This window comes from Tachypleus tridentatus, chromosome 13 (genome assembly GCF_004210375.1).
Source record: "Tachypleus tridentatus isolate NWPU-2018 chromosome 13, ASM421037v1, whole genome shotgun sequence".
In the NCBI taxonomy this organism is placed as follows: domain Eukaryota; kingdom Metazoa; phylum Arthropoda; class Merostomata; order Xiphosura; family Limulidae; genus Tachypleus; species Tachypleus tridentatus.
The window spans coordinates 91,581,729-91,725,423 of NC_134837.1; the positions used below are offsets into that span (position 1 = coordinate 91,581,729).

Sequence of the window (143,695 nt, forward strand, 5' to 3'; positions counted from 1 at the left end):
AAGTACCCTACATAAAAGCGATACAAAGTAAAAATATATAATCACAGCAAAAATTAAATAATGACATAAAACATCGAAATAAAGCAAAATCACACACACACACACTGAATACTGTTAAGTGACACTTGGCATAAGGATATAGTCGCGAGATCCACGCTCCACCAATTTACCAAACCAACTGTACTGTATAAAAACGTAACCATTCAAATTATGTTTTTATGAATACTTAGAAAAAATCTCTAACTTAGCTTTAAAGTAACATAACAAATAAATTGACTTTGAGAAAAATACTTTTCACGCATACAACTTCGCTAATTAACCAAAAGTACGACATAATTGAGCACAAAATTTAGACACACCCTCAAACGAACCCAACAAAACACGTAGATATTTTATGACCTACATATACCCAATCCACCATATTTGAAATTAAATAAAAAACAAAATCCACAATTGTTGAACTTTATCACACTGAAAAATAAACAAGTTTAGATTCTTATGATACCCAAAAAAGAGAACAGCCTTTCGGACGGAAGTCTACAGGGGTCAATTTTACATTTGTGGTCACTGCACGATGTCAAATTAAAAGAATCTAATTCACTTAACTTAAACCCAAAAAGATTAAAATATGACTTTCAATATCCCCTCCACACACACACACGGATTCAGGAGATGATAATACGAGAGAACTCCAAAAATTATAAACTACCGAAGGGTGCATTGGAATATTTATATACGATAACCGCATTTCATAGACAAACTCTCAAACAAAATATCCATCTCCAGAAGGTTTACAGAGAAACAAAGATGTCCTCTGGAAAGAGAGAGACATCGGCAACTAAAAAAAGAACTTTCCAACTCTGAGATAGAACATAATGTAAAACTTCTAAATAGAATTAACTGAAACGCTAGCTTCCTTGCACAAACAGTGGCTTCGTTCCTTACTAACTCGTACAGTTCCAGCATCTAGAAATCCTACAGAGAAGCCACCTCACAAAACTAACTCGCACAGCTCTAACATCTACAAACTTCTTCAAGTAAAGTAAGTTTCCTTCATCATAAGTCAATAATGGATTATAAAACGAAGAATGATTAAAAATCTTTTGAATCAGAAGAAAGTTTCACGACAGACCCACCAGTAAAAAAATCCAACTCCGAAACATTTCTTGATTTAAATGGAACCAGTCCCCTCACTTTGTATACGTACCAAGAAAGAAATCGATTAATAACGCTGAAACCTCATAAACAATTCGTATTAATACATTGTTCCAATAACTGCAAGTAAAAGTCATACTTATGCAGACACAAAAATCACTTATATTAATAACTTTCTCCGACCAATGATGCATTAAGATCTCATACTAACGTTTATGAATATCTAAATTCCAAATAAATGTCAAAATATTCCACGGGTGTTGTCACACCATGTATCTGACAAAGACAACACTTCAAGCATCCACATGGATACATGAGCAAAGTCGCTACAATAGAATTAGCAACCAAGGATTTACACCACAGAGACAAATCCCGATAGCGCCAAAAAGTGAGAATACGTGCAATTTTAGTCCCCCATTACTGACCAATTAAGATAAGCCATCATCTCAAAATTACCGTGAAGAACTATACCCAAGATTCGGAGACTGTTAATCCTAAAACCATTACAAACAGCATCAGCCCTCCCAACCCAAATTCCCCTCCTCAACTCACTGCTTTTTCCATAATTTACCCGACTACCACAAAACTTACAAATTTATCGAACACAAGATAAGCAGGCCATATTGCCGTGAGTTAAAGTTGTGTCATCAGAACGTTAGTAAACAAGACACTTGGAAGATAAAATAGAACCCAAGACATATTTACAGTAAACCAACATACCACGCAAAAGCTCAACACAAATCGTAAAAGTGCCGACAAAGGACACTCCTGATAGATACCATTAGTGATCGGTAAAAAACCCATAAAAACTCATTATATTTCACTGCATAAACAACATTATAACCCAATTGCAATCAGCATAAACACTGAGAACCAACACCAATCCGCTGAATCAAAACAAATAAATATGTTCAGTCATATCAATGAATTTCGAGCGGCTTATCTTATCCATTGCGTGTTTAAATACAAAAAATAGTTCCTTATTCAAATGACACAGTTAACTTAAACCTCTGATTCAAGTGAAGTGAATGTATGGATGTTATATACAGGGTGTTCGGAAAGTCACTGTGCAGTTTTGTAATCATATTTTATTCAGTCTATTTCAAGCCAGCAACTGATAGCGGTATTTAGAAAGAAAATATGAAGGAACTAGGCCTGTATTGATGCCAACGGGGAACACTTTCAACATTGTTTATAATTGTCATTCATATTTACCTCCTGTATTCCATATTGAAACATGGCTGTTAATAAATATATAAGTGTTTTCATTGTATTTTATACAATGAAATCCACTAGATATCAGACAATTATTACAAGTAAGACAGAAAAAACCTAAGCAGCTGACCAAACTGGAGAATAAATTTGGTTGTGCTTTTGACTTATGGTGTTGATTCTTCTTTTGGGTTGAGAAAACGCTAACTGAGATTTAGAATCTCTCTTTAGGAGAAACATACATGAATTAGGTGACATACATTTGGAGATGCAGTAATCAGCTGGATAATTCGTCAGTAAGTAGCGCGTGATTGTTCTGCTAGTGGGATAATGTTTGGTGATATCTTTCTGGAAATCATCTAACGTTTAATGAGCATCATTTGGAAGTGCATTTAGCTATTTGCATAGGCGATCTAGGACAACGTATTCATCATTGTCGGCTATAGAATATGAGTATTTAGGACATTTAAGTAAATCTACTGAAGTTTCTTTGTTCCTCACTCTTAATAATTTTTTGAGGAACGTGGATCTTTTCATTACTACTCAAGAAATTAAATAAGTTCTAGAAAAAGATATACAATCCAAAATTTACACAATTCAAAGGATCACATCCAAAAAAGCTAGATGAATGGCCCAGAAATAATTATTTCCTGTCAGAAACTTGATCAAATACTTTTACACATGGTTCGATGAATGTTGAGTGTTTCGCTGAGAATATTAAGACAAAGTTTTATTCTTCATTTAGGGTTTGGATCGCTTGGTGTATGAAGAAAATTAGTTTAGTTTGTAACTTGGATTTTTAGGAGTAATCTTGGCGAGGTTACTCTTGCTTGTTATTCTAGTAAGTTTGTAAACCTTTTTATGAAACGGTTTCTCAACTCTGAAATGGAAAGTAATCACATAGAAGTACTTACTCAGCTGCCTAACAGAAATTAACTACTATTTACATATTATTTCCATTTTTATGGACATGATTCTATTGACGAAATAAATTTTTGTTGATATGTTTTTTTTACGAGACTTGTTTGATTTTCTGAATAGTAACAAAAATCCATTATACAAGAAAATTACTAAATTGGTTGTACCAACTTGATGGCAGATGACATTACATTAGAAGTCAGAATTCCAGTAGAAACACATGTATGGGAAATATTTAGGTGATCCTCCATTGGCTCTTATCTTCATTACTCTAAGTAAATTCCATCTTTCTGAAAAAAATAGGGATTATAGAATTTGACGTGAATAGATCATAGAATCTAACAAAATGAAGAGGAGATTACTAGACCATATATCCAAAAATTTGATGTGAAGGGAAAACTGGAGTACCACAAGAAAAGCCCACTTTCATTAATCGATCGTCAACAATTCTACTTTGCCAGTATGGAAAAATAAAATATGAAATGATTAATTACATTTGATAATTGACGAAGTGGTAGTGAGTGAGGTAATAAGTCAAGAAATTTGTCAGTTTTTTTAAGGCTAGTGTATGACTATGGACTGTTCTACTGGTGAGAGCATCTTCCATGATGTCCTTCAGGTGAGTGACATTTGGAAGTATTTCAAGTCGCTTGCAAAGATTGCCTGAGACATCATATTCTTCTTTGTTGAACTCGAAGTCTGAGGATTTAGGTTCTTTTGGAATGAGTATTCGACTATGCTTGTTCTTTATTCCGATTAATGTCATATGAGTATAGCAATTAGATGTCATGGGCTTTCTTGTGGATATTGAGACATTTTTTCTTTGACAGGGGTTTGAGTGGCTTGGTCCATACGCAGAGTTTTGTTAGTACATGGCTTAAATCTGGAAAGTAATTTCGGCAGGAGCCAGCTTAGAAGTCGTGGAATAGTGGGTATTGTTCTGGGAAGGTTGTAAATCTTCAGAAATGGTTTTTTGACTCTGAAATGAAAATATTTCAACAAACAATCATGTCGAAGAATGTTTTCAGCTGTCTGACGAGAAGTGACTACCAATTTCATGAAATGATCAGTCCTTTCGATTTGTCTGAATGTGATTTTGTGAACAGCGTGAAGTTTGGATATGTTAGTTTCAAAGGTTTCTTTGATATCCTGTGTAGTAGTAGAAACTTCCAAGTTACCCAAGAAAATATTAAAGAGACTGGTATTACTTAATGGTGGATAGTGTAGAACAGGAGATTTGGAGTTTCGAAGAAACACTGATATGGAAAATCTTTGGGTGATAGCGGTTGAACGAAAATTCCGCACTGATGAAGCCTTCCTTTTTCTAGTCAAGCAGTTTTGCATTGGCCTTGTACTTGAAGTTGTCTCAATGAGTAGTTTTTAAGTAGACTGTAGGTAATCACAGGACTCATCATGGTTTCTCTTTCTACGTCTTCTCTGTTCTCTATATCTGGCTGTGTATCATTCTTTCTATCTCCTATATGATAAGTCCTAAGTGTGTTCAGTGTTTTCATACTTTATGAGGCAGGAGTATGGCTGTAATTTCGAACTTCAAGAGTTGGAAATAAACGCATAACAATGTAGGATTTGGAACACGACTGTAAGGGAAGGATCTAACCTGGATTTTTATTGTGATGTTATTATAGTTAACCTGAAGATAAACAAGCTTTGTAGACACGATGTTCATGATCTTGCAGCAGAAACGTGGTCCATATTTCTATTATTTTTAGCGTCTATTATTTGTAATTGGTTCAAATTGTAATTGTAATTCGGTATTGTAATTGTGTTCAGCTAAAGCAGGTTTTTTCCAGATAAATAGCCCCCAAGTGGCTCAGCGGCATGTCTGCGGATTTACAACGCTAAAAACTGGGTTTCGATACCGGTGGTGGGCAGAGCACAGATAGCCCATTGTGTAGCTTTGTGCTTAATTCAAAACAACATCCAAATAAAGAAATGCGGTGGAATCTTGATGCTCTATGGTTTAACATTTCATAGCTATACCTGTTTCTCTTAAATAATTTGTTTTCACAAGATATTTTGCAGATGGTATTGATCAGTTAATTTATACTTGCCGGATTTTTTGTTTTGTGAGAACATTTATTGTTGTTTTGCCGGATTTAAAATATATTTTGATGTTGACCTTTTCAAACATTTTTTCGCATTTATAAATTACTTGGGTACTGTGCAGGTAGATTTCACTCGGGCACTCCCCCACATCAAATTTGGAGACACAGAATTTTTAATTCCCAACTTTCTGTCTTATTATTTCATACCCTTTGGTTGTTGTTCTTAGTGGTTTGCTTCCTTTAATTAACTTAATTTTTGGGTTTGCCTTCTTTGCACGTTCTACTGTGGTTCAATAAGCGTTTTTTTTCCTGATGATCGTAAACCACACAACATATAGGTTTTTTTTATAACTATATCACTAACAAAGTGAAGTATTTGTTTGCTGATAATTACAATGGGCTACTGTGCTTTGTCCACCACGAGAATCAAAACCCGATGTTTAGCTTCGTAAGCTTGCAGACTTACCATTGTTTAACGAGGAATTGCCTAATCTTCGAGCATTCCGCGTATTCAACTTCTACATACCTATTAATTATCACTAATCTGATGTATTGAAGATCTGTGCTAGCAGCTTGATACATCGTCCATGACACAAAACAAAGAAAAAACAACCGCGGATAGTTCTTAAAGGAGTGCACACGCACACACACACATGTATTTGTTATGTGTTTCATTAAGTCTGCTAAATTAAATGTGAACTTGAAAATTCTGAGGATTCATCAGACCGTAATCACATATTTATGTTTCATTTTTGAGTTACATTTTTTACGTATATAATTTATTGCGATTTTCTAAGGAAAATCTGAGATCATAGAAATATTTCCAAAAACACTTGAAATACTACCCTATAATAATCGACATTTTCTACTATATTTTTAACTGATTAAAAGTGCGATTTATCCTCATAAGGTAATGTTAACACAGTATCACGCTAGTTTGGATTCTTGAAGCTCTTTAATACCTGTTATTTATTATGATCTTGTGCTGGTGTATGCGGTTACTTGTTCGTTTCTGAATTCCAGAAAGTTCCATGTTGTTCATGTTGTTCTATACTTCTCGAGGCATGGTGTTCATGTTGTTCTATACTTCTCGAGGAATTTAAGGACAATTTGGCTTTTCTTTTCTTGTGTCGAATTTTCTCATAAGAACAGAAACATTTACCTTCGACTGTCTTATTCCAGCTATCATCACTGTCCAGTCCATTCACGTTCGTATGTTTAGCTTCGAATGGCTTATTCCAGTTAACATCACTGTCCGATCCATTCATTTTCTTCAATGCATTTCCGTTTTCTCTAATTAGAGAGTCGATTTTCGATTCGTCTTTCACCTTTGTAATAACTTTTCCTTTAAAATTATCCATCAAATTTCCATTTTCTAATTTGTTTTCGCTGTTCACTTTGCCAAAGTGTTCACTGCCAATTCCCACTTTTGCACGGTTTCTAAAATGCTTTTTATGTTTTTTCTTTTTATATTTATCACACTTTTTGTGATGATGTACACACGTTTCTAAGCCTTGAGATATTGGTGCTTTTTTTGTGGAACGCAAAACTCTGTCATCTTCCGAATTTCTATCCTTATTTTCAGAAGACTGATGTTCATTTATAGCGGGCAAAAACCTCGGATTTTTAGCAGATGGAATAAAACCTTCATTAAGAATTCCCATTTTGACCGATTCCTTTTTTTCTAAGAATTCGGTTGAAGTTCTTTCCCGAGATTCACCTTTAGGGACAGTCTGTAACTTTCCAACCTCAGAATCCTGGGTCCACATCAACTGGTTGAAAGAATTGTCAAAGGAAAAATTCGCCTCTTCAGGAGGACTTCCTGAATTGTTTGATGTCGTGTCAACAGCCACGTTTAAGTTGTGTGAAAAAGTAAGTTGATTTAAAGCCGATACGAAACCGTCCTCTTTTTTATTTCACCTTCAGAGTCGTCACTTTGATTAGAAACAGGAAGCTTTGTTATGGAATTTCGAAGAGAGTTAAACCTTTGTTTCAGACTAGCTGCAGTAAATCCAGGCTGACGAAGTTCTTTAATGATACTCTGACCCATTCTCTGTTAAAATATAATAAGAAAACAAAAACAATGAAAATTTGCTTGAAGATTACACATTGGAAATTTGAGCATTACAATTGGAAGTAATATAATATATGATAATGTTTAAAACAATAATAAAGGAATAAATTGTTTTTACATGGAAAAACTAAAAAATAGCATGTAATTACAGTTACCTTCCAGTTGCAAATGGCGCCTTTCCTTTGTCTAGCCTTCGATTTTGGCTTATTTTTAATTACCATCACGGCTCGAAGCTCACTTTTCGAATCGTCTTCACCAGAGGACGCTCCAAAACGAATAGAGTAGCTTTGCATAAATTCTTTGGCCTTCTTCTGACTTATTCCTCTTTCTAATGCCACAACAATTTTAGCCCACTGTTTCAAAAATAACCATTAAGCGCATAGTTATTATACATTATGAAAATTATATCCTAAAATAATTTTACTTTATAATACATCATAATTTAAAATAACTGAAGGTTGCTTATGGATTTTAGTTACTGAGGAGAAATTAGGTTTTTTGTTTGTTATTTTTTCTTGCAGTCTCTACAACTCCTGACAAACCTGTTTAACAACATTTTTATTCACCCTTTCTTATTTGTGAAAACTGTGTTGTGATCTGTCTAATTCGTCTTCATCTATTAAGATTTTTCTTGTTATCTGAAAAAGTCTCCATTTGTTCGTTCATATTCTCTCATCTGTCATCCTACACTTGGCCGAACATAACATTCTTAGCGTGTTTTAAACTTCTCAGTACATTAACTTTATCAACTTGTCTTAATCTTTTTAGGCTGTCTTCTCTTCTCACTCCCTTAATATTCTAAGCCTGTCTTATCTTCTCACTTTTAAGCTTGCATTACTTAATCTTGTCTAATCATAATATTGTCATTTTATCAACCTGCCTTGTCCTTCTTTTAATATTTTCACGATATTAATATTCTCGGCCTGAAAGTGGTTAAACTGGGATTTTGAGGGTGAGGGAACTTTTTTGAGTAAGCTTACAGTCGCAATAGACTTAAAATACGTACAGTTTCAGTCAGTATTAAAATCTAAATGTATGAATTGTATCTACATTTTTTACGTTACTATACGCTGTCAAACTCCTGCTTGAACCACTGAAATTGTTAGGCTGTTAGTTCATCCTTTTCCATTGCCATTGGTACTTTATTCTTTCAATCAAACTACTGTTGATTTGAAAAGAAAGGAGGTGGAACAATGTTCTGATTAACTTAAACCTTTCATGATGAAAAGAAACCCACGTGAAGTAAAAATGTATTTTTAAGATGGCTAGTATGGGTATCAAAAATTTAAAATAATGTTTTAATACCCATAATAGCAGTCTAGATAATACATTTTAAGTCAAACCCTAGTTATAATCCATTTTAGTGCTTTTTTATTGATGTCCTTTTTCACTCCATACTTAAATTATCTATCTTTTCATACAATACTTTTTGTTTCCACCAGCCTCGTTTCAATTCATCTCTCACACTGCCCCTTTTATTTAGTCATAACCTTAGTTCCAACTAGTCTGGGGTCAGTCGGTATTTTGTAAGTCAAGAATTTTCACACCAGGGTGATTAGCCCAATCGGTAACCATATAGGACGAATGTGTTCGACGAAGAGGATCTTCATATTACTAAATGAGTGCCCTACTATCAAACCATGTCACAATCCATATCTAAACTGATTTATCTCCACTCATCTTTCCTTGTTTTTAACAGCCCTGTTTCAGTCCTTTCCAAACTGCTTAATCTCTGTTTCCCAAATAAGTTTACGTGATCACTTCTGTTCAGCAGTTCTGTTATATTACTGATAAGAAAACACCAACATAGCACGATACAATTAGTGAAATTAAACATGTTTTATTACGTTTCTGGAATCAACTGTACCCCTCAATGACGCAGCGGTATGTCTCCTGATTTACACCACTAGAAACTGAGTTAAGATACCGGTAGTGGGCAGAGCAGAGACAACCCAATGTGTAGCTTTTAACTCCAAACAGAGAGAAACCAACGAAAATCTTTTATGTTCGCGATTTGTTTTTATTTCTGTTGTATTTATTTCTTTTTCATAACTTTTTTCTAATACTTATCGAACACGTTCTTTTTATTAGCATATACTATATTTAACATGCATGTATATCCTAGAGTTTTGAGACTAGAGAAAATTTAAGATACTGTTTACATATATATATATATATATATACACACACACACATATATATACCTGTTTGACCCACTCTTTTTGAGACTGCGTGATGACCTCGCAGTAAGTGTTCCCCATCATGGCTATCAGCATGTTTAGCAGTAGAATGGGCATGATTACCATAAATACTGCAAACACCAGCCATGTCAGAGTTGAGTAGAATGTCGTTTTAAATTCTCGATACTAGGATAAAACGAAATACGAAACGTTTAAAGTACATAACCCTGTAAACTTATTCGAGTAGAATGAAATACAGATGATAAAAAACGTGCATACATGATATATCAACCTTACTTCAATTGTTTATAAATAGTAAAGTATAATTATCAATCCAAGACCATTTTCGATAAGAAAAATGTACCTACACATCTGTGCTAGTTTTAAAGTACTTTAATTAAAGAATCTTAAAATATTATTAATTTAAGTATTTTATGCTTATAAAATAGTTTATTAGCTTTTATGATTACAGCCAGATTTTTAAGTAAAACTAATATCTACCTACGAATTTCCCCACTGGTGAACTTTTACAGTAAAGTCTCCAGGATTTCATACTGGTTTGCGAATATAAAGTCTTCATCGTTACTCTAAAATAGATCTTATATTTAACTCTGGTCTTGTACATGGTTTTTAAAATTTTCTTTAATTTTTATTTGTTTTAACTGAAGGTTGCATGCGCATAGATGCCCCAATTTAAGAATTGATAAACTAAAGATAAGGCAAGCTGGGCTACTCTTACTTCACCAAATTGTGGGAAATAACCATCACTCTTTACTCGTACTCCTGGCTTTCCATATAAAGAGAGAACCACAAACCTTCGCATTCACAGTTTTGGCACGATAAACATTAAATCATTCCCTTTTCCAAGTTATAATTTTTAAATAGTAATTATCTGTGGGTCAAGTTTGTAATTATAAGTTACCACACAATTAATAGCATTGGGAAAGAAACACTTTTGTTTCCCCAATTAATCTGTACTTTATATCAGGTTTTATACATATAAGTAAGCGTACATTTACGTTCTGTGAAGTACTTTTCAATTTTGATGGCTACGTCTTAAATTTTATCAAAGCACCTTTCTTTAATTTACTTTGTTTATGCTTAACCAAAAAGCTGAGGTAATCCAAAACAGAAAATTCTGAAGCAAAAAAGAATAATAATAAATTCAGAGTCACAATGTTTGTTCTTTGACTTTCAGTATTTTTACTTTCACACACACAAGGGATAATAGGTTTCTATTTTCGTGAGAAGTGGCTTTACTATTCTAGTGTCTATTTATAACCTATCAGGAAAGCAACAAATCCATTGTAATAGCCGCAGTTGAAGTGTATGCATAGGCATTTGATCGTTGTGTGCGACCCGGGAAAGTCTGATTCTATTCACACCGCCTCCTCCTTCTATTATAGTTTTCATCGGTCCATGATTTGGACCAGGGAGGGTCAGGTTCAACGTTGACCTCTTCCTCCCGCTCAGGAATTGTTATTGTGTTTACACTGTTACTGAATCCTAGGTATGTACTTAACCATTGTTATATTATTCCATTACTCATAGTATATTTAATTTTGTCTATTGTCTGCAGTTTTAATTAGTATATCTTTTTCGTGCCATGTCCAGTTCGTTATTTTCACTCATGCATGATTGCACTATTAGTCTGTGTTAACGATAAAGTTCCACATAGCAGTCATATAGACAAACATAATTATATTTTTACATACAAAACCCTTTTAAAATGGAGTTACCTTTGTGTCTGCGATTCAATTAGCCTAGTATTGTTTGGATTTTAAGTTTCTTATTTATGATGTTTAGAGGGGAGAGGTACTTACTGTTTGGTTCATTATGTATTATGTAACTCTCTAGTTTACTCATCTGTTCATTTTTTTTATAATATTGAAACGAGTTATCAAGGAACATGTCTGATATAGTTGATATGTTTAAATAGTTGTGTAGAAATACGAAGTTTGTTGATCGTGGGATTAAATATGCTTTCGTTAAAATGTAGTTTTGAATTTGCTGTAGTTTGTTGATGTGTGTTTTTGATACATTTATCCATGTTATACAGACATGTTCTACGACTGGTCTTACATGTGTTCTGTGCATTTTTCATACATGTTTTCTGGCGAAGCTTCTTGATTGTTGACACTCAGGCTTCTAAGGTAACTCGCTTTTCTTTTATCAAATTCTACTTTTTTATGCTATTAACGTGTGGTAATTTACTTTTGAATTAGTGTAATTCCTAAGAATTTTGTTGATGTTGTCACCTCCAAGAAAGTTTCGTCTAGATATAACTGTGGTATATTTTTACTTACTTTGTACGATTTTGTAAATAGCATGACTTGTGTTTTGTGCGCATTGATTTTAATTTTCTACTCACTGCAGCACAATTTTATTTCGTTCAGTAGTGGTTGGTCCCCAGTAGTACAGGTGTACGTCTGCGAACTTATAACACTAGAAACCGGGTTTCGATACCCGTAGTGTGCAGAGCACAGATAGCTTATCGTGTAGCTTTTTGCTTAACATCGAACAAACAAACAGTAGTGGCTGTACATTTTAAGTTGCTATTTTTGGGTTTGGGACACTTTTCCCGATTGCAACCTCACCTGTGAACTGTGACAAAAAGTGTGATTTCGGTCTTTGAAAGTCATGTCGGTGACATACATGATGAATAGTGTAAAACCAAGTACTCCTTCCTTGAGGAGGACTTGTAGTAGATACAGCAATATTTACAATAATGCTCCTGGAAGTTAGAAATCCAATGAATAATTTCTGTAGGAGTCCCAGTTTGGACACTTTGTATCTGAGTACATTGTACCATACTTTATCGAATCCTTTTTCAACATCTAGGAAGCATGCGACAAAACACTGATTTTTATTAAAGCCGTGTATTATTTCTTCCTTTAATCTTATCACATGATTTGTTGTTTGTTTAATTTTTCGGAACCCATTTTGTATTTCCAGTTGTATTGATACACTTTAAAGGTAATTTATGAGTCCATTATTTATTACTTTTTCAAGCAGTTTTTCTAGATTGCTTGTTAAAATCATGGGCCTGTAGTTTTCGGGGGTTATTTGTTGATTTTCTTTCCTTCTGGAACATAAGAACATCTTCCTGTTTCCAGGCGGTTGGTATGTATTCTGTTTTTTAGAGATAAGTTGTATGAAGATGTGAGATGTTCTAATTAATCTTAGAAAGTCTTTTTCGAGAAATAAGTTATGAATTTTGTCTTGTTCTGGTACTTTGTTTTCAACAGTTTTATGTTTTATTGTACTTCTGTTATTGTGATGGGTCTTGTAAATTGTTTTATTATGTAGTTGTGTTCCGCTTCTGTTATTGTGTTACTGCGGTGAATGTCCTCAGTAAAGTTGACCTTTTGTAAGACAAAATATTAAATCCTTTAAGTGTTAAGAAAGGTCAAACGTTGGGTCGTAGAATATCATTATAAGTTTATCTATTGATGGCATAAAGTATTAAGTAATCTAAAGCAAATAAACAACAAAAATGCACACGTATAAGTTACAGCGTTAATTTATCTGTTTATCGAATGTAGGCCGTGTTTAATAAATATTTAACTAATACTAGGCCTATGTCTAGTAGACTTACAGATTTCTATGTCTGAGACTAGAATTATTTCGTATTATTTTAAAAATCTTGTATTAAAAGAAGTACTGTTGCAGTAAAGATACTAATATGACCACAAATGTTTTGCTGGTATTATAATAATTCATGTTGTGTTTTTATCCTCTGTCAGAACAAAACTCCGCAGGCAAATATTAGGTATCCTGGGATGTCTTTATTTATATCATGCAGCACAACCCACACAAACAAACATATCAGGAGGTATCGATGGGAATGAAATATGCCCGGAAAGTCACCTTGACATAATGGGCGTCTATGATAGGTTTTGAGGATTGCCGAAATCAGTTTTGTGTTTGTGGCCCCCTCGGAATTTCGAGAGTGTCATGTTTGAACTATGTTTAGTTTTCCACTCTCAAGCTAGCGAGACCAAACGTGGTACATGTGCTTAGGTACCACGGCTGGGTATTCTTCTAACAGTATGATTTTCACGTATGGACCTCTTCTCAGGATGACTATATGAGAACTTAAAGATAATGGAGTAACTTGATGATACACTGCGGTCATAATGGTTCTTTGAATCCAGTAGCGGATCGCGGTATTCTATGCTAGTGTTTAATAACATGTCAGCCACACTGTAGTCACTGTCTAATTTCACCAACTTAATGTAATTCATATCGAAATAATTACTGTTCTTGTAATTTTGATAATATAAAAAGTGCCTTAACCACTACTGTGTGTGTTGTACCACAGTAGACCTGAAGAGTTACTGTATCGTAACAAAAACTGAAATGGAAGTTTTACACACCTTTGATTATGAATTTGAAATGAACAAAATTAAGAGGATTATAGAAAAAAGAACATCTACAATTTGCGTTATTTATAACCTTAGGGCTATTCTTTTATAACGCTTCAGCAGCTTTAGGTGTTTAAAACGAAACAAATACTATCGTTTACACATGAACAAAATAAATAGTGTTTATCAAGCGTTTAATATTCAAAAGCGAAAAGGTTATACGCACCTCATAAAACCCTAAAGTCATGTGAAACAATGTCATCCATGTGCGAGGATAGGTTTCAAATTTTTTCGTTTTTCCTGAATGTCCCTTAAATAGGAAGTAGAATGCTACACACGAAAGAACAACAATACACATAGTGAAAAGATATTCAACTCACAAAACTTATATTTGGGAATATATTAAAGATACAGTATCCCAGGACGATAAAAGAATATAAAATGCTGTAATTATCTAATTTACCGAGTAGAGTATGTTGCAAGGCATATAAAATATTACTGTAACTTCTTTTTAATTAAAGAAGGTGTCAACTCAATCGTGGCAGTTGAAATACAGCACATTACAAATATGAGAAAGTGACCATTTATAAATCGTCTAATTATGCTTTATTTTGTGCATATATGTATGTGATCGTTTAACAACATTGTAAGATAAACATTTTTAACAATGTGACATATAATTATCATCACATTAGTCCTAGCTTTTTACAGCGTCATACTCAGATGATATGTTTAGCAAAACTGCATTAGACCTAGCTTTAAACAGTGTCATATACAACTACTATGTATAACACAATATCACATTGGTCCTTGATCTTAACAGTGCCATATTCAGTTAATATGTTTAACATAACACCGCATTAAACCTAGCTTTTAGCACTGTCACATACACATACTATGTTTAGTACAACATCACATTAGACGTAGCTTTTAGCACTGTTACATAAACATACTATGTTTAGTACGACATCACATCAGATCTAGCTTTTAGCACTGTCACATACACATACTATGTTTAGTACAACATCACATTAGACCTAGCTTTTAGCACTGTCACATACACATACTATGTTTAGTACAACATCACATTAGACCTAGCTTTTAGCACTGTCACATACACATACTATGTTTAGTACAACATCACATTAGACCTAGCTTTTAGCACTGTTACATACACATACTATGTTTAGTACAACATCACATTAGACCTAGCTTGTTTGGTTTGTTTTGGAATTTCGCACAAAGCTACTCGAGGGCTATCTGTGCTAGCCGTCCCTAATTTAGCAGTGTAAGACTAGAGGGAAGGCAGCTAGTCATCACCACCCACCGCCAACTCTTGGGCTACTCTTTTACCAACGAATAGTGGGATTGACCGTCACATTATACGCCCCCACGGCTGGGAGGGCGAACATGTTTAGCGCGACGCGGGCACGAACCCGCGACCCTCGGATTACGAGTCGCACGCCTTACGCGCTTGGCCATGCCAGGCCTCTAGACCTAGCTTTTAGAAGTGTTGTACACGCCTATTAATTTTGATTAAACTTGATATTAGTCATAGCTGACTATAATAAGATATTGTTATTATTAGAATGATGGAGTAAAGCAAGTTTCAATTCCTATTTCAATTAAATTGATCTAGTATGGTTAAATCATTCCTAACCATGTTCCGAAACTCTTGCACATTTTCTAAACATACACAACTCGTGTCTTTGTCAAGTTTAATAGACTCTACATTCACCATTCATATATTTTCTACAAGTCCGTATGGCATGTCTAGTGGCGCCTCCCTTGACTAAGAAAGGTAGAAATGATCAGCATATTGTGTATCAAGAAGAATATAAATTTAAAAGAAAATTATTAAATTCATAATACATTTACATTATTAAATAAAATTAACTTAATAATCTCAAAACGTCCGTGGCACACAGTATGGGAAGCGCTACCCAATATAATTACCATACATAATATTTCTAAATATCTACAAACTGAATCTTTGTGATAGTTAGTAGCCTATATAGTCACTTGTGTCTAATTATTTACTAATTTGTTTTAGAACAAGACTGATTAGTTTTATTTACAGTGTGACATTTTTATTATTATGTATCTATTTTAATACCGATCTTTATTTAAGTTATGTTTATATTTAGAAATGTACATAAATTATACTGTTAAGCCTCTATTGTGAAATTCCAGCCTATTCACTAAAATTGCAGAAGATTCTCGAGTAAGAATCAACAATATATGTGTGTTTGTAAACACTGTATTAATGTGCAGACTGAAATTTCTAGAAACTCTTCTGACGCCTATAAATGTAACCAAGGCAACGGGTCACGAGGCAATATATATTATTGCGTAGGAAATTACGCGTAGCAGCTGTTAAAAGTGAAAAAGAAAACATGTTGTAGGTCATGCCACCATATGTATTAATACATATATTATTGTCGATATATTTCGGGCAATGCCCTTGTTCGTGTACAACTAACTGAACATTATATCTGTAAATCTCTACTATATATTACTGGTTTGCTATAGTTGGTATACTAAAAACCTTGGAAGCTATAATTGTGATTATCGCTTGTTAACATAGAACTTCACATATTTGACCAGGAACACATATATTTTGAACATTGCAAACCAATTAACTTCAGCGGTGAAAACTCGACGTATGATCAGCGAAAAACACAGAGGTAGTTATCTCTCTCTTAAGTGAATTGTATCTACATCAACTCGAAATTAATTCGCTGATCGTGAATCCTCGATAAGACATCAAGGAAGTCCCAGACTAAATAGGCTTGATATTGTTTGTAAGTTTGTAAAACTTTTGTACATAGATCCTTATTTGTAATAGCCATTATTGTAAATTGTATTATTGTTTGTATATTAAAATATATTTGTATTCAACAAAGAAAATATTGGCAAATATCATAAATAGAACACATATAGGCATTTATTTAACTTTAAATATAAATTATCGTTTAAATTAGTTTCAGGCTATTTGAAATTGTAAAACGTAGCAATAGAGAGAGCAATAGAAAAGAAGAATATATCTCAATAATGTGTATAAAACATTAGTTTGCTTTACTTTCATGAGTATTACTTTATATATTTAAAGAATACTTTAAATACTTTTCCAAATACGTTTGATGTTTTAAGTTACCCTTACCTTGAGTAAAGGCAAGAAGAAACACTACATAAATTATACAAAAGCGGACGATATCTCCTACTAGCATGTTGTAGATCATAGTAACAAAAGGTCCAGTTAACTTTACTGCACTGTAAAATAATAAGAACTAGTTAAACCTATTTCACACAAAAATATTAATTTGTATAATCAAATTACTAAGAGCCACGTTGTTTTTAGAAGAAAGAAAAAGTATTCAAAATATATTTTATAATTATTGTTTGCTAACTGTATATTAAGTATGAACAATGAAAATAAAGAAAGGCAGTTAATTCTTTATTCTGAAATGATCACCAATTAATTATTAATCATAAAAAAAGGCCTTTAATTGTTTTCTGTTAAAATTATATTATATCTAAGTATAAGCAGTCAATCCTTAGTCGTAAACCACATTGTTAATGCTGTAACTTAAATATTTGCTTGAGTAAAGTGTGGGTCTTAACAAAAATGTTAAGTGTAGAAAACTTAATACAATCGGCCTAGAACACGTTGAGAACTTTTAAAATTTTACACAATATTTTCTAGGTTTTTCGAAATTAAATTACATATATGATATAGATAAGAGAGTGATCTGGTTAGTATTAATTATAGCAGTTACTTTCTAGAAGTAAATTGAGTTGGTTACATCACTTGACATCATTTGAAACGTAAGCCTACAACAACTTACACCAGTTTTCAAGTTTGAAGAAATGTTACAGGAAGAAATAAAGTAATTTATTATTGTTATTTGAACTGATATTTCAAAATAACCCTCCTACGAAAGATCAAAGTTACGGCATTTGATGTACAAAACTGGGTTATTTTGGTTAAAATAGAACTTTGAATATGCTTGAAATAGAAATTCAACTGTCGGAGATGGTTACTACGAGCATAAGTTGTAAATTTAAAGCATTATTTGAGATTAAATCATTAAGAAAAGATCAGGAAGAAAAAGCCAAAAAATGTAAAGAAGATCAAGAAATTGATAGAAAATGAGAAGAGGCAGAAAACGAAAAATTGACGTATTATTAAGAGAATAATTAAAAATAGAAATAAATGTTATTAAAAAGAAAATCAGTAAAACTACTAAGAGGTACAATTATAATACAGCAATAAGACTGAAGTAAAAAAAGGCTGTAATGATAAAATTGAAAAGAACAGTAACAGAATAAAATATCTGGAAAACGAATTATTGAATGTAAAGTTTAAACCACTCACACCTTTTTCTACATGGGCTAATGAGTTTTAACACAAAACACTGTATACTATAAAATATGAAAAAGAATTTATCTAGTTTACATCTATTAATAAAAGTGACTAAAATACTACCAATCTTGTTGCCTATCAATATGAAACAGTTTTTACACCATCAAGTTGCCTTTAAATTGAGAACCGTAACAACTTTCAAGTATTGGTAGCCACCTTATCGAATATGTTCGAGAGTCGCAGCAGGAAGAATTTTAGAACAAAGTTCCAGAACAGGGTACAGGGGAAAGAAAAGTTCTTAGCAAAACTTGCATAACATTTCGATAGGCATTTTGTATTATCTTACTCACTCTTTTTGTGAAATGGTAGATTTATTGGCACGTGAGTAATTTATAGATGCCATACCAAATAAGGATATTAGAATTAGACTGAAGAAAAGTATCTGTACACCTTTAAAGGAAGATCTGCAGCTGGCGATGGAACAAAAATCAATTAAGAACACAAATAGGTATTTATTTAACTTCTAAATACAAATTATCATTTAACTTATCAGAACGAATACACTGAAAGATCGCCTCCAACTGAGAAATATTTAAAAGAACTTGAAGGATTAGTTAGATAACCAGTTATACAGAATTGAAGGAATAAAGCACAAGACAGTAGGTGCTTCAAGTGTAACCTGAAAAGGTATGCTAGTAAGAACTGCAGGCAAGAACTAGCTGGACGTACAGAGCAAGGTTCATCTGCCACAAATGAGATACGTCCACTATTTTAAAAAAAGTCCACAAGTCCACGGGTTTATTGAAGGGAAACATTGTAATATGTTGATTGATATTGGTTCTACAGCTACGATAGTTAAATTTGATTTGGTAATGAAAGGTGATAAAGTGCTTCCTTGCACGATGAAATAAGAAGTATTGATGCAAACAGCAACTGGACATAAAGTTGCAGAAAGAGGAAAGTTAGAAGTTAGCCTTAATATAGGATAGTTCCCTATGCTTCATGACCTTGCAGAAAAGTGTAAAATGCGGACTGACGTCATGTGAAAAGATGAGTGTAAGGTTAGGCCAGCTTCAAATAACTTCACAGTTTATAATCAAGAAATCCCTATGCAATTAATACACCAGAGGTTGAACTTCCAGTGACAACACGAAGAGTAGTGATTACATTGCGAAGGAATAAAGTATTTATACCAAAACTTGTTCAAAACAAATTTACAGGAACACAAAAACTTTAAGATTTGGGTCAAATTTGAATGAGAAATTACAAGAAATGAGGATGTACAGGTAGTATTTTTACAGCAAAAAACGTCGGAAGTAATCACTTTTAAGGAAAGATGCAGGAAGTTTGATGTCAGACTCTCAAATTACGACAGCTTACCACCTCACTTACAATAATTGTATGATCAGAACTATGGAAGTCTTAAAAATGATGAGTACTAATTGTTACATAAGAATGGACATCAAGACATCTTTTCCAGTGGTTTTCAAGACTTAAGATGGACCAGTAAGATATTTCACAAGATTTGTATTGGAGATGAAGCCCCAATATATCATTTGGCTATAGGAATTGCACTTGCAAAATATATCAAAAAACTTACAAAAAATAGAAGCCATGAAGAATCAAGAAGTGATATAACTGATTGCTAGTTCTTGGACATCATTTTTAATGCGTCTGAAGAAGGATGTATCCATAAAGACTATTGAAAGGTAAATGCAGTTTTAAAGAAGAATACCTATCATTGCAAAGGGTTGACTTAGCCTTGAATGCTTAATCAAGAACTGATGGAGCGTGCTATGTATGAACTATCCTGTAATGTCGTACCTATCTGCGTGGTATGTATAATCACACATTATACATACCATACACATTATGTTCTTGGACATCATTTTTAATGCGTCTGAAGAAGGATGTATCCACAAAGACTATTGAAAGGTAAATGCAGTTTTAAAGAAGAATGCCTATCATTGCAAAGGGTTGATTTAGCCTTGAATGCTTAATCAAGAACTGATGGAGCGTGCTATGTATGAACTATCCTGTAATATCGTACCTATCTGCGTGGTATGTATAATCACACATTAAAAGATATTTGGCAATGTTTATAAAAGGCTAAGGAGGAGTCTGGAATGATTGAGGAAAGAGAACGTTAGCTTAGTTCCAAGAAGAGTGTATTGTTTCATCAACATGGTCAGCAGAGGAGTATCTACAGATTAATCGAAAAATGACTTGATCTTGAACTGGCTAACACCAAAGTACCCACACATAAAGCAAGAGGATTTCTCGAACTGCACTCTTAATATCATCATTCCTTAAAATATTTCATTGACATAGCTTGTCCTCTTAACAAACTACTTGAGAAACGAAACGAGGTTTGTTGGAGTGCTGATTGTGAATAGATTCAACAGTCTGACGAAGGAATTGGCTTCTCTTGTATTGTTATGCCCACCTTTAGAAGTCCCATTCATTTTAGACACAGATGCAAGTGAATTTACAGTGGGAGTAGATTTGTAACAAGTAAAACATGGAAAGAAACATATGTTTGTTTAGATACAAAGTTAATTACTGCTATATAAAAGATGTATTGTACAATTTTAAAGGTGTTACTAAATTACTTCCATCTTCATTTATGTGGGCAAAATTTTATGGTGTGGACAGATCATACAGCTTTGAAGTGATTTTGTGAATTTTTGTAATCCAAAATGCCAAGTAACAAGACGTCTCCAAAAAAAAACCCTCCAGAAATACGCCTTTAACATCGTAAATTTCCCTGAATGGAATCATGCAACTTCTGACATATTATCTCTAACTATTGTGTTTCAATGAAGAGAGCAGAGATTCTAAGAAGATAAAAGCACAGGATACAAAAGATGATCAATCTAAAGTATAGTCCAAGATTTGGCATCTTTTAAAAATGGCGGAGAACTGATGTGGTTCAAAAACCCAATTGGTAACTGCTCAGACGAAAGAGATGCGAGAAATTTGAGACATTTGAAACATAGGTTTTGACAAACTTACGAAATGTAATAGTTTGTAGTATCGTATTGTAGAAAATAAAGTAATTTTTCATCGTTACATGGACTAGAACAGTGCTTCTCAACATTTTCCAATGTCATTCACACCTATAAATATTTCATAATAGCTAATTCACTTGAACTTGAAAAAATACTAGATAAAAATTTTAAAAACGTTATTATGAATTAAATATACATCAAAATACAACTGGGATGAATATTGTGTAAAATAAACTAAAAGTAAATTAATTTATCAAAATACAACTAGAATAAATAATAATGATCAATGACTTTTTTGCTCTGAAATTCGTTGTATAATTAATCCTTCTCATTCACCTCATTCAACTTGCTTCTCATATCATTAACCCATTTTATTCGGAAGTACTGGATTAGACGTTGGATTATTTTCACCAAATAATTCACACTAGTCTTTCCAAAGACCACTGTTATAATAATATATTTACGTTTGAAAAATAAAAACTTAGCAATGAACAAATTGATAGCATACCTAAGTATGAACACCCAATCCTTAGCCAAAGGAAAGATAAAACCTTTAATTCTTTATATTGGAATGATAATATATTTAAGTATGAACACCTAATTCTTAGCCAAAGGGGAAAAAAAACCTTTAATTCCCTATATTGAGATGATAATATATCTAAGTATGAACACCCAATTCTTAGCCAAAGGGAAAAAAAAATTCCTTATATTTAAAAGATAATATATTTAAGTATGAACACTAAACCTTAGCCAAAAGAAAATAAACCTAATTCTTTATATTGAAATCATAATATATTTTAGTATGAACACTCAACCTTTAGCCAAAGAAGAGAAAACCGTTAATTTTTTATACTACAGTGAACGTGGATGAGGTTACCACACCCAACGGTAAACATTGTATGAAGCAGTCTGTTCTCAGGAACAAAGAGATGTGAGGAAAAGAAAAGAAAAGTTGAAGAACCAGCTCATCTTTCTTTAACAAATATTTAAGGCAGAATAGTCAACTTGGACAATGTTTAAATGTTTCCGCTTCTTTTTGTCACAAGTTGGCAACTTGTTCAACGGAGATCTGAAGGAATGCTCTCCTGGATCTCGAAACATCTGTCACAAGCCAGAAAAAGAAAAAAAGAGTAGTAACGACATATTTCCACACAAAAACTGACAATGAATTAGTTGATATTCAAAATTCGGTGCATAAATATATTTAAAAATAATAGTAATTTATTCTTATTTTAACAAATTCAAGAGAGTTTCTTACCCAGCGAAGAAAACGAGGAAAACCCATGAACAAGGAATTGCTATAGTTAGTAGAATATCTTCGACTCGTCTCTGGCCTGCTATGCGACAGGGCACGCACAGTATAACCAAAATATTGGCAAAAAGATAGATGCCTTTAGCAGGGTTACTACTCTAAAATAAAATTTTAGAAGAGAAATCACGTTATCACTTAATGAGGATAAACTATTTATTGAATCACATTCCCAAATGATAAAAAATAAGCCATTTAATAAAATTTAAACCTGATAATAAGGAAAGTATTTATTTAATCTATTATCCAATTTAAATTTCCGACTTGTGGTGTCCTATTGCTTTATATATGGAAAATATTTGTTAAAATCAGTCCATAATTAATATCTGATCAAAGTGCAAGTCTAAACAGTCTCAATTGTTCCTTACATTTACACGTGTGACTGTTGAATATTTGCTGTAAACTGTAAATAACGTTCGAAAAGTGTAAGGTAACGAAAAGAAAACACATTTTTTTATTCCTTATACAAACTTACCAAACTAAAAAGGAAGCCTAAAAGACCTTGTGCTTTGATCTCCTCGCCCTGTTGGAAGACAAGAAAACTAAAAGCGGCGAAACAGGTTCCTAATTCTGCAACATAGCGGCACTGTGTACATAAGAAAATTAAATACAAATTAGAATCCTCAAAGAAAACCAAAATTGAGAATTTAACTTTACGCAACCCATTAAAATTAGAACGACATTTTTGTGAGTATTCACACTGATTTAATACAAAAATAAAGCCAACGTTTAATAGTACACAATTAATATTTAAAATGGGGACTGCCACCAGTCTCAAAATGTAATACAAAATAAGCTATTCTGAGACTGAGAACAGTCTCACACTCTACATCGACATCTTACTTCGTCATCATCAGAAATGCAACATTTTACATGTGGTGCAACGTAAATATTATTCTAAAAATCACAAATTTATATACAATTTAACTTTAAACAAATCATGCCACCTATTAATAAATATTTGCCTCTGGAACTGCTGGTATGTATATTGACACTTTTACTAATAAAGCAGAGAACAACGTTTCGACCTTCCTAGGTCGTCTTTAGGTTAACATCATGAATTTACCTCTGGTCCTTCATCCTTATATAATACATTAAAATTACTTTTATTACATTTGATTATCTAACCTACATAAAATCCAGTGTGGGTGTATCACATCACGCTTGATTTTTTGAAATAGGAGGAGTCATAAAAGCCAAAATCCATTTATCCATATAGAATAATTCGATTACTATCTGCCCAATACAATTTTAATGGCAGGCGGTACCATGAACTTTAAAAGTATAGTGAGTGTTGGATTACCTACCCTAGAGTCAAATCCGTGCAACTTATCATGAAAGTAAAAGAATATAGCGCAAAAATATTTACAATATTTTTCTTGAAGAGGAACTTATAGTTAAATATACACGACTACTCATTTTGAGTTTAATACAATAGTATTATTTAGTTTGTATTGTACAAGTGTTAAACGGAAATATTTTAATTTTTGGGAATTGACGTCATATTACCAGACCCTTCTGAATAATGGATAATTCTTGTTGCTTTAAGTGAGTATTGTTACTTCAAAACTTCTCGTAAGTTTATAGGAAGTTCTAGGTCTCAATTGGGCAATATATATATATTCGACAACGTTAGTTGAAGAAAGTTAGTTTGTGAAAGTGAAAGTAAAGGTTAAATTAAGTTTGTGTCAGTTTAGCCGTAACAGATGATTTCGAAACGAGTTTCACAGCTGGTATTTTAATGACAGAGATAGAAAATAGTATACTTTTTGTCAAAGGGTGTTTTAAAGTAATTGATTTGTTTGTTTGTTTAGAATTAAGCACAAAGCTATACAATGGGCTATCTGTGCTCCGCTCACGACAGGTATCGAAACTCGGTTTTTATTGGTGCAAGTCTGCAGACATGCCATTGTGCCACTTGGGTTACTAAAGTAATTGAATCCGCTTGTGTGGACTTTGATGAAAAGGAGACGATTATTTAAAGCTTTAAATACAACTATGATAACTAATAGTGTAATAACGAAGGTTTGTACATACGTTTGATTTATTTTGAATATGTTATTTTAAAACAAATGGATTGTGTCCCATCTGTTTATTTTCAAAATTTATTGTCAACCAGTAACAAACAACTACTGTAAATAATCCAGCCCTTGCAATATCTGACAATAAATACATATTGTAGCTTGTAATACACATTACTTCACATGCAAATATTAAGTGATTTAATTACGAACTTTGAAATAGATGTTATAAGATCCAGAAAGTGATTTCAAATATTATTCCTTCCATAACCTAACTTTCCTTAATTATCTAAATGAATATTTAACTAACCTTCTTTACGACGTTACTTAGCATAGAAACCATCAAAACTGATGTTAGTACAGCTATAGAAACTGACAAAACCTAATTTTAGTACAACTATGGAAATCAACAAAACGTAAGTTTAGTATAGCTGTAGAAGCCGATTAAAGTGACTACAGCTATAGAAACCAGTAAAACCTAGTTTTAGTTTTAGTACAGCAATAGAAACCAGTAAAACCTAGTTTTAGTTTCAGTACAGCAATAGAAACCGATCAAACTGACTCCACTACAACTATGGAAACCGATAAAATTTGAGTTTAATACAAAATTTACTTTACTACAGATATAGAGACCCACAAGTCCTAGGTTTGTTACAATTATAGAAACCAGCATATTCTCTTTAGTAACGCTATAGAAATCGACAAATTTGACTTTGACACAGCTATAGAAACCAAAATAAAAACTAAGTTTAATATAGCTATAGAAGCCAACTAAAGTGGCTTTAGTACAGCTATAAAAACCGGTAAAACCTGAGTTTAATACAACTATAAAAACTGTCATAATTGACCCTAAAACAGCTATAGATACCGACAAAATGTAACTTAGTGCACTCGTTTGTTAACTCTAAAATAATTATCCTATGACTTACAATCAAGGATACATAGTCCTGACAGAGATGCTGATTTATTAAAAAATTACAATTTAGAAACAAATAACAAGTGCTTTTGTCCGGAAATGTATATTACCTCAAAACAGACATTTTATTTCAAAGAGGACGTTGCTTGGTCTAGAATAATAATATTTCTCTAATTTTAAAGTAGAAATTTCTTTATTTACAAACAAAACACAGAAATTTGGCTTAAAAAAGCAGTAAATTCTAGCTCTTTATTGACTCATTCATCCACAGAACTATTAAAACTACCATTCACTCAACAAATAACACATTAATCTCTGCTTCCAGACCACCACACACATATTTCTAATAATCTTCAAAAGGTTCGTGTAATAAACTATTTAAAGAGATTTCCTACAACATGTATTTATTTCATCACACTTACAATAGAGTGGGCGTCGACTTCTCCAATTAACTCCTTTTCTGGTGGAGGTCGAAGAAATACTGTTATGCTAAGAACGATGAGGTGAAGAAAAGTAATGCCAAGACGCTTTATAAACTCTCTCTAAAAGCAGATAAAAAACCATAATTTTATTGTATCCATGTTGTTTTTTAGAAAAAGCAGTAATCAGACACCATGATTTAGGTAGCCGTACACAAAATAAGTTATTGAAAACTACAATACTAAGTCGTTAAACTTCGCTTATCTTTACTTGCAAAATTGTATATATTTGGTGTGAAGACGTATTTAAATATAAGATGCATAACCTTTTCTAACAGCATGATCATCATAAATTGTACTCAGGCTGATGAACATGATTACACATCACTGCTCTTTACAAAAAGCTTCTGCAAAGGATCGCAACCAAAGTCATAGACGACAACTTTCAACAAGTACTTCTTCTATAATTCGCAAACGCTCAGTTCCAATACCACATTTTGAAATATCAAACGCATAAAAATATATTTTTTCCAATATCAGTTAGATGATCATATTATTTTTGTGATCCCATATTAAAAACCGTTTTCAACCGTTTATAAAAAAAATGCTGATTTCAAGGAGTTTGGAATTTTGTGAAGGTACATCAACCGTAACGAACTTTTTATCATAATATTACCCGTACCAAAATATTTATCATAATATTACCCGTACCAAAATATACGTCAAATTTCAATAAAATGACGCTTTTGGCTGAATGGATCTCTTTCTTTACATCTTTCACTTTGGAAGAAAACGGCCTTGCTCGGGAGTAACTAGGGGTGTTGCTATCATAAAAGTGGGTGATTATTTCGTCTTAAATAAATAATACTGAATACTAACTTTATCGAAATGTAGTGTTCGTTAGTTTTACGTTGGGCCCGGCATGGCCAAGCGTGTTGAGGCGTGCGACTCGTAATCTGAGGGTCGCGGGTTCGCATCCCGGTCGCGCCAAACATGCTCGCCCTTTCAGCCGTGGGGGCGTTATAATGTTACGGTCAATCCCACTATTCGTTGGTAAAAGAGTAGCCCAAGAGTTGGCGGTGGGTGGTGATGACTAGCTGCTTTCCCTCTAGTCTTACACCGCTAAATTAGGGACGGCTAGCACAGATAGCCCTCGAGTAGCTTTATGCGAAATTCAAAAACAAACAAACAAAGAGTTCTACGTTGTTTACAGGTCTCGTTATACGAAAGCTAAAGCGACAGGGGACTGTCTGCGAGTGAATTATACATAATGGTGCTAAAAGTGCCAGTAATTTGTGTATGTGTGTTGTGAAACTACAACATACGTACACAAATTATTAAGCCAAAATGTAACTAACCCTCAATAAAACTAAAAAAAATATATCCAAACGACCATTTATTAATAGTTAGAGCAAATCAGTAAGGGTTTTCTGTCTAGTCTAGATTAGAAGTTACAGTAAAGATCAGAAGGGGTTTTCTTTTTAAACACCTTTAGAAGTCACAATAAAGTTCAGTAGAGGATTCCTATACAAACATAGTTAGAAATCAAATGAATTATCAGTATCGGCTTCCTGTCTAGTCACGATAAGAAGTCACAGTCAGTACTACTAGGATTTACCCCTTCAAACACGGTTAAAAAGACAAGATAAATATCAGTGGAGGTTTCCCGTTTATTCATATTAAAAACACACAGCGAAGACCAGTAGGGTTTCTTGTCCAAACAATATTAGAAGTCGCAATAAAGATCAGTAGGCATTTCATGTCCAAACATGATTAGAAGACAATGTAAAGATCAGAAGGGGCTGCCTATATAATAATGATGATGAGACAAAGGAAAGTAGGCTACTCATGTTCAAACACGATTAGAAATCACAGTATAGTTTGTTTGTTTATTTTTGAATTTCGCGCAAAGCTACTCGAGGGCTATCTGCGCTCGCCGTCCCTAATTTTGCAGTGTAAGACTAGAGGAAAGGCAGCTAGTCATCACCATCCACCACCAACTGTTGGGCTACTCTTTTACCAACGAATAGTGGGATTGACCATCACATTATAACGCCCCCACGGCTGAAAGGGTGAACATGTTTGGTGCGACGGAGAATCACAGTATAGACAAATAAGGTTTTCCTTTCCAAAATCTATTGCAAGTCACACTAAAGACCAGTAGGGTTTTATTTGTCCACACAGATTTAGAAGTCACAGTAAATACCACTAGCGTTTTACTCTTCAAACATGATTAGAAGTCGCAAAAAATTAGTAGGGGTTTCCTGCTTACTCGTAGTAAAAAAGTCACAGTAAAGATGAGTTGATATCTTCCTGTCCATACATGATTAAAAAGATACAGTGAAGATCAGTATGAATTTCCTGTCTAGTCATAATAACAAGTCGCAGTAAATACCAGTATGGTTAACCTCTCCAAATAGGATTAGAAATCACAATAAGTAGGGGTTTTGTTCCTAAACATAATAAAAAAAAGTAACAGTAAAGATCAGAAGTTTTTTTTCTGTCCCAAGAAATGAATAGACGTTACAGTAAATACCAGTAGAGGATTCATGACTAATTATAGTACGAATTCACAGTAAAAATCAAACACGATTAGAAGTCAAAGTATAATTCAATAAAGGCTTCAAGTGTAGTCACAATAAAAACTCAGTGTGAAGACTAGTTGGGCTTTTTTTGTCCAAAGACGATTAGAACTCCAACTAAAGATCAGTAGGAGTTTACTGTATAGTTCCAATAAGAGCTTACAGAGAAGATCAGCAGGGTTCTCCTGTCAAAACATTTTAAAAGTCAATATGAAAATCAGTAGGGGCTTCCTGTTTGATTAGGAGATTAGTAGGGGTTTTCTGTGTAGTCACGATAAGAAGTCAAAACAAAGATCAGTACGAACTTTTAGACTAGTCACAATAAAATATTACAGTAAAGACCAGTAGGATTTGTTCTTATCCATACACGATTATAAGTCACAGTAAAAATTGTAAGGGACTTCCTATTCAAACATGATTGAAAATCAAAGTAAATATCAGTATGAATTTTTTGTCTACACACAGTAATAAGCTACAGTAAAGACCATTGGAATTTTCCAGTTCAATAAAGATTAAAAGTGAAAATAAAGTTCAGTTGGAGTTTCCTACCTGGTCACGATAAAAAAGCCACAGTTAAGAGGAGAAAGATGTTCTATTCAAACACATTTAGAAATCCTAGTTAAGACCAGAAGGGCTTTCTATCCAAACACATTTAGAAGTCACAATAAATACTACTGGGGTTTGACTCTTGAAATACGATTAGAACTCGCTGTAAAGACAAATAGGAATTTTCTATTCAAAAAAGATCAGAAACCACAGTAAAGATCAATAAGGTTTTTCTTGTCAAAATACAGTTAGAAGCCACACTAAATACTAGTAGGGTTTTTCCTGTTCAAACACGATTAAAACTTACAATAAAGATTAGTATGGGTTTCCTGTCTAGTCTCAATAATGATTCACAGTGAAGTCCAGTAGGGATTTCATGTCTAGTCACTATAAGAACCTACAGTAGAGATCAGTCGGGTTTGCCTCCTTAGTTACGATAAGATCTCACACTAAACCCCTGTAGGGTTTTCCTGTCAAAACATGATAAGAAGCCACAACAAAGATCAGTGGGCTTTCTCTGTCCAAAAACGATAAGAAGTTAGAGTAAATACCTGTAGAGTCTTTCTATTTAAGCACGAGTAGTAGTCAAAGTAAAGATCAGAAAGGGTTCGGAGATTTATGGCAGGGGAATAAATCGGTAAAATAAATTTTTCATCACTATGTTCCTTTGTAGGAACATAAGTCACATGATCTTCCTTCATATTTGTATCCGATTATTAAAAGCTTATACTTTTCATAACATTTAGTTTCGTGTGGTTTACAATAATGCAGAATTATGCACAAAGTTCCATAGAGTGGAGAAACCTGCTTTTGTTTTGTTTTCACTGTCTCTATGAGTTTGAAGTTCAAAAACATTGGCATTAATCAGCTTCTAAATGTCATCGAACATGCTCGCTATTTCAGCTGTGGTTGCTTCATAATGTGAAGTTCAATCACACTTCTCTTTGGAAAAATTAGCCCAAGAATTATCGAGGGTTGGTACAGCTCCTTTCTCTCTAAATTAGGAACGGCTAATGCAGACGCCTCCCAGTGGCATAGCGGTATGTCTGCGGACACACACTACTAGAAACCGGATTTCGATACCCGTGGTGGGAGGAGCACAGATCGCCCATTGTGTAGCTTTGTGTTTAATTACAAATAATCAAACTAATTCAGATAGTCCTCCAACAAAGAATGTTTCAAAACTGTTTAACCTTTAAATTACAGTGATAACAAAACAAGTAAATGACAAAACCAGAAATAATATGCGAGATACTGAGCTGGTTGCAAACAAAATGCTGAAATGCTCCACGAACACCTACCATTTTCATATCTCACAAAATATACGGCCAATTTATTGATAAAATAAGTTGTTGAATAAAAGAATAATGATAAAATAGTTTCTTTAAAACTCGGTTTTTTAAAAATTGAAGCTAGAGACATTGTTTGAGGACAAAACGGGTCTTGAAATAGGATCAATTAGAATAAACCTCTAAATAAAGATTATGCATTTAAAAACAAATATTTAAATTCAAAATAGATATATCTTAAAACACTTGAAAACTAATTTACTTTACACAACACACAGCCCGGCATGGCCAGATGGTTAAGGCACTCGACTTACGAGCGCAAATCCCTGTCACACTAAACATGTTCGCCTTTCAACTGTGGGGGCGTTATAACGTGATGGTCAATCCCACAACTCGTTTTTAAATGGGTAGCCCAAGAGTTAGCGGTGGAAGGTGATGAAGTAGCTTTCCTTCCTTCTAATCTTATACTGCTAAATTAGAGATGGCTAACGCAAATTTCCCTCGTGTAGCTTTGGCCTGTTTTCTTCAGTTGTTAAGACGAACGATTGTTCTGTTGAAATGTGTAGTACATTCTACCACCAAGAACATTCCTCCTTATACTTATAGATTGTTGTTTTCCAAAGTATTACAATATTAGCATAACGTACTTCTTTACTCAAGCATAAAATATTTTTAAATACTCTGTTTTAGTATCAGGTCTTACTTACCCTAGCAAACGTTTTCCATTTTTCTTCTAATAACCGCTGGATGACACCACCATCAAGCATGTCGAGATGCTCAGTCGTTTTACCATTTAATATTATAAGAAGAGCCGAGTTCCAGTCTAGAAGAAACAGTAATAACAATATAAAAATATAAAGATAATTTTAATATAACTATTTTAAACAATGAACTTATAATATTATAACTTTTATAATAAGTATTTTATATTATCGTCACACTTATTCATACAGCATGTTAATTATAAGGTGTGGTTACTACTATTAAATCAACACTGAAGATTAATCTTTTTAAAGTGCGTACAAAGCAAAATGATGAAACGTTTTGTTTTCAAACCCGATGGTAATATCACTACGATCCTTGATTACGTTTACTGGCATGGCCAGGTGGGTTAAGGCGCACGACTCTTAATCAGAGGGTCGCGGGTTCGAATTCCCGTGGCACCAAACATGCTCGCCCTTTCAGCCGCGAGGGCGTTATAGTGAGACAATCAATCCCACTGTTCGTTGGTAAAAGAGTAGCCCAAGAGTTGGCTGTAAAATCCCATTGGATTTATTTCTCGTATCTTATTTCAAAATTCAGAATTTTTATCCATTAAGGAATACAATTTTAACTCAAATAAGTCAGCGCTCTCTGTCGCACTACGATTGATTTACGAGAGTTGAATGTGTTTAATGAAAAAAAAACATTTTGGGACAATATGAGATCTATTAGTCCATCTCGCCCGTTCCATCCTCTAAAGTAAATTAAAATTATTATTAACTTAATTTTTAAAAGTTTTAAAGCCGTTCCTTATCATTCACATAATTATTAAGCTTTCTGTTAATCTTCAGTGATGTCGAGAAACCCACTTGTTGAGAAATATATATGCAAAAACGGCTCGTTTGGGTTGAGAAAATATTTTACATAAAAGAGCGAACAACGTTTCGACCTTCTTCGGTCATCGTCAGGTTCACAAAGAAAGAGGTAACTGACCGGAAGCTGACCACATGTTTGAAAGGGGTTGGTTGTGTAACTGAGTGTCGGAATGTAGAGGGCGGTATTAGATATTTGAATATATAATATTATTTATTCTATTATATTAATATAGGTATAAAGGCGTTCCTTTATATTGGTTTATTTTAGGTTTAAGTTGTTGTATAAGTAAGGCTTCTTTAATTTTGCGTTTGTTTATGTTTGTTTCTTTATTTAGTATTTGAGTGTTTTCTATGGTTATGTTGTGTTTATTTGATTTGCAGTGTTCGAAAACGTGTGAATGTGACTTTTTATGTTCTTTGAATCTGGTTTCCATTTTTCTACTTGTTTCTCCAATATAGAAGTCGTGGCAGTTATTACATTGTATTTTGTAAATAATGTTGGTGTGGTGTTTGTCAGTATAGTTTTTACATAGTATAGACCTCAGTTTTGTGCCTGGTTTTTGAATAAATTTGGTATTAACTGGAATGTCATATTTTGTTACTAGTGTTTGCTAAATGCTGGTTATTTGTAATTTTGAGGTTAAGAAATGATATTTGATTGCTTTCTTCCTGTTCACATGTGAAGTTAATGTTGGGATGTATAGAGTTAATGTGATTGAAAAAATTAAGTATGTGTTCTGTAGATTTGAATCTCGCAACCGTGTCATCTACATATCTGTACCAGTATAGTGGTGGATGTAATGCTGTGTTAATTGCTTGTGTTTCAACTTGTGTCACAAAAATATTGGCTAGAACTGGTGACACTGGGTTGCCCATGCTTAGGCCATTTGTTTGTATATAGTTTTGGTTGTTGAACATGAAGTTTGTCTTTATCGTGGTGAATTCTATGAGGGTTGCTAACTGGTTACTGGGAATGTCTATAGGTGGGTTAGGGTCTCGGATATAGAGTTCTAAGGCTATCTTGCAGGCTTCAGTGGTTGGAACTTCTGTAAAGAGGGATATAACATCGAAACTGGCCATTAAGGCTTTATGATTAAGTTGATTTAGATTAGACTTGAAATTAAAAGAGTCTTTGATGAATGAGCTGGCTGATGTTACATATTTGGAGAATGCCCATGCTATGTATTTACCAAGATTATAATTAAACGATTCATATGTGGACATTATTGGTCGTAATGGACAATCTGGTTTATGAGGTTTGGGGATGCTGTATATTTGCGGTGTGCGTGAGTTGGTTTTACGTAGGTAGGAATAAAGTGTTTGTGAAATTGTGTTGGCTTTTTTCATTTGTAGTAGTAATTTGTTCAGTTGCGTCTCGTGTGTCTTTGTTGGATTTGTGTGTATTGGTTTAAATTTGTTCGTGTCTGATAGGATGTTATTCATTTTTTGGATGTATTCATTCGTGTTCATTATGACTATAGCGTTACCTTTATCTGCTTTTAGAATTTTTTATGTTTTTGTTTTGTTTTAGGTTTTTAATGGAATTAATGTCCCTTTTTGTAAGGTTGTTTCTTAGTTTTCTGTTTTGTGAAATTATGTTGACGGTTTTGTGAGAAAATTCTTTGAAAAAATCGTTTAAGATGTTGTTTTTAGGTGTTTCTGGAAAATATAAATTTGTAATTTTATCTGGGAAGTTTGGCTGTTGGATGTCAATAAAATTATCTAAGTTGTCTTCTTTCTGTTGGTTGTTTTTGGTTGTTTCCTTGTTTTTGTTCTCTGTAGAAAGTATCACAAGTCTCCTGGCTAGGTCTTTTAAACATGTTTTGATTTCTATGGTTGGAATGTACCTAGGTGCTATTGCGAAGTTGAGTCCTTTGTTAAGTAGATGTATCTCGTTTGTGTTTAATTGTCGGTCGGATCTGTTAATTATGAGGTTGGTCAACGGTTTGTCGTTTTGGTGTCTTTTCTGTTGTTTGCATCTTTTCAATTTTTCAACCTCAAAATTACAAGAACCGACACACAATTCAAAACAGAAATCCACCGAAAAATCACCCATACTGGACTATACATTCCTTGGGACTCAGCACATGAATCAAAACAAAAACTCAACATACTAAGAAACCAAATAAACACAACCATAAAACTATGCTCACCAGATAAAATTAACGATGAATTAGACAAAATAAAACAATACTTCATCAACATCAATAAGTTTCCTCCACAAACCGTAGAAAACATTATACGCACACACCTAGACAGAAAGCAAAATCAACCAACTAAAGTAAATATATCTCACGAATCGAAAAATCACGAAACCATATACTGCTGTATACCATATATTCCTGACATCAGCAAACAAATAACCAACATTTGGCAAAAACTAGTAACAAAATATGGCATTCCAGTTAATACCAAATTTATTCAAAAACCAGGCACAAAACTGAGGTCTATACTATGTAAAAACTACACTGACAAACACCACACCAACATTATTTACAAAATACAATGTGATAACTGCCACGACTTCTATACTGGAGAAACAAGTAGAAAAATGGAAACCAGATTCAAAGAACAAAAAAGTCACCTTCACACGTTTTCGAACACTGAAAGTCAAATAAACACAACATAACCATAGAAAACACTCAAATACTAAATAAAGAAACAAACATAAACAAACTCAAAATTAAAGAAGCCTTACTTATACAACAACTTAAACCCAAAATAAACCAATATAAAGGAACGCCTTTATACCTATATTAATATAATAAAATAAATGATATTATATATTCAAACATCTAATACCGCCCTCTACATTCCGACACTCAGTTACACAACCCCTTTCAAACATGTGGTCAGCTTCCGGTCAGTTACCTCTTTCTTTGTGAACCTGACGATGACCGAAGAAGGTCGAAACGTTGTTCGCTCTTCTATGTAAAATATTTTCTCAACCCAAACGAGCCGTTTTTGCATATAAATTTCTGTTAATCTCACTGTCTCCACAACCTCACAAGGTCACCCATTCCATAGGCCAACCATCCTGTTATTAAAATAAAACTGTCTTAGCTGAAGATGACTCTGACAAACATTCTCCCGCTGGTACAGCGGTAAGTATATGGACTTACAACGCTAAAATCAGGAGTTCGATTCTCCTTCGTGGACACAGCATATAGCCTGTTGTAGCTTTGCTATAAGGAAACACAGACATTTAAAGGTCCAGTATTATAAGCGAAAGGATAATTATATTTTTCACTGAGATTATCTAACTGATAAAACTGCTCTTATCACTCAGCAACAGGCAGAGTAAAAACAAAAAATCGTATTTAATTATAACCAAGTATTAGACAAACATCACGCTATATCTGGGCCAATGCACTCACTGGTGAGTATAAGATGGAGTGTTGCTTGCTACTAAAATGTTTCTGGGCTTATCTCCCAAAACAACTACTACTCAAAGTAACTAAATTGTAATCATTCTGAAATACATATTGTAGTTTACGTAAAATTGAATCGAGACACTTTGAAACCTATCCGATGTCCAGCGACGCCTCCTGAACACAATTTGGAAAGTATTATATATTACTACAGTAGGTCCTAGAGTTTATTATACTTTTCCTTCCCTTAAACTAGATTTTATCTAAAATTGGAATTAGGGCTGAAAACGTCAGTAACAGTGAGGTTAATCAACTATTGAATTAATTCATTTTAATCACTATAAATACTTATGACACCGATACTGGTACATAAAATTAGTAATATTAATCTTTAATTTCTAATTTTTAGCTTCAATTTTTGTCGGTAGCTTGTTTCGATAAAAAATAAATGAATATGCCATGGTAATTTTCTTTCTTCCAGTAAGCCTTCTTAAAAAGCCAGTCAACTAGAACTCATTCATCTCTTAAATCTAAGTTCTTTTCTTATTCTAACAAAATCATAAAATCAACAACATTTACAAGACTAATTCTGTCTAACGTGTATATAACCCCAATTCAGTCAAATTCCAATTCTTATCAGCAAGCGAATTTTATAACTTTTGTATGAATGGATAAAATAGATCAAAAATTGTATATTTTAAGTTGAAATGTTCTATGCATCAAATTAAATCAAAGAGTAAAAGCTAAACAGACTTACTCGTTTCCCCGCTAGGAAGAATACTGTCAAGAGCATTTAATGGATAACCGGAACACGTTATGTTACTGTATCTCCAAAATTCCTGAAAGAAGAAGGATAACCGGAACATGTTACATTACTGTATTTCAAAATAGAAAAACGTTTAGTAGACATTCAGTAAAAATCCTAGTGTTGAAAAAATTAATTACATTGATTTTATGTGTAGCATTAATGTTAGGCAACAGTCCATTTTTAATATAAACTTGACAAAAGGCAGGGACTTCCAGAATTTATTGACCACTGTAAAAGTTATCCATTATCATGGAAATCTAGTCACCTTTTGAACTTTATCCTTTATTTATTTATTTAAAACCTAAACTGAAACACATCAATTGAGGTATGTGGTTGAGATACTAGACTTATGTGGAAGAAAAGGTCACAACATTGACACTAAACTATCTTTTATAATCAAGTTGCTTAGTTAAAGTCTTGCTTTAAATTTATGTTTAACTGTTAAAGTAATATTTTTAGGATTCTATATATGATACAGCCACATTCTGGGAACTATACACATCATACAGCTACACTATTGGGATTCTACACGTCAAAGTCACATTCTTGGAATTTTACACGTTATAGCCACAAATATCACTGTGCAACACTCAAAAAAGTACAAGAGATCTGTGGTCATTTTTATATGCAAAATGACATGGGAAATCCATTTCTGACCTTCTTTTTGTTGAATTAGGCATGGTTTTTGCAGAATTGTCACTGTATATCCTTTTTGTCATTATTATTAAATAAAATTCTCTACCGCATTGTAAAATGGTTTTCAACCCAGGGCTAGAGACCAATCTTAGTAACACCTACAATGTGATATGATAAATAACACAATACAGTTTAAAATCATATTTTCTGGTTTATTATTGTGTGCTTATATTTAATTGAGTTTATCACTTAATACTTTATACGTCAAAGCTTGTGTTTAATGTTATTTTTTTTCTTTCAGATCTTATTTGTTTTCAGCAATGAGTGCAAGACAGTGCAACAATGATCCAAACAGATTCTGTTACATATGTGGGAAATTAACTTTTGCTAAAGAAAAGCGCAGTATTACACGCCATATCAAGAAAATGTACAAGACGTACTTCGTTTGTGACTTAGGAGACCAGGACAAGTCATGGGCTCCTCATGTGTGTTGCCTTACATGTATGAAGACATTGAGAGCCTGGTATGCAGGAAAAAATGTTCACATGAAGTTTGGTGTGCCAATGATTCGGCGTGAGCAGAAAGATCATTCTAATGATTGCTATTTCTGTCAGCAAGACTTTACAGGCTGTACTACAGCAAAGAAAAAGAAACATTGTTTACCCAAATTTGCAATCAGCAATGCGCCCAGTAGAGCACTCAGAAAATTTACCTGTGCCCAAACCTCCAGATCAAGAAATGCAGAGTTCCAGCAGTGCAAATGAACATTCCAGTGGTGAATATGTGGAGCCCAATCATCCAGAAAGCGAGAATAAACCAATACCATTTTCTCAAGAGGCTCTAAATGACTTGTGCAGGGATCTCTAGTTAACCAAAGACAAAAGTGAGTTTCTGGCATCAAGGCTTCAAGAACGTAATCTTCTTGAGGAAGGAGTGAAGATAACACTGTACAGAAAACGTACAGAAGATCTGCTTGCATTATTCACCATGAAGGATGACTTATGCTTTTGTAATGACATCACTGAACTTTTTGAGCAACTGGAAATACCATATGATAACACCAACTGGTGACTTTGCATAGATACATCCAAGGACAGCATCAAAGCTATTCTGCTACACAATGGTAACACTCTGCCTTCTGTTCCCATAGCTTATAGCACAACCATGAAAGAATCATATGAAAATCTGAAAGCAATTCTAACAAGCATACAGTATGATGACCATAACTGGCATATTTGTGCAGATTTCAAGGTTGTGTCCATGCTTACTGGCCTTCAGCTTGGCTATACTAAAATTTGCTGCTTCCTGTGCTTATGGAACTCCAGAGCAAGAACTGAACATTATGTACGCAAGGATTGACCGATCCGAGATGAAATTGAGCAAGGAAAACACAACATCATGCACAAACCACTTGTGAAAAGTGATAGAATTCTTTTACCACCTTTGCATATTAAACTTGGTTTGTTTAAGCAATTTGTGAAATCCTTGGACAAGGAATCCTCCATATTTGCATATCTTGCAGAGAAGTTCCCTTCCCTGAGTCAAGCTAAAATTAAAAAAGGTATCTTCATAGGTCCCCAAATTCAAAAAATTGTACTTGATGAAACCTTTATCACACATCTCAAGAGAAAAGAGAAGGTTATCTTTAAGTCATTCAAAAAAGTTTGTGATAACTTCCTGGGGAACCATGGTTCAGAAGACTATGTGCAAGTTGTGAATGATCTGCTGAGTCATTATCATGATATTGGATGTAACATGTCTCTAAAAGTTCATGAGCTCCACTCTCATTTGGATTTTTTTTGCGGAAAATCGTGGTGATGTGAGTGATGAACATGGCGAGAGATTCCATCAGGATATTTCAGTGATGGAGCGACGATTTAAAGGAAAATGGAACCCTGGCATGTTGGCAGACTACTGCTGGGGTATAGAAAAAGAAGATCATGCTCCACACAAGAGGCTTAGAAGAACAAAAGTTGTTTAAACTGACAGGTGTGTGTTTTTAATTCATAACCAATAAATGTTTTGTTATACCAACTAAATTTTTGTTTTGTTTTTTGTAACTTTCAGTATTTGCAATGTTGTGTTCAATACGCGATATTTTGCAGTATATTATAAAACATATGGTTCATGGTACAGGAAAACGGTGCCTAATCTAGAGGAATAAAGGTCAGATTCAGAATCAGGACAATTTTTTGACCCAGAAACAAGTATTACTTAACTTGTACTTTTTTTGAACCTGAAATTTGTTGCACAGTGTAATTAACCCGACTGTTTCGGGGAGGGGAGCTGGAGACAATTACATCATAGAGACAATAACGTTTACGAGGTATCGCTACAAAGCTCGCAGTCGGAGAAGGGTAAAGAAGATGACGTCATAATTCCACGAAGTGGCACCAGAGAGAGTATTATTAGGGGTGTTGCCTGGCCGCCATGACAGGTGGGAATGACGTCATAATTCCTTGTAGTGGAACCACAATCACGATGATATGTTTTAACGTGTATTCAATGGCTAGGTTTAATATAGTAAGTATAAAATATTAGCCTCTCCAGTGACATAGCAGTATGTCTGTGGACTCGCACCATTAAAAACCGGGTTTCGGTACCCGTGGTGGGCAGAGCGCAGATAGCCCATTGTGTAGCTTTGTGCTTAATTCTAAACAAACAAATAAAATATTAATTCAGTTGTTCTATATTTAATCATAATTCCTTACCTTTTATAGGTAAATCGTCCTGATATGGTGTTCTACATATAAGTTGTGTTACTAAGAGAAGCTGTTTTTTAATGTATCTGTCCTAAGTAAAAGTATTAGTTAACGATAAAACTATTATAATAGTGCTGCACATTCATTTGAACGTAAAAAATAATTTACAATTAACTATAATTAAATAATTTTATCATACCTAATTTTTTATAACATTGAACCATTTAACATACAGATTACAGTTTTTGTTCTATTACTTTCTTACATTCTAAAAAGGACGCTTTTTAACATTCAAATTTTCTATAGATATATAACGCATATTTCACTAACTTAAATTTTAATATCTAGTTAATAAACTCTGTAGTCAATCATTTTGCTACCTGACAATTATGTTTCATCACTGTTATATAATAGCGACATTTAACGTTTTTTTCATAAATCTTTGAGGACTGAATTTTTTTATACATTAGAGATGCAACTTGCGTCAATTTTTACTAAGAGACGGGCTGATAGAATCAGAATTCAGTTTCGTCATTAACATTGTTGGTATTCAGCCTATGTTTATCCATTCATTCCTTGAAGACTAAAATTTCATAAAACTTTGAGACTATCTAACGTTAAGATACTGTTTGTTAGGAGGTGGTCATACCTTATTGTTTAACCAATCTCTTTACTACTATAGAAAATACTTAAAGTTCCAAAACTTACCATTTTATTTAAAATTATAGAACATACCATACACATAAAATTCATGAACGAATTTTCTCCATACGTTAATCGAAACGTCTGCAACAATCATTGACACCACATAGATATAGATGTTCTTTTCATTTCAATCTCTAGATCATTAACACCATGGATTCATTAACACCATGGATTCATTAACACCATGGATACATTTCACTCTGACTCATTGTGATATATTCAGTCTAAAGTCGATTAGTCTATCTAACTTCAAAACACTAAAGTATAAAAACGTGCAAGCCAGAAACAAAAGTTAATAAAGACCTTTAAATGTTTACTTTATCTTCAAAAAGTTTTAACAAAACGCTTTTGAACATATATATTTGCTGAAAAAAAACATAAATTCCATTCTATTATGATAATTTTTATTAAGTAATCAATTACACGAACGAACTGTAAAAAAGTGTTTGATTCATTAGTGAACTAATAAGGTTATATGTTATAGTGTAATATATTTCTAATTTCCAACAATTATTCAATATATACATTTTAATCCCTATAGACTGATATTACTTTAGTCTCGTACATTTTACAAACCCTAAATAACATATTTCACCAAAAAAGACGCAGGACCGTGTGTTACAAAATTTTTTAATTCTAGACGTTTATTTTCAACACTATTGACCTTTTTTCTGCCTCTTTTTAACAGTGGATTAGTTGTTTGATCACGTGACGACTGCTCCTTTCTAAGGTGACTTGAAGATCTGCGCAAGAAAATTTTTGGAGACATTTCACTTATACATAAAGAAAGTCCGTTTATAAGATGTATTCGAAAACCAAAAATGTCCACAGCATGTTTTGTACTTCAAGTGAACGTTCTATAGAAAATTATAAATGGTAAGTGATGTTATTTTAAACCACTTCTGTAACAGTAAAATTATTGGTTAAACAGCAATTCATTCATTAATCGTATTTAATTTTATAGCAAAATGACTTACTAACAAGTTTATCAACCATTTGTAAGATTACAGATGCTAAAGAAACAAAACTACATTCAGAAGTTAGCGTAAGGGTATGTTTTAATGTTGTATGTTAAACTATTGTATATTATTTAGAAATTTAAATGCTTATCATGAAATATCCTCCCTTTTCAGAACGGTAATTGGAAAAAAAAACTTATGCAAATTAAAAATACAAGCGAAAAACTATACTACGGTACTTTAATTGTGTATTAAATCAAAACTTACATCATGAAATCAAACTCAGCCGTAGAATAATAATGCAACTGTCTGGCTAAATACTAAGCACGATAAAATTCTTTCGGGACAAATATTAGTAAAAGTACGTAACGTAAGTTATTGCCTATGTTATAATATTTGCATCGTTCAAATAATGAATAAATTAAGATGGTATGTGATAAAAATATCATAAGTAACAGTATTATAATAGTTGTGTTGTTAAAATCATGATTTTACATATATATTTTTAGGATATATAATGAAATCTAGACTACAGTGTTGATGACGTTATCTATAGAACCTCGGTAACAATTTTCCGATAGTAACACCGCACGTCTTTTTAAAACAGTAAAACATAAGTAATACAATTGAATATATAAATGAAAACTCCCAATGTAAGTTGAGGGAAATTGAAATTTGCACGTAATCCTATACAACTATATTAATATTATCTGCCTATAGAAACACCATCTGCCTTTGTAAAACACACATAATATTCCTAGTGAGATCATCCATTTATAGAAGCTTAGTAAACACCATTCACCCATAGGATCTTAGTAACACAATCCAATTATAGAACCTTGGTAACAGTATTTCAGATGTAATGTTGTACTTACAAAGTGCAACTGTCATTGTGAGAAAAACTTTTCAGTAATGATAATTATAAATGTAATGTTATACAAATTAAAGAAATTATTAATTTTTAGACAATGATTACTCCTATAAGAATCAGGACGCATTGATTTTCATCACCCACTGGTGACTTGTTTGAAAACTATCCGTATGCTAATCATACCAATGTGCCCTCTGGTTACACTTCTTGGAATTATAACTTCATGTGACATCCTCTAGCAATGTTTTCTATGACAGCAGACAAAGACAACTTCTGTTGTCAATGCGGCATGAGAGTTTCTGCCTTTCTCTATGGTGCCAATTTGTGGATTTACGACGTCATTTCCGCTTCATGGGTGTCTAGGTAACTACTTCCTTTTATGTGGCACGCAAAATAAATAATTCAGTTACCAACGAGAAAAGTGCCATCCTTTGTGAGACACGAAATTCCAAAGTCAGTGCACATATGGATAAAATGTCTTCATTCGTGACGTGTGAAACGTACAAAGTAGTAAATGCAATGGAAAAACATTAATGTACAAAAAAACCTGCAGCAAACTTTACAGAAATAGAAGCTATCCGAAATATCTGTGATGATGAATTGTCATAAGAAAATAAGGAAGCTCAGATCTGATTAGAAAATATAAAATAGAAGTGACTATTCGAGCAGCCTCAATGCTCACCAGACTAACTAGTTTCAAGAGGGAAAAAGGAATTGGTTCACAACTGCAAGAAAAATTATGTATATAATGTTCTCAACTGCTCTGCTTATCTTGGTAATATATTTTGAGATTGTATTGGCAGTGTAAATGTTAATGAAGTTACATTTTGATGGATAAACGTTATCCATGGTAAATTACTTATGTTTTCTAAGAGTTGTGGTTACAAAGCAATACAATACACGTTAACAAAGAAATATTCATTATATGACTACCACTATAAAACTCATACTGTGTTGTAGAAAACTAAGTTATACCAGCTCGTACCTTTCATTTTATTTTGTGCTACTTTCTATTTCAAGCCTGCCAAGTGGTGACAGATAAAAGTCTGAACGATAGGAAACATCATCATACACACAAAGTAGAGTAAGAAAGGTAGTATATCATTGGTAGAAACACCTATCTTTAAATCTTAGAGACAGCTAACCTTTAAAAGTAATATTATGTAATGAAAGAGGTGGCAGAAAGAGTCTTAAATATGCAGAAGTACTATAATGATATAGTTGGTGGGAACAGTCATCTATCATATTGTGAAGAAGTACTGTAATAAAATAAAAGAGGGAGATAATCAGTTGATTTATTGTGTAGAAGTACTTTAATAAAACAGATATCAGGAATAAATAGTTGTTTCATTGTGTAGAAACGCTGTGGTAAAGTATAGGAAGAGTTAGCTGTCCTATTGTATAGAAGTACTGTAATGAAACGAAGTGGGAGGAATCAGCTGTCTTATTGATTAAAAGTGCTGCTATGAAAGAGAGGCTGGTAAGAGTTAGCTTACTGTATAGAAGTATTGTAATGAAAAATAGTGTGGAAATATTCAACCATCTTATTATGTAAAAGCACTAACTCGGTAAACGATCATCCCAACTTTAAGAACTTATAATGGCTATAAGTGGTTTTGTAATGGTTATATGCTCAGACATATGTTTTTAATATTATTCCAATCACACGGTAGAAAATCATGATAATCTACAAAGAAACTATCAGCTTTACAGATTCAGCATTTTAATGATATTTTAATCTCTTTCTTAACACGGACTCGGTCGAATTGAAAGACAACATGATCTCTTCGTTCTCGTTTAAAGTCTTTATAGGTTTGGAAATACAAACGTTTAATAAAGTAAATATATCTTCATAAAATACACTTTTAGTGAACTGTTTTAATAAACTCAAAAAACTGAATACCGTTTTACTAGTCCGTGTGCAAAGAGATTGTTATGTTAAGATTAAAAATACTTTTCTTTGTCTCAAAATTCTTAAATTTAAATGTGTAATCTCCAAAACTTCTTTAATACATTTCAAATCGTTGTTTCAGTAAAACTTCAAATTCTACCTGTTATTTTCTCTACCATAACTCTGTATAAGGTTGGTCAATTTGACAGACTGTGTAACCATTAAAAAATTGAAATAAATTTCAATTACTCTTTTTCTTTGAGGAATCAAACTTATTATTAAATTACATTCGTGGGTGGGGTCAGTGGGCACTGAAATGTATTGCCTTTATTATGGATACCCCATTCACAAGAAAAAAAAATTAAAATGGAAAAAGATTATCGTAAAACGACCGCGCATGAATGACTCTGTTGTACAGTCACTATCACAGTCAGATTCTGTACCTCGATTTTTAATTATACATTCCTTATCCGAGAAATACTTCGGGCAGATATCCCCTGCAGACAGTTTGGTGGAAACATCTTCACCATGACATACCAAAACTCCTTTTGAAAGCGAAGGCCATTGGGGATATAACCATTGATATTACTCCCTATGCAGCTTTGAATTATTCCAGAGGATTTATAGTTGAGAGATATTTAAAGAACATTCCCGAGTCGGAGACCCTTGCTGGATTCCCCAGCCAAGGCGTTTCTGCAGTGTGTCGAATCTCCACTCGCAAAGACGAAATGATGATGCCTACTAATGTTCTGATATTGACTATTGCATCACCATGTCCTCCTGCTGCAGTCAAAGCGGGTTATCTAAACATTCGCAACACTCCTAGATTTTTCCAGTGTCAGCGGTTCAGTCACTCGAATACATCATGTCCTGGTTCTTTGACATGCACTTGTTGTGGTGGCAAAGACCATGACGCCTTCCAGTACAAACTGTAACCACACTGTGTTAACTGTAGTGGTTCACACCCTTTTTACTCTTTCTTGCCCTAAGTGGGTGAAGGAGAAAGAGGTACAAAGTTCGAAGACTATAAACAATACTTCCCAACTAGAGGCTCGGAAGTTATTGTCCCCACTATATCTCAGAAATATGCTGCTGCACTCCATTCCACTGCCTCAGTGGAAGTACAGACAGATCTCTATGTGCCACCAGTACAGTCGTTTGCAAATCATCTGAAGAGTCTTTTGGCCTTCATGGTTAAAAAGAGTTGACAAATGTACATCTACTTTCATTTCTTTCCACACAACTCCTTCCAGTGACTGCCTGGGACTACTTCTTTTGGCTTCATGTTTGGGTGTTTCCTTAAGTCCATCCTCTTCTGCAGCCCCGAGATGCAAAACGGTTATTCGTTCATGCCCTCAGTCACTGGAATATTTGTCCACAGGATCCATGGAGATTGATAGATCTCCATCAAATAAAGAGATAAACATGGTCGAAAAAGGAAGTATTTCTTGCCCCATTCTTCCCCACATAAATAAAAATGGCCACTTGACATAGTGGAACTGTCGGGGTTTCCATTTGAATACAAATGACATTATGGACTTAATTGATTCTTCTTACCATCCTATGTGTCTCTTCTTCAGGAAACATTTCTGAAACATACCAATGCAGTCATCCTTTGGCAGTTTTCTTTTTATAGAAATGACAGTTTGTGTGATGGACAAGTGTACGGAGCGGTGACACTGCTGGTCGATTAGCACATATCCATCCTGTCTTTGCCACTCGATACATCTTCGGAAGCTGTAGCCATCCGTGTTGCACCATTACTGTTTGTTATCTTTACTTGTCTTCTGGAGAGACCTTGATGCCTTCATTGAGTAGTTACCATTTCCTTTTCTAACCCTGATGGATTTTAATGGACGTAATCCTCTATGGGATAGTGCTGATAATGATAAGAGGGGTCATTCAATAGAGCATATGCTCTCAGATCACAACTCTTCTCTCTTCAATACTGGATTTTATACTTATTTTTATGCACCTAGTCAGTCTTTTATTGCTATTGATCTCACTATCTGTTCCCCTTCATTTTTCTCTTACTTTTCTTAGAGGGTTGGCAGTGACCAATGAGGCAGTGATAATTTTTCTATCATTTTGAGAGATGCTGGCCGTGGTCGATTCCACCCAACCGTGTGCCTCCATGGAAGTTAACTCAGGCTAACTGACCCTCTTTCACTGCTCTTTCCTTTATCCTGCCATCGTCTGTAAGCCATCAATAGACGATTGCATGGCAGCAATGACTAACTGTACTGTCCAGGCAGCTGCTTAGCGTATTCCTTAAACCTCGACGTGTTATCTACAGTGCCCTCGTCTATGGTGGAATCCTGAATGCCACGTGACACAGAAGGCTAAAAAATGGCTCAGGATACCTTTCTAAGTATCCCACACTTATAAACCACATTGCTTTTTAGCTGGTCCGTGCAAGTCAAACGTCAAAGCCAGAAGGAATCTTGGATTAAATACACATCTAGCATCTCTTCTACCGTCAGTTCTAAAGTCATATGGGATAAGATTCAAAATGTCAGTGGACAGTATACTTCTACTACTCTTTTGATTTTGCTCTCTGATGGCCAGGAAGTTTCTGATGTCCCGAGCATCGCTGATACTCTCAGCAATAGCTTTTCTTTTGCATCTAGCACTTGTGCTTCATTCTTCATCTTTTTAGCCGTCAAGACATGGGCAGAACGATCGCCTCTCTCCTTTCGGGCTGATCATCTCTATGACTACAATCGCCCCTTTATGCTGATGGAACTTAAGCTTGCTTTTCATCGGTTTGGTGCATCAGTTGAATCTGATGATATTCACTATGAGATACTGTGCCATCTCTTTTCTGTCTCTCTTGCTATTCTTCTGGTTGTTTTAAACCAGATCTGGCAGGAGCATGTTTTTCTTGATATTTGGCACCATGCTATTGTCCTCCATTTTTCTAAGCCTGGGAAGGATCCCAAGATTCCTTTAAACTACCATGCAGTTGCTTTGACGAGCTATCACCATAAGATCTTAGAAAGGATGGTTAATGCTCGTCTTGTTTGGTTCCTCCAATCAAATAACCTATTCTCGCCTACCCAGTGTGGGTTCTGACAACGGCAATTCACCATGGACCAAGTGATTAAACTTGAAACATCAATCAAGGAAGCAATTTTCAAGTGACAAGATTTGTTTATGTATTTTTTACCTTTGAAAAAGCTTATGATACTACATGGAGGTATGGGATTCTGTGAGATCTTCACTCATATGGGTAGTGTGACCATTTGCCCATTTTTTTATTAAACATTTTTAATGGACTGGCAACTCCAGGTCAGTAGGTGTTCGACACTTTCCCGTTCTTGTCCACAGGAACATGGAGTCCTTCAAGAATGCGTCTTGAATGTCACACTTTTCATTATAAATATTAATGTTATCAGTGGACAACTCTCCTCTACAGTTGCAAACAGTCTCTATGTCGACAATTTTTCCACATCTCGTGTCAGTCGTCGAGCATGAGATTCATAAAACAACAGATACTGACTGCCCTCAATCATTTACTGAAGTTGACCACAGCAAACGGTTTTATCTTTTCTCCCTCTAAAACCGTTTGTATACACTTTTGCTGCCAATCCCGAGCTTTATCTAAATGAAGTTATGTTTCCTGCAATCCCTAAGCAAAGTTCTTGGAGCTTATTTTTTCCAGAAGCTGATCTTTCTTCTGCACATCAAATAGTTACGTATCAAGTGTACAAGGGCACTGACACAATCTCTGTGCCCTCTCTTCTACCTCTTGAGGAACAGATTGATATTCTATGCTAAAAATCTATTGTGCCTTCATTCGATCGAAACTGGATTATAAATCTCTGGTCCATGGTTAACCCAGGACCTCGACTTGAATATGTTGGACCCTGTTCACCATTAGCGCCTTCAGCTTTGCACAGGAGCCTTCTGTACTTCTTCAGTCCGAAGTTTGGTCTCATTAAACTTCTCTACACTCCCGCCGTTTGAAACTATCGTTACATTGTACTTCAAAACTGCGATTCTTACCACAACATTCCATCTGGGGTTATGTTTCCTTGCTCAATTGGGCATGCTTTTTCAAAATATACGATCTGTGATTGTTTATTATGACCTAAGTATCCAGGCACAGATGGATGAATTGGATCTGTCATTGGATAACATTGTTGTATCCACTGATCAGCCCAACCCATCATGGCTTATTATCATCCACTAACGTGACCTTTCTTTAAGTCATCTAAAGAAGGCAGATACTCCTGATTGGTAGTACCACCTTCTATTTGCCAAACATCTTTCGAACCATCCTTCCATTCCCACTTATACGGATGGTTCAAAATTAGATGATTCACTACCGAATTATACGTCATTTCTCTTGCTTTGGATCACACAGAAGCTATGCAGTACACGAACTGTACTATTTATACCGACTCGCTTAGCTCTCTACTGGCTCTGGTATCGCTTCACGTTAGTTCTCACCCTGTTCTCGTCGATATTCAGAACCGACTGGCCCATTTCTGTCTCTCATCTGTTTCTTTTTTTTTTTGGATACCAGAAGCCCCCCGCTAGTACAGCGGTATGTCTCCGGATTTACAACGCTAAAATCAGGGGTTCGATTCCCCTCGTTGGGCTAAGCAGACAGCCCTTTGTGGCTTTGTTATAAGAAAAACACACACTTGGATTCCAGAAAACGTCGATATTCGCAGAAACGAGCTTGCTGACATAGCAGCTAAGTCTATTTGCTCTGGTGCTATCACTGCGTACCTGTTCCATACATGGACTATGGTCCTATATTCGTATATTCGAAATTTAGACTTTGTTTTAACATGATTCTTTTTTTACATATTTTAAGAATTTTACTTTTATTTTTACCTTTTTACCGGTTGCGCAGATAGTTGCTTTGCGCCAATAAACGTCAACCAACCAATCAACATAAACAAAAAGTATTTTGATAAAAGTTTGAACGTAAGTCACTAAAAACTTGTGGCATATGCAGTGAAAGATGCCCGTGAAAAAAAAGAGATATTTGCGATAAATGTTCTGTGCGTTATCCAGCTACGTAACGCATATCAATAAACAGAATATACTAACATTTGTGAAACTGTAGATAAGTTTAACTATACACAATGTGCACTATTCTGCCTCTAGAATGAATTATTTCCTCTAATTGTCCGAGAGCGTATCACGTTATATGAAACGCTGCTGTTGTTTTGAAAACGAAGTCATACAATGCATCAATTTTACACAGTTGCCAAGTATCCGTGATGTTGTAGCAGTTTTGCAAACAAAATATAAACGTGTTGATTCATTTAGGGCTACTTAAAACGATTTGCTCAAACCCATAAAATGAACGTGGACATGTCTAATGGGGTAAATTTTCAGTTGCTTCCAGATAAAGAACTGGTGAAGAACACTGCAGACGACATGAAATGTAAAACTTATATATAAGACTTATATGTAAGCCCAGGGTTGGAGGGTAAGTATAGTATGTATCAACGCTAATTAGTCAGATTTTAGTAAAATTAAAAGCAGACGGGTGTTAGAATAAAACAATTAATGACTGGCTCTAACCCTTTCCGTTGCGACGTTCTATACATATTTATAAGTGTGTCCATTTAGCAAAACAGTCCAAATAAAGATATTTTTGGTGTTCAAACTCATATTTTATTAGTGGTCCCTTACTTGTTCACATATATTGTTAAAAACGTTAGAGGTTCTAGTTACTAGGACAACATGTGAGGTCATATACACGCGCCATGTTCTCTGTTGTTGTTGCCACAGTCTTTGTGAGGTAGTGACTAATTGGTTATCACTTCATTGTTGATCGTCTTCCGCAAGTTTATTAGTATACAATATTTCACGTTTTTATTCCCGTATTGGACAAACTAGAGAAATGTTGCAACAACCACCATAACTCTTTTGTTCACAGCAAAGGCATTAACGTCGACTCTTCCAACCCTTTGGAGCTGTGTAATCTAATGTGTTACGTTTTGAATTACGAGCAACGTTACTTCTACCTAACAAATGAGTCCTACAGATATATTGATTGACTTTCGAAGCTGAAAGAAGTATTTCGATCCGTCGCAATGCACCATGTTCGGTGTAATTTGCTTCTGAAGAAATGTTTAGGAGAACGTGAATAAATGTGAGAGTAAAAAGCAAGTCTAGTCACACTTGTCTAAAATGAAACTAATCCAAAAAGGCATTTTTGGACTTTTATGTATATATATATATACATACACTATTCAGAAAATAAGGATAGATTGAAAAAAACAAAAAAACAAGGACACTTCTTGAAACTTTGATTCATAACTTCACTACAATTATAAAAAATAATTTTGATTTATAATTTTTATTTGAAAAACAGTTTTTTAATTGAATGTGTGATTTTAAATGCATTATTTGTTTTGAAGTTTTATTTTGTTATTTAAAATCATTATTTAATTACATGTTTCTTTAGCATTATCATATGTTTATATTACTGTTTGAAATTGTATATATTTCAATAACCTGCAACATCAAGGGATCAGTAATAATTACGAAACGAAAATAATTGTTTCAGAAAGCTTGTTTTTGTGGTTTTGCTTTGAAAAACGTATTTTAAGTGTTACGAGTTCAGAAAGCTTGGTTTCACTGTTATTGCTTTATGAAGTCTTGTTTCAGTGTTATTGCTTCAGAAAGCTTGGTTTTAGTGCGTGTTGTTTTTCGGGAAGCTTATTTTTGGTTTTATTATTAAGAAAATATTGGTTTTAGTGTCATTAAGAAAGTTCGGATTCATTATTATTTTTAATGTTAGTACTTCGGAATTTTTCATTTCAGTCTTATAACTCCTGAAAGCTATGTTTTCAGTGTTAAAACTTGGAAAAAGTTTAATTTCAGAATGATTACTTTGGAATACTTCATCAGCATTAGTTTTGAAAGCGTAGATTAAGAGTTATTACTTAAAAAGCTTGATATTAGCATTATTATTTGAAAAAAACTTAGTGTTATTACATTGGAATACTTAGTTTCAGTGTTATTGCTTATAGAGCTTGGTTTCAGTATTATTACATCAGAAAATTTGGTTCATTACTATCAATGCAGGAACCTTTGTTTCGATGCTATAATTCTAGAAAGCTTGGATTCAGAATCAGTACTTAGACACTTACCAAAGCACTAAGTTCTAACATTTCTCTGAAGATCTCGTTTCTTCCCAACTTGCAGGCTAAAGTTAAAGGCGTTAGTCCATACATGTTTGTGATGTTTTCCTTACAAGGCCTGACAGGATGCCTCAGTGTATATCCGTACATGTTCTGTTGGATTAAATAAATCATATTTCCATAATTATATACCGCAAAAAATCCAACAAAAACTGTTTAGATTATCACAGCAGTGTAATGGAGAGTAGCTGTTCCAAATACAAATGTGCACAACTCATTTGAGCCACAATACAGATATTGGCCTCCAGCTCAACAAATTTTATGTCAAGAATGACAAAAAAATGTATAAAGTCCAGTTACAGCTCTACACATGAAGAGCAAACTATAACAAACAAATATAATTTACATAACGTATACATTCAACTTCTTTAATGTAAACTATGGTTTACATAACGTATGCGTTCAACTTCTTTAATGTAAACTATGGTTTACATACGTATACGTTCAAATTCTTTCATGCAAACTATGGTATACATCCAACCTCTTTAAAGTAAACTATAGTTTACATAACGTATATGTTCAACTGCTTTATTTTAAACTGTGGTTTACATAACGTATAAGTTCAATTTCTTTGATTAAACTGTAGCTTATAATACATGTATGTTCATCTTCTTTAAACTACAATTTACATTAACAGCTAAAGTTAAGCGAGTTATTTAAATGTTTAAACAAAAATGTAAGTTTGGTATTTACCAGTTTATCTCGAACAACAATGACATGAAGAATCATGTTGCCAAAGGAATCCTGAAGATTAGGGTCAGCACCGTGGTGTAGTAGTTTGTTATAGGCCGCTTCATTTTCACAACATGCTGCCCAAGCTAGGGCGTACTCTCCCATGTAGCACAAGCCTAAAGAACAGTGAGGAATAAATGCTGCACGACACATTAGGAATGGAAAGTCAGTTTAACATTGCAAAAAATTGTTAAACTGAGCACTATTGACAAAACTTTCTCAATACTGAATACCAACGATTTTCAAGTTAATATCACTCCAGGAGCAGATCCAAAATATCTGAACGTTCACAAAGTATCATTAGGTTTGCGTATCCCTTTGCTGCATAAATGTGGTTGTATAATCTTCGAGTTCGTTCAACAGAGGCATAAAGGTAACAACGAAGCTGTAGTACAGTACAGAGTAAGCCTAGTTTGGAGAAAGCATTAGCGTTCTGAAACATTCCAGGTGTAAGTTTCACTATACAGAACCCTCTGTAGGACTTGCGCTGGTTGACTGTTATATGGAATAATTCTTATAATTCAAAAGAGGAAAAAGCATGTTAGTGAGGACAGCTATGGTTAAGTGCAGTGGGAATTGTGTCATGTTGTCACAAGCTTTCTATAAAAACTGTAAAGCCCTATTAGGGGTACTTTAAAATTCTATTAGACCAGTGGTACTCTGAAGTCCTATTAGATAGTCTCAGTTTTTTACGTGAATCACCTAATTTTTTTAAAAACTCGGTGCATCACAGTGAGATATATACATCTTTTTTTTTTCGTTTTCTTTCCGTAATTATAAAATATTTCCATATACCACAGATAGAGAATCGATTTATTAAAGAAGTAGGCTCGATTAATTTTTATCTCCTTTATTTTATATTATTGATTTGGTATTTTTGGACACTTGCAAGGGAGAATTTCAATTTAAAGTAGCATAATGATACTCCACAAGATTCATCACTGGCTGAGGTTTTTTACTTAGAACAAATATAAGTGTTGTTTACAGAAATAAATCAGTTTCATGTATAGAAGGACAACAAATATCTTTCAAGATAGGATAAAAAAATATACTGTTACCTTGAAAATCAGTTTGCTTTTTTGGAACCTGTCTCTGCTGATCATAAGGTAAGAAAAACCGACCTGTAGCTCGCTGGTGAATATTGGCACCGGAGTTGATCACCACATCAAAAATATCCATGTTCTGGTAGGCGATGCTCAGATGTAAAGCTCCTGCTCCTTAAAAAAGTTAGTTTCGAATTATTTTCGATAAACGTAAGCAAATTTAAGTATCTTTCTGAAAAATAAGTCACCTTAAATTATGTCTATATAAACTTTCTTTTCTACTAAGGCAGTGTCTTCTTCCAAAGAATTTGTTGTAACAACAGTTTAAAAAGCTTATCCATCATCACAGCGGTTATGTTCACACATATACAGTATTCTTGCACATCAGACTCAGTGCAAAACAAAATAAAATGTTTATTTATCTTTCAAATAGCACGCAAACCGTAAGCAAATGGTTAATGGCAACTAAGTTACTAATCAGAGCTTGAGGCATAAAATTAGAAGATTAGATTAAATATATTCAGATGTTGTCTAGTGTAAAAAGTGAGACGAATCAGAGAATCAAAAAATGAAACACCCTATATGAAACATGCTATTCCTGTTTGGAATATTCACAGTTGTTATCAATGTTGAGTGGATATCTTTGAACGTTTTATATCGCGTTTTATCAGTCAGTGTGGTTTGGTATTTCTAAACCTTTTGCATCATTATTTCAGGTATGCATATAGAGATCTCAAGTACATGAAAGAATAATTTTTTTTCTACCGTCAAACTGCAGATTGGCTATCTTTGCTCTGTGCGCCACGATGATTGAATTCTAGCATTATAAACCCTAAAATTTACTGCCGAGATACCAGATGTTGTCATAAAGCTACACAAAGGCTGTCTACGGTAGCCCTCCGTAATTTTTGTATTTATTGTTGAACACAAAGCTACATAATAGAATATATGTATTTTGCCCACTGCAGGTAGCAAAACGTAAATTTTAACCTTATGAACTCCTTTTGGTTTACTGCTGGGCCACCAAGGAACCTAATTTTGAGCTGATAAACTAGAGAGAGTATAGCTAGTCAATAGTATTCACCTTCAATTCTTGTGCTACTCTAATCGAGTAGTGAAATTTAACTATTACCTATAACTTAATAAAGGCCACAAATTAAGTACCATAATGTGTTTGGCAAGGGGATAAACCGTAAACCCTCGAATCCAAAGCTTAACACATTAACTACTAGATAACGTTCAGCCTAAGAATAAGGAGCAGCGAATATAACACAGAGGAACAGTTTGTTCTTGCGTGAAGAATTATTTCAAACGTTTTTCACTCTTCGCTATCACATGCTTGAACGAGCGCCAGCAGTAAGAAACCGTATAACTATCGCAGACTGATTTTGACATCAAGGAAACACATATTCTGTAAATCACGAACTCAAACTTGTCAATTTTATTTATCTGAAAATGAGATTTATTAAAATTGAACTAGGAACTAGATCGATAAAGAGAGCAACAAAATACTTGAAAAACATTAAAACAGATACCTTATAAAACAAAAACATTGACAATATAAATTCAAAAAGAAAAAAGTTTATTCTTTAAGTAAATTTTTACCTAAACCCCAACAGCTGAATATCGACCACATCTGTGATTACAACCGATCAAACACACTATAAATTATACGCATGTGCAGAAAATTTACGAACATGTATTTCAGGCACAGGGAGTGTGAAATAGATGGGTGTTTTACTGACTTCTAATCCATTAAACAGTAATTAAAAACAACAATAATAAATAAGTGGTGCTAAAATACAGAAATAATAATGTACTATTATTAATTGCTATTCTAATTGTTGTTTGTAAATGGCTTAACTAGAAATTGATAAAAAAACAGCTTAATCTTGTTCATACATCCGCGACATCTGTTGTCCGTGCAAAGTAATATTACAAATAGCATCTCAACCACAACTATGTCTATCACATTTCAACCAGTTTGAAGAGCTCTTGGTCCTGAGCGAAAAATCTGATCGAGATTGGATATGCAGTCATAACATGTTATACAACTTTCTTTAGTTTCAATTAAACAACCTTCAGGTGAAATCATCCAAAACTTCTACACAAGTACTTGAGCAGGAACATATGTGCAAATTTTATAAATAATCTATCACTCTTTTCCCTCTTTTATTTATAACGTTCGTCAGTTTTTATACAATTCTAAGAACCCGAAAGCGAAAGCATTTGATTGCTTGTAGTTAAGCACAAAGCTGTATGAAGGCATATCTATGCTCTGCCCACCACGGTAATCTAAACCCGGTTTCTAACTTTATAAGTACGCAGACATAACTAGGTAAGTGAAAGAAAAGAAGAATATATTATAACATATAGCACTGTGCAGCTTTACAAAATAAACAAACAATAAGCTTAAAACTTTATAAAAATTAATTTTAACAAAATGGCCTATTTAAATCTTTAATAAGTAAGGTGAGCAGGGTTGTGTTTTAAGCTTAAGTTGAAACCCTTAGACAAATAATCTACAAATAACTAGAGGTACTTTGAAAGAAATGTTATGAATCACGATATCAGACGTATGAAATTGTTCAACCTGCACTTTTGATGCTCGCGCACATGGTCTAAACGGTCAGGTGAGAGACCTGGAAAGTTTAGTTATATTCTTTCTTAATGTTCATCTGTTGAGTAGAGGAAAGCCAGTCAGCATCACCCACTAATAGCAGAAGATACTAAATGCAATTACTACCAGAAAGAGAAAAACAGTGATATATCCTAAGAAAGGAAAAAAAACAAAACACAACAAAACTTACCAAAATATTCTTCTCCTTCTATAAAATCCCAGGCCATGTAAGGAAAGAGCTTTAGAAGGATAAGAGCAATGCGTGTGTGGAGAGGGGTGTTACAGAGGATTAGGATGTGTAGGAGAGACTCTCCTAACATCCCACGAGAGTCCAGTCTCCAACAAACACGGTATTCTTTACTTGGCGAATTTTCTAAATTGGAAGCACTGATCACAAGATTATCTACAGCAACTGAAACCTTGAGAAATTTGAAAAAAACTTTGTGCTATGATTCTCATAAACAAGATACGCATACTAATATATATTTTTTTTACTATTTTTACTTACAATATTTATTTTTCATCCATAACTTGCAGTTACGACTAATCTAATTCTCTTAAGTTGAATATTGTGACATATTTAGATTACAGTCAAAAATGTCGAGAAGAGTTGGTGTTCCAAATTAATGAATAAATGCAATATAATCATTATAAGTTTTTGTTTTACGAAACTACATACTTCTAGTAAAATCAGTATATTAAGTTATCTACAATTACTAAAAGATAAGCATTAATGTTAATCTGTGTACATAGCTTACTTTGGTCAGATGTTATTCATAAGGATTATTAAATTTCATAAATAATTTATGTACACAAGTGATTAAACTGTAGAAGTAACATTTTATAATCAGCTAGTAACTTAAAAATTGTGTATTGAAGACTGGATAAAAGAAAATAACACAAAACGTCTTGAGCAAAGAAAACAACAACAGCAACTTTAACGTTATATCAGCGAATAAACAAGTCTTATTACTTTATAACTAACACCCTCTTAATAATATCGAAATATACCACAGTCTGTGTAATCTAAAAATTAGCGTGATCTTTTTCTATATTTCACCCGTGATCACACTGTCAAGCTTCAAATGATTAAACATAAAAATATTAAACAAAACGATAGAAATATTTGTTCATCGTGTGGTTAACATGGTTATTGTTGTTTCTGGAGTGTTTTTAATAAGATGATTATTATTCGTGAAAGTTAAAAGTGACAATGGCGTACAGGCTTGAGACTGAAAATGAAGAAAAGTACTTTCAACCCAAAACGTGCCTTCACAAATATTTTCATCCACGACTCATTTTGCACAGGTAGTATTCAAATTATTATTTATCAAACAAATAAAAACCCATACTTTATTTGCTTGCTTTTATCGAAAAGATACACAACAGATTTTTTCACGATCTGTCCACCACGGAGAAATCGAACTCTGGTTTTTGGCGTTTTCATTCTGTAAACATACTACTGAATCACCAGAGGATTATAAAAATCCACAAAAAATAGATACCGTTCTAGAAACAACAAAACAAATACTAGTATAGTTTATTTTTAACTTATTTCACTACTTCAATCAGTAAACTCGTAGAATTCTAAAAACCCTAGTAGGTGGTGAACCCAGACTATAAATCAAAAGAATCATGGTTGAAAACTCATTGTCAAAAAAACGTGCTCTGTAGTTATGATCTGTGTATGTACTTTTAAGAAAGATATTCAGAATCTACTATTAAAACAAGAGCAGTCCAAAAGCTGACGGTTAGTGTTATCTACTAGCTTCCTACCATCTAATATTTTTAATTTAAAATTACTGATGGCTATGTGCAGATGACGACTTTGTAGATATGCGCAAAAATCTAAACCGAAATGCCTGTGCTGTACCATAACCAGATAGTTCGTTTGTTTGTTTTTTCTTAATTTCGCACAAAGCTCCTCAAGGGCTATCTGTACTAGCCGTCCCTAATTTAGCAGTGTAAGACGAGAGGGAAGGCAGCTAATCATCACCCACCGCCAACTCTTGGGCTACTCTTTTACCAACGAATAGTGTGATTGACCGTAACATTCTAACGCTCCCACGGCTGAAAGGGCGACCATGTTCGGCGCAAAGGGGATGCGAACTCGCAACCCTCAAATTATTAGGCGCACGCCTTAACACGCTTGGCCATGCCGGGCCGACCAGACAGTTAAGACAATAAAAAGATAAACATGTACAGCAACAGCAAAGAATAAGAGTTTATTTTCCATATTTACACAATTTCGCCGCGATCCTGACCCTTCTAATTGTGATTCATAGTTCGAAAAACCTGTTCTATGGTGAACAGGAGGAGAATATATGACCATCGTACGTTCAATGGAAAAAATACTGTATGGTTACCCTAAACTAACAGGAAAACGAATATATGATAGTTCTTAAGTAATTGGGACAGGAATATATGTTTGTTTGTTTGTTTGTAATTAAGTACAAGGCTACATAATGGGCTATTTCTTTTCTGTCCACCACGGGTATTGAGGTCCCTTTCTTAGTGTTGTAAGTCCGAAAACATGCCGCTATGACACTTGAGGACAATGATATATTATCATAAGATAACCCGCAGAGGAATATATGATTATCGTAAGATAATGTGAAGAAGATTATGGCATCCATTAGTAAATTTTGTTTGTTTTTAATTTCGCGCAAAGTTACACGAGGGCTTTTTTCTGCGCTAACCGTCCTAAATTTAGCAATGTAAAACTAGAGGGAAGGCAGCTAGTTATCACCACCTACCACCAATTTTTGAGCTATTATTTTACCAACGAATAGTGGGATTAACCGTAATATTATAACACACCACGGCTGAAAGATCGAACATTTTTGTGTGACGGGGATTCGAGCCCGCGACCCTCAGATTATAAGTTGAGAACCCAAATCATCTGGCCATGCCAAGCCTCCTTTGGTAAAAATATCCTACTTAAAACACTAATAACTAATACTTTAAGTCAATAAGGGCAACTATAGAAGGACATATCCCTCTACTGTCTTAATATCCAAGATTTTACATCCCAGAGTGAAAGAAATGTAACAAAACATAAACTCCTGCAGCGCCAAACTTACTTACAAATGGAATAAACAAGTAACTTTTACATGCACCAAACCTATCTGCCAATTTCACAAAAATAAAAACTGTTTGTTTGTCTGGAATTAAGCACAAAGCTACACAATTGGATATTTATACACTACCCACCACGAGAATCGAAACCCGGTTTCTCGCAGTGGGAATCCGCAGATATTCCGCTGTGCCACTGAGGGGGGGGGGAGGCACTGCATATATCGAACATAATTACCAAATGTGAAAAAAAGAGGTTTCTGTGGTATCAAATCTAGTGTAACGAAAATAAACTAGCAATGGATTCATGATGGAGAAACCGAAGTTCAGTAATGAAGATTAAGGTGATTGACAAAACAAACAATATTTTATTTACAAGTTTGAACGTTTCGGAATAATTTATTTAATCATCACCAAAATCTGAAAACTGTTACACAGTCGATCATTAATACAATTATAACATAACATAATCATTGGTTTATTTAGTTATTAGAAAAGGCGGAAGAGGAATATAAAATAATGTTTATATAAATATTATACTGTGGCTGAGTTACATGTGAAAATTTAAAACAATTTTAGATCTAAAGAGCTTTGTGAATCATTAAGTCTTTAGCTATGAGTAGACTTTCTTTAATGTAGAGTTCAAGGTCTGAAGATCCAATGTTGATGAAAGAGAAATCGTTAAATAAAATATATTGTGATCTGAGGTTTCAGAATGTGAACGAATAGATGATGGTTGGGCTTGAGTAGTGGGTGGTTGGTTCTGTTAGATACTCGTAAATGTTCAGAGATTCTAGTTTTTAAGTGGTTGTTCGTTTTTCTGATGTACGTGACCTTATGGTCACTACACATATATTTATACACTAGCCATGAACGTAGAAGTTTAGGTACTTCATATTTGTTCTTAAATATGTGTTTAATGCAGAGGCTACGTCTGTATATCATTCAAAGCTGAATTTGAGGGTAGACGGTTTTAATAATCATCTTTGTAACAATTTTCAAACTTTGCTGAAGATGCCATAAGTTATTCCGAAACGTTCAAAATGTAAGTAAAATGTTGTATGTTTTGTCAACAGTCTTCATCTTCATTGAAAAAACAACTTGGTTATTAATGTAACCAAAAACAAACTCTTACCTGTAACGAAACAAACTTCTGCACGCGCTAAATGTATTTACCAATGTTGCAAAAAATGTTCAAATACACTAAATTTATCTAACAATGTAACAAAAACATAATCTCCTGCTAGATCTAAATCTTGTTACCTAGTTTGAAAAACTAAACCCCTGCACACGCTAAACATAGCTGACGTTTTTATTCCATCGTAAAACTACATAATGGGTCATATGCGTTTTGTCTGGTGCGGCGAATCGAATCCCGGTTTATAGAATTGTAAGTTTTTAAACTTACAACTGATTTACCAGATTTCTAGAATTAGCTCTAGGTGTAAAAAATAAACTTATACCCGCGTTAATTAACTAACAGGTTTTATCAAGAAGACATTAATTGAAAATTGGTTGGTTTATAAAAAGATAAAAAAACACCCAGAAAACGAACTGTAGCACTAACTGACTAATGAACAGACAAAGAGAAAGAAATATAAATGTTCTACTTGTCTCTCTCTCTCTCTATCGCATCACTTAAATACTATCACTGTGATTTATGAAGTTAAACGCTTAGAAGAACGCAAGAGAAAGGCTGAGTCTAATTTCCGACATAGTGTACGTGATGTATTAATGGTTCACTTATAAAACTTCAAGAACTGTTGAAACAGCAAAAGTAAAAAGGTTTTCAAACTCATGTACTTTAATAAAGTAGAATACAGAAACATTCCGTGAAGGCAGCAAACGTAATATGAATTCCAAGAAGCACACTTAAGTCTGCTTGTGATTAAAAAATCACCACAGTCTCAGTTCATCATAGCGAGATATATTGCTCCATGACACGTGTGTGTACGGAGATTCCACGTGATTTCACGATTTTAAAAGAATATGCGTTTCTTTGTAGTCACTGAGAAATGTCCCATTATATTTGATTTTTTTTTCTCTCACTTCAAAAACCAACCTCAATGACACAGATGTTAAATTTACCACCACATGCATATTACAATTTAATCAATGGGGGTATTTCTGTGTTACCAATTAACACATTGTATTTTGTTTCTTTTAAGCCATAAAAACCGATCAAAAATTCTCTCTTTCTACATAAAATCAAGAGTGGCGCCAAGGCAGTGGCATGTTTATATACATTAGAACAAATAACAGCGTTCCGCTTCAAAACCACCCACCCCTATTATTCACAGAAACCCCAAATTATCAATCAAACTCCTCCATTATCTCTGTTACTTCTATTGGCACTCCCAGGATATCGAAGGGAACAGAAACAAAAAAATGCGAGATTCAAGATCAGCAATACTGAAAGGCTACTTTTTACAGTCCATCATATTAATCATTGATTAAAATTCATTAGCATTCCAGAATCTGCGTTAGTTAAAATTCACTTGCTTTGCGGATTAATTTTTTGATAAAGTTCACTTATATTCCAGTATAATCTCTCGACAGTAATAACTAGCATTGTAAATTAATCATGGAATGTAATTCATTAGCATTCTACAATAATCACTGGTTAAATTCATTGGTATTCTACATTTATTATTGAGTAACATTCCTTATTTCTCCCGAAACATCAGTTGATAAAAGTCAATAGAATTAACCAACTTCAATAGCCGTCTTTGTGTAAAATTAATTAGTTTTACAGAACCAACACTGAGTAGGGTTCGTTGTCACTCATTAGCGTTGGAGCTCGATAACTGTGTAAAATATATTACTTCACTAGAATCGTAACTGGATTTATTCATTAGTATTCAATAATATCGCTGGATAAAATTTATTAGTATTTCAGATTAATCGTTGAAAAAATTATTAGCATTCATTTTAGCCATTGGATATAATTAAATCACAATTACAAATTAATCATAAGACAGAATTATTTAATATTTCAGAATTAGCATTATACCAAATTCATTGGCATTCTAAAATTATTGCTGAATAACACTCATTAGCATTTAAGCCTAATCATTGAATGTGATTCAATGGCCTTACAGAATAAGCATTGGATAAAATATATAAGTATTCAAGAATCACTACTCCATAAACCATATTAGTATTCCAGACTAATTACTGGATGAATTTTATTGGCATTACAGAACCTTCATTGGATAAAATAGATTGTTATCCCAGAATAATCACTGGATAAAATTGGTATTTCAGGTTATCGCATAAATTTCATTAACGTCACGGAGCAAGTACTACCACCTCCACCCCAGAGCATATCTTAACCTCGCATTTCTTAGCTAACCAAAATAAATAGGTTTTGCGAAATCATGCTTTACCAACAAAGAGGCAGAGAAATGCAGTTGAGACAGTCAAATGCTAATAAATTTCTCTGTGATCTAATCAAAATTGAAATAATTCATGAAATAAATTTGTGGCATATTCATAGAATAATTACTGAAAAAAATAGTTTGATTAACATCTTTTAATGTATAGAAAAAAGCCAATGCCTTTTGGTATCACCACATTCCAACAATATTTGAAATTTATTTTTTTCAACCTGACCTGATTATTCACTAAACTAACTACTGCATTGAGACAGTGTCTTCAGACAAAGAACTGGCTCCACTTTTCTGGGAAGGCTTTTCACTAGATTTTGGAACATGAATCCGATTCAGCCACAAGAGTATTAGTAAGGTTGGGCACTGATGTCGGGCGAGAAGGCCTGGCTCGCAGTTAGCGTTCCAATTCATTCTATAGATGTTCGATGGGATTGAGGTCAGGGCTCTATGCAGGCCCGCAAAGTTCTTCCACATCAACCTCGACAAACTATGTCTTTATGGACCTCGCTTTGTGTACGGGGACATTGTCATGCTGAAACAGAAAAAAGGGCCTTCCCTAAACTGTTGCCACAAAGTTGTAAGCACACAATTCTCTAGAATGTCATTGTATGCTGTAGCCCAAACCATGAAAAACGGCCCCAGACCATTATTCCTCCTCCACAAACTTTACAGTTGGCACTATGCATTCGGGCAGGTAACGTTCTCTTGGCATCCACCAAACCCAGATTCGTTCGTCAGACTGCCAGATAGTGAAGCGTGATTCATCAATCCAGAGAACGCGTTTATTCTGCTCTAGAGTCCAATGGCAGTGTGCTTTACACCACTCAAGTCGACGCTTGGCATTGCGCATGGTGATCTTAGGTTTGTGTGCGGCTGCTCGGCCATGGAAACCCATTTCTTGAAGCTCCCGACGAACAGATCTTGTGCTGAAGTTGCTTCCAGAGGCAGTTTGGAGCTCGGTAGCGAGTGTTGCAACTGTGGACAGACGATTTTTACGCGCTACACACTTCAGCACTCCGCGGTCCCGGTCTGTGAACTTGTATGGCTTACCACTTCGTGACTGAGCTGTTGTTGCTCCTAGACGTTTCCACTTCACAATAACAGCACTTGCAGTTGGCCAGGGCAGCTCTAGCAGGACAGAAATATGACGAACTGACTTGTTGGAAAGGTGACATCTTATGACAGTGTTATGTTGAAAGTCACTGAACTCTTCAGTACGACCAGTTCTATTGCCAATCTATGGAAATTGCATGGCTGTATGCTTGATTTTATGTATTTGGTTAGAATGGGTATGGCTGAAATAGCCGAACCCACTAATTAGAAGGGGTGTCCACATATGTTTGGCCATGTGGTGTGTGTGTGTGTGTGTGTGTGTGTACTAGGAAAACATTAACTAGGAGCAAACACTTATGTCAAAAATTTTTCTCTACAGGTTCGGTGTGTTGTTCATTATGTTTTGAATGTCAAGCTTGGCTATACTATATTCTACACTGTACCCTGTAATTCACTTACCTCATCTTTGTTCCCCTTCCCCCACTGGACATAAAGTGCGTAAGGTAGGACTGCTCCTTTACCCTCGCCATACATAAAACATAACAATTCTTGGCGAGCGAATTTTTTCACTTCTCGACTACCACCTCGTTTGTAGGCGTCGATTAAAGCCCCACTTTTTTGATAGTTGGCTAACTTGTAAAGCCCATGTTGTCGATATCCCTCATGGCTGACGACCTGTTCCAAGACTTTGTTTCCTAATGATGTGGTCGAGTCTTCTTTATCAATTGTGTGTCGAGGTGGCAAACAGTTCCCCATTCTGTCCGATGAAACAATCAAAATTCAGTTTTGAGGGATAAAATAAATCAAGGTTTGTTTCATTAGGTTGTTGTTGTAATCAACTCTAAGTTACTGATGCTCCAAATAGCTAATTATCTGATATCCACAAACAGAAAGCTTGTCCTCAAACAAGAGAAAATAATAAACATACGAGCAAAGTAAAGTACTAATTGTCTGAATAATGAAAAAAAATTAAACCTTTGCAACTGCTGTGTATAGGCTGACATCTGAAAGAAGCAACGTTACAGCTGGAGTTTCGAGTGGTTCTCCTATTAGCTACACAATGGAAAGTTGCTCTCAAGACTTACCCACCAGTTTCTACACTGAACCTTAAAACATTATCACCTGGTTGGAGCTTTCATAAACTGTTCTGAACAGAAACCGCTGGCATAGTAGTAATATACAAGTATTTGTAACATTTTGGAGATCATTCGAGTTGAAGTTTATAAGCAGAAAGAATTAATGTCCAAAAATCATGAATAAAGATGGATTTTTAGAAATATTTTTCAAATCCTCAAGTTTTTTGTTGTTATTTTAAGATGCAATAAGAGTTGTTGCTAATAAAATAATGCAGCTATTTTGGACGATAAATAATAAATACATTAATATACTTATAAAAACAGTAAGTTAGAGAAAACATGATCGTCATCTTGTGAGCTTCACCAGAACATCAAACTTCTAAGTTATTAACTGTTACCAGTTAATCCAACGTTTTGATGAATTCCTCTAAATAAACTTCACATTATGAAGGTCCCAACATTTTTGTGACGCCTTCTAATGGAATATCAGTCTATAAAAATCACAGTTATTGTGGCATCTTCTAGTGGACTCCCACTCTCTGAATAACCCGACGTAATTGTGATTTATCTGCACGAATTTCACTCTCTGACGGATCCAATGTTTTCTTTTGTATTGTGGTTTGCTTCCACTTTTTAAGTGGTCATTATTTTCTTGATGGGTCCTGAAATTAAAGAATATGGTTTGTTAATGGAAGTATATAGGTCTTCCTGCTAGGTAAGAGGAAACCTAATCTAGGGACATTTTGAAATAATTTGTTCTTCAAGACAAACTCACAAAAATAATACATTATAAATAACTGTGAGAAAAAATTGAGCAAAACGTTTAATTTATAAATGGTATATGGAATCGTGCTCAATTTCTAAGTGCAGAGCAGAATATTGTTACATTATGGAAAATATACAAGAGAATCTCTGTTGCTTCATGAGAAGACAAAGGACACTTTGGGTTACTTAATAGTAAAATACAGGGTAATTTCGGTTACTTTATTAAATTATAGGTTAACTCATGAAAAGAAGGAGGATAATTTCGGTTATTCTACTGAAATACATAGAAAACCCAGTTACTTTAGGGAAATAACAGGAAAAAATGTACTTTACTTTAAGGAAAGAGACAAAGAACCTTGAGAATGCTTTATGGAAAGACACAACAGTATCTAATTTATGTTAATTAAATAACAAAGGTGAATTATGGTCAGGAGACCAAGGAGAATCAGATTTACACTACTGAAAGGCAAATTGAAATCAGATTTACATTATGCAAAAGTAAAGGAGAATCCGAGTTACCTTATGAAAAAACATGAGTGAATCATAGTTAAATTTATGGATAGAACATATATACGAATCCATGTTACTCTGTGGAGAGACGTGACACAAGTTCAGTTTTGCACGTAAGGTAGAAAATCTCCATTACTTTATGGGTAATGAAAAGAATATTTTGTTTACTTTGTGAAAAGGCACAATAGAATTTCAATTAGTGTTTGTTTTGGCAAAGCTACGTTGGTCTATCTACTGTATCCTCCGCGAGGAATCGAACCCCAGATTATAGTGTTGTAAGTCTGTAGACTTGTCATTATCCTACAGAGATACAAAATAATATTGGCTAATTTATGGATAGACGCGAATCTCGATTACTATTACGGAAGACACGACAAAGCTTAGCTACTTTATTGTAAAAAACACAGAACAGTACCGCTTACTTTATACAAACACACAGAATATTCTTTACGGAAAATAGGATAATTTCGGTTACTTCATAGGAAAACATGAGAGTATCTCAAGTACTTTACAAAAGTAAAACAGGTTTTGTTTTGTTTTTTTAATTTCGCACAAAGCTACTCGAGGGCTATCTGTGCTAGGCGTCCCTAATTTAGCAGTGTAAGACTAGAGGAGAGGCAGCTAGTCATCACCACCCACCGCCAACTCTTGGGCTACTCTTTTACCAACGAATAATGGGATTGACCGTCACATTATAACGCCCCCACGGCTGAAAGGGCGAGCATGTTTGGCGCGACGGGGATGCAAACCCGCGATCCTCAGATTACGAGTCGCACGCTTTAACACGCTTGGCCATGCCGGGCCCAAGTAAAACAGTAAAAACTCGGTTAATTTCCAAAGAGACACTGGAAAAGGTTGTGTTGCTTTTTGTAAGAGACGACAGAATACTGATTATTTTACATATAAAACATGAAAGAACCTCGATTCTTTGTAGAGAAACATAATAGAATTTCAGTTTATTTAAACGCCACATGAGAACTGCGATTATTTTATGAAAAGCATGTAAGGAAATCTCTATTACAGTTAAATTGTAGAAAAACGCGAAAAATATCTCAGTTCCCTTATTTATGGGAAAAAAGGGGAAAATTTTCGGTTATCTAATAACATGTTGAACAAGGTGTTATTTTACGGATAGAAGTAAAAGAAATTTCATTTTTAAATCATAAGACCTTTAAACAGTTTTATACTAAAGGGGAAATAAGTTAGATTATAATTATTTAACGCCCCCAGCTAGTCCAGCGGTATGTCTCCGAATTTACAACGCTACCATCAGGGGTTCGATTCCCCTCAGTGGACTGAGAATTTGTCCTCCAAGTTGGGGGTTGTGCGGTAGGCTAACAACCTACTCACTTAAAAACCATCCTGTTCATAAAACCGACGTGTATGCGGCCTTATGTTCCTTACGGAATCGGGTGGCATTTGATTTCTAATAATTATTTAACAAGGGGAGTAAATTCCCTGAATGTTTATGTGTCCAATTGTTCAGAGAATAACTTATTAGATGAACTGAATCGGCTCTTTTTTATTTAATACTGTGTAATTTTGGCAATTGTCTCTTAGAAAATAATTTAGCATAAAGCGTTGAAAGATATTGTCAAAAAGGTGTTCGAACATTATAACAATTACATAATCTAATAAGAACACTACACTTTAAAGACATTGCAACCTATATTTAAAATTAAGGCCATAACGTTTTTTCTTAAAACAATAGAAAATAAAGTGTAATAAAGTAACATAAGTTTAAAATCATAGCATCATTTCCTTAAAAAGTAAAACCAACTTTAAAGTTTAAAGTTATAGAATCTATTTCTTAAACAATAGAAAGACGTGTAGTAAAGTTGCTACAGTTACAGCGCTCTTTTTTAAACAGCAAAAACATCTGTAATAAGGATACTACAATTTATATTAATAGTGCCCTTTCCTTTTCCGCGGCTTTACGTGGTTAAGATAAGACAGAACTTCTGCACATTCACTATAACATTCACCGAATACAAATTAACGTCGATTGTTTTTGAGACGTAGTTGCTTGGACTTTGTTATTAGGTAGTGATTTTAAAAGCTGCGTAAATGTGAGGCTTTTAATTCTTTTTCCTTATACGCTTATATTTCCGAGAGTTTCTGAGAGAAGTTTAGCTATATATATATATATGTAGTTGGTTAAAAATAAAAGTTAATTATCTTCAGCTAAAACCTACATCTTTCTTTCACACCGAACGTTTCACTCGTCTAATTCCTTTATTTATGGTCAATTCACAAAGAAATCTAACACATAAATCAATCTTTTGATTAAAACCAAAATAATTTTGTCATTTCTTTATACTAACGTAAAGTGTATCTGCTTGGCATGCTCAACATACTAAAGCGCTAGTTGAATATCAATATTCAAATCATTAACTTTCTAATCACATTAATTTCACACAGGTAATAAAATAAGCCATTAATTATGGCGCAATATGAATATTTAAATTCTTACTGGACTTTTCGCTGAATAAAACACAGAACATATAAACTTAGCCTAATTGTCCAATAACTCGTGAACTGTCATATACCTGGTTGAACATCTAGAGTTTCAGAATCAGAATAGTTGTTCTCCTGAACTGTCAAAATACCATTAACATTTTAACAGTAATTTTACAATACTGGTTTATTCTCATTAACCACCAAAATAAAAGCAAGGTTTTCGAATATTATTATTTGACAGCGTTTGCTTATTTTGTAAACTTTCAAAGAAAGAGAACAAACAATTTGACTTCGTTTCATAGTGTTGGTTTGTCATCATTCATAAAGAGTTTGCCTTGTTGAGAAAAATACATGTGAAAACGGCTGGTATGGGTTGAGAAGAAGGTCGAAACGTTGTTCGCTCCTCTACATAAAGCTTTCTCTATCCATACCAGCCGTTTTTACATGTATATTTTTCTCTACAAGTGGGTTTTTTCGTCATCACGAATTATTATTTGCCTTGTTATTATTAGATAATTTGTTGCTTTTTTTAGCCTGTCTGATTAGATAGGGTGCTTGTTTGTTTGTTTACAGTTAAGCTACACAATGGGTTATCTTTGCTCTGCCAGCCACGGGTATTGAAAACCGGATTTTAGCGGTGCGAGTTCACCGACATCCTGCTGCGCCACTGTGTGGGCGAAGATAGGGTGATTTTCTTATTCTAGTGTAATTGCCTCGCCTAGTTCTTATTAGATAGGGTGCCACTGGCTACTTTGAGTTTTATTAGTTATAGTGTCATTGCTCAATCTAGGTTTTATTAGTTATAGTGTCATTGCTCAATCTAGGTTTTATTAGTTATAGTGTCATTGCTCAATCTAGGTTTTATTAGTTATAGTGTCATTGCTCAATCTAGGTTTTATTAGTTATAGTGTCATTCCTTGGTCTAGGTATTATTAGATAGTACGTTACTGGCTAGTTTGATCTTATTAGTTAGGGTATGAGATGGGGCGTTATTGCTTGATCCAGGTTTTGCTATATGGGGTGTGTTGCTTGGCTTAGGTCTAATCACTTAGTGTGTTATTTTTTTATCAAGGTCTTATTGGAAACAATCCATCTAACTGTATGTTCTTCCTGTATTATTAGATAGGTAGATTTGTCTGTCAGTTTGTCTGTCGTCACTTGTCTATTTATTGACGTGTTTGTTTTTTTCCTTTCCTCTGGCCCAGCGCGTTTGATCAACCATTTTAACAGTTATTTTGTCTCTATCTTTTATGGTCCAATTTAGTCACTTTATCTGGTGGTTATTCTCCATCAAAAAGGTTCTGCTTTATCACATATTCTTTTATATCCTCTATTGTTTATCTAATTTTTATACAATTGTTAATATCATTCTGCCAATCCGCCTTTCATTCCTACATATTTCTTTCTGACTGTTTCTCGGTGTTTTGCAGTCCTCATATCTGTCCATATTTGAAGATAAACCAGTCTGTAATTTTGTTCGTACATCTGAACATGTTGAATCCAATAAAGGTTACAGACTGAAACATACGGAACGTAATATAAGCTACACATTGGAACATGCAGAAGTCAATATAAGCAACACCCTGAAACATGCAAAATCACACAAATGTACAGACTGGATGGAACTTGCGGAATCAAATAAAGGTGCAGATTAAAACATATGGAACCAAATATAGGTACAGATTGGGATCTACCAAAACAAAATAAGGGTACAGACTTGAAAATGCCGAAATAAACTAAAGGTACGTACCGGTACATACGGAACCAAATAAAAGTACAGATTGGAACATATTAAAACAAATAAAAGTACAGACTGCAAAATACGAAAACAAAAGTACAGATTGGAACACACGAAAACAAATAAAAGTACAGACTGGAACATACGAAACTAAACAAATGTACAGACTGCAACATATGAAACTAAATAAAAGTAGAGACTGCAACATATGAAACTAAATAAAAGTAGAGACTGCAACATATGAAACTAAATAAAAGTAGAGACTTCAACATATGAAACTAAATAAAAGTAGAGACTGCAACATATAAAACTAAATAAAAGTACAGACTGCAACATATGAAACTAAATAAAAGTACAGACTGCAACATACCGAAGCAAAATAAACTTACAAAGTGAGAATAAACAACTACAGATTGAATACCCAAACCAAATAAAACATACAAACTGGACACTCAAGAACTCATCGTAAAAAAGACTTATGTAAATGTGATCGGTAATTTATATTTGCCAGCTTTTGGTGGGATTACCCGTAACGATAACAATAGTAGGAACACCTGAAGACGTATGAAAGAGAACAGCCGAGGTTATATTTCCTTTTGTTAATACGTTACCGCTTTGTTCTGTTGTATTTCATAAATAAGCGCGAGCTCTCGACTTTAAGAGCCAGTCAAGAGCATTCAGAAACGCATGTTCTCCTGCACTCGTAAGTCCAAACGAGTGGAACAATATCGGTCGAATTCTTATTACCCGAAAATTAAATATTTATTTTCAACTATAATAATTGAAGTGCTGATGACATACTCACTTTTGATAATTTTTCAGCTCTAGAAACTTCAAATAAATTTCCTGGAAAAATAAAAATTAAGACTCTAGTCTTCGCTATGCCTTATGTAATGATCTCCAGAAATCGAAATTGAGCAATATGTCGTTTTAAGTTAAGAAAAAATTTTAAATTAAAGTGATTTAGAATTATGAAAACTGGAATGATTACTAGGAATCAAACAGTATTTTTTTTCCTTTTAAACATAACTTTAGAATCTACTTACGTTATTCGTTACGTGAGAAATTTGGCAGTTCCTGCAAACCATTTTTACTGGAACTGGATATTAAACAAGTAATTTTTTGAAGACATAACACTATCTGGCTATAGTAAGCACTAAATTTTACCCAGGACATCATTTCAAAACTATATAGGCATATATAACAGTTAAGTGTAGAACTAAACTGAAACCAATGCAACTGAGCGAAATATTATATTAACGTTACAAGCCTTTGCATTGAATTTGTGTAAGGGCTTACTTTAAGGCTTATTGAGATATGTAAGTATGTATTAACACATTAGATGTGGTGAATATGAGATACCAAAATTTTCAAGCAGAACTCCATTACTGTCATTAATAAAATAGCGACGTCATAAGTAAAAAAGAAAAAAAAAACTTCACTAATCAAGCAAATTATTTATACCTCGTTTGTTAAACATAGAAACCTACAGGTGCTGAAAGTTACATAACTTCAGAAAAGTGACTTTTCGTGTAACTAAAATACATGAATTATTAAACTAATTCTTAGTTAATAATGTTTTATATTTCTCACACATTAATTTCGTTCAGGTGTACTATAAGGTACAATTTCGTCCGCTATGCTTCTGGAAATTTTAACCATTGTACTTATTTTGGCCAAAACAGTATTGTAGTGTTTTCAGTTAAATTACCCCCCACTAGTAAATATATTCTTAAAAATAAATATCTGAGTAAGTGTGCAGTGTTTGGTGCATAGATAATAAGAAATAAATTTCTAATACCATCTTACAACTGGTGTTGTGTTAAACACATCTCCAGCATTTAGTCCTGCAGTATCTGAGAGTCGCGAATTCGAGTCCCCATCACTAAAATTGCTCGCCCTTTCAGCCATTAGGACGTTATACTGTAATGGCCAATTCCACTGTTGTTGGTAAAAGTACTGTAACCCAAGAGTTAGCGGTGGGTATTGTTAACTAGTTGCTTTGAATGTAGTCTACTACTGTTAAATTAGAGACGGATAGCGAAGATAGCCCTCATGTAGCTTTGAGCGCAATTCCAAATATTAGTTTATTTTGCAGTGGCTCAGCTGTTAGTTTGAGGGCTTATGGTGCCGAAATGTAATATTCGATAACTGTTATGGAGATAGCGCATTGTGCAACTTTGTACTTAATAATAATAAAAAGCAATAATAAATAAGTCAAAACTTAAATATCTTACAAAATACGTTTATTAACTCAAAAAGAATCATTAAAAGAAAAAAGTCAAAGAATAAACAGTATTTTATTTTTAGACTTCAAGAATAATGATGTGTTTCTATTTTTAATTATTCTCTTTAAGCAAGGCAAAATTGAAAATAAACTGACAAAGCAATTATGATAGTACACAATTTTGTTGCCTTTAAAATAAAATACCATCTTTGGTATAGAAGATTCTTCGTCTCTATATGTGATCATTATATGGGATATATACGTACATGTAATAGTGACTCTAGATGTGTTAGAATAACATCTGAGAAATATAACTATTACATACGTTTCTTTGGTTTATATGATGTGTCCACAAGAGTGTGCCTCGTTAATGAGATATCGTTCAACCGTTCTAGAATCGTTATAAATAATTATGTCCGCAAAACTGTACTTGGTTATTAATATGTTACTCTAACAAATCGATTATTGTTATACAGTATGATATGTCCACAGAATTCTACTTGGTTACTAACAAATTAGTCTACTATTTAGGGTATTAACATACATGCTTATATCTTCACAAGAATTCACCCGTTTTCTAACAGAATATGTCAGGAGGTAGTGAGGTGTTATGAAAAAAAAATGTGTCACAAAATTGTACCTAAAAAGTAACATATTATTCTATGAAATGTGGTGTTTTTATACACGATCATATGACTGTACCTCTTAATTAACACATTATTCTACAAGGCGGTACAAAAGGTTGTGTACATCATTATTAACTTATTATTCTACGAGGTAGAGTATTGGAACACAGGATATCTCAAAATACGATACTGGTCACTAATACATTATTCTACCAGGTCTGATGTCGTTATACATGATTATATGTTCACAAAACTATACATTATTACGAACAGGATATTCTACCAGGTTGGGTAATGCTATACCAGATAATATGTCAAATTCAACTGTACCTGCTTGATAATAGGTATTCTTTCCAGTGGCGTATTGCTGTTCAGGATGGTATTTCTACTAAAACTAACTGGTTATTGCCAGTTTATTCCTTGCGTATTGTTACGCAGGATGATATGTCCAAGAAACTGTACCTGATTACCAGGACGTGTATTGTTATTCAAGATGATATCTCCCCCAAGTTGTAAACGATTACGAATAAACTATTCTACTAGATTATGTATTGTTATGCAGGATATATATTGACAAGTATGTACTTGGTTACAAACCTATTATTTTCACAGATCGTTTATTGTTATACAGGATGATGTGGCCACTAAAATTGTAACTGCTTGAGAGCAAATAATTCTACTAAGTCATGTATTGTTCTGCAGAATAACACATCCCTAAGCCTGTAGGTTTTTGCTAACAGATTTTTCTACAAGGTCAGGTGTTGTTATACCGTATGATATATTCACAAGAACACTACCTGGTTATTAACAGAATATTAAATCAGGACGAGTATTTTTATAAAGGGTGATATTTCCACAAAACTTTACCTGGTTACTAGAAGGTTATGTTACATGGCCGAGTATAGGTATATAGGATGTTGTGTCTACAATAATATACATGATTACCAACTGAATATACTACAAGATAGCGTACTGGTATACAGGATAATATTTCAAAAAGACGATATCTGGTTTTACTTATCTTATTCAAACTGGTCTGGTGTTGATATGTCAAATCTGACAGTACTTGGCTACTACAAAAATTATTCTCTCAGGTCGTGTATTGTTATATAAGATGATGTTCCTATTAAAACTAATTGGTTATTATCAGGTTATTTTTCCACGTTATGCATCGTTACTCAGGATGATACGTCCAAGAAACTATATCTCGTTAATAAAAAATGATTCTGCCAGGTCGTGTATTGTCATTCAAGGTAACAACCCCAAAAAAACTGGAACTGGTTACGAACATACTATTCTACCAGATTATGTATTGTTATCCAGGATGATATGCCAACGAGACTGTACCTGGTTATTAAAATATTACTCTATTACATCGGGTGTTGTTACACAGTATGATGTGTCCGCTAAGTTGTACTTTAGTAACAAAATATTCTGTCAAATGATTTGTGAAATATGGATGTACTTGGTTACTAACAAATTACTATGCCACTTCTAGTATAGTTACATAAGATGATAGGTCTAATAAATCTAATTGGTAATTAGTCTTTTATACTATTGCGTTAGGTATTGTTACGCAGGATAATATTCCCACAAAATTGTACCTAGTTGATAATTTATTCTATCAGATCATGTATTGTTACACAAAATGATATGTCCAGAAGACTTCTAGCTGGTTACTCACAGAATATATTACCAGATAGTGTAGTGTTATAAGGAATGATAAATCATAGACTGTACCTAATAAGAAACGTATTATTCCATGAGGTATGGTATTTTTATACATGATCATATAACCAAAAGACTATCTCATAGTTAACGTATTATTCTAACACAATGTGTATATTGTTATGCAAGATGATATGCCAATTATATTGTACCTGGTTGCTAACAGATTATTTTAACAGGTAATGTATTGTTGTACAGTATGACTTGTCCATAAGACAGTACCTTGTCACTAACAGATTATTCAACAAGGTAATTTATTGTCATAAATGATATGTCCAAAACACAGCATCTGGTTAGTAACAGGTTATTCCATGAAGTCGGTTATTGTTATATAGAATATGTCCACAAGACTGTTTAGTAACAGGTTATTCTACCAGTTTGGATATCGTTAAACTATTATATGTGATGTCGGTTACTAAATAGATTATTTTAACAGGTCGAGTATTGCTATACAGGATGATACATCTTCAAAACTATACCTGATTATTAAAAGTTTTATTTTACCAGGTTATTGTCATGCATTGCTATACAGCATGACCTGTCCACAAAAACTGTACCTGATTACTAACAGAATTTTCTATTAGGTCAGGCATTGTTACAGAGAATGATATGCTCGCAATACTATAGCTTATTACTAAGATATTATTTTAACAGGTCGAGTGTTATTACATTGGATGATGCCTCCACATTACTGTAAATGGTTACCAACAGATTATTCTACAAGATAGTGTGTATCGATCTAAAATTAACACGCTGCTACAATCAGTGTTAACAATAAAAAACAATATATTTACAATAATAAACCTTATAAATAAATTTAACATTTACCATAATACAGTTACTAAACAAGTGCCTGGCCAGAACTTTACATCAGTATTAATAAACAATTTACCATAAATATTATAAATCAATATTAATGAAATCAGAAGAAAGCAAAAAAAAAAAAAAACCAAGAAAATTACAAGAAGTGCAGTGTTCTAAAATCACCTTTCAATGTCAGTAACAATATGGAGTGATAAACACCAATAATTCCCTGTCTTGTGAATCTCTCTGTCTCTATTAATTGTTTAGGCCAGTTGTGTGAATACCTTTCCCACCAAATATGATCGTCCTTTCAGCCGTGAAAGCATTATAATGTTTCGATCAATCGCACTATCAGTTGGTAAAAGAGTAGCCCATGAGTTGGCGATGGATGGTGATGACTAGCTGCTTTCATTCCAGTCTTTCACTACTAAATTAGAGGCGGCTAGCGCAGATAACCGTTATGTAGCTTTGCGCGGAATACAAAATAAACCAATCTTTATGTCAGTGAAATTTCTGGCAGGGTACTTATTTGCAGACTAGGTTACGAGAGCACAGCTTTATGGAATTAGGAACTTACCTCTTTGCGACAAAAGTAATATCTGCACGTCATCGCTATGTATTGTTGTCAGTTACATATTTATTCATCAAATACATTCTCAAGAGTGTACCATGACTGTCTGTTTACTAACAGACCAAGAGATTATTATTCCAGGTCAATTATTATTATGGTGTTAAACTGTATGATACGTACGGAATACTCTTCTTGTTTACTAAACAATTAAGCTGCTAGGTTGTATATTTTTTTACAATATGCTATGTACACAACACTAACTTGTTACAAACACGTTATTCTGCCAACTAGTGTATTATCCTAGAGGATGGTATGTCGACAAGACAGTACTCGGTTATTAACGGATGATTCCCCGAAGTCGGGTATTCTAATACAAGACGATATGTACACAAGACTGTGCCAAGTTAACATCTTTTTTTATCATGTCAGAAATGGTTATATCGGATGATATGCATATTATGACTGTACCTGTTTACTGAAAGATTATACAACTATATCGGGTATTTTATATTTAATGATATGTTAAGTACCGCTGTACCTGGTTGCTAACACTTTATTATATCAAATCGGATATTGTTATATAGGAAGATACGTCCCCAAGTCTACCTGGTTACTAACATATACTACATGGCCAAAAGCATGTGGACACCCCTTCTAATTAGTGAGTTCAGCTATTTCAGCCACACCTATTACTAAGAGATGCATAAAATCAAGCACACACCCATGCAATATTCATAGATAAACATTAGCAGTAGAATCGGTCGTACTGAAGAGCTCAGTGACTTTCAACGTGACACTGTCATAGAATGTCACCTTTCCAACAAGTCCAAGTCAGTTTGTCACATTTCTGCCCTGCTAGAGCTGCCCTGGTCAACTGCAAGTGCTGTTATTGTGAAGTGGAAACGCCTAGGAGCAACAACAGCTCAGCTACGAAGCGGTAAGCTATACAAGCTCACAGACCGGAACCGCCGGGTGCTGAATGTGTAGCGCGTAAAAATCGTCTGTCCACAGTTGCCGAGCTCCAAACTGCCTCTGGAAGCAACTTCAGCACATGAACTGTTCATCGGGAGCTTCATGAAATGGGTTTCCATGGCCGAGCAGCCGCACACAAACCTAAGATCACCATGTGCAATGCCAAGCGTCGACTTGAGTGGTGTAAAGCACACCGCCATTGAACTTTGGAGCAGAATAAACGCGTTCTCTGGTGTGATGAACCACGCTTCACTATCTGGCAGTCTGACGAACGAATCTGGGTTTGGTGAATGCCAGGAGAACGTTACCTGCCCGACTGCATAATGCTAACTGTAAAGTTTGTGGAGGAGGAATAATGGTCTGGGGCCGTTTTTCATGGTTTGGCTCTTTAGTTTCAGTGAAGGGAGATCTTAATGCTACAGCATATAATGACATTATACAGAATTGTGTGCTTCCAGCTTTGTGGCAACAGTTTGGGGAAGGACTTTTTTTTTTTTTGTTTCAGTATGACAATGCCCCTGTGCGCAAAGCAAAGTCCATAAAGACATGGTTTGTCGAGGTTGGTGTGGAAGAACTTGACGGGCCTGCATAGATCCCTGACCTCTGTACTTAGTTCGGTATGTATTAATAAAGACGATACATTCAGTACGATTTTACCTGGTTTCTAACAGATTATTGTACCATATAGGGTTTTCTTATATAGGTTATGTTCCCAAGGCTATTCTTAACGGGCCTGCATAGAGCCCTGACCTCAGTCCCATCGAAAATTTTGGGGTGAATTGGAACACCGACTTCGAGCAAGGCCTTTTCGCCCGACATCAGTGTCCAACCTCACTAATGCTCTTGTGGCTGAATTCCCGCAGCCATGTTCTAAAATCTAGTGAAAAGTCAATCCCATTATCTGTTGCTAAAAGAGTAGTCCAAGAGTTGGCGGTGGGTGGCGATGACTAGTTGCCTTCCCTCTAGTCTTACACTACTAAATTAGGGAAGGCTAGCGCATATAGCCCTCGTATAGCTTTCCGCAAAATTCCAAAAAACAAACAAGAGTGAAAGTTGTTTTAGCAGCAAAGGGGGGACCAACTCCATATTAATGGTCATGGTTTTGGAATGGGATGTTCAACAAGCACATATGGGTATGATAATCGGGTGCCCACATACTTTTGGCCATGTATTGTATATCTGTACTTAGTTCGGTATGTATTAATAAAGACGATAATTCAGTGGGACTGTACCTGGTTTCTAACAGATTATTGTACCATATCGGGTTTTCTTATACAGGTTATGTTCCCAAGGCTATTCTTCGTTAGTACTAGACTATTCTACCAATTATGTATTGCTATACGGAATGATATATTCGCAACACTGTATTTAGTTTCTAACATACGCCTCTGTCAGATCGAGTATTGTTATGTAACATGATACGTCCAAAATGTTGTGTATGATTATTGACATACTATTCTATCATGACGGTTTTTTTAAATATCTTAAAGCTATACTTGGCTAACAAAAGTCTTATTCCTCCAGGTTGTGCATTGTTATACATTGCGATAAGCCCACAAGACCACATCCATTTACTCTGGGAATATAGTATGACGTCGGAATTGTTATACAGAACGACGTGTGTATCTGGTTAGAAAGAAATTAGTCTACCAGGTGGTGTATTGTTATTCTATGTTATATATCCATAAGAGTGCACCTGTTTACGGAGAGATTACGCGATCATGTCGGATAAAGTTATAGAATGTGATATTTTCACAAGACTGTAAAGGGTTGTTTATGGATTATTCTAATCGGACTTGTGTTTTTCTACGGTGTGTTATATTCACGAGATTGTACATGAGTACTAACAGATTATTCTATCTGGAACTATAATGTTATACAAAATTATATGTACATAAGACTGTACACTGTTACTAAAAATTATTCTACGAAGTTGGGTATTGTTATACTGTATACCAACAATAATTTACAATGCTACTATCAGATTACTCTTTAGAAGGTTTCGTATTTTTATACAGGATGAAATGTTAACGAGACTTTACCTGGTTACTAAAAGGTTGTTCAGACAGGTCAGATATTGTTATGCATGATGATATGCAAATTATGGCTGTACGTAATTACTCACTCAGTATTGTTACACAGAATAGCAGGTTCGCAAAAGTGTACCTGGTAATTAACGTATTAGTCTACCAAACTGAATATTTTTATGAAGAAGTGTCACTTCTGTTTCTGGTTACGAACAGGTTATTCTACCATGTAGTGTATTGTTGCATTGGATGATGTGTCATCGACATTGCACCTAATTAATAACAAATCGTTCTTACATGTAAGGTTTTGTTATACTATACGATATATTCTCATGAGTGTACCTGGTTACTATGACATTTTTCTTCCAGGTTCGCTACTGGTATTCGAGGTCATATCTCTACAAGATGTGCATGGTAAACAAGATAATATTCTACAATGTCGGTTATTGTTATAAAAAATAGTATGTCAACTGCGACAGTAGCTAGTTTACCTTACAAGGTTGGGCATTTTTATACATGAAGTAATGTCAACATAATTTCACCTGTTTTTTAACAAATTATACGTAGGTTTTCTACCAGTTTTGGTACTGTTACGTGGGATTACACTTACACCATAAAATCTATGCAATAACAGTGTATTTTATCACGTTTGCTATTCTTATACAGGATTAAATGTACACCAATGAATCTGGTTACTATCAGAATATTCTACCAGATAGCTAATTGTTATACGGAACGATAGGTCCACAAGACTAATGTTATTATTATTAAGATATGTTACTCTAGCACGTCGGGTATTGAATATCTAAAGTATTGATATACAGGATGATACGCCTGTTAATGCTGTAACTAATTACTAGCACGCTATTCTACTAAGTCGTGTATTGCTATTCAGAGCAGTCTTGTGAATATATCACAAGAACGTGCGTGGTTCTAAGCAGATTATTCTATCAGGTTGTGCATTGTTATACAGTGTGGAATGTTCATACAACTGTATCTGGTTAGTGACATATTATTCTACCAGGTTGCTATTGAGAATGGTATGTCCATTAAGACCAAACATGGTTACTTTTATTATTGAAGGTCGGATATCCTTAGACAGGAAGGTACGTCGACTACACTGACCCTGGTTACTGACAAATTATTCTCACAGGTTATGTACTGCTGTACAGGATATGTTTTCTAAGACTGCACCTGGTTACTAAAAGATTACACTATGTAACAAAATTCTTACTTTTTCTTATTCCTGGGCAGAAGGTGTTATTTCCCAATTGCTTATGCCTACACTAAATGGAAAAAGACCTATTTTTTTCTTCAAACTTTGCTTTTGTGACCTGAAAGCGTATAACGAAAACATAATGGGAGACATAACAAAAGTTGTGTTACATAGTGTTATTCTTATGGAAGATGATCTTTCCACAACGATTGTATCTGGTTACTAACAAATTATTCTACCAGGCTACGTATTGCTATATAGGATGGTATTTACTGATATTATCAAGTATTGTACTGTTAGACAGGCAGATATGTGAACTACAACTGTACCTTGTTATTAACATATTATACTAGTAGGTAGAATATTGTGATACACTAGATAACACTGCATCAGGTTAGTAACATCGCTGAATTAATATAATCACTTTAGATAAAACTATCAGTAAAGAATTTAACATTCTAATTCATTCACATTTTTGGAATTAGTCTGGCAAATCAAATATACTTTATGAAAAAAAATAAACTGACTTGCGAATATTTTTAGTTACTTTCCTTAGGGAGTTTAAGTACGATTTCTATAAACCCCTTTAGTGTTCTAATAGTCACTGTCGTCAAATCTGTCGATGAATAAAAAGACCCTCAGTTGTGCTGTGACGATCAAATGCATCCGAAGTATCAGAAAAGAACTAAATAACCAATTGTTAATTGAAGTGTTTGGAGTAACTTCAATAATTTTAGAGCTCTGAAGCCTAAAATATAAGAATGTGATTGCATTTGTATTGTTTTTTGTTCTCATACGTGTAAAATTTTCATATAATTTCCCCTGTAGTGACAGTTTTTGAAACTTAATACTACAAGACTTATCGACCGCACAGATACAAGAGCACATTATATCCGTAACATAAAATTACAATAGTTCTGTATATGGGAAATACAATTCATTATTTTCAGCGAGAATAATTTTTTGTTTTGATTTAGTGCAAAGCCATATAATAGGTTTTCTGCTCCATCTCTAACGAAGACAATTTAACCCTGGATTTTTAGCATTGTTCATCTGTAAACCTATCGCTGTTCCACAACAAGCTATTTTCGAATGACTAAATCTGCTTACATGCGTCTTCTGAACTGAGTTTCCACTCTTTAGTTTTAAAAATCCTTAAGTTTCCAAACAATCATATACGAATAAGCAGGTGTATTAGTTTTAAAAAAATATTGCTTGTGGTGATATTTCCTTGAAATTTAGGCCTACTAGATATACTTAATTATTTAGTGGAAATAATATGTGCTCTTTTTCGAAGTAATTTTTATAGTGCTGCTAAGTAGGTTACAGTATATGTTTTACAACACCTTATAAATATTAAAAATATATATTTAAATTCGTAAGAAAAAATTCTAAAAAATATACGACAGACTTTCCCCGCAAAAAATTAGTTTAGTTGAAACACTTAATACAAATACACAGACCCATCGTCAAATATCCCGTTCCCTAGGCAGAATATTTAATATTCGACTAGTTTAGGATTGCTATATCCTCCTTCTGTCTTCTTAATAGCAGCGAGAAACATGTAATTATATTTTCTTGCAAATAAAAAAAACACATTTTTATGAACTTTAAGCTTATACAGACATCTTCTCAATGTATAAAAACAGATATGACAACAACTATAGTTTCCAAAAGACATCTTGTTAATTCATAGATCTATCTCATCCACCTGGGCTCCTTTAAATCGCCTCAAGAAAGGTCCACAAGGAATTATGTAGCAATACTCAGTCCCAACTGGTATAGGCCCACATGCAAGATATACAAAATTAAATCTTTTAGGACCTATAGGCCTACCTGATACACAGTTGCTATCTTGAAAGACCCACTTGTGAACATGTCAGGCACAATAAACATCGAAACCCCATTTGTTAACAATTAGTCTCTCTCTCTCTCTCACACACACACAATGCTATTACAATTAAAAATTGGAAACATGGTTTTCTTTCATTTATGCTTTCATATTCTGTATTATTTTATTTACCTAAAGTATTAACAGTTGAAGTTTTGTAAGGGATACAACATAAATATGAACATAAGGCCTTTACAGACCAACACACGCCAAGGCCACCCCCATGTAAATAGAACAAACTTGTATGGTTTATTTATGCAGAACTATCCTCTAACATTAAACTTTAATGAAAACGCTTACCTTTGCTGTACTCAGACTTGAATTAACCTTGATTTTTTAATTAGTTCTGAGTTATTGATATATTATTATTCACTGAATATACCTTGGAAAACACTAACATTAATAAAGACTAAATGTAAATAGGTTTTAAAAACTTCCTCTTCAGACTTTTTCCAGAAGGTTCTCCTTTGAAATTGTTTGACTCAGTGTCTGTTATACCTATGCGTGTAGTTACTCACAAGTACCATAGCTTTCACGCGACGCTGAACTTCTCCAATAGAAATATTTTGCGCGTGTGCTACTAGATTGGATGCTGATTAGTTCTTTACGGTTGACGAATCACGATTAAAGGCGAGTTTTAATCTCAGGAGGTGAAAGTGTACAGCCCACACTTCTAGTTTTTTTGTGGTTGTGAATATAAAGTCATGAAGTATGTTATTAATCAAACAGCTACGTTCAATTACTATTCCCATTTCTTCTAAAAAATGATTTCATGAGGATACGATTTAAATAATAATAAAGAAACCTTTCTTATACCTTTTATAAATCTTAAACTACTAAGGAAATAGTACTTCTTGGGATAAACGATGATATTACCAGAAGCACATTTGCTAATGGATTATTCTGTTTTTCCACTACACTTATATGTCAACCTAGATTAGAAGAGAAAAATGTTCAGGACGAAAGAAAAATAAATGCCTATGTTTCTGTCTCTCTATTTATCTATGTATGTATGCCTATCTACATATATATCAAATCATGGCTTAATACAAATGTTAAAATAACTGAAAGCTTTGATACAGAAACGAATTGATATAAAAGTTGAATTAATTTATGCATCAAAGGACTTTTAATGTACAAAAAGGAGCTAATCATAATAAATATGTGACACATATAGTGAGTGTGAAAGTGGAACAAAAATATCAGTTTATCAGATAAGACGTGTAATGGGCTTTCACTGAGGAAGTGGATGTATTTCTAAACTAATAAAAGTAAATAATTATAATTATATGTTACTTGTAAGATCTGTATCTGTGCATTCATGTATTTAATGACGAGGCACTGTATGCTGTCAGTTAAATTTAAAATTCACAACGGTTTAAAAATATACAGGTTATAAAAAATGGATGATAACAAGAGCACTGTGTTTGTTATTAGGAACCAACTGCTAGAAAGTTTGGAGAGTGCTTTCTTATAGCAAAGCCACATCGGGCTATCTGCCGAGTCCACCGAGGGGAAACGAAAGTTTGGAGACAGTCTAATAGGTAATAAAAGAAAACTTATTACACCTGATGATGTCAAAACTAGTTGAAATACACATTAGTTACCTGTAACAAAGTTTATTTCATTACTTATTCAAAAGAATATTACTTACATATAAAAAGCAAAACATAGTGGAATAAAAATTCCATACATGATATAAAATGAAGAAAAAGGAGGGCAATATATGCTGTTACTTAAACTTAAAAAACAACGTGTTAAAGCCTAAAGATGATATCAAATGGGGATGACAAGGAAATTATTTTTTGTTATTTAAACAGAAAAGTGTAAAGATTATATAAGTGAAATAATAAGCATTCTATTGATGTTATTTAAAAAAGAAAAACACACAAGTCATTATCATAAAAACGATATAAAATATCTAAACTAAAGGTCGGGAAATGTGTCATTCTTTTGATTTATCACACGATTTGTTTTTCTTAATACTCACTATTAATTGAAACATTAGTAATTAAAATATTAAGCCCCTCTTTTAGGCGACCTCTCTGTTTGCTTTCATTCCTAACCTCAAATATGACAGTAATTATAGATTAGAAACATGACTTCTCCATTCATAAAACCGTATATGATACCAATTACAGTTTACAAAAACGTCTTCAAATCCTAATTCAAATATAAAATATAAAAGCAACTATAGTTTATGAAGACGTCTTTTCACATTATCAGCCTTAATATGACAGCAACTAACTGTAATTAAAAATGAAAGAAGTATTCTCAATTTAGAAACTTATAGTTTACATAGGCGTCTTCTCAATTCATAAACCCTAATATGAGCAACTATTATTTAAAAAGACTTACTCTAAATATATAAACCAAAATATAACAGCAAATATAAAGAAATAAGGTTTCTGAATTCATAAATCAAAATGTGATGTAAACATAAGTTTAGAAACACGCTTTCTAAAATACTGAACTAATGTATCACACCAACTGCAGTTTACAAGTGTCTTTTCGCTTCATAATCTGAAGTATTACAAAAACATTTTAGTCAGGATTCTTCTCAATTGAAATCAAGTTGAAAGATACTTACCTCAATGCATATCACCTACCATGAATCAGGGGGGAGGCAGTGTGACAGTTTGGGGTTGTCTTTCTGCTAAGGTGAGAGGAGATATTTGTAAATAGACGGAATAATTGACCGGTACAATTACAATCAGATACTGATCCGTCATGGTATAACCAGTGGTTCGAGTATTATTAATAAATGATTTTGCTACCAAGAAGATAATGACCCCAAACAGTCATCCAACTCATGCAGAAATTACTTAGCTAAGAAAGAAGCTGCTGGAATCATTTAAATGATGTAATAGCCCCCAAAATTCCCCACTTCAACCCAATCGAGCAAATCTGGGATTTGCTGTATTAGAAACTTGACAAATCAAAAGTTACTTCCAAAGAAACTTTATGGAAGTGTATTGGAGACATTTGGATAAAATCCCAAAGAACATTTTGACCAAATATTTCGCAACAATTCCTAAAAGACTGTCTGCAGTTATTAAAGCAAAAGGGAGACGACATATTAGCTGTTTGCTGAACTCAATCACTTCCGCTGTTTCTGTTGTACTAAATGTAAAAATTAATAAAATGTTGATATTTCACCATTGATTTACCTTCCATTGTTCTTTGAAAGTAGTCTGAAATATAATTTTTGCCTTTATTTTAACACTTTTGCACAGTACTGTAGTTTTAAAATACGTGTTCCCCATACTTAAACCCACAAAGGCAGAAATTGTTTTTTAATCAGGTATTTTTTAATTTATGACCCAGATATTTCAGCAGTATAGCTTAGAAAGAAGTGTTCTCATTTCATAAACTTAAATATCATAACTGTTGTTGTTTTGAATTAAGCACAAAGCTATACAATGGGTTATCTGTGCTCTGCTCACCACGGGTATCGAAACCCGATTTTTAGCGTTGGAAGTCCGCAGACATACCGCTGAGCCACTGGGAGACAAATATCATACCAACTGTAGTTTAAATGGGCGTCTTCTCCATTCACATATTTAAATATGGCAGCAAATATCGCTAATAAAAACGTATCATAAATTTATAAACCCAAATGTTACTGCAACTACAGTTCAAATAGACGTCTTACGAATTAATAAATCCAACTATAACAGCAAATATGATATAGGAAAACGTCTTCTCATTTCATGAACACAGGAATTACAGTTAAATATACATTTGAAAGGCGTTCATAATAACGAGAAACCCACTTGAAGTAAAAATGTGTCCTCAAGACAGCTGTTATGGGTATTAAAACTTTACATTAATTGAAGTACAGAACAACGTTTCGACCATCTGACCATTTGTTAATCTGAAGATGATCTAAAAAAATCGAAACGTTGTTTTGTGCTTTATTTTAATTAAAGATTTAATAATCCTACCAGTCATCTTGAGAATACATTTGAAAGACGTATTCCCAATCCATAAACCCAATTAAGACAGCAAATATAAGAAAACACATTCTCAGTTCACATACCCAAATACGACAGCAACTAAAGTCTAGACAGACGTCTACTCATTAATAAATCCAAATACGACAGCAACTACAGTTTAGATAAGACGGTTTTTACATTCATAAATCTAAGTATTACAACAACTACAGTTCAAACAGACGTTTATGAATTCTCATACCTAATTATGACAGAAAATATAACATCGAAAGACGTCTTCTCCACTTATAACTTCAAATGTGACAGCAACTACAGTTTGGACAAACGTATGCTACATTCATAAAACCAAATATAACTCCAGTTATAATTTAGGAAGTCGTTTTCTCAATTCATAAACCCAAACATTACGGAAACTAAAGCTCAGACAAACGTCTAATGAATTCATAAATCCATTTATAACAACATACTTAGTACAGAAAAACGCCTTCTCATTACATACACTTAAATATGACAGAAACTATATATTTGAATGACAATCTTTATACCCATAATTCCAAATATGGTTCAGACGGGCCTCTTCCCAAGTCATAAACTCGAATATAACAGCAACTTTAGTAGAGACAGACGTCTTCTCAATTCATAAACACAAGTATGAAAGCAACTATACTTTATCAGCTTGTCTTCGCAATACGTAATATCTAAATACAGACTTTTTTTAACTATCGTTTGGTCAGGCATCCTGTTAATTCATAGCCAATACATATCACCAATGTAGCTTAGAAAAGAAATCATTTCAATTCCTAAACCAAATATAACAACAACTACAGGTTAAAGAGACTTCTCTCAGCTCATATATACAGCAGCATTAGCTTAGGAAGACGTATTCTCAATTCAAAAACACAAGTATGATAGGAAATATACTTTAGAAAGGCTTTTACAAAATTCATTATCCAAAACACGACTTTATCATAAACGTCTTCTAAGTTAATAAACTCAATTTTCACAACTGAAACGTACATTTTCAAATCACATACAAAAATATGAAAGTGACTATAGTTTATTCAGGTTTCTTTTCAATTCATAAACCTGAATAAGTCAGCGATAATCTTTAAACATTTGTCCTGTCGATTAATAAACATATATACGACACAAACTAATACTTCGAGAAAATTGTATCACTTCATAATCCAAAATATGACAGCAAACATAGTTTTGACAGACGTCTTCTCAATTCAGAAATCAAAATGTCGCAGCATGTCTAGTTTAGAAAAACGTCTACTGAATTCATGAACCGAAATATGACAATTACATGAGTTTAGACAGTTTTCTCATTTCGTTAACCCAAATATGACAGAAACTATAATTTACAAAAACGTTTTCTTCATACATAATTCCAAATATAATAGCAAATGTAGTCTATAATAAATGCATCTCAAATCATAATGTTAAATATGACAGAAACTGGTTTTAACTTGCGTCTTTTCAATTCATAAACTATGACACACTACAACTTAGGCGACTTTTCAATTCATAAACACAAATACCATAGCTGCAATAATGTACGAGGCAAATTTTCTATTCATACAATCAAATATATAAACTATAATTTTTAAAAACGTTTCTCAATTAATTCATAAACCAAGCGCGGTCTGGTGGTTAGGACGCTCAACTCGTAATCTGAGGATTGCGGGTTCGAATCCCTATCACACCAAACATGCTTGCCCTGTCAGCCGTGGGGATGTTATAATTCGACGGGCAATCCCACTATCCGTTGCTAAAAGAATAGTTGGTAGTGGGTGGTGGTGATTTCCCTCTAGTCTTACACTGCTAAATTAGGGACGGCTAGCGTAGATACCCTTGGTGTAGCTTTGCGCGAAAATTAGAGAGAGAAAATAACACCAACTGAAGCACGAACAGGATATATATATATTACATGACAACAATCCTGGTAAAGGAGGGATTGTAGGGCAACAACCGAACAGCCCGTTGTTAAAAGCAAAGTGTTGTTCGTGGAATTGTATGAAAAAAAACATCCTGCAATTAAAGAGCTAAAACTGTTTTCATAATATGAAACAGTCGAAGCTAAACTGTGTTAGAAAATATGTGTAACAGAAATGTGATGAGTTTGAAGCTTAAGTGATAAAATAAGAAAATGACAAAAAAACACAGCGTTTCTCTCAAATGTCGACAAGAAATAAAATTCCAATACTACCAAAACTGCAAGATTTTATTAACATTAAAAATGTGTTATTAATTTTTAACAAAATAAATTACACTTTATTTAACAAAATTCAGTATTGCATATTTTTTAGTTAAGCAGTTGCTTTCCTTTCTAATGCCTATTTCCAATATTTTCAAATTTTGTGAAGTATTGACAAATGGTATATGCTTTATATCCGCTGCGGATATAAAGCCCGAAGTTTCGTGTTAAAAGTCCTTAAACTAACCACTAACGAAGATGCCGGGTGAAGTAATTGAAATATTTTGACCTTACCTTGATTTTCACTACCATGGCAACGGGTTTCAGTTTTTACTTCAAAGCGAAGTACAGCTTGAGTATTGTAAGTAAAGACACAAAAGTATGTAATTTATAAATAAATGTGGTACATTTCCTTTACCATGTACAACATTATTTTTGTATAATTTGTAGTCGCTTTTATACAAGTTTTGGGAACGAGAGCATTTGTAAATTATACTTCGTGTTTCTAAAGCGGGAGAAATTATTAAATATTACCCCTCTTTCTCCTTATTTGTGTATTCTGTGTGAATATCATGGAATTTAAGGGCTTTAATCAATAATATACCTGTACATTACATTAAAATAGAGAGAAGAGTAGTTTATACACATCAATTAGTGCTCTTCGAACGTTATTTCAATGGATCTCTTTAAATAGAGGTTTCGACATAAGACGACGACATGGATATTCTAAACACTAGTTACCCTCATTTCTCGACATTTGTTTACGGGATAGAGGGTGGTGGTGCGTGTGATAGTAATTACTGTAATCACTCCACTGATGAGCTCGTGTCGAAAGTTTGTAAGTATTGGTAGGTTGGATTTGAAATGAAAGAAAGAAAATATTAATATCCGAAATGCACAGTTATTACGTGTTATGAAATTCTGATACTTTTCATATATATATTGCGATTTTATGAAAAATTCATCTCACACAGGATATATATATATATAATACATGAAGTATGTTTATGAAGACATTTCTCATAAAAAGTGTTTAACCAGTAGCTACAAAAGGAACACCTTCACATTAGTGTTTCGTTTATAATCTCACTGTTTACCTCCATACACAGAGAAATGAAATTGAAATTGTATTAACTTTGCCTACAGTAATATCAATAGAGGTAAACTTGAGTTATACCAGCTCTTGCCTACAGTAATACCAGTAGATATAAAGCTGAGTTTTACTAATTCTTACCTATAATATTATCAAGTACAGCTGAATTGTACCAGTTCTTACATACAGTAATACCAATAGAGGTAAAGCTGAATTATATCAGTTCTTACCTACTGTCAAACTGAATTGTACCAGTTGTTACCTATAGTAATATCAATATAGATGAGTTGTACTAGTTCTTACCTACAGTATTATCAAGTAAAGCTAAATTGCACCAGTTGTTACATATAGTAATACAAATAGAGGCAAAGCTGAATTGCACCAGTTTTTACATATAGTAATACAAATAGAGGTAAAGCTAAATTGCACCAGTTCTTACATATAGTAATACAAATAGAGGTAAAGCTAAATTGCACCAGTTCTTACATATAGTAATACAAATAGAGGTAAAGCTAAATTGCACCAGTTCTTACATATAGTAATACAAATAGAGGTAAAGCTAAATTGCACCAGTTCTTACATATAGTAATACAAATAGAGGTAAAGCTAAATTGTAACCAGTTCTTACATATAGTAATACAAATAGAGGTAAAGCTAAATTGCAACCAGTTCTTACATATAGTAATACAAATAGAGGTAAAGCTAAACTGCAACCAGTTTTTACATATAGTAATACAAATAGAGGTAAAGCTAAATTGCACCAGTTCTTACATATAGTAATACAAATAGAGGTAAAGCTAAATTGCACCAGTTCTTACATATAGTAATACAAATAGAGGTAAAGCTAAATTGCACCAGTTCTTACATATAGTAATACAAATAGAGGTAAAGCTGAATTGCACCAGTTCTTACATATAGTAATACAAATAGCGGTGCACCTGAATTGTACTAGTTAGTAGCAACTATAATACCAATAAAGTTGAATTATAGTAGTTCCTACTTAGAATAACATCAAGAGATGAAGATAAATATAAAAATCCTACATAAGTCAGGAACATTATAATGGCAGTAGTCATAGTCGTGTTACTGTAGAACAAGCTTTAATCACAGAAAAATAAGTAAAAATATTTAAGTTACAAAATTTATTTTTTTCTATGATGTGAATTTAACAACCATTTAACTTTTATATCACACGCTTGGCAATACTCAGTAGTGTTTTTAGATGGTGGCATTTTTTATAAACATTACAGTTATATCTAAAGTATGGAAATGCCATTTTTTTCTGTTTGAAAATTCTGAATATCTTTTTTCAATTAACCTTAAATTCAGAGGTAGATTAAAATGTTTGAAGTAATGGTAACTTTCCTCCAAGTTCAAGACAATAAAAAGTGTTCAGTTAAGGTGAAGTTTCAGTGACAAATTTTTTTGGCAATAACACAATAACAAAAATTGTTCACAGCAATCCTGCACATTAAGATTTAAAATAGCTTTACAAGGGTCAAGGTTCACTAACAGTAACACAGTACAAAAGTACTTCCAAATGTGGTAGAGTTAAAATTATGATTCATCATTGAGAAAATATTTTTCTATTTCTAAATACTGCTATCAATTTTGTTGTGTTTTAGTACTAGTAATAAATGACCTTATATATAACATCAATTTTTTTTTAAACACATATCACTTCTTCAGGATCATTCTAATAAAACACAAATTGTAACTAACAGCACAATCCTCATTTAAAGCTTTGCACTGTCAGTTATGGTTTGTGTTTTAGTGAAATGTTCCTGAAACAACTGTGAAGTGAAACAATGAAAGTCTAATTAAAGTAAAAAGACAAATATACTCTAAAAAGGTTATTTACTACTAGTATTAAAGTGTATTTTATACACCAATATGCACTACAGAAATTAAATAATGAATTCTCTTGTGCTGCATTGATTTTTTTATTCATGAAAATTATTTTTGTGACTGGGTGAATGAACATATACTGTTAAAGCCAAATTTTCAACTTTCTGATGCATTATTTTTGTTTTTTTATGAATTTGCTCAAAGTACTTTTCATTCTTTAAACATGTGATTTTTATGAAATGCAGTTTCACCCAGATGCATTAACCAAGAACCTCAATAATTCACCAGACACTACTTAAAATAAATCAGTAAAAATTATATTAATTCACCAAGTACTACTATAAAGTAACTACCACAAACCACACTAGATGAAATTATTGAAAAAAGAACCAAATTAATGCAACAGTACTTAAAATTAACTAACATGAACCACACTAAATCATCAGGCAGTAGTTGAAATTAAATCCCAAGAGTTACACATTATCATCAGGTACTAAATGAAGTTAACTAACAAGAACCACACTACTTCAATTAACTTTGTAGAAACAATTAATATTAACATTCATTAATCTTATGCATACATTGTAAAAATATATAAAAACATAAAAGCTTCAAAATATTTTCAAACATTAAGAAAACATAATGGAACATAAATCGATGTTTAAAAATATACAAACCATCAAAAAATTACAGTTCACTAAAACATATCTGAAACAAGAATCTCACACTCGGTCTTTTCTTATGTAACGTACATAATGTTATAAACAGTTTGCAACTAACATTATAAACAATTATGATTACACACACTATTATCTAAACACTTTAAACATATAACTTTAGATGCTTATAAAATAACTTTGTTATCATTTCATTACTTAATGTATTTTTTAAGAAAACCAAAAAGTTTTATTTATTTTCTAGATCCATTAATTTAAGATGCATGAGCAGAATTTCAATAAAACCTTCAATCTTATAAATAAATATAAATTTGTCTAAAAGATGAAAAACAAAATGTTATATAATTTTTAGCAATACATCATCTTGTGTAAAAAGATAAAAATATTAACTAGAATACTTCCTAATAGATTAAACAACTTCATAATTATAATTTCAAAAGAAACACAAATCACAGGAAAACAACTACATGTTACTAATTCCCAACATATAAAACATTCATATCCTGACATTAATTTTCTGACTAGAATCTATTATTGACTTTGCCACAGCTGTAAAAATTGTGCTATACTTTCAGGACAAAACTTTGATATTTCTTTGCTTTTTAAAAAATTAAAAAAAAATGTTGCCCAATTTGTCAATGTTTCTCTGTACACCAAAGAAAACAAAAAATGTGCAAAAACAAGATGATGATATCCATATGCAAATTAACAGTGGCAAGAGTATATTCTTCAGAAGAAACCCAATGTACAATCATATTAGTATCCTATATGGTAAAAAAAAGTGTAGAGGACAGCACTAAAACAGATATAAATAATTCTAACTGGGTAAAACCAACACAGATTTGTCAAAGTGTAGACAAAGCAAAAAATATTAAAATGACACTTCAGGTTCAGTAATTCTTCTTAATTAAAAGTAAGGACACAATGTCAGTGTACATAAATATACCTTGAATTTTACTAACTTATACACAACAATGTTCTGCAGTTCATTCATAAATCATCAGTACATTGTATCCTTCTGGTTAATACTCTCCTCAAATATAAAATTTTAACTACAGAAGATATAACCCACAAAACCTAATTTGTTATCCAACTTATTACTGCATCATTCATACTCTAGTAAACATATATTTACAGTAGAAATATTCTTACATTCCATAATAGTAACAACTTAATTGATTAGTGTCCCTACTAATAAACAAGACAAACAATTAAAGAAACACATAATTGCTTTATATACATTTTATTTTTATTTGAAAAAAATCAAAGCCAATATCGTGTGTCAAATTAATACTGGCACTCTAGTCTGGGACACAGTAGATATTGGGATGGACCATGTTAGATACCATTTAGAGTGGTGGTCTAAAGAGCCAATACAATTTTTATAGCAATACCTCCATATTATTATTCAAAGCAAGTAAATTCCAAAGTGTACATATTTCCAAATAACTGTCTGCCTACGTGCCAAAACTTAATGACTAACAATATTTTCTAAAGATGCCCACAAAAAATTGCACTACAAAGTCTTCCTCTTTTCATAAATTTTTTAACTGAAAGAAATAATGTCTCCTGTACGTTAAAGAGTACAAAACAGTCACCCTTTAAATGTATTTAGAAAAATAATACATTTTTTTGAAACTGTTAGTAAGAGTGCTGTTCTGGGAATAAATATAAAACTACAATTTTATTGACATGGTAAGTCAGACTACCTAATGGAAACAGGTTCATATTAACTAGTAGTTATGTATTTAACAGAAATACAGACTTTTAGTTCTTTAAAACCTATTGTTTTATAGTTTATCATTTTAATTTTGTTATTTTAATGTTTAGTCATGCATTATATGTAAACACAGACACATTCTTGCACAGGTGAAACGTTATTGAATAGGGAAACACAAGTTTTTCTGAATAAAACAACAATATTAAAAATTCCCTCAGAATTAGTTTTTTTAGCTGATTTCCTTTTCCACCACTTTGTGTCTGTTGAACATTATACTTATACAAAATGTTTTTTTTTCCAGGTTTAACTTTAAAAAAACTCACTAAATATTTGGTATAATTTTTTTCCATTTACCCGGAATAAAACAGCTGTGCATTAATAAATACAGTGGATTCTTACTGGGTCTCCTTTAATTTTGAAATCAATGTATTTTAAATATTCAGAAACGACTGTAAATGAGTAAAAAATATCTAATGTGAAAAATAAAGCTTCACTGAAATCCACAAGAAAAAATAAAACTACAAAGGTAGTCACTGTAAGCCATGATAAACCTTTCCTCATATTCATTTATCTCTTTCAAAATTTCTCTATAGAATAAGAAATTTCAAATGTATTGTTTCTACTTTATTAAAATTACTAAAAATATATCTCTGGTATCCCTAAAAATAAAGTTCTTTACCAGATTTTATAGAAGAAAACTGTTACACAAGATATAAAGCAGAAACTGAAATTAACACTTCCATAACTGGTTTGTGTATTTAACATGAACTTGTAACCAACATGTAGCTATGAATATATATACACACATCATAACACTGATAGTACCTAACATGGCTTCACAAAACTTGGCATACAATATACAAGTCCTTTGTAGACAAAAAGAATCAATTTTCAATTAAGTATTTTTATTAAAATTTGTTCACAAAAAGCAAAGTTATTTTCTTCACCTGAAACTTTTCAAACTTCATTTGCATAATCTCTGAAATTTTCCAAATAAATATGTTGTTTTCAGAAACATTTTGTGTCGTTTCTGTTATTTTCCCTACCACAACACAAAATTGGGTTGGTGGACTTAACTTACCTTGTTACTATCATATAAAGTTAAGAAACAAACCTAAATTACCCTTTGTCTTTCTAGAATCATATAAAGTTGTAACAGGGTACCAGAACTCTTTATTTTAAACACATTATAATACCTTATATACAGTAAGAGTAACACTATACATTTACTTATACTTTTGTTTTTTATTGCTCCTTGAGTGGTATCTCACTAATAATACTGTCACTCAAGTTGTAAATTATTTAACAAATGCACAACTAACGTTAACGTATCAAATTAAATAATCCATGAGCTGCTCACAAGTACACCCTATTAAAAAATAATTTTTGTATTCATTCCTTTACCTTATCTCATAAGTTATTATTTTTTACATTTTACTCACATTTATATAAATAATAAATGAAAAACAAAGAATATAATTTTCACGTGGATCTTCTCTTTTACGCTGCCATCTGTCAAGGAACTTGAGTTTACTTTTTTTTTTTTTAAGTACTAAAGGTATCGATACAACCATATTGTTTGTATGTAATTAAATAGTACAACTAAGAACACAAAGAAAACACTGTCCCATAAATATGATAATTTTCTGTCTTTTTAAATATGTGATAACATTCTTAAAGAAATTAAGCTAAGCTCTCCAATGTAATTAGTAATTTCCATTAGAAGAAATTTGAAACCAAATGATAAAATAGACAAAGCTGCATAAAGAAAACAACAAACCAGATCACTTGATGGATTAAAACATTAGTTTTCTATTTAATATAAATAATATAGTGTAAAACACTAAAGATAGCTATCAGCACTTGTGAAAGATTTAATTACAAGAGATGGGTGTGATTATCCAGTTTATGGTTTATAGTTTCTTTGTTTTGGAATTTCGCACAAAGCTACTCGAGGGCTATCTGTGCAAGCCGTCCCTAATTTAGCAGTGTAAGACTAAAGGGAAGGCAGCTAATCATCACCACCCACCGCCAACTCTTGGGCTACTCTTTTACCAACGAAAAGTGGGATTGACCGTCACAGTATAACTCCCCCACGGCTGGGAGGGCGAGTGATGTTTGGCGCAACTCGGGCGCGAACCCGCGACCCCCAGATTACGAAGCGCACGCCTTAACGCGCTAGGCCGTGCCAGGCCTATGGTTTATAGACAAATAACAATTAGAGCTGTATCACTATGTTACGTTTGGAGCTAATTGAGTAAAAAAAAGACACGCACACACATTGACGTTTCTGTATATAGATTCTATGATAGTGAATAGCTATAACCCAATTAAGTATGGCTTGATTAGGTTTGAAATATTTCAAACGCCGAAGGAGTTACCAAGAATAACACGTGGCGGTTAGAATCTTCAGTTTGATTCACTACGTACACAAAATTAGTCAACTTTGTACGAGAGGGCATGACATTATAGCAAATGGTAAAGTGTTTGGTTGATGCTACCTCAAGTGGAAAAAAAAAAAAAAAAATTGAAGAAGCGTGCCGTGTTGTTAGGTTGAACGTGGTCGGCAGACGAAACTGGTGAGTCACCCCAATCAAACAACCACACTGAGATCAGATGTAAACTCGCTCGTGTTCCGGGAGAAGATACAAACCATGATAATCAATTTATTTGACATAATATATAAAGTAAACATTTGACAAAAGATAAACAAAAAATTTGAAAAATTGTTTGATAATGTGTAAGAAGTTGAACGATAAACGTGGTTGTAATTGAAAAAAATGATATAAGTAAAAGAGACAAGTATAAAAATACAACTACAATATACCTTATCATTTCGAATAAAAAACGCCCTCTAATTTAAGACGCACCTCACTTTTAAAAAGGGTTTTTCAGGGAAAAACAATTCAGATATAAAAGAAAAAATAAATATGTTTTAAAATAGATTATCAACGATTCAAAAATGTTAAAATGTATTTAAAATGAAATATAATAAAAATGTATGAAATTTAAAATTTTCATCACAATAATGTTTCTTCCTGGTTTCTTTATTTAATCAGAATGCTACTCCAATGTTTCTTCTGACTCTGTTATATTCTGAAGTTGAAGCATCTTCATCGCTTGATTCGCTATTGTCCTAAATAATGTCATTTTGAGTTCCATCTTCTGCATTGGATAAACAACATTTTAAAAACTGTTTTCTAATAATATTGTCCGTCACTTCTTTCCAAGCTTCCGAAATCCACTCCACTATTGTTGATGCTAATGCCCTATTTATTTTGCCACTTGTGGTCAAAACATCATTGTCTTAATTCAGTCAATCATCATAATGGCTTGTTAACGGACACATCGAGAGGTTGTAACTGACTGGTCATTCCGTTACGAATTATCACCAGATCACTCTTTTTGTTCCTCAACCTACTCTTGATTTTAATGGAGAGATGCTACGAAATGCATCTATTACAAGCATGATCCGTTGCTTTAATAATGCACCAGACCGACGTCCCCATACACACCTCAACCACTCTTCCATATTCACTTTAATGTTATCCATGCACTTTTTTGTGCAGGAACTATTTTCTTTTAGCAATGTTTTTTCTGTTAATTATAATATACGGTGGTAATTTATTTCCATCTGCAGTTACACATAACATGATACTAACTCTTAACGTTTCATAACTAGTGGTTTTGATTGTCACTTGTTTTTATCCTTTGGCATTTAAAGTGTTGTTACGCGGTATGTCGAGAAACACTGCCGTTTCATTTGGTTTAGGGAATATTGATTCCATTGATGTAGACAAATAACACTGATATTCAATAAGTTTAGTTTCAAGATCTGACTGCAAGTTTTGAGTAATTGTTGTCCTTCTTTTTTCATAAATTTCTCACACCAGCCACGACTAGTCTTGAAAAAAATACCACTATTTTCTGCACGTTCTTTTGTTTTTAACATTAAGACTTCTTTCGTTACAGACAGTCCTTTATTTCGTTACTTTTTGGAATACGTTAAAATAGCGGCATCAATTTCAAGGTATCTTCTTTTTCTTGGGCCAGAAAATGACTTTGTACTTCACTTGCAAAAAAATAACTTAGTTTTCATACTACGGCAGTTACATACGTTTTCCCCGTTCATTGTACACTTTTTACCGTCTGCACGATTCTCAATCTGTACGGTCAGAGTCTCGTCCGACATGCAAATTATGCAAGGTAACATCTGTCAGTTAAAAATCAAGAAATCTCCCAAATTATTTATTCGGGAAAGTTATAATTTAATAAGTTGTAGCGTAGACCGGTCTATCAAACACTAGAAAGCTTTGATTGTTATCTTTAAAGAGTTATATATTTTAGTTGTGTACTTGTAGTTCTTTGGTTATGTATATCATTAGTGCTGTGAGCATTGAATCTCGAACTAGGTTACAAGAAGTCAAAATTTCTTCTTTAAAGTTCTCCCAATCAGCTGTTTCCAACTGCATTGAATTTAAGAGACTTTTTTGCCGATAATTACTGGGATTGCTAGGGTCTTTCCATGTTTAATTTGTACAACTAAATTATTGTTTTCAATGAAAGTATGCAAGAGATTTCCCATTAGCGTTTGTCATTCGACAACTAAAGTCTACGCGATTTCCATTTTAATCTCTTAGAATTATTTTTTATCTTCGCCCTTCTCTTGGATGTTAACATAAAAAGTTATTGTGGTACCAGAAAATAGATGTTTCTGAGTAGCCATCACAAGTAGTAAAGAAAAATCCGTGTATAATGAAAGATGTTGTTGGATTTCGTAGTATTCTGGTGAATTATGCAGGGGCCTGGCATGGCCAAGCGTGTGAAGGCGTGCGACTCGTAATCCGAGGGTCGCGGGTTCGCATCCCAGTCGCGCCAAACATGCTCGCCCTTTCAGCCGTGGGGGCGTTATAATGTTACGGTAAATCCCACTATTACTTGGTGAAAGAGTAGCCCAAGAGTTGGCGGTGGGTGGTAATGACAAGTTGCCTTCTATCTAGTCTTACACTGCTAAATTAGGGACGGCTAGTACAGATAGCCCTCGAGTAGCTTTGTGCGAAATTCCAAAACAAACAAACAAGGATTATGCAGGACATATTGGTTTGTTTATCGCTGATTCTGATTGATAGAAAGACAACATGATATTTTAACCAGTTGTAACAGTAGATTGCTCACTTGTAATCTGGAATCATTGTTTATTGAAAGCTTTATTTTGTTAATGTAAATATATTATTTAATTTTCGTTGTTTTCCAAAGTTTGTGTCTGTCGATGATTCTAATTTTAGCCCAGTTTATTTTGAGTCCAGTTGATACAGTGGTTTCTGTAATGGCTAAATTTTGTATTTTCGTGAATCTTGTGCTGTCGCCATGTTCTCTTATTCGTGTACCGACTCATCTTGCTGTTCCTTCAATGTATGTTTTGTTGCAGAAATATGAAACTTCGCAGATGGCGTTTTATTGTTTTTTATCAAAGATGACATCAACATAGCGTCTGTAAAAAACATGTTTTATGTGTGTGTGTGTGGATGAGAGGGGTTTTTCTTTAAAGCCTTTCATGATAAACGTCTGCTGAGACTGGGAGAGTAGTTTGATCCCATAGCTAGATTGTTCATTTTTTTTGTAGAATTTCTCGTTGTAATGTATGTAAGCTAACTGTTAGTTCCATGATGACATCTGTCTTCCTGTCAGTTCTAGGTGGTAGGGAGTAGCTATCCATCAGTCGTTAACCTGTGATATGAAGGGTGTCTGAAGTTGGAACATTGGTGAATTGGTGTGTGAGGCTACAACTAACGAGAATGTCTTGAGGTCTTACGTTTAGTTGTTCGATGAAATTTTTCGAGTCGTGAAGCTGGTTTTCAGTATCCCCTTGTTGTGAAGATGAGATAGGTAACAAGAAGACAATGGTTGGTGGTAACGTGAATTTACAGTACTGACGATAGATCTTAAAGTTATATTAGGATTTCGTACATTCTTATCAAATCGCTTTTAGTCTTTTAGAGTATCAATAGTGTTTTACTTTCATTTGAGTACTGAATAACTTATATTACGAATAATATAATGTATATATCAGAACACTATGTAGATTAACAAATATTCTGTATAAATAACTGTATATATAATTAAAAGCTGCTTTTAATCTAAGATTAATAAACATCATAATTCGAAATAGGTTCGTCTTTATTTTGTCAGCATCATATTTTGCTCTAATGAATACCATTAAAACTAATGATAACGCAGAAAAGAATATTCCAAGTGTTAATATTTTTATGGATTTTTATTTGCGTCGTGCTATTCAGTTCATGACTCACGAGTTTTGGTTACAGAGGTAAATACTAATATTTACACTCCATTTATTATAATAAGAAGGTGGAATGTGTGCTAAAATAGCAAGAGGAGAAGAAATAAGGTGAAGATTCGTATTCGTTTAATTCATGAAATGCGATGGCATAATTTTGATTGAAAGTCATCTATTTAGTTTTATAAATTATTAAAGACTCCTATTGTTATAGATTGTTACGAAAGATTGAGTACGAATTATATCTTGAAAGATGATTTTTTATTTAAATATTTTACTCAAATGTATATTCTGTCCAAAACAAAAGATGAATTTTTTAAAGATTTATACGGTTGAGTGGAAAATACGGATGCAAAAACTGGTTTAAATTATATAAAAGTTGATTATTAATAATGAGGATATTAATCCGTTAAAATATTTGAAAAAAAGAAAAATCCACGAATAAATGGTTTACTCTTGAGATATAAAAAATTTCAAAAAATACATTGGATTATTGTCTACTTTGTCAAAGGTGGATTTAGATAAGTACTAGGAAAACTGGCTTTTGGTGTCCTTATTGTCCGTTTTACTTAAACTTGTTTTAGTATACATAGCGGATGGGTGTAAAGTCTCTCTTCCAGTTTGCGGTGTAATCACTTATTAATTTGATTATGTAAGAGGAATTTTGAAATTATATTTAATTTTTAGTTGATTCTTCAAGCTGAAAATTGTGAAGTTTTTACTTTAGGGAATAAAACATTAAACTGTATTGAAATCTTTGATAACAAACCTGAACATTTTATTACACAAATCAACAGAAAATATTAAAGTTGTACAAGTTCAAGTTATAGCGCTCGGTAAACAGCTTGTAAATTTCCTCATTGCTACGGAAAGGAATGTATATATACATGTTCTAGTAATGTAATATTAGGCTTCTTGATTCTAAAAAACAAGTTGCTATCTTTTATATACAAGTTTTACCAATCACACCAAATGGTCTGTTTTAGTCATTTGTTTTAATTGGTTTATTAACTATTTTCTCGGAGCACAATCGTAAGCCTGAAGGCTTATTTTGTTTGTTTGTTTGTTTGGAAATTTCGCACAAAGCTACTCGAGGGCTATCTGTGCTAGCCGTCCCTAATTTAGTAGTGTAAGACTAGAGGGAAGGCAGCTAGTCATCACCACCCACCGCCAACTTTTGGGCTACTCTTTACCAACGAATAGTGGGATTGACCGTCACATTATACACCCCCACGTCTGGGAGGGCGAGCATGTTTAGCGCGACGCTCGGATTACGAGTCGCACGCCTTACGCGCTAGGCCATGCCGGGCCCTGAAGGCTTATACTACAAAACACTGGTGAGAACAGCAGAGATAATTTATTGCGAAGCTTTAATCCTCATGACAAACACATTCATCAGGTTTCTTTGGTTTTCAAACAAAAACTTAAATCATAAAATTTATGAAAAACTAGTGTATTTTTATACTTTTTTTATGAAAACAAATAATAAAACATATTTAATGAAATCCTTCCTAACTTTATTTTTGCTTTTTATTTGATGTTTCTGAAGTTATAGAATAAAAACAGAATAATATTTTGCTTCTTGGAGATTTATGTTAATAAAATATAATTTGTAGTAGTAAATCGTTAGTTATATTTAAATTATTTGTAATGAAAATGGGCGTTTTTTATATGAAGGTGTTTGTCATTATTAACTCAAAATTAACTTTTGTGATATTGGTAGATAATTATTTTATTCAAGTGTTAATATTTGGAATTTTCAACAGTTTTTAAACTATGTGAAAGTGCCACATACGAATAATGAGGTTCAAAAAATACTTTATTTATTCGATTCTAAGTATATATAATTTCTGAGACACGCAAAACACCAAGTGAAATAGTTTCTTTGAGTTAGGTGTTAGGGCACTTTACTCATAATCTGCTGGCTGCAAAGTCGAATTCCTTCACCGAACAAGTTCGCGTTTTTAAATGTGAGAACGTCATAAAGTTACAACTAATCTAATTATTCGATTAGATTGTTCCAAGAGTTGTCGATGAGTTGTGTTACTTAGTTGCCCTATTAAATTACAGCCAGTAACACCTTTTATTAAACTTTGCCACCTGTATCATCTGCTTCGAAATGTGGATACTCAATAGATAGCGATCTTTCATTTTAAGACTATCGGCAGTAAGTTTACGGAATTACAAAGCTAAAATATGAGTTTCAATTTTCGATGGTTATCAGAGAACCCATAACTCATTGTGTAACTATGCGCTAAAAACACAAGAAGAAAAAATAGCTTTTCAAATTTCAGCACCAACTTTTAATTGTTTCGTTTTTTTTATATTTTGTTCAAAGATTATTTTTTTATGAACAATCTAATTGGTGATAAAATAAACGTCTAGCCTACCAAGTATAGATGGAAGGTTTACCACACAAGTCCAAACGTCACATACTATCACACAGGAAAACATGTACGTTATTACTAAATGTACCGTACGAAGTTATCCTATTGCACTGCAGCCTGGTAAAGCTAAAACTGTTTGTAAAAGTTTATGTAAGAAGCCAAAAATTAGAGAAGAATGAAAATGCTGCTAAAAACGCAGTTCTACTAATATATTTATTTTAGGGTATGACACTATAGCACAATAAAGTGCTATTATCAGCATAATGAAATGCTGATAAAATTAAGAAACGAATTAGAATGAAAGATTCTCTTGCAGTAGTTACATTGTTAATGTGATAACATTTTAAACTGTTATTTTCAATAATTTTATAACGTGTTTGACTTGTTTTATTCGTTTATTTTATTTTTGTAATTGTTTCTAATTTCGCAAGCAAGAAAGTACATTTTGATAACATAATAATAAAGAGATAAACAACAATTTATGATATAAGAATAATTTTATTAATAGCAAAATATACTATATCTTGTTTATAATTTCTTGAGTAAGAAAGTGCATTGTAAAAACATAATAATAAAGAGATAAACAACGATTAATAATATAAGGAATAATTTTATTAATAGCAAAACATACTGTATCTTGTTTATAATTTCTTGAGTAAGAAAGTACATTTTGATAATATAATAATAAAGAAGTAAACAACGATTTATAATATTATGAATAATTTTATTAATAGCAAAACACACTATATCTTGTTTATATTTTTTTTAAGTAAGAAATTACATTTTAATAATACAATAATAAAGAGGTAAAGGACGATTTATAATATTAGGAATAATTTTATTAACAGCAAAACATACAATATCTTAGGCCAGAAATTTTGTCTGTATTCCTAAGCAATAGAATGTTAGTAGAATGTTAAAAACAATAAACATGACAGGCATTTTGTGTCATAGAAAAATTTTGTTTCTTATCTCGTCATGACCGGAAACTGAATATTTAAGTGATTTTATATCAGTATTTAGTTTCTCTATTGATAATTTTCTGGTTATGATGTTATAATAGCTTGTTGCAGGATTTTTTTTCTTGTGTTTTAATTCTAAATAATATGTGGTGTGGTTTGACTTTTGTATGTAGAAGTGACTGTTTAACAAATGTTTTGTGAAAGTTCAGTTTGTAATAAAAATCAAGGAAAGCTATAGAGCTCTACTAACGTTAAAAGTTTCTTAAATGTGTTATCACTGGTGTTTGTAGTGTTTGTTTTGAATTTCGCGCAAAGCTACAAGAAGGCTATCTGCGCTATCCGTCCCTAATTCAGTTGTGTAAGACCAGATGAAAGACAGCTAATTATCACCACCAACCGCTAACTTTTGAGCTAATCTTTCACCAACGACTAGTGGGATTGACCGTCACATTTTAACGTTCCCATGGTTGAAAGAACTAGTATGTTTGGTGCGACGGGTATTCGAACCCGTGACCCTCGGATTACAAGTCGAGTGCATTAACCACCTGGCCATATCGGGCCTGTTTGTCGTGATGGGTGTGTTTGTGTGGTTGTTTTGTTGTTAGCTGGTGATGTTGATGTTAGTGGCTTTGTTGTTTTTTCTTTTTTGTTATTGCTGTAGTTTTCATTAAGGAAGCAGGGTTGGGACATTGTTGCATGTTTCTCTGTTGTGGTGGTGTTGAAGTGACCATGGTTGATGTTTCTAAAAGTGGTTAGAGTTATTATTTGAATAATTTGAAATTATGTCATGAATGGATGGGGTTGTGTGTATTATACAAACATATATATATATGTTCAAAGACGAGAAAACCTCTAAAATTAACGGCGTTTTGACCCGTACAATTAGCACAAATAACCTTGTCTTATTCATTCGGGACTAGACTACTTCGTGTTGGGCAGCACATTTAACACATGTAGGGGAAGCAATAGAGTATGGTTTAATGTATCCAAATTTTTGGCAGCTGTAATATTTGACAATTTATCTTGCTTGTGTTTTTGCAGGTTACATGAAGAAATTTTTTTACAAACAGTGTGTAATCGTCTTTTAGTGGTTTGTCGTGTTCCTCTTGGTTCTGAATGGTTACTTCAACAAGTAGTGTTTTTTGTTTTGTTTTAAAAGAAGTGATTCACTCTACTTTACTTTGTGGTACTGTAACAAATTGTTTTCTGCTCGTCGGTGATTTCGTTATCTTCGATATTGAATACGACATTTTTTTATAACGATGGCTGTTTGTGGTGTTCTTGGGATTGTGTGTTATGGTTTTGCCATAGAAGACAGTGATTGGCCAGTGGGCTAAAATGTGTGCATATTCTTAAGTGGAACACAATTAAGAAGAATCCCTTATTTCGTGGCCCGGTATCGCCAGTTGAATTAAGGCGTGCGACTCGTAATCTGAGGGTCGCGGGTTCGCATCCTCGTCGCACCAAACATGTTCACCTTTTCAGCCGTGGGGGCGTTATAATGTGACGGTCATTCCCGCTATTCGTTGGGTAGTGATGACTAGCTGCCTCCCCTCTTGTCTTACTCTGTAAAATTAGGGGTGGCTAGCGCAGATAGTCCTTGAGTAGCTTTGCGTGAAATTCAATAAAAGCAAAAAAAAAATTATATCATAAGACTTAATTGAAATATTATTCACCGAACAGTTTTCTTATTTCAGTGACAATCTGTGTTATTCTGAATGAGAGTAGTAATTTGTCTTATTACTTTTTTTATTATTACTATCAGAAACGTTATTTTCTAGTGCTGTCTTCTTTCTTCATGACTGTTTAAAAAACCATCGACTTTGTTCTTTTCTGGTGGCGACTCTGTGTACTTTGTGAAGTGCAGTTCGAAGTAATGTTCTGAACAATGGATTCTAATCCTGTTCTAATCCAGGTGATCAGGAGTCATTGGTTGTCCCTCTGTCAGTGTAATGTCATCGCTTCAACAAGGCAAGTACTGAAGATAAATCCTACTGAAAAATCGAATAATAAAATTATTTCAAATTACAGAACTCAGTTCTAACATGTCTTCATTCTACAGTAGTTGAGAAACGAAAGATTTGTTAAAAAGGAAAAGGACAAACAAATTAAATATAAAGAAAATGGTGTTATCAGGCGACAGGATATAGGTATAGGTCAAGTCTGGTCAAATGCGTGCAGAGCTCCCACCCAATTGCCATCTTTTCCCACTTTGTCCACTACCAACCAGTTTCCCCAAACAAACAGAAGAATTCCACCAAGATCGACCGTCAAGAAACTAAAGATTCAACTATATCAACAGGACACAACCACTTTTGTTTGTAAATCATTCCTCTAAGTCGTACACTCAATTCGTTTGTTTTTTACACCTAAGATGCTTTTAATTGGACACCATGAGTAATTAACAATACACTTCAACAAACCAGAGCATGTAAGAAAATGACACTGGATATTAATCCATATTGTGTTTAGGTTCAGATGACCTTTATTATAGCCCCCTGCCAGTACAGCGGTAGTCTACGGACTTACAACGCTAAAATCAGGGGTTCGATCCCTCTCGGTGGGCTCAGTATGTGGCTTTGCTATAAGAAAAACACATATACACACATACATTTATTATACCGCACCAACCGGAGTCTTTAAAACGTGTGGTGTTAATTTCCCTCTCTAAGATAATATTAATATCTTCCTTTATAGTAAAGCTATGAAATTTAGATTAACAGTTTCTTGTCATCTACATATGTAATCCACAGAGCCATTTCAAGCATCATTATTTATGCTAACTGCTTAAATGAATCTCACGTGACAATAAACCCTCTTTATGCTGGATAATTTCGTAAAATTGGTAAGAAATAATCAATAATAACCATCCACCCGTATAATTGCATTGAAAACTTGAGTTAGAAACTGTTAATTTAATTTGATTGGCTTAAGAAACCTTATGTATCAGATGGCTCTTTCATCTTATAGTTTTACTGTTCTAAATGAGCCATATTTAACCTAAATGACAGCAAATTAAAAACAGTTCACTTTTACTTTTAATTGAAACTGTATTCACAATGTTAGCCGATAGCCCACGTGACTTTTTGTGTTGTTATGCGCAAATGTTTTGTTCAGTTTCAGCGGTTTTTGTTGGATAACTTTGTACAAGTGGTTTATACTTATGTCAAAAGAACTCTTAATTGTAGTTTGAAAAAAAATTATCAATCTATCTTATGTGGAAAACAAACATAAAGATAAGTATCTTTCTCTATCGAATAAAGATTTAGTATTTTTGGTGGGCGGACAAAAAAGGGAATAAATTCAATCAAAATTGAAGATATTATATCTCAGGTATTTCTTTATGGATATTCTAGAAATTTGGTATGTGACATGAGAGTCCAATAAGACATTTCCACTGGAAGTATGCATCAGTTTAGATCCCCATATTCAGAGGTAAAGAAGGTAGAATATCGCAAAACTCTCTCCCGTGAACAACACACAGTTGTCTAACAGCAGATTGTTTTGGTCGCACGACACATTACTGTGTAACTTGATCTCCTGAGAAACTAATGTTATGTTTCTCACCTTCGCCTTCTGTTTCCGCTTCCCCAACAGCAAAAATTACATAGATTTATAGATCCCTGGCTTCCTGAAGGAGTCTATGCCCCACAGGGACCGTTTCATCTGTTAAACAAGGGTCTCTAGTTCTGCCTTATTCATTCAAGCTTTCTTGACTCCTTCTTACTTCTTGAGGACTCTTCAAATCTGCCATGTTAGTACAATCATCATTTAGTATGTTAAAATACTAAAACTTTAGCTACAGCACACACCACTATTTTGAAAGGGACGAACAATGGCGGAAAATCTCATAATGAAGTTCCTGCCATGTATTGAATAAATGAATATCAAGTGTATGAACAATTAACAGACCTTATCAAATACGGCTGATGTTGTTATTGTCATTATAACGATTTAATCAGATCGTTTAGTTTGATGATTTCTGTCGTTTTTAAACAGTCTCTTTCTTTTTTAGTTTCTTGTAGGTGTAATAAAGGCATTTCATCCCAAAGTAATTTATGACTTGTTCCGTATTGATAAACGATAAAGATGATATTTGTAATTCACTTGTAATTCATAATTCATCACACAAGTAATGTCAGAAAATTTAAAAGAAAAAGTGCATCACTATTTGTTTTTCGAGAAGGCCTTAATGATTAAAATACGTATCAGGACGTGTACACAAATGTACATCATTAATCAAAAAACCCTTATGAAGATGGATGTTTCTGAGGAGCACATTGGGCATATAATGCTTTATAGCTCAGTGCAGGTAAGCTGGATAAAGCAAGCACAATATGGACCTTCACCCTTGGAAATTCTTGTTAAAGTTTGGTGGGATATTGATGATGTGACCCTCTTTGAGTTGCAGCCACTCGATATAACGATTATATCAGACTTCTACTGTCAACAGTTAAAGCGCTTGAATGTTGCACTGAAAGGAAAGAGGCCTGCTTTAATCAATCGTTAAGGTGTTGTGGATAATACACCAGGATAATGCACAGCCCCATACAGCAAGGATCACATCAGCAAAGATTGAAGAGCAAGGCAGGAAGTAATTAATAATAATGGAACATACTGATTGAATAACATTAAAAGCGTTTGATATCCTTTCTCCTTTTTTTGAACATAAAATCAGACATTACTTAAGGGAATGGCCTGATATTAAATAGGCTAGTAATTTCATTTACTATTTTTGGCACAAACGAGGATCAGCAGTTTACTATTTAACTCGACAGAATCCGTACTGAAGGAACAAAAACAAGATATATAATACATATGAGAAATAAGACACAGAGAACACAAACGTCACATGCGAAGGTGAATTACAGATATCCGCTTTAGCGTATGTGTTTTGTGAACAACAAATAAAAATAGTATCAGGTTGTAACAACTGGATTCATAACTAAGTGAGAGTTAACTTTTGGATAACCGATAAGGAATAGTCCGTTGCAAAATGTCCCCCCAGTGGCACATGTGCGGACTCACACCACTAGAAATCGGGTTTCGATACCCATACTGTTCAGAGCACAGACAGCCCATTGTGTAGTTTTGTGGTTAATTCTAAAGAAACAAACCGTTGTCAAATATTTTCCAGTCGAGATAGTAATCATCAAATTTGAAGATTATAATTTATGTTTAAGATACATTTGTTGCACTAGTTCATATACTCTAGCCATTAAACGATTACGTCAGTATCAGTATCACAACTCGAGTGTTCTAGGCCTAATACCAAAAAGAGGCAGACAACACTAATATCATTGAGCTTCAATTTTCTTCGTTATGTGGAAATACAAAACAAAGAATAACCCACTTGCTAGAACAATGAAAAAACAAGTGATACTTGTGTAATGACTTAACAAATCACTACACCGTCAATTAAGTGTTTTATAAGCAAGTGTAACAGGTGAACAACAACACCCTTCAGAAACTGTTCCAACTTCGTGAATATAGTTTTGTATTTCCAACTAAGGTAAAGAACGACATTTCAATGAAAAAATGCTGTATGATTATGTTCTGAAATCAAATGATGAAATAAACAGTGAAATATCTATCTTTTTGACCGAGTGAAAACAAAACACATAAAATCCGAAATGTTTGAAATTTGTTTTAAGTTATTTTGGAATTTTAAAATAGGAAAGTCTTATGCATTTTAAAGAACTAAATCAAGTGAAATGTCAAGTGTTGTATGAAACATTCAATCATTAAATAATGACTGTTAATAGACAGATTAAGGCTGCAAAGAGTCGTTTATACCAAAATAAGAGAAATCAGATTATTTTTTCATGATTTCATACTTTCTTTATGTATGTTTCTAACACAACTGGTATTGTTATCCGTGAAAGGTTATTTAAGTCACATAGTGTTTATTACTCCACAGGAGTTTTACAAACTGAACCGACATCGTGTTCAGTGATGTATATCCGAGACAGACAAATCAGCTCCATGTCTCTACGTCCAGTGGTTGTATGTTGAAGGTCAATTTGGTTTGTACATTTGTTCAAACCTACACAAACCAATGTTCTCTGTGCTAACCATCTCAAATTTAAAGGTTAGGGAAGCCAGTTAGCTAATCAACAGCAGACACCGTTAACTCTAAGACTACTGTAATAGAACAGTAAGATTTGTTTGTGATATTTATTATAAACCCAAGTACCCAAAGTGTTGTGTTTTTTTTATATATATATTTGTTAACGGAAGCTGGACGACATATCGAGAGTTCCATACGTTAAGCACAAGTTTATAGCGTGCTTTCAGTTACCTATCGTTACTCTCTTTATAGAAATATGAGCGTGTAACTTGTTTTAATTAATTTATAAAGTAGAGACTATAGTCATAACACTGGTCTATAATATCTTCCTTAGATTATTTTACTTACATTTATTTTTATATATTATGTGTTTTACAAATCTGAATTAGTCATAATCAATTGAGAAATAGTTATGATATTATGCCGAATTATACGTATTTGGATGACAGTCCATAAAACCTATAGAAACAGGTTGGGGTTAAATTCTTATAATTAATCATGTCAGTGGAAAGAAACTATCAAAAAATTAGCAAACACAGAGGCTAATCACAACGTATAACGGAACATCCCAAATAACTACAGTAAATTGGGTTTTATAAATATATATAAACAACTATATACATATATAGTTTTCTTCGATTATATAAATCTGCAGCTTCTATAGTTTGAAAATATAAAAATAAATACCTCTCATTACTTAAAGCCATCAAAATAATTCACTCAACTGAAACACAACGTAACTTTTAAAGTGAGATTTACAAGTTCTAAAGTTTTTGAAATTAATCCTTGAATATACTTAACAAATTAATAAAAAGACACTACATGGTAGTCAGTAACATCTGCCACTGACATGTTGTATGTGTGTTTGAAACGAATAAGGAATGATTCTCCTACTTTATAATGTATCCACAGCTGGAAGTGTAGACCGTGTTCAGCAGAATCTTGAATCCTTCGATTCCACATCTACTGACACAAACGTTTAGGTCACGTCCAGCTCACAGATTATTTTAAAAACTATAACTGTTTAAAATCATATTACCCATTATGTTTGTTAGGTCGCTGTCCTTTAAGTTTCCGTCAGTTGGTGATACTGGAAACAAACCGTTTTGGAAGAAATAACTGTCCTGTTTTTCTTGGACTGATAACAAATAATTCAGAGAATATGTAATCCTGTGGTCCTTGAACTTGATGAACTTGTGCTGTTGTGTCAAATTCTAACGGTGTTTCATTCAGTGACAAATTACTTTTGCACCATAAGTTTCTGTTGCAGGACCTAAGTAGATTTTCTTTCTCTAAGTCACAAATCACAGTCCTCTCGACTGGAAAAGAGACTATCATCAACTGTTCTTTCGAATTTTTAAATTTTATGATTTCCTCTAGTTCTTCTTCCTCAATTTCACCTTCTTTTAATTCTATGTTGTTGCTCTGTTTAATTTCTTCACCTCTACAGCAACTATAAAGTAATTTAATAAGATGTTACTTATTTTTTCGGAATTCAAGTGACTATGAAAATATTAACGTCATTATCATTCGTACATAATCCAATGATAAGAAATCAACTTATAAGTAACATTAACTTTTAACAAATGTCTACAAAGTTTGTATTTTATAAGATTATAAATTTTATTAATTTTTAAAATTTTCAGTGATGACTGAAGGATGGAGTCAACATTTAAAACCTTCTTTTTACATTAATTAAGACAACCCAAATTGTTGATAATGAGGAAAATAAGTGATTTCATCATTGTAAACACAACCAAATTTTCACAAACTTACAAAAATTTTTTTCACCGTAACCTAGACAGGTAACCTATATGAAACGCTGCGAATGTCCACGACTAACTTAAAAGTTGATTTATGTGATAATAAATACACAATAGTTGAGAGGTTCTTATGAGCGGGTGCCTTTGTAATAAATGCGTGTTAAACGCGTTTACACAAAATCTTAGATACAAAGTCACCTAGCTCAGTAAATAATTTTTTGAAAATACATAATTTAACGCATTGTTTTAGACTTATTTGTTTTACTTAAAAAAAGTTATTTTCCTACTAGTTTTCTGTTTTTATGCATGCTTAATGGGGTTATATCTTACTTTAGGCGTATACTTACCCTCTGGTGTGGATTCAGAAAGTTAATATATAATTAAAAGTTGATAATTTAAAATATACAAGGCCTGGCATGGCCTAGCGCGTAAGGCGTGCGACTCGTAATCCGAGGGTTGCGGGTTCGCGCCCGCGTCGCGCCAAACATGCTCGCCCTTTCAGCCGTGGGGCGTTATAATGTGACGGTCAATCCCACTATTCGTTGGTAAAAGAGTAGCCTAAGAGTTGGCAGTGGGTGGTGATGACTAGCTGCCTTCCCTCTAATCTTACACTGCAAAATTAGGGACGGCTAGCACAGATAACCCTCGAGTTCCTTTGTGCGAAATTCCAAAAACCAAACCAAATCTAGAATATACAAATAGTGATCGCAAAAAATGAAGTAAACAAGGCTAGATATCTATTGTTGGTTGTTTTCTCAAGATATAAATCCCTGTTAAGATTCCACTGCATGTAATATATACTGTGATGTGATGTCTCACAGGAATTTATCAAAAACAACAGAGTTTTTTTTAAAATTTAAGATATTCTCTTTAATTTTATTGTGATGTAAAAAATTTCTAAGTTCTTCTCTTTCTACCACTAAAAAAATCACGTGTTTTCCAAATGTATACGCTAGTAGGAAGCTAAAACTCGTGCATTTTCTAGCACATTAGTTGGAAACTGTCACATGAAACATCTCATATTTTGCTGCTTCACATCGTTTCACAAGTTTGTTGTCCTTATGTTGACTTCCGCAATTATATTTCAGCTAAGTTTGAAATTGGAGAGTTACCACAGTAGATTTCCCATTCAGATGACGGAAGTGATCCTTTGTCCTTTTTATTCTTATAATTATATGACTTCATGAGTTTGTATTACGTATTTATTACCGCTGCTTATAGCATTATTCCATATATATATACATTGCAATTTTTAATAGTTTGTGTTTAAGTAGCGCTCATAAATGTCGAAAAGTGGCGACTTAAGCTAAGTGTTTCGCTCTTGTCTATCTTGCATGCATCATTTTTCTAGCAAACATTTGTGGACAACAGGCTGTTGAAGAACATACACATGTGTTATAAAGACCTAACAAGATGTTACTGCATCTGTTTACATTGTTAATCTGTATTGTATTATCGTAAAAGTAATATTATTCCTTTATGATAAGTTTGATTTTTGATGCTTTTCTTTATTACATAACTCTGTGATATTACTGAAAGACGATCATTAAATCTATGACGATACAATCCTTGGTAAAAACTTTACATTTTGTTTCCTGTAGTCAGCTAACAATACATGTTCTAACAGAACTGAACTTACACTCCAAACTCCGCCTAACTCTTCAAAATATTGTCACAACGAAACATCATCGCACCATATTTTTTTAGAAGACTTTTCAGTTCTAACACACAGATGTTATGACCATCACAATATTTGTTACTTATTGTACAATTGTTACTTTTACTGGGTGGTTGGGTGTAAAAAAAGCCAATGCAGCAGTAAATTACTGAAATACTGTGGTACCTCGGTTTTCGAACTTAATCCGTTCAAGAAAGCTGTTCGAAAACCGAATCAATTTTTCCCATAAGAAATACTGTAAATTAAATTAATTCGTTACAGACCTCCAAAAAATTACGCATTTTAAAACATTTTAAGTAAAATAATTGCTTATTTATACCCGTATAATAATACTTATATGCATAAAGTCAACCACAATAAAACAACAATAAAAAACAATAAATGAAAATTTAACTGCACTCTGCCTGTACTGAGGAGAGCTGATGGCGAAAGTAAAAAATGGTGAGGAACGTGGAGAGTAGGAGGGTTATTGTTGTTTGGAAGGGGAGTCACCTTCCATAAAAACGTAAGGTAACTCTCCTTCTGCGGTTCTTTCTAATTTCTGTCTCTTTGTACCGCTACAACCTGCTTGAGACTCACTAAACCTATTTCTCACTAAAAAACGTGTTTAATGAGGCTTGTTTCTGCATGCATTTTAAAATGTTTCTGAAGTAAGACATGGCATTGTCATTGAAAAGGTTTATACTGCGGTTTGCTACAGCTTTGTCAGGGTGAATTTTTCCACAAAACTTTGTAACTCTTCCCGTTTTCTACACATTTCCTTGATTAGTGAACAAGGAACATCCTCCCTTTCCTCCTTCTCATCTGAAGACACTTCATCAGTTGCATTCTGTTGCTGCTCCTTCTGAAGGTCTTGGAGTTCTTCCGTGGTGAGCTCAGTGTTGTGGTCTTCCACCAACTCCTCCACATCATCACCACTCACATTCAAGCCCATATACTTGCCTAGTGAGACAATATCCTCGATAACAGGCTCAGCGTCAAAGCCTTCAAAGTCTCTATCTGTTACTGAGCCTGGCCACAATTTCTTCCAGGCTGAGTTCATAGTCCTCAAAGACACTTCCCTCTGGGTTTTGTCTATGATCCTCAAGAAATGGAGGATATTAAAGTGATTTTTCCAAAACTGTCTGAGGGTTAACTTTGTGTCAGAGGTCACTTCAAAGCACCTTTAAAACAGTGCTTTGGTGTAGAGTTTCTTAAAGTTTGATATAACCTGCTGGTCCATGGGGTGAATAGATGCATTGTCCATCCCAAGAAGGGCCTTGAGTGGCAACTGTTTTTCCGTGAGGTAATTCTTTACACTTGGGGCAAACACTTCATGAACCCACTCCATAAAAAATTGCCTGGTTACCCATGCTTTACTATTAGCCCTCCACATGACATTTAGTTTACTTTTCAGGACATTATTTTTCTTAAAACCTCTCGGGTTCTCAGAATGATACACAAGCAAAGGCTTCAGTTTTAAGTCCCCACTTTCATTACTACATAACAATAGAGTTAGCCTGTCCTTCATTGGCTTGTGTCCTAGCAGTGACTTCTCCTCCTTGGTGATGTTGGTCCTCTTTGGCATTTTCTTCCAAACGAGGTCTGTCTCATCACACTTGAACACTTGTTGGGGAATAAAACCCTCAGCTTCTATGTAGTCCTTAAATTCCCTAACAAATTTATCTGCAGCGTCTTTGTTAGAACTGGCATCCTACCCATGTCTCACCACACTAGGTATGACACTTCTCTTCCTAAATATTTCAAACCACCCCAACTAGCCTTATGGCGTGTGCCGAAAATGGTCGAAGAGTCGTTCGGGTCATCAGTCGGGTTACTTCGGGGGTTTGGGCCCGAGATCTTGGTTCGGTAACCGAGTTTATGCTCCACAACCGAGACATTTTTTTTCTCAAACAATATGTTCGAAAACCGAATTGTTCGAGAACCGAGGTATCACTGCACATGTAACATTTAACGGAACGCATATGCACGTTCGTGGCTTAAAATGTATTCTCCACAAATGTACATAAAAATACTAAAGAAAAAGCTTAGTATAAATTTAAAAAGGGGAAATAGTGATAATCGAAAAGTACAGAAATAAGATGAGACAACATGTAACAAATTAAAAACCCCAGAAACAAGAACTCTAAACAAAGTTAAACAAGCAACATTAGAGATAGTATTTATATTATTTTCTCAAACTACAAATCCATATTTTAGCTCCATATCTACAGAAAATATAACTTTTAGTTGAGTCAAAAAAAGATATTTTTAGCCTTAGAAAATAATATAGACACTATTTCTGATGTTCTTTGTTTACTTTTTTTAGTAACTTGTTAATTGGTTAAAATACGTATTTGCAATTTGATTCAACGTTTCGTCTTATGATCTTTTCAAAAATATTTGCATGTTTGTTTTTAGTTAAGCATAAAGCTGCACAATGGGTTGTGTTTTCTATTCCCATCACGGGTATCGAAACCCGGCTTCTAACGTTGTAAGTTCATTGAAGGTGACCTGAGAAGGTCGAAACGTTTTTCTCTACTCTTTATTTTAATAGAAGTTTTAATACCCATACTAGCCGTCTTGAGATACAGGTCTTCGTTGTACCTGACCCTTCTTGTTCGTCGATTACGACCGAAATAGCAATCCTGACAACGTGTGCAAAACTGATTTTAAATTGCAGTAACCAAAAATAATATAAAGCTATACCAAGATAATAGAACGATTTAGAGTAAAGAACAGCCGCTAATCGCACACACATACAATAAAATAACTTTTCATTCAGTAATAACAGTTTTGTATGGGTAAACATTGAGTCTGTAAATGTTTTGATTCGAAACCGCATAAAATTTCATTGTGTTTAAGATTATTAGCGTTATGAAAAAAAAATTATATATATTTTATCGTACTATAGTTAGCTACTTAAGTGTTTAAGTTTATTGTAAACAGTCTCACACAGAGATATTGTCGACAAAACAAAACTCAGAATGGTAAAGTGCAAAATGATTTAACGAAGCTTTCATCATCTTGTTCCATGAAAAAAAAAAAAATTTCTTATTATTTTGCAGCTTTATAATTCAAATGAAATGTAAAATAATAAAACAAGCTTTGATGATAGATGAACTCAGAAATGTGATTGTGGTAGTTGTTTACAAACATCTTTTGTTTTAGCGACATATTACCCAACTTGTTTTTATCATTGTGTTTAATATATTGAGAATACTTATTAAGTACATTTTTATATTATAAGAAGCTTGTACAATTATATTATAATACTACAAAACTAAGCAGCGTCAAAAATTGGTTCCAACACGAAATAAAAAAACCCGATAAATCAAGCATAATATATTTATTGGAAAACAAAATAAAACCTAAACGTTATTACTCATGTTTCTGTTTAAGCTTGTGTCACACATCTGATGAATAGTAAAGAATAAGCAGACGTTACACGAGTTAATTTATAGTATTAAGTGGAAAACGCTGTTTCATGTAACTGTGAAAACAAAATAGATATTAAAAACGACAATACAAAAAATCTTTAATGAACTAACTTTAATTAAAAGAATTCGAAAAACGTTTTTTTTAATTCGTCGTCATTCTAATGATTTCTAATCATTTCTAATGGTCATAATTATGACCAGATAGATGGAGTGGCGAGGGGATCACCTCTAGGTGGGACCATTGCAAATATTTTTCTGTTTTAATACGAACGTGAACAGCTAGATAATTACTCCCTTTATTAAAAAAACCCTGTATTATATAGAAGGTACGACAATGATACTTTTCTACCCTTTCATACGAAGAAGATTTTTTCTTAAAATACCCAAACTCACCACATCCATTAATAAACTTTACGTGAGAGATAGAAGAAAACAGTAACTTAGAGTTTTTAAACGGTCAAATAAACAATCTCTTTTCAACATCTATTTATTTACTTTCAGAAAATATTTATTGGCTTTTACATTTGTTTCATATCAGACAGGCGCAGCATGGTCAGGTGGTTAAGGCGCTCAAATTGCAATCTGAGGATTTGCAGGTTCGAATCACGTCACATCAAACATGCTCTTTCATTCAGCCGTGGGGGCGTTATAAAGTGACCACCAATCCACCATTAGTTAGTTAAAGAATAGCCCAAAAGCTGGCGGTGGGTGATGATGGCTGGCGTCGTTAATCTTCATGTAACTTTGCGCGAAACTATAAACAAATCATATCAGAATCCTTCAAATGTAAAATTGCTCTAAATATTTTAAACAAAGTGTATAATATTTGATTTGGCTACTTCTGTCTTCGCTTAGGCCAGGTGGTTGAGGCACTCGGCGCGTAATCCGAGGGTCGCAGGTTCGATACCCCTCACACCAAACTTGCGCCCCTTTCAGCCGTGTGGGCTTTATAGTTTGGCGGTCAATACCACTATTCGTTGGTAAAAGAGTGGCACAAGAGTTGGCGGTGGGTGGTGATGACTAGCTGCCTTCCCTCTAGTCTTACTCTGCTAAATTAGGGACGGCTAGCACAGATAGCCCTCGAGTAGCTTTGTGCGAAATTCCAAAACAAACAAACAAATTCATTGACAAAATTTTAAACTCAAATATGAAATTTATAAATGATTAAAACATATTGCCACATTAAGAATTTAAAATATGTTTAAAATCAAAACACTTTACACATTTCTGTACGCGCACAGGTCGTATATGAATACGCATATGGTCGTTATAAAGCAACCAATATTGATAAAACTACACGTCACTTACAAATGCATGTATATGATAATTTCAGCAAGAAGCGGTTGTAGGTTAAGCAATTCACCGGACTCTAATACCAGATTTCGTGGTAAGAATAACAACCACATCATTTTTTTTTTGGTAAGTTTCATAATTCTCGAGTACGAAACTATAGATTATGACCTAGTAATTAAAGAAAACCTCTCATTTCCAATGATCACATCACACTAAAGAATAACATCAAATTCTAAGTTTCTGATTCTCATTATTTTTATTTAATATTCACTATTATTTTAAGAATACAGTGTTTATGCTTATATTCAAGCCTTTCTTTATGATAATTGCTATTAACAATGTTATTTAATAAACATATTAATATATAAGCCGCACGTTTTGTCGTGCTTTCCGTTATATTGTTACCGTTTAAAAATGTTCTTTCTAAATTTCCGAATGAATTTGAAATCTCGCTTTATGGTAATATTGTTTTATATAATTCGAATATTACGAACTAATTTTCTTTTTGAGACATTAAGGCTGATGATAGAATTTAAGGAAATTCCGAAACTCCGTATTAAAGTTGTTTTTTTTTGTTTTGGAATAAATATGTATTTGATATTTATCATAAAACTTCGTTTTCCACCTGTTGAGTCAATTGAAAAGACAACATAAATCGCTTTAAACTTCGTTGAAAGATCAAAGTACTTTTTATAGTAAAGTGTTGCATGTAATTATTAAACTATGAAATCATCTGTGAATTGTCAAAATAAATAATAACATATAATAATATGCGTGGGACTAAGAAGAAAGATATAATTGAGCTATGTTGTAAAGAATATAACTTCAGCATAGCCCATAGTTCCAAGGCGTATACAAGTATATCTGAGCAAAGTCAGAACATTCACAGTTTAGGCCATATAAAAAGAAAAATTCTCGCAAGTTTAACGAATAAATCGATAAATAATTACTACATACCAAGATGGAATAAAACAGCGGACCCATTTTTGTATCTTTTTTTTGATATACCTTCCTCTTTTTCCCATATTTTAATTAAATTCTCCACAGCTTACTGGAAAACGTATTTCACGGAATAATCTTGTCGGTTAAATTAGAATTCTGTTGTCATAGCAATGCTGTAACTTTGTTACTTTTGAAATATTTTTTAGTATAATTATTGAAACAAAATGTGATCAATGACTTTGAAATAAAGCGAAATAAATTTTATTTATTTATTATCGGATAACCAATTACATATGTTTCAAACTTTCTCTTATTTATTTTCTTCAGACAGAATTAGAAAACCGTAAATAATTTCTTCAACTATTTAATACAAAACAACAACTGAGTAAAAAGAAGAAAAATAAGAATAAATATAAATTAATACTTGTATATTCAATGTAGTTAAAATAAAGAGAACGTCAATTTTTTCTACGTTTAATATTGCTTTTTGTCAATTATTTCAACATGTGAAAAATTAAAGAAGTGATTCTGTTTAATCATGAGTTCAAAAATATGTGAAGGAACTTTGAAATGTTTTCCACTCTTGTTAAAGGCCCGATATGGCCAGGTCGTTAAGGCACTCGACTCGTTATCCGATGATCACAGGTTCAAATCCCCGTCATTCCAAACAATCTCGCATTTTTAGCCGTGGGGGCATTATAATGTTACAGCCAATAACAGTATTGGTTGGTAAAAGAGTAGCCAAAGAGTTGACAGTGGGTGGTTGGTGATGACTAGCTGCCTTCTCTCTTGTCTAACACTCTTAAATTAGGAACAACTAGCGCAAATACACCTCGTGTAGCTTTGAGCGAAATTCAAAACCACTAACTCTACATTTTTGACGAGCGCATTATATATATTTGATGTTTTTTTCTAAATTAGTTTTAATGTGAGTTAACTCATATGAACATATTAAGATTTTAATAAAGCTATTTATTTTTTATTCTCTTACGTATAATTACTAAAATTAAAAGTATAAAAAAGAACGCTTTTTATAAAACCGTTATAAGTTTAATCTTTACAAACATAAACCAGTGTGCGCTAATTTATAAAAAAGCAATTTCTTCGCGATGAATAGACATACAAATGCATAGTTTTTGGTTAAAAATTTAACTAAAAATGAATAGGAAAACTTAAAATTTATTGCGCTCTCTGTTATATAAATACAAGTACTTAAAACAACAGTAACAGACTTTGCGTGTGTTTTCTTTTTGCAAAGCCACATCGGGCTATCTGCTGAGCCTACCGAAGGGAATCGAACGTCTGATTTTAACGTTGTGAATCCGTAGACATACCCTGTACTAGTTGGTGGCGACAGACGTTGTTTAAATAATAATATAAAAACCTCAAGCGACATAAAAGTTAAAATTATGTCAACTCATTTTCTAAAATAAAATTTTTAATCATCATAACTTTATCTTCAAATGTTCAAAATTCATTAGTGAATTTATACGCATAAGATCAGTACTTGAAATGGGCAAGTGTTTGTTGGTACACTGCTATACTGTGAACAGTTGCATATTAACATTTTTCTCATATCCTGAAACATATATTCCATGATAATAGAATAAAAAAGTGTAAAGTCAAGCAGTTTGTTGAACATTTGATTTAATTACATGAGGTGATTTGGTGAGGTCTCTTAATGACGATATAGTTTATTTTTGTTGTAAAATATTTTGTAATTTTTGATGTCAAAAATAAGAAAGCCAAAAAACATAGTTTGTAGAAGACTTGAACTAAATATAAAATAAAATTATGTAAAACAAAGAGCAATGGTCTAATAGGAAAAATTCCCAGAACTAATTTCCAAAGATAAGTTCAAATTGAAACCAATTAAAGCAAATCATAAAACTTGGAACATGCGAAAAATCAATGCTTGAGAAATCTAAAACAAAAAAATAGAAGGAAACTTATAGCATGAAAAATAGCTAATGTGAAATACATAATCGTTACAAACGGGATTTCGATACTCGTGATGGACAAGGCACAGGTAATCCATTGTGTAGCATTATACCTAATTTTGAACCAGTACAAACTTGACATTTCTTTGTAATGCCTAAAATTAAAAACTAATTGGTGATTTTGAACTTTGATGGAATATAATGTTCGACATCACAAGAAACAACAAACACAAACCGTTTGAAATGAACACCAAACAACAGATCAAATATAGCATACAAGTGAAACGCTGGAGAAGCAATCTTTTATACAAAACGATAAAACTTATACATGTATATGTGTGTGTGTGTGTGTCTCGATGAACGAAAATAAGAGTCCAAACAGAAATAAGCAACAAAAATTAGTTTGAAATAAATTTTCGTTTTTTCGAAAAAATGTGAGTAATATTAATAGGTGTTTTGTATTATTTTAGGACAACAGTGTTGCGTTTGTAAAGTTCGTATGATTTGGTTTGCTAGCCCTCCCTAATTTAGTAGTGTAAGACTAGAGGGAAGGCAGCTAGTCATCATGACCCACCGCCAACTCTTGGGCTACTCTTTTACCAACGAATAGTGAGATTGACCGTCACATTAAAACGCACTCATTGTTGAAAGGGCGAGCATGTTAAGTGTGACTGGGATTCGAACCTGCGGCTTTCGGATAACGAGTCGAAGGCCTTAACCCACCTGGCCATGCCGGGCATGTTTAGTTTTCTTTTTTTTTAAAATAAAACTTTGACCGGAAAAATAAATAATTATTTTTGAATCAGCCATATCGTTAATTAGCATAAAATGGTTTATGTAACTTGAAAAAAATAATGGTTTTCACCTCTATGTTGAAATATTGAGATAAAATATAATAAATTCCGAAGAATCAAATGGAAAAAAAAATATTTGGTATAATCAATAAGTTTTAAGTTTTAACAATTTACTAGAGGAAAATATATTTAACAGATAATAAATTCGAACCTTCAATTTGTGCACAAAGTATCCGCGCTTTTAACACATGTCTTATAATTTTTCCAAGAAACAATACTGACCTTTGAGTATTTGTTAGTAAAAAAGTGGGCAGTGATGCCTAGCTGCCTTCCTTTCAGCTTTTCACTGCTAAATTGGGGAAAGCTGGCACAAATACCCCTTAAGTAGTTTTGCGCTAAATTCAAATCAAACCAAACTGGCCTACTTGAGAAGAGGATAGGTATTTTCCTTGTACGCTTAGGTAGTATAAACTCCTGACATTAGGTCCTGGTTTCTCCACAAAAACTCCATAGGGGCAAAACATTTATTGTTACAAGTATGTTAGTTTTTATCCTTTCGTAACTAACTTGTGATTATACCTTCTTTAGTGTGTGTATATGTATACAAAACCAAACCTATTCTTCCATCGTTAGACCTCGTTGTCGTCTTTTAGTCATGACAAATAATGTCTGAAGCCACAGCACCCAAACACGTTGCGAATATTCCATCCATCAGACAAGATTCTGACGTTAATACCAAACTAGCTCTAAACTAAGGAGAATCAGTAATTAGTTGGGTGTTGAATGTTGAACGCACAATATCTTAACTTCCACTACTTTTTGCTGTCTGCAGCTGGAAGTGAAAATGTAATGATCTTTAATATTTAGATGAAATCTTATAAAGTAGAATTTAATAGGGTTTAATTATATTACAATTCGGGCCCGGCATAGCCAAATGCGTTAAGGGGTGCGACTCGGTTCGCGCCCGCGTCGCGCCAAACATGCTCGCTCTCCCAGCCGTGGGAGCATTATAATGTGACGGTCAATCCCACTATTCGTTGGTAAAAGAGCAGCCCAAGAGTTGGCGGTGGGTGGTGATGACTAGCTGCCTTCCCTCTAGTCTTAGACTACTAAATTAGGGAGGGCTAGCAAACCAAATCATACGAACTTTACAAACGAAACACTGTTGTCCTAAAATAATACAAAACACCTATTAATATTACTCACATTTTTTCGAAAAAACGAAAATTTATTTCAAACTAATTTTTGTTGCTTATTTCTGTTTGGACTCTTATTTTCGTTCATCGAGACACACACACACACATATACATGTATAAGTTTTATCGTTTTGTATAAAAGATTGCTTCTCCAGCGTTTCACTTGTATGCTATATTTGATCTGTTGTTTGGTGTTCATTTCAAACGGTTTGTGTTTGTTGTTTCTTGTGATGTGGAACATTATATTCCTTTTTAATATTATTTGTGTTTATGTATGTATAAATATATAAAACAAAAATATGTGTGGCTGTTTGTCTGTCCGTTATATAACTACTACTGTTTTACTAAAGTTGCTGGTCCTACCTCAACCAAAATTTATTGGAAGATACTTTGAAACAAGGGTCGTGCAAATGAAGAGTTAAAAATCCTTCAACCCCTATCATTACTGTCACTGTTACAAATTTCTCATATGTCTCAAAGAGTGCATTAGCACTCTCTATGGAGAAATGTAAGGATTGATATTTCTATTACAACAGCCATCATAAGGCTGATATAAAGAGCCGTTTCAGCACTTATCTCAGTATTCTTAACATTCCCACTTAATTTTAAGTTTTACACAAACTTACAATTACTGTCTTTGATTTCATCATACACAGCTATTCTTTTCATCGTGAACAACACCGAGCCCAAGGATGTAATGGAGGTTTTCAAGGTCTTTCATGCGAAATGTTTCCTTCAGTGCTTCCTTTATATTGATTATTTCATCATCACTATTAGCAACCAAAATAATGTCAGCCACATATACTGCAACTATTGATAGATTTTTACCCTTCCGTATGAAAACACATGGATGTGTTGAACTCTGAACAAATTCCAGTTCCATCATCTGTTCATGAAATGATTTGTTCCAACAGCGTGGTGACTGTTTTGATCCACACAGTGATTTTTCAGTTTACACACAAGGTTTTACACACCTCTCCAGAACGAACCATAAACATTTCTGGTGAACTCGATCAAAATCTTTGCTCTGGTCAAAGGACACAAAGATTGCAGGGATATCCCTGTCTGTGATGTAATGGATCAGGTCCCTGAAAAACACCAGATTTTTTATATGCTTCTGCCCCACGTGTGAGTACAGCAAACCAAAGAAGGCATAACTACACTCATATGGGCACACAGGACATTAGAAATGATCTTTCCATCCACGTTCAAAAGAGATGTGAGACACCACGAGGAAAGATCTTCAGATTGTCTAGGATCCTTACCAATAAGAGTAATGATCCCATCCAGTGTTCCCGGCGGTATGGACGCCGTGGCCAGACCAACATTCACTCAGGCTGATGGGTTTCACTAGCTGTTCGTGAAAGGAAGAGTCGAGGGTAGCAGAAACTGAGTAATGTCGTCCCACAACCCATCGTCCACTGTTAGGCCGAATAGAAACGGCGGTAACAGCCGAGGCACGCGTCTAGAATGTCAGATATGTCAGATGACAATTGACCATTCTCCAACACTAGACTGGAGATGTGTTTGGTCTTGGCCATTTCCCGTGCCTTGCACAGTGGAACTCTCGTAACATTTCGAGGATCAAGAGATTCCATCAGATTAGCGATGCTCGCCGAAAGGAATGGTTTGGAATAATACAAATCTATTTCCCTGTGAAGGTTCTCAATGTTCGAGAGGACCCAGTAATCCATTGGCCTGCCACAGAGCAAGGCAGCTAAGATGCCTGCTTGCCTAGTAAGGCCAGGCAGCGGGCTCGCAATGCTACATGCCAGCTCAACAAGGCGGCACAGGTTTTTTTGAGAGCCACCCACCAGAACACGTCGACACACTCGACAAAATAGCCACCAAACAAAGGCAATCAATTCATCCCCAGTCTAATCCTCGGCAAGGAGGGAGACGTTGAGCCTCCACACACCAGGGCCCTGAAAAACGGAGACAAAATCCCGGAATGTGGTGAGAAGAACCCAATTGTCGAACACGCAAAACGAGACATTCCCAACCCAGTGAACTGCAGCCCTGCTAAGGCTCTGCTGAAGGCAAGTTGTTACATATAACCTGTCAAGGCAACAAGAAATACCCTGACCAGTTCATGTGGCCACAAAAGCAAATCCACGCAGTACACGTCAGGCATTGGAAGATTCGAAATTTGACAGCATCATGTGCAGAGACTCCATACACTGATCACTAGAAAGAGGATTGCTTCCAATCTTGTTGAGGTGAGGATCCAGAGTGCATTTGAAATGACCATCGAGGACGATATCAGTCTGTGTTATAAAGAACCTGTCTAAGCCCCAGAAGAAAGCCAACTCCTTAGGCCAAACAGGTGCATAGACAATAACAAGCCGAATTCTACGACCTCCAGTGACAATATCAACGCTCTCAACCCGCCCCTCAGCATCACTATGTGACGTAAGGATCATGCCAGTAAAATGCAGGTGAAAAATGATCCCCACACCACGCACGGACAGGACAGCATGAAGAGAATGAAAAGTTGTTCTTCTGAGAGGCAAAATGGATTTCTTGCAGGAATATAGCTTCAACCGCAAAGCAGTTGAAGAGAAAAAATGTGTAGAATTGCTTATAAATGCTATGCATCTCCTGGATGTTCAACCTGATGCAGGAAAAATCCTTCTACCAATCCTGAGGGAAAAATCAGTGATACTGCTACTTCAACTGCACAGACTGGGATGTGGTGTGTGCAGCCTCTTGAGGCCACCTGTCCCCACCTCCGCTTCGCAGCTGCGGCCGCCGAAATCCGACTACCACTACTGTACAACAAATAAGTCCAGACCAAATTCTGGTAACATCGCAAGGCTGCAGGGCCCCGTTCCCCTCCTCCATGAGCTCTGAAAGACCTGGAATGCTGTGGAAGTCGACTAATTACTCGAACAAGCCAGGTGACAGTAGCTCGTCCAACGTCGGGGTGGGGTCTGCAACGGCCGTGAGGGAGGAGCTCAAAAGACCCACAACACCCGAAGCCTGGGCAAGGAATCCCTCAGAATTCTTAGCCACATCTCCTCAAGCAGGGAAAGCCTGAGCCACCTTGGAAGCACTATCTCCTCGGCTGACCTACCCTGTACAGAGGATGCTGGACCCTTCTCAGAGGATCCCATCCTAACACTTACTGGGGTGGCAAGTGTGGGTGCCAAAGCAGCCCCAACCCCGTCACCACCAGACTGAGGCCTGAGCTTCCACAGAGACAGGGACATCCCAAAGTCTCCCAGGCTGGCCAGAGCCCTCTCAGAGCCCATACCAAACTGGGCCAGAAGGGTGGGCCTGAACTTCCTCAGAGGCCTCTCCCAACCAGACGGCGTCCAGAGTGTCCTCCATCTCTGCATGGCCCAAAGCCCCTCAACTGGGGCTGAAGAGGCCCCACCCCAGCAGCTGTTAGCTTTTGGGTGGGTCAGTGGAAACCCCACCTGTTTCTTCTTCTTAATGTGCGGCTGCCCTGCAGCCACCATAGCATTTGTTGCCACACGCCTTCGGCAACACGAGGACGTGTAGCCACCATTACAAATTTTACACTTGATGTCACAGTCACTATCTGTGTGTCCACATGCCAGACACTTGCCATATTGCGGGGTATGGCAGTAACTGAACAGGTGGCCCTCGAGGCCAAAATGATGGCACAACCACTGCATGCCAGGGTAATTACACATTACCCGGAAGCCGTGAACAATAATAAAGTTTGGACTGGCTTTATTATGTCTATGCACACACGCCGATTCCATGTGCACATTACTCGGCCAATCTGACAGGTCTCGTATTCCATTTTGCAAAATTTCCCGTACAGTGCCAATTCGTCCTTGACGGCATCGTAGGACAGCGTTCTGGTGGATTGTGGAGAGCATGTCGTGACTGATTGGATTATCACTATTTCTGATTGGAGGAAAGTTTTTCTGTAGATTCAACCAATATCAGCCACAGGATACTCACCTCTAATCCGAAATTTCTGATTCTTTGATTTTTCTTGTCTCCCAGAATTTGTCTATATCAATGATTCTAGTTTTCTTCCATTTTATTCTGTGTCCAGTTGACGTGACATGCTCTGCAAAGCTGACTTTTGTGTTTTCATGGGTCTTGTACTATATTTTTGTTCTTTTATTCTTGTCGCGAGGTTTCTTCCCATTTCTCTGCAGGAACACGGAATTTTACAGATGACGTTTTTTGAAATTCTCTTTGGTAAGTCGCTGTTTGTTTTACACCAGAATGGACCTTAAGGTATTGTAGGATTTCTACCGGACTTCTGTGTTGAATTTTTTTGGTATGTGTTTGAGTTTTTCAATAAAATGTTGTAGGTATGGTAGGTAAATGGTGGTAACTTTCTGATCTTTTCTTTCTGTCGTGGTCTTCTTCAAGGAGTTCTTGATAAAGAAGGAGTTGTAACCATTCTGTTTAAAATGTTTGTTACACCTATACACACTGAGCGCCTGTTCTGTGAAAGTGGGTCTTCTCGGGGCACTCCTGTTTCCCCCCCCACATCCAAATATTAGGCATTGGATCTTTAGATTCCAGTCAAGGTATTGTTCTTGCCCGGCCCTGAATTGTGCTGTTTGAGTCGATATCTCGTCGGTTTTCCAGACTGCGGGCTCCAGCCTGGCCTACTTCCCTTGTGCAGCTTTTGTCTCGCTCCCCTTTTTCACCCGCAATTTTTATAATTCCCACCTCACTTCATCACCTTATACAAACCAGATCAAATTTAAAAAAAAAACTTTTACGTAAAAGTAAATAATTTTCCATGAGGGAGACGAAGAGGAACCACAACGTTCCTGACCACCCCTGTTGGGGAGAGAATTTCTCATACTTCTCTCTCTCTAAACTAAACCCCTGAAAAGCTCAAAGCGAAAGACCACACACTGACTTGAAGACGAAAGGCGGAAGACTTTCGAAACATCGTCCTCTACACTTGTGCCTCCACAACAGGCAGTTCCGTCCATTCTACAAAGTTTCATCATGAATACTTTGCCTGAACAATCTATCAGAGAATTCTCGAAATTGTGATAAACGCTTATCAATGTAGAAAAACTAAAAATATTTGACCAGGAACGGTTATAGATTTCAAACATTATGAGCCATTTAACTTCAGTGAATGAACTTAGGACGTTAATATTTCTACGAGGATATTAGATAATGTCGTTGGTGAAAAAGTTATGTGTGCTTCGAGTTAGCTAGCCATCAAGAGAAGTGTACTGGTATGTCAATATAGAACTAATTCTCTCTCCTTGAACCGTCGACAAAAGATTCAATTCCGGATCAGATAGAAGATTTAGTATTGTTTGTAAAATTTTTGCATATAAATTATTATATATAATGACTGTTATTACAAATTGTATTGTTGTTTGTATATTGAGATATATTTGTGTTAAGAAAGAAAATTCCATGTATCAATCTTGTTGGCAAATATCACTTAATTAACTTCTGAGTTAAAACGTTAGGCTATTTGAAATCGTAATATGTAACGTACGTAACATAATAAATCGGAGACTTGTCCGAGATCAATTATAATACGTAATAATTTTAATAAATATGAAATGAAATAAGGGAAAGAAACCAAAAAAAATGAATGATCTGATTCAACAGAGAATAACACAATGTTTGAAATAAATTAAACCACTTCTAATTATCGGACAACAATTAGCATTAGTTCATTCTATCTACATCTTGTAAAATAAGTCTTTTTTAAAAATGAAGGTATGCTTTTAGTTTTGGTAAGACTACGAGATTAAATCCAACCTGACTATCTATAACCATAAATCTACATAATCTTTCACGAATTAATATCTGTTCTTCATCGCCAGAGGAATCTCGTGTTTGTGTAATAAAACATGCATTTTCAAAATAAAAGTGTTCTAAATTGATGGCGATATGTGGAATAATAAAAAATATATAATGATGGTAAACAAGACAATAACAAAATAGAAGTATTATTAGCCACCTTACAAGATAAAATACAAAATGTCCGTAGGTTAAACATGTTTTGTTTTACCGTAGTGTTTCTATTTTTTATTATATTTAAGACCATTGCTATTTTTATTAGAATAAAATATATTATTTTATGTTAAATGACGTAAGTTTGTGGATTTGTAAAATTCTGCTCAAAATGCTATTGTAAAACTAATAGAGAAAAAAAAGGATTACAAACATTATCGAAATATATGAAAGTATTACCATAATTCTATTTTTCTTTATGAAGTAAGATACCGAAACTATTTCAATGGATAATTGGCTACACTACGAGATGTCGCGCTTACTGGTGCTTGTTTACCATTACGGAAGCAGGTGTTTTTGAATTTTGTTAAAACGAAGTCTGAACTTAGTGGTATGATTTTTACTTCAGGTTTAAATTAAAATTTACGATAGGCGTGACCTGGTGAAAAATTAATAACAAAAAATTTAAACTTGTTGTTGAACCAGGTGGTCATTTGTCAATTGTTGAATTTGTTCTCTCCTGTACGTAAAAAATTTTCTCAATCCAAACGAGCCGTTTTTACATATATATTTTACTCTACAGGTGGGCTTTTTTCTTTTATTTTGCGTCTCGCTTTCTGAGTTTCTCATTCATAATTTTACTGTTAATATTAATAGTGTTATTTCACATTTCTTAGTGTTACTGTGTGAATGTAGTCTTGCAATTTGTCTTTCCTTTGTTGTTTAAACATGTCGATAACCTAATTGTTATGTGCGAGCTATGTTACCCGCTATTGATACTATAGGCCTTTGTATTATAATTTATATGTCAAATGCTGTATACATAATTTCATGTAAGGTGTATCATAAAGTGCTGCATTACAAAGTATGTTTTGACAGTAGTAGGCTACTTGTCATCGACTAGTAGTAGGCTACTTAAAGACTAGTGAAGTTTAAAGCAAAATAATCAATACATGGTTTGTACATCAGTGGAAATATATATTATTAAGTTATCAACAGGAAACTATACAGTTATAACTGTTCATCGTTGACTTTTATCTGTTTCAACTATTGCTCACTCCCTGCAGAACAGGTTATTTTGTGAATTGTTTTACTTTTAAATTTCATCTTAATTTTAACTTAGGTTGTAACATTTTTTGTATTATTAAGTACAAGTACAAAATTGTCCTTTCTAAAATTCTCATCTTTACTGATTTTTATTGAAATATTTGCTTGCTTAGGTTTGTGCATTACCTTTAATGGTTTTGGGATAATACACTTATTAGAAGGTTTCATAGTTTTAGTATTTTTACTTGTAATTATTATTTCTTACTTATATGTCTTTATTTTTGCAAATGTAGTACATTACATTTTCATTTTTTTTTCAGTAAATGATTGATCATTGTTTTGTTTTTACTTTGGGTTTCTTGTTACTTTGGAGGGAAACAATGTAAATGTCTTGGTTGGTATTGATTCTGATCCACATAGTATTTGAAACTACAGTCTGTCAAAACATACTTTGTAATGCAGTACTTTATGATACACCTTACATGAAATTACGTAATGGTTGTGTTGTCAACACCACAGAACTACAACTTTGATCCAATAAAATCTTACAAAAATGACATTTGATTGACATAATGCTTTTAAAGAAAAATATGAAACAGAAACCAAACCAAGCCTTGCAGAATCACCTTTTTTCTGCTGCTTGTCCTGCCAATACTTTTTTGGCATTCTCTCTCCATTAAGGGCTGGCCATAACAGATTTCAAAGGTGACTTTTTTCTAGAGCCATTCCTTGGCTCTATAAAAGTAGTTCGTTTGTTTGTTTTTGAATTTCATGCAAAACTACTCGAGAGCCATCTACGCTAGTTGCCCCTAATTTAGCAGTGTAAGACTAGAGAGAAGACAGCTAGTCATCACCACCCACCATCAACCCTTGGGCTACTCTTTTACCAACGAATAGTGGGATTGATCATAAGATTATAATGCCCCATATTTGGTGTGATGGGGATTCAAACCCACAACCCTTGAATAACAAGTTGAGTACTTTAACCACCTGGCCATGCTGGGCCTCTCTGGTAGTTCAGCCATATCATTCTGCACATCTATGGACTGTCTTTGCAAAAGAAAACATTTGTGTAACTGTTTTCTCATGGACTTTCCATGTCTATTTGTATTCAGTCATCTCTTTCTACCTCTGATTGTTTTCTATGTCATCAGATTCTTTGTATCTATGGCACCTGAAGAAGGCAATGCCTAATCTGCAGGTTATAAATGGAATTGAACAGGTCCTCAACTCTTTCTGGGATTTTTGTTTATGCTCTTTTGTCGTTCCCAAAGAGATAGGAGATTGATGACTGGTAATTGTCCAACTATTTTTGAAACAGATTCTTTCACTCAGTACATATAATTAGAAATTATTTCTCATGAAGTGGATGTTCTCTCCTGGACAATGTTTACCAATTTTTGGTTTTAGGCACTTTTTTCTTTATTTCAATTTTTGTCTATCTGCTTCTTGCTTTTCGAGTTCATTCAAGAGAGTTAAATTTTACAATTTTGAGGTCTTCCCTTCTGGTTTACTATGATCTCTGAAATTTTCGTGGAAAATTCCGTAAAGCAAACAATTACATTAATAGTGTATTTTCATGCTTTTTTTTGTTTTGTTTCTTTGTTTTGTGTTTAAATTTCGCACAAAGCTACTCGAGGGCTATCTGTGCTAGCCGTCCCTAATTTAGCAGTGTAAGACTAGAGGGAAGGCAGCTAGTCATCACCACCCACCGCCAACTTTTGGGCTACTCTTTACCAACGAATAGTGGGATTGACCGTCACATTATACACCCCCACGTCTGGGAGGGCGAGCATGTTTAGCGCGACGCGGGCGCGAACCCGCGACCCTCAGATTACGAGTCGCACGCCTTACGCGCTAGGCCATGCCGGGCCCTGAAGGCTTATACTACAAAACACTGGTGAGAACAGCAGAGATAATTTATTGCGAAGCTTTAATCCTCATGACAAACACATTCATCAGGTTTCTTTGGTTTTCAAACAAAAACTTAAATCATAAAATTTATGAAAAACTAGTGTATTTTTATACTTTTTTTATGAAAACAAATAATAAAACATATTTAATGAAATCCTTCCTAACTTTATTTTGGCTTTTTATTTGATGTTTCTGAAGTTATAAAATAAAAACAGAATAATATTTTGCTTCGTTGAGATCTATGTTAATAAAATATAATTTGTAGTAGTAAATCGTTAGTTATATTTAAATTATTTGTAATGAAAATGGGCGTTTTTATATGAAGGTGTTTGTCATTATTAACTCAAAATTAACTTTTGTGATATTGGTAGATAATTGTTTTATTCAAGTGTTAATATTTGGAATTTTCAACAGTTTTTAAACTATGTGAAAGTGCCACATACGAATAATGAGGTTCAAAAAATACTTTATTTATTCGATTCTAAGTATATATAATTTCTGAAACACGCAAAACACCAAGTGAAATAGTTTCTTTGAGTTAGGTGTTAGGGGCACTTTACTCATAATCTGCTGGCTGCAAAGTCGAATTCCTTCACCGAACAAGTTCGCGTTTTTAAATGTGAGAACGTCATAAAGTTACAACTAATCTAATTATTCGAGTAGATTGTTCCAAGAGTTGTCGATGAGTTGTGTTACTTAGTTGCCCTATTAAATTACAGCCAGTAACACCTTTTATTAAACTTTGCCACCTGTATCATCTGCTTCGAAATGTGGATACTCAATAGATAGCGATCTTTCATTTTAAGACTATCGGCAGTAAGTTTACGGAATTACAAAGCTAAAATATGAGTTTCAATTTCCGATGGTTATCAGAGAACCCATAACTCATTGTGTAACTATGCGCAAAAAACACAAGAAGAAAAAATAGCTTTTCAAATTTCAGCACCAACTTTTAATTGTTTCGTTTTTTTATCTTTTGTTCAAAGATTATTTTTTGATGAACAATCTAATTGGTGATAAAATAAACGTCCAGCCTACCAAGTATAGATGGAAGGTTTACCACACAAGTCCAAACGTCACATACTATCACACAGGAAAACATGTACGTTATTACTAACTGTACCGAACGAAGTTATTCTACTGCACTACAGCCTGGTAAAGATAAAACTGTTCATAAAAGTTTATGTAAGAAGCGAAAAATTAGAGAAGAATGAAAATGCTGCTAAAAACGCAGTTCTACTAATATATTTATTTTAGGGTATGACACTATAGCACAATAAAGTGCTATTATCAGCATAATGAAATGCTGATAAAATTAAGAAACGAATTAGAATGAAAGATTCTCTTGCACTAGTTACATTGTTAATGTGATAACATTTTAAACTGTTATTTTCAATAATTTTATAACGTGTTTGACTTGTTTTATTCGTTTATTTTATTTTTGTAATTGTTTCTAATTTCGCAAGCAAGAAAGTACATTTTGATAACATAATAATAAAGAGATAAACAACAATTTATGATATAAGAATAATTTTATTAATAGCAAAACATACTATATCTTGTTTATAATTTCTTGAGTAAGAAAGTGCATTGTAAAACATAATAATAAAGAGATAAACAACGATTTATAATATAAGGAATAATTTTATTAATAGCAAAACATACTGTATCTTGTTTATAATTTCTTGAGTAAGAAAGTACATTTTGATAATATAATAATAAAGAAGTAAACAACGATTTATAATATTATGAATAATTTTATTAATAGCAAAACACACTATATCTTGTTTATATTTTTTTAAGTAAGAAATTACATTTTAATAATACAATAATAAAGAGGTAAAGGACGATTTATAATATTAGGAATAATTTTATTAACAGCAAAACATACAATATCTTAGGCCAGAAATTTTGTCTGTATTCCTAAGCAATAGAATGTTAGTAGAATGTTAAAAACAATAAACATGACAGGCATTTTGTGTCATAGAAAAATTTTGTTTCTTATCTCGTCATGACCGGAAACTGAATATTTAAGTGATTTTATATCAGTATTTAGTTTCTCTATTGATAATTTTCTAGTTATGATGTTATAATAGCTTGTTGCAGGATTTTTTTCTTGTGTTTTAATTCTAAATAATATGTGGTGTGGTTTGACTTTTGTATGTAGAAGTGACTGTTTAACAAATGTTTTGTGAAAGTTCAGTTTGTAATAAAAATCAAGGAAAGCTACAGAGCTCTACTAACGTTAAAAGTTTCTTAAATGTGTTATCACTGGTGTTTGTAGTGTTTGTTTTGAATTTCGCGCAAAGCTACAAGAAGGCTATCTGCGCTATCCGTCCCTAATTCAGTTGTGTAAGACCAGATGAAAGACAGCTAATTATCACCACCAACCGCTAACATTTGAGCTAATCTTTCACCAACGACTAGTGGGATTGACCGTCACATTTTAACGTTCCCATGGTTGAAAGAACTAGTATGTTTGGTGCGACGGGTATTCGAACCCGTGACCCTCGGATTACAAGTCGAGTGCATTAACCACCTGGCCATATCGGGCCTGTTTGTCGTGATGGGTGTGTTTGTGTGGTTGTTTTGTTGTTAGCTGGTGATGTTGATGTTAGTGGCTTTGTTGTTTTTTCTTTTTGTTATTGCTGTAGTTTTAGTTAAGGAAGCAGGGTTGGGACATTGTTGCATGTTTCTCTGTTGTGGTGGTGTTGAAGTGACCATGGTTGATGTTTCTAAAAGTGGTTAGAGTTATTGTTTGAATAATTTGAAATTATGTCATGAATGGATGGGGTTGTGTGTTTTATACAAACATATATATATATGTTCAAAGACGGGAAAACCTCTAAAATTAACGGCGTTTTGACCCGTACAATTAGCACAAATAACCTTGTCTTATTCATTCGGGACTAGACTACTTCGTGTTGGGCAGCACATTTAACACATGTAGGGGAAGCAATAGAGTATGGTTTAATGTATCCAAATTTTTGGCAGCTGTAACATTTGACAATTTATCTTGCTTGTGTTTTTGCAGGTTACATGAAGAAATTTTTTTACAAACAGTGTGTAATCGTCTTTTAGTGGTTTGTCGTGTTCCTCTTGGTTCTGAATGGTTACTTCAACAAGTAGTGTTTTTTGTTTTGTTTTAAAAGAAGTGATTCACTCTACTTTACTTTGTGGTACTGTAACAAATTGTTTTAAGCTCGTCGGTGATTTCGTTATCTTCGATATTAAATACGACATTTTTGATAACGATGGCTGTTTGTGGTGTTCTTGGGATTGTGTGTTATGGCTTTGCCACAGAAGACAGTGTTTGGCCAGTGGGCTAAATTGTGTGCATATTCTTAAGTGGAACACAATTAAGAAGAATCCCTTATTTCGTGGCCCGGTATCGCCAGTTCGATTAAGGCGTGCGACTCGTAATCTGAGGGTCGCGGGTTCGCATCCTCGTCGCACCAAACATGTTCACCTTTTCAGCCGTGGGGGCGTTATAATGTGACGGTCAATCCCGCTATTCGTTGGGTGGTGATGACTAGCTGCCTCCCCTCTTGTCTTACACTGTAAAATTAGGGGTGGCTAGCGCAGATAGTCCTTGAGTAGCTTTGCGTGAAAATCAATAAAAGCAAAAAAAAAAATTATATCGTAAGACTTAATTGAAATATTATTCACCGAACAGTTTTCTTATTTCAGTGACAATCTGTGTTATTCTGAATGAGAGTAGTAATTTGTCTTATTACTTTTTTTATTATTACTATCAGAAACATTATTTTCTAGTGCTGTCTTCTTTCTTCATGACTGTTTAAAAACCATCGACTTTGTTGTTTTCTGGTGGCGACTCTGTGTACTTTGTGAAGTGCAGTTCGAAGTAATGTTCTGAACAATGGATTCTAATCCTGTTCTAATCCAGGTGATCAGGAGTCATTGGTTGTCCCTCTGTCAGTGTAATGTCATCGCTTCAACAAGGCAAGTACTGAGGATAAATCCTACTGAAAAATCGAATAATAAAATTATTTCAAATTACAGAACTCAGTTCTAACATGTCTTCATTCTACAGTAGTTGAGAAACGAAAGATTTGTTAAAAAGAAAAAGGACAAACAAATTAAATATAAAGAAAATGGTGTCATCAGGCGGCAGGATATAGGTATAGGTCAAGTCTGGACAAATGCGTGCAGAGCTCCCACCCAGTTGCCATCTTTTCCCACTTCGTCCACTACCAACCAGTTTCCCCAAACAAACAGAAGAATTCCACCAAGATCGACCGTCAAGAAACTAAAGATTCAACTATATCAACAGGACACAACCACTTTTGTTTGTAACTCATTCCTCTGAGTCGTACACTCAATTCGTTTGTTTTTTACACCTAAGATGGTTTTAATTGGACACCATGAGTAATTAACAATACACTTCAACAAACCAGAGCATGTAAGAAAATGACACTGGATATTAATCCATATTGTGTTTAGGTTCAGATGACCTTTATTATAGCCCCCTGCCAGTACAGCGGTAGTCTACGGACTTACAACGCTAAAATCAGGGGTTCGATCCCTCTCGGTGGGCTCAGTATGTGGCTTTGCTATAAGAAAAACACATATACACACATACATTTATTATACCGCACCAACCGGAGTCTTTAAAACGTGTGGTGTTAATTTTCCTCTCTAAGATAATGTTCCTTTATAGTAAAGCTATGAAATTTAGATTAACAGTTTCTTGTCATCTACATATGTAATCCACAAAGCCATTTCAAGCATCATTATTTATGCTAACTGCTTAAATGAATCTCACGTGACAATATACCCTCTTTATGCTGGATAATTTCGTAAAATTGGTAAGAAATAATCAATAATAACCATCCACCCGTATAATTCCATTGAAAACTTGAGTTAGAAACTGTTAATTTAATTTGATTGGCTTAAGAAACCTTATGTATCAGATGGCTCTTTCATCTTATAGTTTTACTGTTCTGAATGAGCCATATTTAACCTAAATGACAGCAAATTAAAAACAGTTCACTTTTACTTTTAATTGAAGCTGTATTCACAATGTTAGCCGATAGCCCACGTGACTTTTTGTGTTGTTATGCGCAAATGTTTTGTTCAGTTTCAGCGGTTTTTGTTGGATAACTTTGTACAAGTGGTTTATACTTATGTCAAAAGAACTCTTAATTGTAGTTTGAAAAAAATTATCAATCTATCTTATGTGGAAAACAAACATAAAGATAAGTATCTTTCTCTATCGAATAAAGATTTAGTATTTTTGGTGGGCGGACAAAAAAGGGAATAAATTCAATCAAAATTGAAGATATTATATCTCAGGTATTTCTTTATGGATATTCTAGAAATTTGGTATGTGACATGAGAGTCCAATAAGACATTTCCACTGGAAGTATGCATCAGTTTAGATCCCCATATTCAGAGGTAAAGAAGGTAGAATATCGCAAAACTCTCTCCCGTGAACAACACACAGTTGTCTAACAGCAGATTGTTTTGGTCGCACGACACATTACTGTGTAACTTGATCTCCTGAGAAACTAATGTTATGTTTCTCACCTTCGCCTTCTGTTTCCGCTTCCCCAACAGCAAAAATTACATAGATTTATAGATCCCTGCCTTCCTGAAGGAGTCTATGCCCCACAGGGACCGTTTCATCTGTTAAACAAGGGTCTCTAGTTCTGCCTTATTCATTCAAGCTTTCTTGACTCCTTCTTACTTCTTGAGGACTCTTCAAATCTGCCATGTTAGTACAATCATCATTTAGTATGTTAAAACACTAAAACTTTAGCTACAGCACACACCACTATTTTGAAAGGGACGAACAATGGCGGAAAATCTCATAATGAAGTTCCTGCCATGTATTGAATAAATGAATATCAAGTGTATGAACAATTAACAGACCTTATCAAATACGGCTGATGTTGTTATTGTCATTATAACGATTTAATCAGATCGTTTAGTTTGATGATTTCTGTCGTTTTTAAACAGTCTCTTTCTTTTTTAGTTTCTTGTAGGTGTAATAAAGGCATTTCATCCCAAAGTAATTTATGACTTGTTCCGTATTGATAAACGTTAAAGATGATATTTGTAATTCACTTGTAATTCATAATTCATCACACAAGTAATGTCAGAAAACTTAAAAGAAAAAGTGCATCACTATTTGTTTTTCGAGAAGGCCTTAATGATTAAAATACGTATCAGGACGTGTACACAAATGTACATCATTAATCAAAAAACCCTTATGAAGATGGATGTTTCTGAGGAGCACATTGGGCATATAATGCTTTATAGCTCAGTGCAGGTAAGCTGGATAAAGCAAGCACAATATGGACCTTCACCCTTGGAAATTCTTGTTAAAGTTTGGTGGGATATTGATGATGTGACCCTCTTTGAGTTGCAGCCACTCGATATAACGATTATATCAGACTTCTACTGTCAACAGTTAGAGCGCTTGAATGTTGCACTGAAAGGAAAGAGGCCTGCTTTAATCAATCGTTAAGGTGTTGTTTTACACCAGGATAATGCACAGCCCCATACAGCAAGGATCACATCAGCAAAGATTGAAGAGCTAGGCAGGAAGTAATTAATAATAATGGAACATACTGATTGAATAACATTAAAAGCGTTTGATATCCTTTCTCCTTTTTTTGAACATAAAATCAGACATTACTTAAGGGAATGGCCTGATATTAAATAGGCTAGTAATTTCATTTACAATTTTTGGCACAAACGAGGATCAGCATTTTACTACCTAACTCGACAGAATCCGTACTGAAGGAACAAAAACAAGATATATAATACATATGAGAAATAAGACACAGAGAACACAGACGTCACATGCGAAGGTGAATTACAGATATCCGCTTTAGCGTATGTGTTTTGTGAACAACAAATAAGAATAGTATCAGGTTGTAACAACTGGATTCATAACTAAGTGAGAGTTATCTTTTGGATAACCGATAAGGAATAGTCCGTTGCAAAATGTCCCCCAGTGGCACATGTGCGGACTCACACCACTAGAAATCGGGTTTCGATACCCATACTGTTCAGAGCACAGACAGCCCATTGTGTAGTTTTGTGGTTAATTCTAAAGAAACAAACCGTTGTCAAATATTTTCCAGTCGAGATAGTAATCATCAAATTTGAAGATTATAATTTATATTTAAGATACATTTGTTGCACTAGTTCATATACTCTAGCCATTAAACGATTACGTCAGTATCAGTATCACAACTCGAGTGTTCTAGGCCTAATACCAAAAAGAGGCAGACAACACTAATATCATTGAGCTTCAATTTTCTTCGTTATGTGGAAATACAAAACAAAGAATAACCCACTTGCTAGAACAATGAAAAACAAGTGATACTTGTGTAATGACTTAACAAATCACTACACCGTCAATTAAGTGTTTTATAAGCAAGTTTAACAGGTGAACAACAACACCCTTCATATACTGTTACAACTTCGTGAGTATAGTTTTGTATTTCCAACTTAGGTAAAGAACGACTTTTCAATGAAAAAATGCTGTATGATCATTTTCTGAAGTCAAATGATGAAATAAACAGTGAAATATCTATCTTTTTGACCGAGTGAAAACAAAACACATAAAATCCGAAATGTTTGAAATTTGTTTTAAGTTATTTTGGAATTTTAAAATAGGAAAGTCTTATGCATTTTAAAGAACTAAATCAAGTGAAATGTCAAGTGTTGTATGAAACATTCAATCATTAAATAATGACTGTTAATAGACAGATTAAGGCTGCAAAGAGTCGTTTATACCAAAATAAGAGAAATCAGATTATTTTGTTCATGATTTCATACTTTCTTTATGTATGTTTCTAACACAACTGGTATTGTTATCCGTGAAAGGTTATTTAAGTCACATAGTGTTTATTACTCCACAGGAGTTTTACAAACTGAACCGACATCGTGTTCAGTGATGTATATCCGAGACAGACAAATCAGCTCCATGTCTCTACGTCCAGTGGTTGTATGTTGAAGGTCAATTTGGTTTGTACATTTGTTCAAACCTACACAAACCAATGTTCTCTGTGCTAACCATCTCAAATTTAAAGGTTAGGGAAGCCAGTTAGCTAATCAACAGCAGACACCGTTAACTCTAAGACTACTGTAATAGAACAGTAAGATTTGTTTGTGATATTTATTATAAACCCAAGTCCCCAAAGTGTTGTGTTTTTTTTTTATATATATATTTGTTAACGGAAGCTGGACGACATATCGAGAGTTCCATACGTTAAGCACAAGTTTATAGCGTGCTTTCAGTTACCTATCGTTACTCTCTTTATAGAAATATGAGCGTGTAACTTGTTTTAATTAATTTATAAAGTAGAGACTATAGTCATAACACTGGTCTATAATATCTTCCTTAGATTATTTTACTTACATTTATTTTTATATATTATGTGTTTTACAAATCTGAATTAGTCATAATCAATTGAGAAATAGTTATGATATTATGCCGAATTATACGTATTTGGATGACAGTCCATAAAACCTATAGAAACAGGTTGGGGTTAAATTCTTATAATTAATCATGTCATTGGAAAGAAACTATCAAAAAATTAGCAAACACAGAGGCTAATCACAACGTATAACGGAACATCCCAAATAACTACAGTAAATTGGGTTTTATAAATATATATAAACAACTATATACATATACAGTTTTCTTCGATCATATAAATTTCCAGCTTCTATAGTTTGAAAATATAAAAATAAATACCTCTCATTACTTAAAGCCATCAAAATAATTCACTCAACTGAAACACAACGTAACTTTTAAAGTGAGATTTACAAGTTCTAAAGTTCTTGAAATTAATCCTTGAATATACTTAACAAATTAATAAAAAGACACTACATGGTAGTCAGTAACATCTGCCACTGACATGTTGTATGTGTGTTTGAAACGAATAAGGAATGATTCTCCTACTTTATAATGTATCCACAGCTGGAAGTGTAGACCGTGTTCAGCAGAATCTTGAATCCTTCGATTCCACATCTACTGACACAAACGTTTAGGTCACGTCCAGCTCACAGAGTATTATAAAAACTATAACTGTTTAAAATCATATTACCCATTATGTTTGTTAGGTCGCTGTCCTTTAAGTTTCCGTCAGTTGGTGATACTGGAAACAAACCGTTTTGGAAGAAATAACTGTCCTGTTTTTCTTGGACTGATAACAAATAATTCAGAGAATATGTAATCCTGTGGTCCTTGAACTTGATGAACTTGTGCTGTTGTGTCAAATTCTAATGGTGTTTCATCCAGTGACAAATTACTTTTACACCATAAGTTTCTGTTGCAGGACCTAAGTAGATTTTCTTTCTCTAAGTCACAAATCACAGTCCTCTCGACTGGAAAAGAGACTATCATCAACTGTTCTTTCGAATTTTTAAATTTTATGATTTCCTCTAGTTCTTCTTCCTCAATTTCACCTTTTTTAATTCTATGTTGTTGCTCTGTTTAATTTCTTCACCTCTACAGCAACTATAAAGTAATTTAATAAGATGTTACTTATTTTTTCGGAATTCAAGTGACTATGAAAATATTAACGTCATTATCATTCGTACATAATCCAATGATAAGAAATCAACTTATAAGTAACATTAACTTTTAACAAATGTCTACAAAGTTTGTATTTTATAAGATTATAAATTTTATTAATTTTTTAAAATTTTCAGTGATGACTGAAGGATGGAGTCAACATTTAAAACCTTCTTTTTACATTAATTAAGACAACCCAAATTGTTGATAATGAGGGAAATAAGTGATTTCATCATTGTAACCACAACCAAATTTTCACAAACTTACAAAAAATTTTTTCACCGTAACCTAGACAGGTAACCTATATGAAACGCTGCGAATGTCCACGACTAACTTAAAAGTTGATTTATGTGATAATAAATACACAATAGTTGAGAGGTTCTTATGAGCGGGTGCCTTTGTAATAAATGCGTGTTAAACGCGTTTACACAAAATCTCAGATACAAAGTCACCTAGCTCAGTAAATAATTTTTTGAAAATACATAATTTAAAGCATTGTTTTAGACTTATTTGTTTTACTTAAAAAAGTTATTTTCCTACTAGTTTTCTGTTTTTTATGCATGCTTAATGGGGTTATATCTTACTTTAGGCGTATACTTACCCTCTGGTGTGGATTCAGAAAGTTAATATATAATTAAAAGTTGATAATTTAAAATATACAAGGCCTGGCATGGCCTAGCGCGTAAGGCGTGCGACTCGTAATCCGAGGGTTGCGGGTTCGCGCCCGCGTCGCGCCAAACATGCTCGCCCTTTCAGCCGTGGGGCGTTATAATGTGACGGTCAATCCCACTATTCGTTGGTAAAAGAGTAGCCTAAGAGTTGGCAGTGGGTGGTGATGACTAGCTGCCTTCCCTCTAATCTTACACTGCAAAATTAGGGACGGCTAGCACAGATAACCCTCGAGTTCCTTTGTGCAAAATTCCAAAAACCAAACCAAATCTAGAATATACAAATAGTGATCGCAAAAAATGAAGTAAACAAGGCTAGATATCTATTGTTGGTTGTTTTCTCAAGATATAAATCCCTGTTAAGATTCCACTGCATGTAATATATACTGTGATGTGATGTCTCACAGGAATTTATCAAAAACAACAGAGTTTTTTTAAAATTTAAGATATTCTCTTTAATTTTATTGTGATGTAAAAATTTCTAAGTTCTTCTCTTTCTACCACTAAAAAAATCACGTGTTTTCCAAATGTATACGCTAGTAGGAAGCTAAAACACGTGCATTTTCTAGCACATTAGTTGGAAACTGTCACATGAAACATCTCATATTTTGCTGCTTCACATCGTTTCACAAGTTTGTTGTCCCTATGTGAACTTCCGCAATTATATTTCAGCTAAGTTTGAAATTGGAGAGTTACCACAGTAGATTTCCCATTCAGATGACGGAAGTGATCCTTTGTCCTTTTTATTCTTATAATTATATGACTTCATGAGTTTGTATTACGTATTTATTACCGCTGCTTATAGCATTATTCCATATATATATACATTGCAATTTTTAATAGTTTGTGTTTAAGTAGCGCTCATAAATGTCGAAAAGTGGCGACTTAAGCTAAGTGTTTCGCTCTTGTCTATCTTGCATGCATCATTTTTCTAGCAAACATTTGTGGACAACAGGCTGTTGAAGAACATACACATGTGTTATAAAGACCTAACAAGATGTTACTGCTTACATTGTTTACATTGTTAATCTGTATTGTGTTATCGTAAAAGTATTATTATTCCTTTATGATAAGTTTGATTTTTGATGCTTTTCTTTATTACATAACTCTGTGATATTACTGAAAGACGATCATTAAATCTATGACGATACAATCCTTGGTAAAAACTTTACATTTTGTTTCCTGTAGTTAGCTAACAATACATGTTCTAACAGAACTGGACTTACACTCCAAACTCCGCCTAACTCTTCAAAATATTGTCACAACGAAACATCATCGCACCATATTTTTTTAGAAGACTTTTCAGTTCTAACACACAGATGTTATGACCATCACAATATTTGTTATTTATTGTACATTTGTTACTTTTATTGGGTGGTTAGGTGTAAAAAAAAAAGCCAATGCAGCAGTAAATTACTGAAATACTGTGGTACCTCGGTTTTCGAACTTAATCCGTTCAAGAAAGCTGTTCGAAAACCGAATCAATTTTTCCCATAAGAAATACTGTAAATTAAATTAATTCGTTACAGACCTCCAAAAATTACGCATTTTAAAGCATTTTAAATAAAATCATTGCTTATTTATACCCGTATAATAATACTTACATGCATAAAGTCAACCACAATAAAACAACAATAAAAAACAATAAATGAAAATTTAACTGCACTCTGCCTGTACTGAGGAGAGCTGATGGCGAAAGTAAAAAATGGTGAGGAACGTGGAGAGTAGGAGGGTTATTGTTGTTTGGAAGGGGAGTCACCTTCCATAAAAACGTAAGGTAACTCTCCTTCTGCGGTTCTTTCTAATTTCTGTCTCTTTGTACCGCTACAACCTGCTTGAGACTCACTAAACCTATTTCTCACTAAAAACGTGTTTAATGAGGCTTGTTTCTGCATGCATTTTAAAATGTTTCTGAAGTAAGACATGGCATTGTCATTGAAAAGGTTTATACTGCGGTTTGCTACAGCTTTGTCAGGGTGAATTTTTCCACAAAACTTTGTAACTCTTCCCGTTTTCTACACATTTCCTTGATTAGTGAACAAGGAACATCCTCCCTTCCTCCTTTCATCTGAAGACACTTCATCAGTTGCATTCTGTTGCTGCTCCTTCTGAAGGTCTTGGAGTTCTTCCGTGGTGAGCTCAGTGTTGTGGTCTTCCACCAACTCCTCCACATCATCACCACTCACATTCAAGCCCATATACTTGCCTAGTGAGACAATATCCTCGATAACAGGCTCAGCGTCAAAGCCTTCAAAGTCTCTATCTGTTACTGAGCCTGGCCACAATTTCTTCCAGGCTGAGTTCATAGTCCTCAAAGACACTTCCCTCTGGTTTTGTCTATGATCCTCAAGAAATGGAGGATATTAAAGTGATTTTTCCAAAACTGTCTGAGGGTTAACTTTGTGTCAGAGGTCACTTCAAAGCACCTTTAAAACAGTGCTTTGGTGTAGAGTTCTTAAAGTTTGATATAACCTGCTGGTCCATGGGGTGAATAGATGCATTGTCCATCCCAAGAAGGGCCTTGAGTGGCAACTGTTTTTCCGTGAGGTAATTCTTTACACTTGGGGCAAACACTTCATGAACCCACTCCATAAAAAATTGCCTGGTTACCCATGCTTTACTATTAGCCCTCCACATGACATTTAGTTTACTTTTCAGGACATTATTTTTCTTAAAACCCCTCGGTTCTCA

At 33.9% G+C, this 143,695-nt stretch overlaps 1 protein-coding gene across 1 annotated transcript; it reads right to left on the minus strand.

The window, feature by feature from the left end:
• Positions 1-6,070: 6,070 nt before the first annotated feature.
• On the minus strand, positions 6,071-82,149 carry LOC143241107 (transient receptor potential cation channel subfamily V member 5-like). The gene is made up of 16 exons (XM_076484664.1): positions 81,953-82,149; positions 63,501-64,779; positions 55,712-55,940; positions 52,917-53,075; positions 51,820-51,974; positions 51,076-51,219; positions 36,137-36,218; positions 31,139-31,254; positions 26,018-26,137; positions 23,134-23,244; positions 22,608-22,759; positions 17,136-17,245; positions 14,199-14,302; positions 9,630-9,791; positions 7,581-7,778; positions 6,071-7,404 (listed from the first exon to the last, which is right to left on the minus strand). The coding sequence occupies exons 2-16, from the start codon at positions 63,795-63,797 to the stop codon at positions 7,234-7,236; spliced, it is 2,310 nt and encodes a 769-aa protein (XP_076340779.1). The 5' UTR covers positions 63,798-64,779; positions 81,953-82,149; the 3' UTR covers positions 6,071-7,233.
• Positions 82,150-143,695: the final 61,546 nt, after the last annotated feature.

Coding starts and splice junctions, on each gene's coding strand:
- LOC143241107 (XM_076484664.1), bottom strand. CDS start 63,797: ATGGGGAACTGTTTGCCACCTCGACACACAATTGATAAAGAAGACTCG. Junction 31,255..36,136: donor TCTTCCTAGCGGGGAAACGA/GTAAGTCTGTTT, acceptor TGTTTCTTCTAG/ACTGGAACTCGGCTCTTCTT. Junction 22,760..23,133: donor TAGGCTTCCTTTTTAGTTTG/GTAAGTTTGTAT, acceptor ATTTTATTTTAG/AGTAGTAACCCTGCTAAAGG.